The sequence below is a fragment of the Pyrus communis genome, chromosome 5 (assembly GCF_041283825.1).
Source record: "Pyrus communis isolate YQ-2024b chromosome 5, ASM4128382v1, whole genome shotgun sequence".
In the NCBI taxonomy this organism is placed as follows: Eukaryota; Viridiplantae; Streptophyta; class Magnoliopsida; order Rosales; family Rosaceae; genus Pyrus; species Pyrus communis.
The window spans coordinates 20896219-21037582 of record NC_142569.1 but is presented as its reverse complement, the minus strand read 5'-3'; the positions used below and the strand labels follow the sequence as shown (position 1 = coordinate 21037582).

Below are 141364 nucleotides of genomic sequence, written 5' to 3'. Positions count from 1 at the left end.
TAAGACAATGCGGTTAGCCTTTTTTTTTCGCTCTTTTAGCCCAAAAGGTCAAGGTGGACTTGAGCTAATCTTTGTACATGCGCAAGTGGAAAGCGCTCTTTTTCTTTGGTTTTCAGGTCCAAGGATTTTTTTTTTTTTTTTTTACCGAGACCCAAACTTGGCATCTTCTTCTTTCTCTCCTTTGTTGTTTCTTTTTATTGTGAACTCTTTAGTCATGACTGAGGATAATATTTGCCTACTCGCTAGAATAATATTTTAATTATTTAATTATATATATATATGTATGTATGTGTGTGTATACATAAAGAAAGTGAATTGTTCAATCCGCTTTTCACTTTTTTCAATTTATTTTTATTACATCGATATTTTTACATTAAGAGAATGAGGATTTCAGCTAAGCTATACAATAAGTAGTTTAATTTAATATAAAATTTACTATTCATATAATTCAAATTTAAGACCTTTCACTTTTTCTAATTTATTTTTGTTAGAAGAATTGAAAATAAACAAAATGAAGGACGGAAGTAGTGCATAAGTTAGTGATAAATCACTTGGCTAACTAAAATGTGCCGAAAAAACGCGTATCACAGTACTGACGTCCAATCTCATGTCTTGTAGTCAAATATCCCATTGAAAGCCGAAAGATGATAAGACGGCACTGGCATGGAATCAATGTTCGGGCAGCGGATTCACTTATCTTTTCTTCTTTTCTCTTTTATCGTCAAATCGGTCTTCCATGCATGCATGATTTGGCATTCAGAGAACCACTTTGAAGCGTCAAAGTAATGGTTGAAAGAGCGTGGCAGATTTTGATAAGATTCTGAGAAAGGAAATCAAATTCCCCAACTCGCAAGATGTTTTGGAATCATCCCACAAAACAAGAACAAAACCCATTCAAATTTCTCCCGGATATCCAGAATGATGCTGCCGTATCCACCTAAATACAGCTAAACGGTACGCAAAGTTGACACGTCACTTTGACCTGACATGCTACTTTTGGAACATACGGCGGCAGATCATCAATTCTGAAATCCATGATTCGGTGCCGACGACGATTTTAATGCTTTGGTCGTGTCTACGTTTCCAGGGAGTTCATCTGCCATCATTATACTGTACGTGTTTTCCCTTCTGTATTTAGTCCGCAGTCTACATACAAAGGTGTATATGTGTTTCAACCTAAAATTATTGGGTTAGGCCGAGTATAGAATTATTCTCGGCCCAGAAGCTATGTTCGAGGATTTTTACAAACCAGCCGGTTTATGGACCGCCTAACTAAAAGTCGGCTAAGCTCTGTTTGGAAAAGAATATTCCAGATGAATAGGAAGTAAGTGGGCCCTATTGCGAAGCAAATGAATGAAGTAGTTAAGTCCTGATGTAATAAGAATTCTCAGCCATATAAGGATACCGGAAAGTGGAAGTGAATGTGGCCTAGTAAGAGGTTGGATTCAAAATCCTAATAAAGGTAGGATTGGCCGAGATAAGATGGATTGGGGTAAGAAATCCTAGTTCGAGTATGGTTAGGATTGGGTTTTGCTGCTATAAATAGAGAAAGGAGGGTGCAATTTAAGGAACTCCAATTCAACACACAACTGTTCTGCGCAAAACCTCTCAAACATCTTGTGATTTTTTTTATTTTCTTTTTCCCACCGATACATCTTCAGTTTGGATAAACAGCACTGTGAAGGCAACCGGCGAACACCTTCAGTTTGGATAAACAGCATTGTTGCTGTAGAATCAGCTGACTGAGGAGCACCTTCAGTTTGGATAAACAACATTGCGTCGAGGCCGATTGGTTACCTATCCAAGTCTTAGTCAAGAAGGGTTTCCGAATCCTTATTGGCATAGGTCATCTTATTAGCCTTCTTGGCGAAGTAAGGTGTTACGAGTTACGACATTTGGCACATTGAATGCCGAGTGATTTTATGATTGGATACTCACAAGTGAGTTTCAGAGTTCGACATTCTGACGGCCGAACCACATTCACCATCAAGACATACATCACATTTGAATACTTGTGTCTGTACAGTCTGGTGTCGATTTGACGTGCTTATACTTTCACGAATATAATCACTGTGACCGAATCCGACGCCGACGATTTGTGAACTTCGCAGAACTAGTAGCCTTGTCTTCAGGCTCAAGAATCCAAAGGCCGAGATTTGTTCCTTTCTCAACTGCAGTCGCAAGATAAAGAAGTCAGCAACGCGCTCAACGCAACATCAACAAATTTTACACCTCGGTCGAGCTCGGCCGACGAGTTGGCACCCCCCACATTCAACCGAATGACGTAGTTAGCTTATTAGTTACTCGGCATGCACGCCACGTAGTCTTTGTAATTTTTAGGGTCAACATTTTGGCACATCCTGTGGGACCTTGTGCTAGACCTTCGGAGTTCATGACCATTGAGACACGGTCCGTAAAGAAGAAAACAATCATGGGAAAGTCAACAACTGACTTACCAGTGCAAGGCCCTAGACAAGATTTGTCTCAGGCACAAAATCCCTTCATTGTTGAGCCACCCGAGGCTACAAGTGCGACACGCCAAGAGAAGGAAATTTGTCTCGGCGGACAGCCTCGCAACCCAGAAATTCTCAACCAAACAGCAGGCATTTTCATCAAAGGAATAGTGGAAGATTACGACGAAGATGGTGGGGAAGGTTCTGATCCGCTAACTAGGTCGTTTCTTCGAAGACGACTTAATGAACAATCTCGGCAGGTCGAGCAATCGATTAGCCAGAAAATGAATGATTTACTTGACGCAATACGAAGCAATAGTGATACACATACTAGGATGCTTGAACTATTGGTCAGTAAAGCCTTCGAAGATGGCCACGTCGGCCAACCTCGACAGCCTCCCTTTAAGAATGTTCCTTTACAAGCCGAGAAAGGATCCGCTCGGTTACAACTAATTGACTTCGAAAAAAAAAGGCAGATCAAGCAGCAGATCTGATGAACCTAACCAGGGAGTAGAAGCAGCATCTGTTAATATGACCGAGGTCCAAAGAATGATCGACTCGGCCTTAAAAAAGGGGCCGAAGTTCCTAAAGTTCATCCATCCGTACCCGGCTTATGTGGAAAAGTTCGAATACCCTAAAGGCTTCAAGATCCCCGACTTCAGTCTTTTTGCCGGAGAATCATCCTTATCTGCGTTAGAACATGTAGCTCGGTTCACGGCGCAATGTGGGGACGTCAATAGTGACTTCCATAAACTATGGCTATTCAACTTTTCACTGACAGGTTCAGCTTTTTCTTGGTACATTAATCTCCCACCAAACTCCGTCCAGAGTTGGGAAGAATTAATTGAGAATTTCCATGAACAATTCTATCGACCAGGGATGGAAATGTCCGTTTCATCGCTGGCTAGGATGGCTCAAGCTTCAGACGAATCGCCAATGGAATACTTAACAAGGTTCAAGTCGACCAGGAATTGGTGCCGAGTACCTCTCCCTGAAGTTGAATTCGTCAGAATTGCCCTAAACGGCCTAGACGTGGAATACAAAAAGAAATTCCTGGGGGCAAATATTAGAGATATGTATGAACTTGCTCAGCACGTTAAGCAGTATGATTATTTGTTCTGAGAGGAAAAAAATATCAAATTCCCTATCCCGGGGAACAATATACAAGAATCCCACGGTCAGCTACGCATTAGCCGAAAGCGAGGACCCCCAATACGCCAGTGTGAACGCGGCTGAAATAGTGATAGATAAACCATACGTTTGCAAGGCATTAGCTTAAATCGGTCCCAAAGATACCAAGACCCGCTCAACCTCCGAATAGATGATTAAAACATCAAAAGTTTACATTTTCGATATTACCAAAGTCGATGCAATTTTCGACCAGTTGTTGGTAGCAAAGATCATCAAACTTCGGCCAGGATACAACATCCCTAAGGCCGAAGAATTGAAGGGAAAAACATATTGAAGTACCATAATTCAAACAAGCATGCTACCAATAATTACGTCTTGTACCGTGATGCGATTCAAAGTTGGATTGAGAAGGGTAAGTTAAAATTCCCTGAGAAACAAATTGCAGTTGACGTCAATCCCTTCAACATCTGTAAGAAGGGTGGTTAGCCGAGACTTAAGATTGATTTATTTTCAAATGCACCACCCACGAAGTTTTCAGGGCCGGCTATCGTTGAACCTATGTCAGGTTATAGTTCCGAAAAAACTGATGAAATAATGGTTTTGTGCAACCACTGTAAAACACAAATTGAACCTAAAAAGAAAACATCTCCGGCACCAACTTCATGCCCGCCATCCACGGCCGCAGCCAAACCGTCGAAGGAACTCAGTGCCGGCTCACGACGACAAGTGTTTGAGAGACTCGGCCCACAGGTACAAGCAAAAGACCCAACCCCAGTAAGACGACGTCTTGACTTTGACGCGCCATTCTATAATGAGGATTATTACTCGCTCAACTCAGGCAGCTTGAGTTCATCAGTAAGTCGAAAAACCTTTAAGCCACCAAAGCCATGTAACCAACGTTGGTACAGTTACAATTCTCTAACTAGCCTGTATACAGCATTATCTAAATCTCAAAAACGTCATCGCCAGTGGATAAATTCCATGGCTCGACGACAAGAAGCACAGGCTAGTTCGACTACCCGGTGGCAGCCAAAAGAGGCAGTAGGAAGCGGCGACGATAGGCCTACCCCGACCATTATGGCCGAATTATTTCAAAAGAAAAAAGGCAGTTGATCGCGACTTTGAAACCACCATTAAAGAGTCCGAGAAAGCGCATCAAACTCCTTGGGTCTGGAGAGATGAAAGCTCGTTTAGAGCATTTTAGACAAGAACCTGAAAGTAAACTACCCCCGTTACCATCGCAGGAATCGTTAGTAAAAGTACAGCGCAATCTGCATCCTCCATTCCTCTTTGAATCCTTGGAGTACATGCTGGAATTTCATAAGAAATATTCCGCCAATGACTTGTACGGACTGTCCAAGGCATGTTAGAAAGCCCTCGACCTAGCACTAACTTGCCCTGATGTTGAGCAAATTATCCAGAAAACTTCTGATCCGGCAATGAAAGCTAGGTTCCAGCATATACGTGAAGCTCGAGTCCTCGACTTTGAGGTCGACCCATACACAGATATAGACACCGTCGAGTTACCCTTTTCACTCGAAGACCTTCAGCATCTGCAATATCATTTCGAAGTTTTCTCGGCCGTGGCCACACGGCTAATGAGGAAATTCGTGTGACGCATTTAGATGCATACCTGGACACAAGGAACGCCCAAATCGCCAACGAAGAACGTGCCCGTAAAGCATTACAAGAATGAAATCAATCTTCGGCAATAAACACGCTCGTGGAAGATGACCAAAATAGAATAGATTCAGTCCACGCGCCCCAAGAACAGGTACATACTGAGGCGCTAAATAATCTAATTGAAGACACTCCAACGATTGATACTACATTTACTACTCCGGAAGTCAACGACCAAGACCCAATGGGTCCTTCGGTCCTCGAGCATATGAAGATCAGTATAGTCTATGTCCTACCGGCTGAATTTCAACCAAGAACCCATTAGTCAAATTTTTTGGATAGGGACGTGGTTACCGAATAAGCAACACAAGTGGATATCATCGCTACTGAAGAAGATGGGGAAATCAGTAAAGGTGACAAACTTAAGGCATCCCTGGCCGAATTGTTTCCCCGTTCTCCTTCTGTTAATCTCCAACATCTAAAGTCGTTATACGTCACAGCTCATATTGAAGAATTTCTCATTTCCAAGGTGTTTGACGACTATGGAGCCACCATCAACATCATGCCGATCTCCATCATGAAGGCATTACGTCGTTCCAATGACGAGCTCATACCGTCAGGGATTATGATGAGCAGCTTCATCGGCGACAAGTCTCAAACCAAAGGAATACTCTTGTTAGAAGTCAGCATCGCAGGTCGCAACCACATGACTGCATTCTTTATAATTGACTCAAAGACCAACTATAATGCATTGCTCAGCCGCGATTGGATCCATCAAACAAGTTGCATTCCTTCATCGTTGTACCAGGTTCTTATATTTTGGGATGACAAATCGGTCATAATCCATCCAGCTAATAACCAGCCGTTTGAAACCAACATGATTCAGGCTTGTTATTATGACGATCACGTCGGCTACATCACCCTACAGGGTTTTAATGAGGACGGACGGCCGACTCAAATTTCAGTTCAGAAAGCCATCGAGGTAGGCGCCGAGACTGTACAGTAGGATTCGACAAGACTCAGCTTGGCTGATCTAATCACCAACGTTGATGACTGACACCGCCAAACCAGAAAGACGTGTGGCCGCGGTTTCATCCACCATGGAATGTCTGCTGGCTCACTGGTATGCCATTGCCGAGCAACCACACTCAGGCATAAACTTAACAGAATTTTTAGCCTAAACGAATAACGGCCCCGTTTTTTCATTCGACAAAGTTTAGGCCGCACCAGCCGAACTCGAAGACAATCGGCCCCAAGTCAATGGCCCATTGGAAGAAAATAAATGTTGGCACAGCTGATGAGCCTCGATCGTTGTTTATCAGTGCGTTGTTGCCACCCCCTATGAAGGTCGAGCTTTGTAAACTGCTCCATGAATTTAAAAATTGTTTCGCGTGGGATTATCATGAGATGCCAGGCCTTGACCGAAACCTCGTCGAACATGAGTTATGCATCAAAGAAGGGTGTAAGCCTTTTTGACAACCCCCACGCTGTTTCTCAACAGGGGTCTAGCTCGACATAAAGGATGAATTAGTTCAGCTTTTGAAAGCCGGGTTTATTCGAACCGCTCGGTACGTTGAATGGTTAGCCAATATCATCTCGGTGTTAAAGAAAAATGGAGCCCTACTTATCTGCATCGATTTTCGTAATTTAAATATGGCGAATCCAAAGGATGAATACACAATGACAATCTTGGATTTACTAATTGATGCCACAGCCAATCATGACATGTTGTCCTTCATGGATGGTCATGCCGGTTACAACCAGATCTTTATCGTTGAAGTTGACGTTCACATGACCGCCTTTCGTTGCCCGGGGGCACTCGACACCTACGAATGAGTCGTCATGCCCTTCAGGCCTCAAGAACGTCGTTGTCACATACCAGCGAGCTATGAATACGATATTCCATGATTTGATCGGTACGGTCGTAGAAGTTTATATCGACGATGTGGTTGTGAAATCAAAAAGCTGCCGAACGCACCTGGATAATCTTCGGCAAGCATTTCTTCGTATGCGTCAACATAATCTCAAAATGAACCCGGCCAAATGCGCATTCGGTTTATCGGCCGGTAATTTTTTGGGCTTTCTGGTGCACCATTGTGGCATCGAGGTCGACGAAAATAAAGCTCGCGCAATCATTAGCGCTCCACCCCCGATAACCAAGAAGCAACTCCAATCGTTACTCGGGAAGATAAATTTTCTCTGCCATTTCATAGCTAATTCGGCAGGCAAAATGAAAGCATTCTTTACACTCCTAAAACTTAAGGATTCCGACAAGTTTGAGTGGGGCGAAGAACATTAAACGGCTTCCATGCAAATCAAGGTTTCCCTTACCACGCCACCAATACTAGTACCGCCTCGTCGCGGTAAACCTCTCAAACTGTACATTTCGACAGCCGACGAGTCCATCAGTTGCCTTCTTGATAGGAGCATATTTAGGCGACTTACTTAGCTTGTTTTCGTGCATTTATATTGTTAATAAATAGTTGTTTTAGTAGTTTAAGCCATTTTCGTGTGTTTTTAGGTTCATATGGCTAAGGAAGCAAAAAGATGCATTTTGGAGCATTTTGGAGCAAATTAGAGATTGGAATGGATATCATATGCTTGGAGCCAAGAGGATGGACGAAATTGAAGGATTCCTAATCCATTGCAGCCACATGCACATTCAATCATTCACACCAAAACCTTGCACATGCTTTCCCATTTCATTATTCATTCACTTTGCAGCCACCATTCACTCTTTAATCCACATGCATTCATCATCATTCACCACTCCTTGCAGCCACATGCATTCCCCTTTTATATTTCCAACCCACATGCACTTCCCCCTTTAATCATTCAAACATGCACTCCCTTTAATCACATGCATAAATCAGCCACATGCATCTCCCATCACCATATCAGATTTCCATCACATTCACATGCATTCCATCCTTTAAAACATTGCACATGCACTCCCTTTAATTAATTAAGCCACATGCACTCCTATCCATTTCATCATTGCAGCCAACACATGCTTTCACATGCATTTTCAGATTGTCCCCTTGCACATGCAGCCACATATTCATTGCACATGCAATTCCAACCCACATGCATCCTTTAATCATTCAAACATGCAGCCACATTCCCTCCTAGCTGTCATGTTCCCCCCATTTCACCTATAAATAAGCATCCATTGCATTCATTCTCATTGACTCCTCCATTTCAGAAATTCATCCATTGTACATACCACAACACAAACCCTTCCATTTTCAGAATGTAGACCATCACAAACTGCCCTTGGTGCCGTGGCCTTGAGGCACCACTCCCTTACAATCCAAACACCATCCTTCCATCTTCACCACTCCCCAAACCATTCACACCATCAAACTATCCTTAGACCTTGTGCTACAACGAAGATGAAGAGAAGAGTGCCTAAACGTTCATACAATTCAAGTTTGAGTTGTTGGAATGTTTAGGTGTTTCTTTGATTTCAATGTTTAATTTCAATACTCTTTGTTTTGTACGAATGAGGAATGGAAGAGAAGAGGACCTAAACGTTCATACAATTCAAGTTTGAGTTGTTGGAATGTTTAGGTGTTTCTTTGATTCTCTTTGTTTTGTACCATGAGGAACTAAACCCCCCTTGGTTAGGGGGTAATTCGAAATATATGTTTATGCTTGCATTTTGATTTGATTACTTCTAATTGCGTTTCATAAGTTGTGGATTCAATTCGTTTAACTGTTTGATTGATAACTTATTTATGTATGTTTATTGAGAGTGCACGCTTAATTTTCATGCATGAATATGACGCTAGAATATAAATGAGTTTCACCTAATAGTTACGAACTTATATTCACAAGTAGTGGAGGTTGCTTATAAACAATCGCGTTAAACGAATTCTTGGCATAAGTTTCATGCAATCATAGTAACGAATGCCTCGTCAACACTTATAATTTTCATAGAGCGTAATGATTCTTGCTTGTATCTCTATTATGCAATCATGTAGGGGACTTGTGGGGAATGTTTTGAATTGTTGTATGCGCTAACCCATCCAATTCAATAACGTTAGGAAGATTTGAAGGTTAATTAGTGCATCACGGTTAACTTGGGGTGTTGAGAATTCATGGTTTATTGAAATGCAATTGGAAATCGTTTTATTATGCAAGTATAACATGTGTGGAGAAGAACCTTCTAGCTAGCATTCATCCGTTCATTTTCATCACATTCATCTTTACTATCTGTTTTTACTTACAATCTGTTCTTTTAGTTTAAATTCGTCAAAACCAATCCCCCATTTATTTTAAAGTGTTAGATTAGTTAGAATTACATTAACCATGTGTTTATAAGTGTTTTGTTTCATTTTGTTTCCCAAATTCGTCCAAATTCACCAAAGTGCTCAAAACTGCCCAGAAAGTGATTTTAAGGCAGTTTTGAGTGTTTTGGGTGATGTTTGAGTCTTTTCGTTTTTTTTAGTGTTTTAAAGTTTAGTTTTGCATTCTTTGAGTCTAGTATAGTGTTTCATATTGTTATTTTACGTTTTTGAGTCAAATCCAAGTGGTTAACAATCCCTCCTAATCCCCGGTCTAGAACGATCCCTACTTATACATATACTACAATTTGACGAAAAGAGGGTTTAATTTGTGTGCGTATAATTCACGCATCAAATTTTGGCGCCGTTGCCGGGGATTAGAAAATTTGCTAATCCCTTGGATTGTTTTATTTTTGTTTGTTTTTATTCCAGATTCTTAACCAGTGTTTTGTTTCTTGTTTTAGGTACTAGTTCATGACTCGGAGTTCTCATCCGATTCGTGAACATGTCCTGGAGTGATTGGGTTCTTCGTCCGGCTGCAAGACGTAAAAGAAAGCGCTACTTGGGAGGCAACCCAATGCACTGAAAAAAAAAAAAAAAAAAAATTTCATATATTAAATAAAATACTAAACATGGAGAAAGATGGAGCTTCACAAAGGTTGTTTACGTGAAGCCCCACTACGAGGTGTCGGAGCGGAAGGCATAGTAGCGGAAGGCATAGAAGCAGAAGGCTTTGAAGCAGAAGGCATCGGAGCGGAAGGCATCGAAGCGGAAGGTATCGGAGTGGAAGGCATCGGAGCGGGAGGCATCGGAGCTAGAGCATTCCAGGCCTCAATACTTGGCCAAGCGCTGGATGAGCCAGGAAAAAGGTGCCTCTGGAGGAAAGACGAAAACCTTTGACGGTCACTGTGAATCCGACCTTCAGACTCTTGCAGCTCATCAAGCTTCCTCTTCATGCCCGTCGAATAGTTGTTGGCAAGCACGTGCAAACTTCTATTCTCGTACTTAAGCTGCTGGATCTCTTGCTTAAGACTTTCCACCTCTGCCATCAATGATTCCACCTGACGGGAGCGGGCAAGCAGGCGTTGGCCCATGTTGGACACAGAACTCGCACACTGAACACTAAGTGCGAGGGACTCTTGAACGGCCAACTCATCGGACCGTCCTGACAGCAGCCTACTGTCTTTTGGAGTGAGGAGGTTCCTAGCTATTATTGTAGCTGTTGTGGCGTCCTGCATCACGGAGTCTTCACCTGTAAGAAGACCGTTAGAAGATAAGAAAGAAGGGCGCCATACGTTACCTTGACGCGGCGCGCCCGTATCACTGCTAAGGCTCAATTCCAAGCTAAGGTTCGATGAGTTTGCCATTTTTCAAAAGTGTTCAAAGAGAAGGGGCGGATTTTTTGTGGAGTAAATTTTCAAAGGGCCGGAGACGAATTTTCAAGAATGGGAGATCTTCAGAGTGTGTATGTTGGCGGTGATCGATAGCTCTATAAAAGGCCAAGGCGACGCGTCCACCGATTCAAAGAGCCGGAATTTCCGGCGTAAGTTAGGCGACGCTTTCTCGGCTTTTCAGAAAACGCGTTCAACTTTGTCAAAAGATTTCTGACAAAGCTGAAAACACGTGGAGGCCATCATCGCAACTACACGTCTTTAGCCGACAAGCGCAAAGTTCGGCGACGCTTTCTCTGCTTTTCAGAAAACGCGTGCAGCTTTGTCAAAAGGAGCCGCATCCGCACTACTACGTGTCGTTCAGAAAGCAAAGGGGCGTCGTTCAGAAATCGAAGGGGCGCCTGCTCAGAAATCGAAGAGGCGTCATTCTGATATCGAAGAAACATTTGTCGACAAGGGTAAAAGAACAGTACCACCACTTGATATTATCTCTATATATGTCGACCTTCGTCTTTTATGGCAAGGCAAACCTGAAGAAAATGCCCAACTCTCCCTCACCTCTGAGGGCGCACTCCCAGCAAAGCCTTTTGAAATACTCAATTCTTTCTTCTTCCCCAAAGATGATACCAGATGCCTGGAGTACATATGACCCAGGAGGAAACAGCGGATTGAAGTGTGCTGATTCATTCACCGCTTCTTCAAAAGCAAAGGTATCTCATATCATCAAGGTCAAAAGCAAAAGTATCTCATATCATGCTCTTTCCCTGTCTTTTTCTTTGTCCTTGTTCTTACTCGCATGGCAAAGTAAAAGAAGCAATCAGCCGGCACTTGGAGTCAGTCTTCCAATCTGGAGCCAACTGCCTGGAATCTATTCCTGATTGCTTACCTAGCGTTGCTCTCGAGTAGTCATCTTCAACGGTTGATACACTTCCGGAGAAGGGACCACTTCTGCAAAGGGGAGCGAGTAAGGCAAGTGAAAATGATACATTGAAGCATGTGGAGACAAACATAGGCTGAGTTATCCTCCAACCCTTTTCAATACGAATTGGAAAGATTGAACAAAGAAACAGACCAAAGGGGTAAGCTCAGACCTTCGGGGAAGACCAAAAGAATCCTCCAGCCCAGTAGCACAAAGGAAAATCAACAAGTGGAGGAGACCAAAAGAATCATCCAGCCCAGTTCAAGAGTAAGCCTGTGGAATCACAAAGATCAAAGCCTCAATGCAATCACCAAGGAGAAGAGGGAATTTACACTCCATAACCAGATTTGCGTCCCTAAACTCTTCTCTTTGTTAATTACATTCTGCCATGTTTAGTATGTTTAAGTGCTTTTTGTGTGTTTACTTATGTTTTGTGTGAATCTATGCTTAAAACATTGAGGACAATGTTTGATTTAAGTGTGGGGGGGTAACTAAGTATATTTAATGCAAATTCGTGGGATTTTATCACCCATAACTTCAAATGTTGTTCCTTGCTGTTTTAAGGTGTTTTTAAGATGTTTTAGAGTGTTTTAGTATGTTTTGTTTTTATAACTCCGAAAAACAAATAAAAATTTGAAAAACATGTTTTGAAAAGCCTAAAAAGTGTGTTTTGAGTCGTTTTTGTGTGTTTGTGTCTTAGGGTACCTTCCAACACAATGATAAGGATTTGGTTTGTAATTGCATGACGGTTAAAAAGAGTTATTAACATAGAGAAAAGTTTGATTTACTCTTGGTATATGCTTGGTTATGGTTATAATGTATGACTTCACATGCAATCATAAAAGAAAAATTCGTTTTTGTAACATGCTTGAAGGAAGGAACTCAAACAAATGCTACATCCCTGTGAGATTCGAGCCATTACTTTGTTTGGAGAGTTATTTTCTGTGATTCTTTGTTTTCTAAAGTTGTTGCATGATCTCATTATTCCTTGCTTGGTTGCTACTTAGAATGCAATTGTATCATGATAGAACTAAATGCTAGAACTTATATCCGTTTCATTCAAAGCATGATATTGATTGCATAACATACAATAAGATGAAGTTGTTAGTCAAGCCAAAGCCAAAAAGCCTATCCCTTTTCACATGTATTGTAGGATTACCCCTTTTGAGCCTTTTCAAGCTTATTTTCTTTGTTAACCCCTTGTTCTTAAAGGATAGTGAAACATGACTTAGAATGAACTCCTTTTGATCAATATACTGCAGAAAATAAGTGTGGGGGAAGATAATAGGGCACGGCCAAAGAATGAAATAAAGAAAAAAAAAATTGTTGAAAAGAAAAAAAAAAAAAAAAAAAAAAAAAAAAAAAAAAGAGTTGAAAATAAGTGAGAATGATCTCACAAGCATTGATTATTGAAGGAAGGGTCCAAAAGAGTGAATTTGACCCTAGTTGTTGCATGAATCTTCCCTTGTGTTTAAAAGTTGATTTCTGCCATTAAAAGTGAGTTTAAGTGTCAATTTCATTACTTCGCTTCCTATTACTTTAAGAACCTTTGTTTTACTTTACCTTTCTTTGTTAAACCATTACCCTTAGCCCCGTTACAACCCTCAACTTCTATCTTGATGTTATGTATTCAATATGTGGAGTTTGGAATTGATATGAGCTTATGGAATCACTGGTTCTCATTCTAAGTAGTAGCATTCTATTCATGAGATCATATTCATGTCATTATCGTAAATCCAGAAAATGCTTTCTTTGTTATAACATATGTGAGATACTAGTCTTTCATGTTTACATCAATCTCTCACATATAACTAGTGTAGGGTGTGTAGTCAGAAAATCTGTGTGAAAATAGAGTGCATTCTAGTAAGGAATTGAGGAAATTCTCTAAGGCATGTTACTACATTCGAAATGTGTTTTAAATGCTTAAATGCGAACTAGTATGTGGTGATTATGAGTAAGAATGTACTTAAGTGTAAAGATGGCTAAAATCTGTGGGAATAATGATTTTTAACATGTCATGTGCATTGGAAATCCCTGAGACGATTGTTGGAAGGTTTAGGTTGTGCTTTACTTGTTTAGTGTCGTTTTGTTTGTTTTGTTCTTTTGTTTTGCTCGAGGACGAGCAAAAGATAAGTGTGGGGGAATTTGATAGGAGCATATTTAGGCGACTTACTTAGCTTGTTTTTGTGCATTTATATTGTTAATAAATAGTTGTTTTAGTAGTTTAAGCCATTTTCGTGTGTTTTTAGGTTCATATGGCTAAGGAAGCAAAAAGATGCATTTTGGAGCATTTTGGAGCAAATTAGAGATTGGAATGGATATCATATGCTTGGAGCCAAGAGGATGGACGAAATTGAAGGATTCCTAATCTATCAAAAAGCTGCCGAACGCACCTGGATAATCTTCGGCAAGCATTTCTTCGTATGCGTCAACATAATCTCAAAATGAACCCGGCCAAATGCGCATTCGGTTTATCGGCCGGTAATTTTTTGGGCTTTCTGGTGCACCATTGTGGCATCGAGGTCGACGAAAATAAAGCTCGCGCAATCATTAGCGCTCCACCCCCGATAACCAAGAAGCAACTCCAATCGTTACTCGGGAAGATAAATTTTCTCTGCCATTTCATAGCTAATTCGGCAGGCAAAATGAAAGCATTCTTTACACTCCTAAAACTTAAGGATTCCGACAAGTTTGAGTGGGGCGAAGAACATTAAACGGCTTCCATGCAAATCAAGGTTTCCCTTACCACGCCACCAATACTAGTACCGCCTCGTCGCGGTAAACCTCTCAAACTGTACATTTCGACAGCCGACGAGTCCATCAGTTGCCTTCTTGATAGGAGCATATTTAGGCGACTTACTTAGCTTGTTTTCGTGCATTTATATTGTTAATAAATAGTTGTTTTAGTAGTTTAAGCCATTTTCGTGTGTTTTTAGGTTCATATGGCTAAGGAAGCAAAAAGATGCATTTTGGAGCATTTTGGAGCAAATTAGAGATTGGAATGGATATCATATGCTTGGAGCCAAGAGGATGGACGAAATTGAAGGATTCCTAATCCATTGCAGCCACATGCACATTCAATCATTCACACCAAAACCTTGCACATGCTTTCCCATTTCATTATTCATTCACTTTGCAGCCACCATTCACTCTTTAATCCACATGCATTCATCATCATTCACCACTCCTTGCAGCCACATGCATTCCCCTTTTATATTTCCAACCCACATGCACTTCCCCCTTTAATCATTCAAACATGCACTCCCTTTAATCACATGCATAAATCAGCCACATGCATCTCCCATCACCATATCAGATTTCCATCACATTCACATGCATTCCATCCTTTAAAACATTGCACATGCACTCCCTTTAATTAATTAAGCCACATGCACTCCTATCCATTTCATCATTGCAGCCAACACATGCTTTCACATGCATTTTCAGATTGTCCCCTTGCACATGCAGCCACATATTCATTGCACATGCAATTCCAACCCACATGCATCCTTTAATCATTCAAACATGCAGCCACATTCCCTCCTAGCTGTCATGTTCCCCCCATTTCACCTATAAATAAGCATCCATTGCATTCATTCTCATTGACTCCTCCATTTCAGAAATTCATCCATTGTACATACCACAACACAAACCCTTCCATTTTCAGAATGTAGACCATCACAAACTGCCCTTGGTGCCGTGGCCTTGAGGCACCACTCCCTTACAATCCAAACACCATCCTTCCATCTTCACCACTCCCCAAACCATTCACACCATCAAACTATCCTTAGACCTTGTGCTACAACGAAGATGAAGAGAAGAGTGCCTAAACGTTCATACAATTCAAGTTTGAGTTGTTGGAATGTTTAGGTGTTTCTTTGATTTCAATGTTTAATTTCAATACTCTTTGTTTTGTACGAATGAGGAATGGAAGAGAAGAGGACCTAAACGTTCATACAATTCAAGTTTGAGTTGTTGGAATGTTTAGGTGTTTCTTTGATTCTCTTTGTTTTGTACCATGAGGAACTAAACCCCCCTTGGTTAGGGGGTAATTCGAAATATATGTTTATGCTTGCATTTTGATTTGATTACTTCTAATTGCGTTTCATAAGTTGTGGATTCAATTCGTTTAACTGTTTGATTGATAACTTATTTATGTATGTTTATTGAGAGTGCACGCTTAATTTTCATGCATGAATATGACGCTAGAATATAAATGAGTTTCACCTAATAGTTACGAACTTATATTCACAAGTAGTGGAGGTTGCTTATAAACAATCGCGTTAAACGAATTCTTGGCATAAGTTTCATGCAATCATAGTAACGAATGCCTCGTCAACACTTATAATTTTCATAGAGCGTAATGATTCTTGCTTGTATCTCTATTATGCAATCATGTAGGGGACTTGTGGGGAATGTTTTGAATTGTTGTATGCGCTAACCCATCCAATTCAATAACGTTAGGAAGATTTGAAGGTTAATTAGTGCATCACGGTTAACTTGGGGTGTTGAGAATTCATGGTTTATTGAAATGCAATTGGAAATCGTTTTATTATGCAAGTATAACATGTGTGGAGAAGAACCTTCTAGCTAGCATTCATCCGTTCATTTTCATCACATTCATCTTTACTATCTGTTTTTACTTACAATCTGTTCTTTTAGTTTAAATTCGTCAAAACCAATCCCCCATTTATTTTAAAGTGTTAGATTAGTTAGAATTACATTAACCATGTGTTTATAAGTGTTTTGTTTCATTTTGTTTCCCAAATTCGTCCAAATTCACCAAAGTGCTCAAAACTGCCCATAAAGTGATTTTAAGGCAGTTTTGAGTGTTTTGGGTGATGTTTGAGTCTTTTCGTTTTTTTTAGTGTTTTAAAGTTTAGTTTTGCATTCTTTGAGTCTAGTATAGTGTTTCATATTGTTATTTTACGTTTTTGAGTCAAATCCAAGTGGTTAACAATCCCTCCTAATCCCCGGTCTAGAACGATCCCTACTTATACATATACTACAATTTGACGAAAAGAGGGTTTAATTTGTGTGCGTATAATTCACGCATCACTTCTCGCACAAGATAAGGATGCTAGGCGTGAACAAACTATCTTTCATCTCAGCCGAAATCTGAATTCATCGAAGATCAATTATTCACCCTCGACCCAGAAGCCATGTTCGAGGATTTCTACAAACAGCTGGTTCATGGGCCGCCTAACTAAAAGTTGGCCAAGCCCTGTTTAGAAAAGAATATTCCAGATGAATAGGAAGTAGGTGGGCCCTATTGCGAAGTAGATGAATGAAGTGGTTAAGTCCTGATGTAGTAAGGATTCTCGGCCAAATAAGGATACCGGAAAGTGAAAGTGAATGTGGCCTAGTAAAAGGTTGGATTCAAAATCCTAATAGACGTAGGATTGGCCGAGATCAGATGGATCGGGGTAAGGAGTCCTAGTTCGAGTATGGTTAGGATTGGGTTTTGTTGCTATAAATAGAGAAATGAGAGTGCAATTCAAGGAGCTCCAATTCAACACACAACTACTCTGCGCAAAACCTCTCAAACATCTTGAGATTTTTTTATTTTCTTTTTCCCGCCGACACATCTTCAGTTTGGATAAACAGCATTGTGAAGGCAACTAGCAAACACCTTCAGTTTAGATAAACAACAATGTTGTCGTAGAATCAGCCGACCGAGGAGCACATTTAGTTTAGATAAACAACACTGGGTCGAGGCCAACTGGTTACCTATCCAAGTCTCGATCGAGAAGGGTTTCCGAATCCTTATTCGCAGAGGTCATCTTATTAGCCTTCTCGGCGAAGTAAGGTGTTACGAGTTACGACATTCGGCACATTGAACGCCGAGTGATTTTATGATTGGATACTCACAAGTGAGTTTCACAGTTCGGCGTTCTGACAGCTGAACCACATTCACCATCAAGACATACATCACCTTTAAATACTTGTGTCCGTACAGTCTGGTGTCGATTCGACGTGCTTATACTCTCACGAATATAATCACTGTGACCGAATCTGGCGCCGACAATTTGTGAACTTCGCAGAACTAGCAGCCTTGTCTTCAGGCTCGAGAATCCAAAAGCCAAGATTTGTTCCTCCCTTGGCCGTAATTGCAAGATAAAGAAGTCAGCAACGCGCTCAACGCAACATCAACAAATTTTACTCCTCGGTCGAGCTCGACCAACAAGTTGGCACGCCCCGCATTTAACCGAAGGACGTAGTTAACTTATTAGTTACTCGGCATGCGCGCCATGTAGGCTTTGTAATTTTTAGGGTCAACAATATGTTAAAAGTTAGTCTACCCTTCCATGGTAGTGAGTCACAAAATTTCCTCGTTTGTTTTTCATGCCTAATTGTATTCTTAAAGTTTTCCTTTATTTTCTCTAATCTTCTTCTTTATACTATTTTCTTGAGCTATGGCCGGCCACATGTATAGGTTTTTCATGCCATGTGTCGTTATTAAGTTGGTCAAGTTGTGTTATCTATTGGATGGAGAAAAGAAGATATTATTAATTAAATAGTATCTTGGGGATTATCATGCAGTATCTTTGATTGGATATGGTTGTGATTTCTTACTTGATTGTGTTGATCTTCAATAAGGAAAGCTTAAAGATGAGGATTAGTTGTTAATCCTATCTTTAATTCTCTTGTCTTATCTCCTTGCCATTGGCCAGCAGAGCACTCAGGTCTTTAAGAGGGTTGAATTGATCGTGTAATAAATGTGGGCCTTGCCAGTTCAATAAGGGCATTCTCCTCAGTTGCCGATAAAATTTCACGTGTCAGCTCCAGAATTTTTTGGATTCATTTTGTATCCACAAAGGGTACGCAGATGCAAAAGGTTCTATCTTCGACCGGCGATCTACATTTGGATACTTTACTTTTATGGGACCAAATCTGGTTACTTGGAGAAGCTAGAAACATAAAGTTGTTACTAGGTCAAGTAGAGAAGCTGAGTTTTGTGGTATGTCTCATGGTGTATGTGAGTTATTGTGGTTGAAGAAATTGTTGAGGGATCTTGGGTTTGAAACCAAGGGTGCTATGAAACTCCATTGTGATAACATAACTACTATTGAGATTGCTCATAATCTAGTACAACATGATCATACAAAAAAATCGGCGATGGATCGGTATTTCATCAAGGAAAAATTGGATGTTGGAGCTATTGCTTTTCCATTTGTGGGATTTGAAAATCAACTCGATGATGTGCTCACTAAGGCTGTGACTTGGTTAACAAGTTAGGCATGCTTGACATCTTGGCTCCAACTTGATAGGGAGTGTTTCAAGTTACACACACACATATTAGGTAAAGGTAAATAATGGTCTTGTCCACATCAACAAAGTGCATATGTAATACCATTTGTAACTCCTATATATACTCTACTTTAGAAATTTACAAATATACATGAAATTCTTCAAATATTAATTTATATTTTTGGTATTTGCCATGTTCTATTCATCTGTTACTGCTTTCTTGATTTCTATCGCAATACCTTTTGATTCACGGTTCAAATCCTATATGCTTAATCTATGTGTTGTTCTGGCTCACAATTCTACTTTGCAATCACTTCTATGCTTGGTAAGGGGAAAAGGAGAGAGCTTAAATTCAAGCACTTGATCAATTTCCACATAAAAAGATTATCAAAATCAGAAATCATTTAGTCCACTAATTATAATAAATTAACTCTGTGGGGATAAACAACAAATTAAGTGCTCAGGATTCAAAATAAAATTCAGTTTTGCTAATTATTTGCAATAGATCTGGAATTCGTTTCATGTTTTTCGTATTAGTGCCGTTTTCGTGACATGCCCAATATCTTAACGGGACGTGTCCTATAACACCTATTAAAATGAATAGTTAATATGGCATGACCCGAACTTGACCGTTAATATTAAAGGCTAATATGACCCGACTTGTTACATGTTAAAAAATATATTTTAAATCAATAAGCTACATTCTTCTCACCGAATTTCGTTTTTTTTTAAGATTTTATTTTTTTTAAAACATGATCTTTTGGCGGATGCAGAAAGATGACCGTTTCGAATCATTGATATCACATTCAAATTTTTACGGTTAGTGAAAATATTGCTTGGAGTTTATAAAGTCTCTAGAAATTATATAACATCAACTCATATTTTAGATAACCATAAACTTCGGAACATGATCAGTTATTTTCATTTTTCTACATCTGCTAAAAGATCATGTTTTTCTAAAAAGAAATTCTACAAAACAAAATCTCGGTGAGAAGAATAGAGCGTAAACAACAATCGATGGTTAAATATAAATCTAGGTTTTATGGATTATGGTGTCTAATTTTGGGGTTGACCCCTCCACCAAAGTTGTAAACCTTGTCATTACGAGTGATTTTGTGTGTGTGTGTGTGTGTGTGTGTGTGTGTGTGTGTATTTTTTACACACTTCTATATTAATTATTATTAATTTTGCACTCAAACAAAAAACACCATTCATGAAGGTTTGGAGGATTTTAAAAATTTAACGACGATGTAACTATCGTCTAAGCGTAGAGGATGCAATCACAATCGTTTGTATATTCTTTTTACATTTTTCACACTTGTACATTAATTATTATGATTTTTTTTTTGACCTCCTAAAAACGCTATTCACGAGGGTTTGTAGGGTTCTAAAGATCCAAATGACGATATACCCACAATCAAAATGTGGAGGATGCGACCAAGAGCGTTTGCATATTTTCTTCACATTTTTTCACCTTATAAATTAATTATTACGAAATTTCACTAATGTTCTTTGTGCTGCAATCCAATTTATTATAAGAATGTGATTGTGTAAATCCTATCATATATAGGATATCCTCATTAGATTCTATCATATCTTTTAGACTATATATTATCCTATTAGAGTTGTAATCTTATTGAGGTAAGAAATTTACCTTCCTTACTACTATAAATAAAGGCACAATAGGGTGAAATACCACACACCTCACAATTACACATCTCTCTTTTCTCTATATGTGTTGTCGGCCACCCCCTGCCCTTTACAATTGTTAAGTAAATTAAGCATGTAACACGTTATCAGCAAGCATATATATATATATATATATATATATACATCGTATATGGTCATATATTTGTCAATATATAGACATTCATGCATTACGCTATTTTTAGTATGTGGAATTTGTGAATCAAAGAATCAAAAAAAAGTAGAAGCAATTTAGGATTTTTCAAACCTAGAACCGAAAAAAATTATCTAGGATTTTTCACGACTAAGCCATGGCTCCACACCCCACCGCCGCTGGCACTATGACACGCCGACTGCCCTGCCGCCAAGCCGCACCATGCGGCGCTTGGACTGACAATAGCAACCCTCTAAGCTTGCTGCACATGCACCGACAACCAAGCCTTCGGCCTGGGTAGGGTTTTCCATGGGCCTAAAGCCCCAACCCACTCCAGTAGGCCTGCAGCCTTTGTTAGGCCTGTCCCATGCACATTGGCCCACTTCTAGTAAGCCTGATGTTTTCTGGGCTCTGTCCTCGTACCCCTACCCGAAACCAACAAGCTTGTTGCTTGCTGGACTTGTTCCTGCGTCTCGGACCACCTGCAGCAGCCCCTACGCTGCGGGGTTTGCAATGTCGTGGCCCAAAACTCGAAGCCAGTGCATGCTGGGCTTCGTCGCGCACCAACCTAAGCCAGCGTAAGCTGGGCTTGCTGGCCCCGCTCCTTTTGGCCCACCTCTAGCAGCCTTGCGCTGCTAGGTTTTATCCCAGACCCACGACCCGACAGCTTTCCCGTGGCCCAATGGCCTGTAGCTGAGTTGCAGGGCCTTGCCCCGTGCAGTTAATTTTTAACCCGATGCCATCTTTTGGCATCCCCGTTTCATAACATACCCATATATTTTTTTGGGACATTTCGGTTAACACTAATTAAGTTATAATTTTCTTATTGCTTGGCTCGCAACTAATCGAAGCTAATATGACCTGAATGTCATTATTTTACTTCCACGGTCGACCCTGAATAGTCCCGATCTATTAAATTAATTAACAATGACCAGCAGTTCATTAATATAATAAGAGATAAAAAATTATCGGACTGAAGCCAACTTTTGGCCATTAACAATTCAATAATTTATTTTTCTTCTTTGAACGTGACTCTCTTTTAGAGTCCTGAAGCGGTCACACTTGAGTTCCTGAAGCAGCACAAATCCACTGCACTTAAGATTATACCTTGTATTCTGTGTTCTTGTAGGTACCTCGTTTTTTTTCAACTAGATGTACATAACTAAAACCAAACTTATAGTTTCAAATTTAGTGTCTTTGAAACCCGAAGTTTTCATTCACAACATACACCATGAAACCTGAAGCTTTCATGTTTAAATTAAACCTATACATGTCTATAAAACTTGAATGTTCTAAACTGTATGTCTATGGCTTCCCATATGACTAACCACATTTTTTTACCCTCTACTTTAAGGAAATGTCGAACTTGAACAAGCTTGATTTCACCACTTTGGAAGTATCTAGAAGAAACTACCTGAAGTGGGTTCAAGACGTGAAACTCCATCTCACCGCTAAAAGTCTATGACCCACCATCGAAGAGGCTACAGACTATGATCTTCATCCGAAGACACATTCATAATGCACTGCAGACCAAGTACCTCCCTAAAGAGGATCCACGCGCCTTCTCACTCGCCATGGCTGATTGCATCGATCACTAAAAAGACATTTACTTGCCTGAAGTAAGGCACGACTGGCAGCATCTACGCTTCCAGGACATTAAGCCCGTGAATGTGTACAACTCTGACGTTTGTAAAATCTGATCACTATACAACTCTGAAGTTTATAGAATCCAATCACTGCTCAAGTTTTGTAACGAGGACTTGACTGAACATGATCTCTTGGAGAAGACCTATTCAACCTTCAATGCCACCAATATTGTCCTGCAGCAACAATATAGGGCACAGAAGTTCACCAAAATTTTGGATTTGATGTTTGTTTTACTTCACGCTAAAAAACAGAACTAGATTTTGATGAAGAATCTTCAAGCTCGACCCACTGGCTCAAACGTTACACCTAAAGCACATGCGACTAATTCTAGCAGTCACAAACAACAGCTAAACCGTCATGGCTATAGAAATGGGAAGAAATCCCAACCATGGGCCCAAGGTCAACAAAGTAGAGGCCTTGCCAAGGGAGGAAATTCGACCCAGAAAGGCATTCATTTGCCCTTACGGCCACTAACTTCAACAAAAAGGGAAAATTACTGTTCAATTGATTCCACTGAATTAGACATGTGCTACCGCTGTGGATCAAAGGACCATTAGTCACGCGTATGCCGAGCTACTCATGAGGCTATAGCCAAGTATCATCGTCGTGAGTCTAACTTTGCACATGTGGAACATCCTGAAGATATTACCATAACTATGGATGTTTCAGCATTCAGGAGACATCTACTCCTATGGAAGAATAAAGTTTATTTTTCTAAGATATGTTTAGGTGGTTTTTACCCCTAGTGGCTGAACCCCTCTTATTTTTTTAGCTTGTGGTTTAATTTTTCAATCAATTTTTCTAAAGTTTTTTTAATAATTTGTTTGGTTTGGTTTGTTTTGAATTATGGATATTATTTCTCGATTGAATAATTGAATGAATGAAATTTTATTTATGCATGTGACCAATTCAATTAATTTATTTCTAGGTATAACTAATGAGGAAGTTAGTTGTCTGGCTGATAATACTACCACGCACACCATCTTGCATGAGCAACACTATTTTACTAACTTCGTACCCAAAAATGCACCTTTAACAACCCTCTCAAGCTCATTCAACCTGATTGAGGGATACGAAATGGCCCGTATAATGTTGTCCAATGGTACCGAATTAACCATTAAAGAGGCCCTTTATTTTCCTTGTTCCAGAAGAACGTCGTTGAGTTTTAGAGATATTCGAGATAATAAATATCATATTGAAACCACTAAAGAGAACGATTCTGAATTTCTTTGTATCACTTCTTACGAATATGGTCAAAAACATATTCATGAGAAGCTGGAACATCTCCTGAATGGGTTATACATCACAACCATTCGAGCCATAGAGATCCACCATGTGGGGCTGGCCTTTAGCCTAGGTTCCAAAGCACTTTGTTGTTTCGACATGCTCGTATGGGAGATCCTGGAAGAGATATGATGTGCCGTATCCTCAAATCTTCACACGGGCATCATATAACCTCTTATATTGGACTCCCGACTTGCAAAACATGCCATTTGGGGAAGTTGAGCACTCAACCCTCATCTACAAAGATTAATCAAAACTCTCCCAAGTTTCTTTAGAGGATTCATGGGGATATTTGTGGACCTATCCAACCAACATGCGGACCATTTAGATACTTCATGGTGTTGGTTGATAGATCGACATGTTGGTCACATGTTTGCTTACTGTCCATACGCAATGCTGTTTTTGTGAAACTGCTAGCTAAAGTCTTTAAACTTAGGGCTCACTACCCTGGAGAGTTTACACCACAATCTTTTGACGATTATTGCATGTCAGTTGTAATTAAAGTCGAACATCATGTACCCCGTGTTCGTACCCAAAACGGCCTGGCATACGCTTTCATAAAGTGCCTTTAATCGATAGCTCGAACTTTGGTTATGCGAACCAAATTGCTAGTATTTACATGAGGCCATGCAATATTGCATGCAGCTATGTTGGCTCGCCTAAGGCCCACCGCTACCTAATCTCATTCATTATTACAGTTGGTTACTAAATACAAGCCTAATGTCTCACATTTATGTGCGTTTGGGTACGCTATCTTTGTGCCAATAATGCCATCACTACATACAAAATGGGTCCTCAAAGAAGAATGGGAATCTATATCGATTATGTTTCACCATCAATTATTCGCTACTTAAAGCCCTTGACAGGAGATCTCTTCAACGCATGCTTTGCGGATTGTCACTTTGATGAGAAAATTTTCCTGTCGTTAGGGGGAGATAAGAACACCACAAATTGTCGTGGTTTGCTCCCATTATGTCTCATTTAGATCTCCACATTGCCCAGTTTGAAGCTAGAGTGCGTCGTCTTCTAGATCTTTAAAGCGTTGCTCAAAGCATGCCGAATGCTTTTACTGATCTAGTTAAGATGACGAGATCACATATACCAGCTACAAACACACCTACAATGATCGACATACTAAAGTACTCCGTAACATTGTCCTAGAATGACAGGTCGTCCCCAAATAAGGGTCAGATGTACCTCTTACGCAACCCTGTACGCTGGCAGCTAGCCAATCATATGCTCCTACCCTGAAGTGTGGAAAACCTTTTGGTTCAAAGGATTCACAACCTTGGAATAAGAAAATGGCACAAACTAGTGATCTTAGTATAAATCTGACCATCGCTTACTCATCCATTCCAACGCATGAGGTTATTTTGGATTACATTGATGTCTTAGACGAAACAAACCGGTCTTTCGAGAATCGTAAGATTTTGGTCCATTACGCAGTTTTGGATCAGGTTTGGTATCAAAATGAGATGATCGTTGACGACACCTTTGCATACATAGTAGCTACCGACATCATGCTTAACGATCACATTGAACTATGTTCCGGTGATGAATTTTCATGTAAAACTGACTGGTTAAATTGGAAACAAGCAATACAGGCCGAACTTTATTCGCTTGCAAAACGTGATGTGTTTAGGCTTGTAGCTCCTACTCCACCACATGTTAAGCCCATGGGCTACAAGTGGGTTTTCGTAAGAAAACGTAATGAAAAGAATGAAATAGTGCGATACAAAGCACGCCTCGTAGCAAGGCTTCTCTCAACGCCCTGGGATTGATTACTGGGAGAAGTATTTTCCCTTAATGGACGTCATAATGTTCTGCTACCTTATCAGTTTAGTAGTTTCCGAAAAATTGAATATGCAGCTTATGGACATGGAATCGCGTATCTCTATGGGGATCTTTAATACGGAAATCTATATGAAAGTTCCCGAATGACTTACATTGACTAGATGAAATAATTCTAAACCACGGAACACCCTCTCAATTCGATTGAAGGGATCACTCTACGGATTGAAACAATCTGGACGGATGTGTTATAACCATCTGAGTGAATATTTGACAAGTCAGGGTTATGTGAATAATGAACTATGCTCATGCGTGTTTATTAAGAAGTCAAATTTCAAATTTGCAATCGTTGCAAACTATGTCGATGACATGAATCTCATAGGGACTCCCGAAAAGCTTGAGGAAACTGCCGCTTACTTGAAATCAAAATTTGAGATGAAAGATTTTGGGAAAATTCAATATTGCCTCGGCCTAGAAATTGAGCACCGTTCGAATGAAATCCTAATAGATCAATTGAACTCTACCCAAAAGGTGTTGCGACGTTTTAATAAGGATAAAGCGAAGCCTTCGAGTACTTTTATGGTCGTTCAAACCTTAGATGCTAAACGAGATCCTTTTTGTCTTAAAGAGGATGAGGATAAGATTTTGGAGCCTGAAGTTCCATACCTAAGTGACATTAGTGCTTCATTGTACTTGGCTCAATGCACTAAATCTGACATCTCCTTCACTGTGAATCTGTTGGCAAGATACAGTAATGCACCTACACGTAGACACTGGAATGGTATTAAAGACATTTTCCACTGCCTCAAGGGTATGATGGATTTGGGCTTATTCTACACCCATGAATCCTCGAGGGGAGCTGCCACCCCTTTCGGTCCTCAGGTTCATTCTCGCCTTATTGGTTATGTTGATGCAGGTTATCTGTCTGACTCACATAGGGCACTTTCTCAAAGGGGTTATGTCTTTACCGTTGAAGACACCACAATTTCTTGGAGGTCTACCAAACAATCGTTGGTTGCGACTTCTTCAAACCATGCTGAGATTTTTACCTTGCATGAAGCCTAACGTGAATGTTTTGGTTGAGAACAATCATGGAACATATTCGAAGCACTAACGGTCTTTTTACCTTCGTTGACGTTCCTACGACAATCTTTGAAAACAATGTCGTATGTATCGATCAACTGAAGAAGGGGTACATCAAGGGAGATAAGACCAAGCACATTGTGCCGAAGTTCTTTTATTTTCACCAGTAATAACAGCATTAGAACATTTAAGTCAAGCATAGCCATTCCCAGGACAACCTGGCTGATCTCTTCCCAAAGTCGTTGTCCAAGTCTATTTTTCAGAAGTTGGTCCAAGGAATCGGTATGCGTAAACTTTCTGAGTTAAATAGCTTATAGTTCTCTTATTTGGAAGTTATGTCAAACTCAGGGGGAGTATCCAAAAGCATACTCACTTTATCTTAGTGTACTCTTTTCCCCTATGATTAGGAACATTTTTCCCACTGGATTTTTGCTACCTAACGAGGTTTTGGTGAGGCACTCATCCTGGGATGATCATACTTTTTTGAGGTTTACTACTTTCGGCCTGTATGACGTTTGTTTTTGACATTATGCATACTTCTCACTTTTCTTCTTAGTCTATAGTTTTTGTACCTACTGTAGATTTTCCCATAGTGAGGTTTTTTGAGTTTTACTGCCAATGTATACTTTATTTAATTTGATACTCACATTCGTCCGTTGTGCCGATGACTTCATTCGTTGAAGACCTAGTGTGATGTTTTGTTTGAGTATATACACGCTGAAGGGGGAGTGTTACAGTCTTATTTATTATAATGTCCACTAGAACTCTGAATCAAGCTGTGCTGTTCAACACCTGGAAGGTGACGAAGCCATAAAATGTAGTGATGTGAAAAATATGAATAAATTTAAACCTAAAAGTGCCTAAGTATAAGAGTGCGTTGTGAGCTAGAATGAACCAATTTCTCACTCAATTTTATTGTATTGTACTTATGCTCTAACATCACGTGTGAAATGGGTTCATTCCCGCTCACAGCGCACTATTATACTTAGGCACTTTTAGGTTTAAATTTATTCACATTTTCTGCATCACTACACTTTATGGCTTCGTCACCTTCCAGGTGTCGGCCAGCATAGCTCAATTCGAAGTCCTAGTGGACATTTCGGGTCGAGGTGTGTCACTATTAGAGTTGTAATCCTATTGGGGTAAGGAATTTACCTTCCACACTACTATAAATAAAGACACAATGAGGTGGAATATTACATACCTCACAATTACACATCTCTATCTTCTCTCTCTGTGTCGCCAGCCACCCCCATCTCTATCCTTTATAATTGTTCAGTAAATTAGGCCTACAATACTTTGGTATTTTTAAATTGATATGGTATTTTTAATGTGTTTTGGAACTTTTTTAATCTCACTTTGGTATTTTTAAATTCTATGGCTATTGTAGTAAGGTTTATAAGTAGTTTTAAATTATCAAACTAACTTTTTTCTTCTCTAGTTGACCTAAAATCCGTTATTTTCATGTCAAGTTAACAGGTCATGTAAAAAATTGTCAAGTCTAATTTGGAGGGATGATTTTCAAATGATGGATCTTAAAACTAGATGGTTTGTATCAATAGAGTGGCCGAAGATTCGTTTAACTCTTGCCCCCCAATTCATCATCGATGGATCGCATTTCAAGTTGAGCCCATTTTATAATCTCCTTTGGTCAGTAGCAAAGACGAATCTGTTTCTGAACTACTCCTTCTCAGTCTCTCTATACATGTATCATATCGCCACTTCTTTGTAAGATTTATTCTGCCTGGCATGTCGTCTTTAAGCTTCCTTTTTGTTAATGATTTCATGTCTGTTGGAGCAAAAAAAATCGCGAACCAAATGCAACGTAGCTCGTAGTAATCCCAGCTTTTTACATAACTTCATATTTACTTACGAAATCTAAGAATCTGGTAGGTTTAAAGCTATATATTTGCTTGCGATTAGTAATAAACATGAAAAATATATATTTTGTTTATTTTATTTTATTTTATTTTTATTCTTGTGGGATCATGATTTTTTAGGGCCAGATTAAGGCTAATCCAAATACAATTACCTCAAAAGTCCAGTCATGGACTCACCAGCTCTGATCAGAGCTATATCAAACGGATGTTGTGTTCCTTTCGAGTGCAATATATGGTTAGTATAATGGCACAAGTAAGGGTATCAAACCACAAGGACTAATTAGACCTCTATAAATTACTAGCCTTGAAAGAACCCTAACTAAACAATAACAAATTAAATGTAGGTTGTGTGATGTTAATGAGAATAACTAAGAATGCAAGAAAAATGTAACAACGAATGATATGTTGATTGAGAAACGATGAGGATGGGTCCAAGGATTTTGAGTTCACAATTCCAAAACCAATTCCATGTTTATAAAGTTAAAACGCAGTCAACTCTCCAATCTACGACTAGGGTTCGTTTTACATATATATGATCAGCCATATGATGTGTGGTTTTGATCAAATTCTCCTAATCTAAAACCTAATTGGGATGTTCAACTTCGCTTCCAAATTAAGAGTCTTTAGCATGCAAGAAAACGTTAAAGAACCAAAGAAACTACATGGCAGGATGTTTGCATAGCATTCTCTTCATTCATTCACATGTCTACCAAGATTAAGCATGATGTTTACTATAATCTTGATCAAATGATCTGTAAGAAATACTAATGGTGACCAATCATTAAAATTAACAAACAAATTTAACAAAAGATTTAGCGAATGAAACAAGAGACAGATTGATGAATTGAATATTTTTACATAAAAACATGGATCAATTGTGCAAGGCTACATCGAAATCCCTAGCTATGAATTTAGTTACACATCATGTTCACAGAGATGAAATTGGAAATACACAATATGAGAGAAAATAAATCAAAGAGAGAGGAAACCCTTGAAGCAATTCTGATGTTGAACTTCTCCAAGAACAGCCTATCAGGATAAGTCTTCCATGATGTTGGAGAATATAGAATGGGTGGAGTTTTGAGTGCAGATGAAAAGAGAGAAAAATAATGACTGAAGTTGTGAAATTCGCTCAGAATGAAAGGTGTATGTAAAAGTGGCTAAAAGGCTAGGTTTTATGATGTTAAAGAGCTGTTACAGATTGCCAATACATCCCAGTAATTGGGCATTTAATTCCCATGTTTTTTTTGTTATTATTGGTCTTATAAAGAGCCATATTCATCACGATATTCAATTTCCACTTTTAATTCTTTGTCTACATCAGCATCCTTATTCAATTCTCCACTTTTAGCACCATTTTGCCTTATTTGTCCTCAATTGAACTCCAAAATACAATTAGCCGGATACTAACACAAAAAAGGGTAAAATGCAACAGTTTAACTCAAAAATATCACAAAGGGACTAGGAATGGATGGTGTAAATGTATGAAATATATGAGTTGTCAATGAAGCAGCGGTGGAACCATCACCCTGTTCCGGGGCAATAGGCAAAGTCCGAGTGACTTCATTGGATAACCATACTTGTTTTGCAAGACACAGGATATGATCTGGATATGGATATAATCAAATCCTTATTAAGTCTTAAAGTTCCTACAATCTAGGAATTGGAGTGTACCACAAGTAGTCACAACTCCTAAGAGGGTGCAATATCTATTTTTAGATATCCTGTAGGGTTCTACCGACAAAGAACAAGGATTTTATCTTGAAAAGGTTTATCTCCCCACAATATAAATACCCCATCTGGGGTTTATCTCTGGTAATGCAATCCCTTTGGCTCAAAAAAATAATAATAATAAGAGAGGCAATTGGACCAAAAGCATCAACCCGTTGAGCTTCCCTTGCAACTGAAGCCCGTGCTTACACCCCTTAGAGTGACAGATACCAGCAGGAGACAGAGCCCCCCTCCGGCCCTGCCCCCCAACCTGGCACAACACAAAGTCAAACAACTTTTTTTCTATGCAAACCCAGTCGTTGGACTTTGCAATGGTCTTTGCATCTAGACTGTTAGATTTCCAATGATAAAAAGTTGTAGCTTTTTCTTCAACTGCCACATGGCAAGATCTTGGGCATCCAACAATAATAATTTTGACAACCAATGGTTAAGATTATTCTAACAGTAAAAAATCTAAAAAAATACCAACATTTTTTCTACAAATACCGAATCATAATTTTCATTCTCCACATCACAACTCAATATTTATTTTCACTACAATCTCCTATAATTTTTTTCTACCTCCCAAATCCTTTTGTTACCAAGAAAAATGAATGAGAAGTTAAATTGGCAATTGGGGAAGACATATGCTTTGCTTCAGGCTTGGATGCTTGTTACTCATGACCCGATCACAGGAAATGAGATGAGGGTGCAACATATGTGGAAAAAGATTCATGCACAATTTTTCGAGCAGATTCAAGGCACTCCCCGGAGTAAGCAATCTATGTCGAGTAGGTACGAACACCTGCACAAAGATTTAAAAGCTTGGCAAGAAGCCCTTGCAAAAGCGGAAGGAATTTATCGAAGTGGTAATAATTTAGCCAGCGTGGCAATATGATTTTACTATTTAATAAATTTAAAATGTAATTTATATGTTTTTTTAACTTGTTATGTAAATCTTTATGTTGTTTCACAATTTTTTCAGCAACTACAAGCTCAAATGAGGTTCAATCTTTATAACAAGAAATCATTCACAAGGCACGAATGTTGGAACATGTGAAGCATACTCCGAAGTACAAAGTTCTGCCTATTGGTCCACAAGTTCAGTTGAACGAGACTCCATTGCACAAATCAACTACTGAAGAGTCATCATTGGAGACCCCAATTAAATCGGTCACACGAATTGAAGAAACCTCAGGGCCTATTAGTAAGATGGCTGCTAAGAAAAAAGATTCAAGAGGGAGTTCTTCAAATAATGATTATTCAAAATAGGTGACAAACTGGCTCACCAACATGCACTGAATATGGAATGAGACAAGTTAAACGTATGAGCAAGACAAGGCTAGAGATGAAGCAAAGGTGAGAGAAATGGAGTTAAATAGGCAAGAAAATGAAGAGAAGGATTAGGAGACCATGTCCCGACGCCTCGACGATGAGTCTCCTAATTCAAAAAGTTTTTGGAGAAGTGAAAAAAATCACATCATAAGAAGAAGGTTTTCCACAAAAGATGAGGAAGTTCCATACCCTCCAAGGGATCGAAGACGGACCGATTTATTAGAATTTGACTTTATTTGACAAAAAAAATGACATGTGGAGAATGCCATAAAAACATAAAGAAAAAAAAATGTGTGAATAGTGATCGCCCTTGCTCATGTCCTCCCTTTTCACAAACGGGTGGACAAACAAAGACACTGTCTGTGCACTTTCTAAGTTGTAGAAACTTCCTTTTAATTCTAATAAAATTAGTGCTCTATTTCCATTTTATTTAATTCACTATGATGTTTGGATGTCCTCTACTCCGTCTCTTTCCAACTTCCATTATTATGTGTTATTTACAGATGATTATATTCGTTACTCATGGATTTTCCCTATGCATGCCAAATCCGAAGTTTTTACACACTTCTAATCACTTTACAATATGGTGAAAAATATATTTAATCCGTCCATTAAATTTATTCAAACTGATGGTGGTACAAAATACATTAATACTTCTTTTAAATTTTTTTGTCAAAATACATGAATCGTTCATCATATATCATGCCCTCACACCCAGAACAAAATGGACTTGTGAAGCGCCAACATCGTCACATCTTCACTGTCACATGTCTCTCCTTAACACCTTTCATGCCCCGTACTCTCTCTACATCGGAGCTACCCTCACAGCCACCTTTATTATTAATTTTCTTCCTTCTTTGAGTCTTGGTTGGTCTAGTCCCTATTTTCGTCTCTTTGGTCGTCACCCCAATTTGTCGCCTCTTCGTACGTTTGGTTGAGCATGTTACTCGCACTTAGGAGCTTATGTTACTAACAAATTGGAACCTCATTCTAAAAAATGTGTTTTTGTAGGTTAAAGCATGCAATAAAAGGATATCGGTGTCTTGATCCGGGCGAATAATTGGGTTTTCATCTCCCATCTTGTCACATTCGACGAGACCACTTTCCCATTTTCCTGTCCTGCTGCCCCTGCAACCTCGTCTAACATTGTGCCCCTCCTAGAGCCCAGCAACACTCAGCTTTCACCTCTACTCTGGCCTGCAGCGCCCAGCCCAGTTGCTCCAGTCACTCCTGCCTTGACAAGCCAGCCCCGGGCCATTTCTTGCTTTTATTGCTGCTAACTCTACGCCTCAGCCCAGTATGCCTCAGTCCATTATGTCTCAACCCAACACGCCAGTACTTGGGCTGCCCCTTCTCTCTAGTGCTCTAAACCCACTTCTGCAACCTCTCATTGACCAGGCCGCGCTTGATGGGTCTACTGATCTGCAGCCCAAAATTGATCAGCAAGTTGTGCACTTTCCAAGCTTTCCCATGCCTACATTAGTCCATCCCAAGGTCACTTGTCCTCGCACTGGCCACTTCAAACCCAAACAATTCAACAATGGCACCGTCTGCCATCTGCTTCCCCATACACTCACTGTCTCTACTTCTGATCTGCCCAAGCCTACTTATTTTATGCAGGCGTTTCGCCTCCCTGAATAGCGTGCTGCAATGGCAGATGAATTTAATGCATTGCTTAAAAATGGTACATGGTCTCTTGTTCTATCACATCCCTCTTAAAATTTAGTTAGTTGCAAATGGGTTTTTCGTATTAAGCGTCATGCAAGTGGTTATATTAAGAGCTACAAGGCTTGTATAGTTGTTATGGGCTTTCAATAACATTATGGGCTTGATTATGATGAGATGTTTAGTCTAGTTGTCAAGCCAGCTACTATTCATCTTGTACGCAATTTAGCAGTCACAAATGGTTGGTCCATTCGTCAACTGGATGTCAAAAATGCATTCTTACATGATCACTTACAAAATGATGTTTTTATGGTCCAACCCATGGGTTTGTGGATCCTAACTGCCCTCATCATGTCTGTAAGTTACACAAGGCACTCTATGGTCTCAAATAGGCTCCCGGTGCTTGGTTTCACCGCTTTAGTAATTTTATACTTCGCCATGGTTTTGTACAAAGCTTGGCCGATCCCTCTCTCTTTACATTTCACCATGGTACTACTCATCTTATCTTATTACTTTATGTGGATGATATTATTTTAATTGGGAATAACTTTGTGGCTTTGCAGCATTTGATGTAAGGATTTTGGTCTGCTTCATTATTTTTTGGCCGTTGAGGTCTGACCTACTTATGTTGGTATTGATCTTTCTCAAACTAAATATGCTCTCGACTTGCTTAAGTGGACAAGTATGATTAATTGTAAACCATGCAGTACTCTGATTGCCTCTCATGCACAGTTATCCAATGAGGATGGTACTCCGCTCTCTAATCATTCGAAATTTCATCATCTATCGGGATCTCTATAGTATCTTACCTTACTCGTCCAGATCTTGCTTATGCAGTCAATCATCTTTCTCAATTCATGTCTCATCCTACTCACGCACATCTGATTGCGGTAAAACTTATACGTTTTCTCCGGTATGGTAAGGTGACTATTGACCATGGATTACTTTTCAGCACTCTTCTATTCCTCCTACCCTTTATGGCTATTCCGATGTTGATTGGCTGGGGGTCCAGACGCTCATTGCTCCACTTTCGGATTTCTTATTTTTCATAGGCCTAATTTAATTTCTTGGAGTTCCACCAAGCAACCAGCAGTCTTCCATTCTAGCGTTAAATCTAATTATAGGGTTTTGGCTCATGCTTGTACTGAAATGATTTGGCTTTCCTATGTTCTTTGTGAGCTTCGTCATCCGGTATGTTCACCTATTTTCTTATTCTGTGATAATTTGAGCACTACCTACATGGTTGCAAATTCGGTTTTTCATGCTCGAACGAAGCACATTGAGTTAGATTATCACTTTGTTAGTTAACATGTAAAAATTGGTACCCACAAGGTGCAATTTATTCCTTCTATCAACCAACTTGTGGATGTTCTTACCAAGAGGCTTTCATCACCATGCTTCGCACTCTTGAGGTGCAAACTTGTCACCATGCTGTAGGAGAATCCGTTTATCATTATGTTGGGCTAGGTCTTGTAAACCCTACAGGCTTAGGATTACTTATATCTCTATGATCTTCCTCATGTCCAGGCGGAAGTAGCTCATCATCATCATCATAAGGTTGGAACTCTTGATCTGTCATGGAATGATTCCTAATCAAATTATGTAAGGTCATTGAAGAAACAACAATTTGTACCTGTTTTTCAAAAGGAAGTTACGCATGAGACGAATTATTGTCCATTTATTTTTTCCAAACACCAAAAGTTCTTTCTATTGTGCATCTTAGGGATGAATGCCTCTGATTAAATATCTCTTTTTTCCCTCTGGGCTAATTTCCACGTCGAAATTCAAGAAGATTGCCATGGATATGAGATGATAATTTCTCACTCACTTTTTTCTCCCACCACTCATCACTTGCAATGATAGTTTGCTTCACAAGATCCCATCATAAGCCAATTTCTTTTCCAACTAATGATGCCCACAATTGCCACTCTTTCTTAAGGGTTGTCCATTTGTTCTTGAGTTGTTTATGAACATATACCTTTGAGTAAGGTCATTAAATTTTTTTAATAACATTTTTCCATCTAATCCTATTAAGATGACCACCTATTTGATTTCCAGCTAATGTCTCAGCTACACAAACACTTATAAATATCTCAACCCTTGCATCATCCTACATTGCCTTGCTCATTTTTTTTTTTTTTTTGTTTTTTTTTTGGTTACCTTCTCCACGACCTTGTATACCTTCCTTTAACTGTATCCTTAGACATATATATAAAGAGAAATAGAACAAAAAACCCATAGCACGTAATAAGAGTATACACCACTACTTACGTCCTAGCTAACAACACGAAAGTAAATTAAAAGCAATAATGCAAGATTTGTAACTAGTATTTGTTATATATAATAATCCAGTACATCGTTGCTTCATCACTGCAATGCGCCACTGCTTATACCATTGCTAACACCACTGCATATTTATCTAGTATTTGTATAGATAATGCAGGATATGTAACCATTAACAATAAATTCATTAGTGTTGCTTTATATTGTCATTGGAAGTTAATTTACTATTAGTAGTTTATACAATCGTTAATGCGGCATCAAATCTCAACAGCAATACAAGCCTTCAAACATGAAGGTTTTTGAGTAACCTGATTAGAAATATTTGACTTGCTCAAGTGCATGTAGTATTTACAAATTAATTTTCGAAGCAAACTAAGTTGTAAATATATGTTCACAATGATACCTACCAAAACTAGATGACATGCCCCTACCTAGAGTTACTCTGAAGAATGCAGAAAATACCATTGGAATGTCAATGAACGATCACTAAACCTTAAAATTATTTTCGTGTAGTTCAAAATTCACAACAATTTTGATAAAAATAACATTTATCAACAATCAAATTGACACACTACATACAAATTTTAAGATAAGAAATAGCTAACATACCTCCACAAGAATTTCAGGTGATGAAGATGCAGAGAGATTTGGGGACGATGGAGAGGAAGAGATGGAGACCAAGATGACTTCTCCAGCCACCAAAATAATATGAAAATAAAAGACTTTAGGGTTTTTAACGTACAAACCTAGAAAAAATTGGTGATGGCAATTTTGATGTTTTTTTCCAAGTGTAATGGCATTTTAGACTTTGCAAATTAAAAAATAGGGATAATTCGGGAATTGAAAAAAATTCATTAAAGGGAGTAATGTGCTTCCCTTGTTTTCTCCACGTAGCACTTTTAGGAGGAAGCACCTCCTAGATGCTTCTTAGAAAAAGCTTATTAGTGCTTCTACTTCTAACTAAAAGTACTTTTAAAATATTTGCCAAACAACCATTTTTTAAAACTAAAGCGCTTTTACTCATTAGGAAGCGCTTTTGACTCTTTCAAAAGCACAACCAAACGAGCCCTAAAGCAATGTAAAAGTCAGCTTATTTTGTTCCAAAACGCCAAGCATTCTTCGTCCGTATCATTTTGGGCCACCAGAAGTCGGTGCCATGAAAATTCTTCATGCTGCAACGATTGCAATCTGCATCGAACCCTCCAACGTTCCGGTTTGTTTGAATTAATCTTCCCCTTCTTCCCTCTCCCTAGGGACAGCTCCAAAGTGGCTTATCAAGAGGTCAACAACCAGGGGCACCAAGTCCTTGCAAGGGACACTCTTCTTATAAACATCTCCCAAATGTGAGTCACTCCCTATTCTTCCTCCCAAGAAAACATCAGCCCCTTCACAAGGCTTCCCATTCTCATCCCTTGCCATGCACCCCATGAAACCAATATCCGCCACTTGCACCTGTGCACAGGTATTCGGACACCCTGTCCAATGCATCCTCACCGGTCGAGTCACTGCCACATGCCTTTCCACCTCCTCAGTCACCTTCATGGCCCTTGCTTTTGTCTCGATGATTGCTTGCCCACAGAACTGGTTACCAGTGCAGGCCACCAATCCTCTCATGAGAATTGAAGGTGTGGGGGAATACGTATTTTGCAAAAGAGGCTCTTTAAGTAATGCTTCAATTCTTGAATTCTCTACATTCGGGAGGATTATGTTTTGCTCCACAGTGAGCCGGAGTTCCCCTGTGCCATACTCATCGGCTAAACGAGCTAGCTCATCCATGTCATCTGCTTGGAGCCGGCCTACAGGAATGTGAAGTCCCACATAGCTTAAACCTTCTTGTTTCTGCGGATGGACACCCATATAATCTCTCCTTTCCCATTGCTTCTTAACCAGATCTTCAGAAGCCGCTCTCTCCAGGTCTTCGAAAGGCATTCTTTTCACAACCTCGGATCTAAATCCTTCTATGCCCTGCATTCGTACAATGTTCAAAAACTGTCAGGCAAGTGCTATAACAAAAATTTTTGAGTTCGGCAATATACATTTAGTGCACAACAGAAATTTTGTATAATGTAGATCTTTGAAATTTTGTGAGGGTTTTCTGTGTAAATATAGAAACATTGTACACCAAATTCAGTAAAGTGGGAGATTACACTTGTTACCGCATATTAAAACTAGTATTATTATAATCCGGACAACAAGTACTTACTAGTTCATCAATCAACCACATCATTCTTGTTTTTTGTCGGTTCCCTCTGAAGCCAAGGTCTCTATAGGCCTCTAGTATTGCTTTGCAAACTGGGATCACATCATCCGCGGAGACCCAGGCATCCAGAGGGACTGCCTCTGTGCATCGCTTGGGACTGAAGAATCCTCCAACGAGCAAATTGAATCCGAATCTGCCATCCTTTGTTGCAGGCATGTAAGCAAGATCGTTGATGTGGGGATGCTCGAAAAGGTCATGAGTGCCCACCACAGCCACATTCCACTTTCTTGGCCTGCTCAGATGAAAACCAAACTTAAGAAACCAAGTATTTCTACTCATATAAAAACTAAGCCCCTAATTGTATACAAAGAACGGAACAGTATTTTCAGCATGCGCGGGAGCCAAAACACTTACAAGTTTGTGACATTTGGATTTCCAAGTGAATTCCCAGTGATATATTGAGACAACAAGTTTGTGTAAGGTCTTGTATCGACAATCTCGAGTGGGTCAATGCCTGCAAGAGGATTTCCAACTGGATTTCTCACATTGTCCATGCCACTCTGCAGACTCGTCAATCCAACTTCGGCAAGACCTTTCAAAATTTCGGGCACATCAGGCAGTACTACTCCGCGGATTTGCCAATTTTGCCTTGTTGTGACATCCGCACAGCCATCCTTACCATATTTTCTTATCACACTGGCAAGATATCTCGTTTGTGCACTTGTTGTGACACCATTTGGTAGCTTCAATCTCATCATAAATCTACCATCTGGTCAAGAAAATTTGATTAAGAACATATGGAAACCATGAGATGCTTGATGGGTGTAATTAAAAGATGTCAAACAATCTGCCAATCTTCTTGTCGGACTTTCAACTTCGCACATTAATTAAATGAATTCATGTTCTAAGGTGCGATCCTTATTAATAATCTAACAACATAACATGGCAATATCGACAAAAAAGACCATTACCCCTACGAATATGCGAACTAATTTGCTGAACTGAGTCATTCAAATCATAAAACAATAAGTAGATGTAAAAAATGAATAAAAAGAACAAATATATATCAAACTAACTTACAATGGTGCTTTCTCCTGTGGAAAAGCCCAAGCCACTTGAGCCTGACATCGATATCATCCTTGGTATCCTTAGCCTTGTCAAGTTCCTCAAAAGAGATCTTGGCAAGTTCTTCAATCCCACCTTCCATGAAAAGCTTCATAGGCTCCCTCTCAATCTTCATCTTCTCCTGAACATTAATCCCTCCTCTAAACTTCTCCTTCAAAACCCAGTACCTATCTCTCTCCTCCACTCTAGGTTCCAGCCTCGCCGCCTCCACCTCCGCAGAAACCGGCGCCACGGGGGTGGTGGCAGCTGCCAGCCTTGTTGCCCTGCAGCAGGGAGCTGCTGAGGACAGGGGAGGGGATAGGAATGGAACAGAGAGGGATGGTGACATGGCTGATAGTACAAGTAGTATGCTGCCGCAGGTAATGATAGCAAAGAGCTGAAGGTTTTGGTGGTGGTGGTGGTGAAGTGGGAATTGACAGAGAGAAGAGGAGGGTGTTCATTTTTGTAGGTGAGGGGTGTAGGATCAGCGGTGGCTGGTGAGGACCTTAGGAGGAGGGAGAGGTTCATTTTTTTGTTGAGAGTGGACTCTTGGGTGGTGCCAAGGGTCATCTGTGTTTTGAGTTTGTGTTCACCAATTTGTTTCTGTTTTGTTTTTTCATACCAAATGCCAATTGGATAATGGGGGGCTGTCAAGCATGTGCCACGTTATGGAGATGTGTTTATCAAACTTATTTTTCCATGCTCTTCTTAAGTTTAAGTCGGTTAAAGCGGACGTTTCATATCATGTTGGAAAAGATAAGTCATTGTGGATGGCGAAGTATGAAATTTGCAAATTGTCTTAAACCTTTAAAAAAAAATGCACAATCTCTGCCAATGTGTACATAAGTGGGGAGAAATAGCTCGAATTTGACAGTTTCAGGAGTAAAGTGAGACAAATTCAATTTTAGGCAATAAAGGGAGACTAAAGACTAAAAAACTAAGGCTTCTAAAAACTAATTACGACATTACTGCAAATGTGAATTGTTCTAGTGGTTAGGGCCTTTATCTTTAACTCAATGTGTCTCAAATACTTAAACATGGTAATTTCCTGCATGACTCTATAACCTAACACGAAAGGACATGAAAATAACGGGTCTCACATCAACACACTAACTAATCGGATCATTCACCTGATAAGATACGGGTTCTTAACATATTTACTCGCAAGTAATCTCTTAAGAAAAAAATTAGTTTGATAATTTTCAACTACTGAATAAATCTTACTAATTATTAAATAGTTATAGTAACTTCATAAGTGAGATTAAAAAATTCCTAAGCACATTAAAAAAACCAAGGCCGTTAAAAATACCAAATCATATTAAAAAAAATGCATTATAATTAATTTACAAGCGTGAAAAATGTGAAAAAAAAATTATATATATATACATATGCAAACACTCGCATCTCTACGCTTTGACGATGGGTACATCATCTTTTGGATTTTTAAAACCCTACAAAATCTCGTGAACTGTATTTTTAAGGGAGGGCAAAATAAATAAAAATTCATAATAATTAATGTTCTCCACAAAATATGAAGTAATATTTATGTAACAATGTGATATGTAAATACTAATTAGTTTTTTCATTTGATTAGTTATTGAATTAAAATATATTTTCTTTAACGAGTAACAAGTCGAGTCATATTACCTGTTAATATTAATAGTTCGGATCGAGTCATATTACCCTTCTTTTAATGAGTATTATACAACACGCCACATCAAAATATTAGATATGTCACAAAAACGACATGAATGTCAAATCTATGAATATACTACTTAGAAAATTACGACATTACCAATATTATTATATTTTCTAATTAATTAGGTTTTTTCCCTTTAGATGAAAGAGAACTCGTAATTTAATAGTTGAATTTGTATTTGGCTTATATGGCTTCAAGCAGCAAGACTCCAAACACAGTTCATACTTGGAAGGCCAAAGCCTGAAAGGTCACCTTTCCATACCTCAGCCTCCTCTCTGAGGCATTTTATCAAAACACTTGCCCCCTTACCAATAAAAAACCTTAGAGCAACTATTAAACAATTGAGCAAGTTGATGGGTGAAGAAGACGGCAATTTTTAGTTTGATATATAATTAGAGAGATTATATTCACACACCTCAAATTACTTTTTTCACGTTCTTTTAATTTTTTTTAATATTTTTTACACACCACTAACACTTGATAGAAAAATATTAAAAAGTTAAAAATATGTGGGAGAAGTAATTTAAAGTGTGTGAATATAATCTCCCAAATAGTTAATTTACTATGTGGTTTTATCCAAATTCCCCTTCCTTCCACTCCATCCCACCCCAACCCAGTCCCTCCTTGGCAAAATATCATTGTATTGAGAAAGAATATGCTTGCCACTTAGCAATATGATCTACTTGTACTCCTCTTCACTTATAAGGAGATGTCTTAAATTCGAATATCGTGAATGGTGAGTTCGCAACTAATTTATTTCCCCATCCCCTAGTGTAAGTATATCGTTGTATAAAAAATATATATCACTTATAAATTTTCTTCAGTATTTTGATTAAGTTGTAGCGCTATCAAAGTCATACCTAAATGTGGCTCAATTTTTTAAGACTAGTTTGAAAATGCTTTTAAAATGATTGAAAACGTTTTTTATGACTAATATTAGAACTACTTCCAAACCAACCTTAATATGATCGATATATACTTATTGTTATGTACAATATCACCACTAGAAATCAAAAACGAAAAGGATAGTTCAGTCATGTTTGTGCCATAAATATAAATAAGGCTTGATATGGGACGACCCTCTCTGAAGCAGCCAAGGAACACTCCATACGATCGTTGAGATCTAATATTTTTACAGCTTTGCCACCCCTATGGTATTATTTGGTTGACGTGCAATTCTAACAACCATGATCACCACAACAATGGCCTCGGTGGGTTCCTCTGGCATTATCTTGCCCTATATGGCATGAGTTTTGTTAGGGTTTACTGCTTTCTTTACATTTCAGAGTTTATTTACTTTTCAAGCCATGTGGATTGGCTCATCAGCCTAAATCTTTTTTGTAGGTTATTGTAATCTCGATTTCGTCATGAAATGATTATAGTCAACTTCTTGTTTCTATTTCCATTTCTACTTTCATTTTCAATTATAACTTACACAAGCACTTATTTCGCACTGGATTTCAAGTCCTCATTTGGTCAAGGCATAAAAAGAACTTAATTGAATCAGCGTCCCATTCAGTGCACAATCTTTTGGGAAGTCAGATCTAAGCCCAAACACAACACAACTCTACTCTCACCACTGTCTGTTGATATCCTCTAATGGTATGCCTATTTCCTCTCTCTCAAGTCATCTCGTAGCACTAAAACCGAAAGCAACACTCGGGATAAATACGTGTTGCACTCAGTCAAGCTAGCTCTGTCCGAGTTTTGGCACCAACAACTCTAAAAAATTTTACTATATACGGTTTAAGTTGAAAGTTTTTAATTTTGAGTCTTAGGAACACCGTGTGAATATTTTCTACTAAAATGGTAAACAAATAAAACACAATTGCGATTAAGCATCGTCATACTTGGTGGCCAATTTCTTTTTGTGATATTAACAGTCTTTACGTCACCTAGATTAATAAGAACAAATTATAATTTTTAATCGAATTAAGATCATAGATGATATTAGAGTAACATTTGTGTGAAGGGGCATTTATGAATGAGAATGATATGATTTTATAAGTTTTATTCGAACATCAACTTGATATTAGAGTAACATTTGTGTGAGGGGCATTCATAAATGAGAATGATGTGAGTGTTTAGATATATATGTTCAGAACGAAGATAAGCAGTTGTGAGTTATTTCGGGGTATAAATGAGTGAGGTATTATTTTATTATAGCTACTAATGCTTCAAAAATTGTTTACTTATCAAGATATTGGAGGAAACTAATACTATATAATTAATTATTGTATAAAATTTATTTCCCAACAATCTAAAGACAGTCGGCGCTCAAACAAAGAAGAAAACAGGAAACAGATCCGGCCAAGATTTGCGAATCCCAGACAAAGACGAACGCAAAAACTACGAAATATTTGCCCCCCGATCGCAACTCTAGAAATAGAGACCAATTTTATGAGGATGGACAAAACACCCACAACTCTAGGTTTAAAAAGATGCAAAACCCTCCTCAAATCAGAGACCAGAAATAAGATCCCTTAAAACACGAAAAGCAGGAACTTTCCCCCAATATTTTTTGATGCAGAGACCACAATATTTAAGAAGAACAAACAATCGCAGAAGAACACAGCTAGAATAAGGCAGGAATCAGAGAAGGACCAGAAGAAACAAAGGGTTAAATGCAGAAGAAGACCCTCGACATCAACGATGACGGACGCGTGGAAAGAACGGGCAAAACCGTCTTTCCACTGTACGATGCGGGCGACAAAGCGGGTGAGCGAGGAGAAATCAAGGGGCAAAAATGTCTGCCCATTGGTCATCCACAGTACCACCTTACTGAGTTTTAGTATATATAGATTTGTGTGAGGGGCATTCATAAATGAGAATGATGTGAGTGTTTAGATATATATGTTCAGAACGAAGATAAGCAATTGTGAGTTATTTCAGGGTATAAATGAGTGAGGTATTATTTTATTATAGCTACTAATGCTTCAAAAATTGTTTACTTATCAAGATATTGGAGGAAACTAATACTATATAATTAATTATTTTAAAATACAAACAGAAACTCTACAGTGTTTGATTCATTTGTAGCACTACCTAACTCATGGTTAGATGTGGTTCAGTTTCTTAATATGATCACAATAAATATAGTTAAATTTGCTTCTTAGAAGAAGGAAAACTAAGAGTCGCTTTTGTTTGGGCTGAGAATTATTTGGACCTAGTTTAATTAGGCCCAGGCACTTTGGAAAACACTAAACCCTTGTTGGGTATTTACTTTTTACTAAAGTGCAGTTCTGCGACCTAAATACTCTAAAAATGTTATGATGTGGGAGCTAGTGTACAGCAAGTTTACGGTGGTCTGCTACATTTCTTGGTGTAGTCGATTTCATTAGTAGTCATGTAACGTTATTCCCTCCAAAGGTAGTTCATATATTGTAACCAGCCAAAGAGTGCCTGACAGGCAACAAAATTTGCCCGACAAGGTTGAAACTATGCTCGATCCTTCACATTTGCATTCAGTTGTATCACTTACTGCTTTCTCAATGCTTTACACTGTCATTTGAATTTATTTCTAACGTTTGCTAGGAGTTTTTCATTTCAAGTTATTACTTATTTCCCTGCAGTTTACTTTGCTTTTTCTTACCGTTCAATTAACCTTAATAAACTGTTGTTTTTAATAAACTTACACCTTCTCAAGAACTGGCATACAATGCAAATTAAAAGTCCTTGACCACAAAGCAGAGAAAAGAACTCGTTATGGATTTAACTCATCCATAAACAATTCTTTAAACAAAGAAGTTTAAGTAACTTGTGGCACAAGTATTCAATCTATTCATGACTAAATAACTTTGATATGTTGGTCTAAGCCAACAGTGGCACGCTCAACATCCCATATGTTGGTCTAAGCCAACAGTGGTAGGCTCATGTCGATGGTCATGCCGTCGCGGCGGACAAGCCGTGCCGGCTGCCTTGAATCGTAATTCCCACCGAGCGGCGGGTAGAATCCTTTGCAGAGGACTTAAATACGCGACAGGGTATTGTAAGTGGCAGAGTGGCCTTGCTGCCACGATCCACTGAGATTTAGCCCTGCGTCGCTTCAATTCGTCCCTCCCCTTTCCTCCCCCTCTTCTCAATTTACTCATGTTTCGAGAGGCTAGGCTATTAGTCGACAATTGGGCAAAAATTCCTAACACTTTGGCATGTCAGGACTTTTAACTCTACCACGTTTTTATTCAAAGTCATGTCGGGACTTTAACTTTACCGTGTATTTTGACGTATAGCCTTGCTTTATGTCGACAACAAGCGAGGCTAGTACAACCCATGTGATTTCTGTTGGTCTAAACCAACAGTGGCACGCCCAGCATCCGTTCGTTTTGATACAGAGCCTGAGAGCCTACCAAAGGCTCCGCAAAGGCATCTTTCAAAACCTATCCCGAAGCCAAACAGCTCTTGTTTACCACTGTTTAATAAAGAAATCTTACAGTTAAGAGTGCGACAAGGTTTGAGCTGGAGGAAGAGGTAAGCTGGTAGGGAGAGGTACAATTTAGCTAGCTGATCCTCTGTCAATTCTCTCTCAATAGCAGCTAAAGTTCAGATTCAATGAGACACAATATAACCCCAAATAGACCTTGATCCCAATAGTTATTCTAAGGCAAAAAATATACGTACAATAGTGTTTGACCTTTCGTCTTCAATTTGTCATAAATTCCAAACAATTGAACCGAAAATCCTCAAATATTGAGCCACAAAACTATATCACAACTTCACAGTTAATGCAAATTCACATCTATCCCTTCCTAGCTTTATCAATCATGACATCAAGGTATTTGTTGATCAATTTTCCAACCCAATTTCTTAACCAAATACTCATCAATTGAAAAAAACACACACATAATAACCTAAGAATTCAGAATTCAACTTCCAAAAAATAAATCATATACCAGTTTTTCACGTAAAAGAAAAAACGTCATAATTTCGCAATCCTTTAAATAAAGACTAAAAATAATCTATGACCATTTTCTAAATTCCAAGATGAAATTCTGATTTCAGTATTCGCATCCCAACACTGTGTTCCTTCTACGACTGTTGATGGACTGAAAGCAGAAAGGAACACTTTTGCTTCGATATACTCTGCTGGAGGGAATACAGAATCTCACAACTAAATTAGCTGCAACAATGGGCTTACCATATGTTTCCTTCTTCCCAAATGATATTGCAGATCACTCCCGCAACAATCAGTTTGTAGAAAAAGGGCATAACAATTACCCGAACGAGACCACCTCGGTATCCCTAGACATATATATCAGTGGTGAGCTGCTAAAATCAGCATATCCATGATTACAGTTGACGGAATGCATATTTCAGTCTAAACTAATATGACTTCAAACTTTGCACAGGGGTTGCTTTCAACATGTCTTCTAAAATCAGCATCCCCATTAAATCTGAAGGTATATAAAGCTTGCCTCTGTGTCATGCCAATAGGATATATTCTATATATTTTGAATTCGTCTCCTCCTCTTATGCTTTCAGGTCTTTCCGGTTTCCAAACGGGCACATATTTCTGAGACATAAATTTTGTGAGAACCAGAGACTCAAACGCTCCAAGAGTCAGATTGCCAGACCTGCTCCAGAAAAACAGAAATGAGATTTTTCCTCCAAATTTAGGAACAGAAAAAGAGATTTGGGGACATCTGAAGGCCGCATGAAGACAAAAATACTCAATTAATTTCTAAAAATGCAATGACACAAATTTTTCACTTTCTTTCCCTCAATTTCTGGAAATATGAAATAAACTTAGACAAATCTTTAAGCATGATGAAAAGTGGTGAGGTTCTAAACGATGTGTACAGACAAATCCCATTCCCGGCAGTCTTGGATGCTAGTGTGGTAATTGATGATAGGGAAATGAATTTACCTTAAGAAAATAGATTCCATCTTGAACCTCCCTCTCTCTCTTACATATAAGTGATAGACGACTCCTGAGCCTCTGTTGCACTTGCAAGGTCGTTTTTTGAACCCTTGGTTCATTTCTTCTTTCTCGCTAATCATTGTTGCCAGGTGAATGCAAAGACGGCATGATGAATGTACTGCTGCCATGTCCATGAGAGCCTTGAAAGAATCAGATGGACCCTCATACTTCCACCTAATCATTAAACATCTCATTCAATCTTAATACTGAAACAAAGAAAAAAATATTCGACGTATAATGGAAAAGAAGAGAAGGAGAAGAAACAAACAACTAATTATTCACCTCAATGACTGATTATATGCTTCAGGATTATCTGCAAGGTATTTCATTCTCTTGGCAACCGATTCAACATCCGTTAGCTCCTTAATATGTAAAATTGAACCAGGCGCAGGAGTATATTCTTCAATATTTGGAGCACCAACAACCACAGGTATAGATCCTGAAATAATAAATATCAACATCCATTCCCAGCATCTTTCTCGAACTTGAGTACATATATTGAACTTTTCTTTTGCAACAATTTTTTTCTCATATGCATGATAATAATCCTTATGTTAAATGTGAAAATCTAATCCATTAGATCTTGTAGATGTTAGAGGAAAAATGCTGTGAATTCAAATATGAAAGCGTGTAATAGTCTTCCATCCTTATTAACATCTTTTAAATTTGTTTCTGAAGTATTACCAACATTTTTCTTCCGCAGTATTTACACAACATTTATCTGTTTTTCCATTTTGGTAAGGCTTTCCTGGTTGCTCCCAAATTCTGATTTTTTCCTCCACACGTTTTCCATATTATACATCACAACTACATAATCAACAAACCAGGGAAGAAGGAAGGGGGAGAGAGAGAGAGAGAGAGAGAGTAGTTTCATACCAGCAACAAGAGATTGGAAGTATTTTTCGGTAACATAATCCTCCTCGTTGGAATTCTCAAAGGCCAAACTGAATTTATAGCGCTTCAGAGTTTCAACTTTATCAACTGCTAGATTCATTTAAAAAAAAAAAAAAAAAAAAAGCAAATTATTTAATAGTAACAGGTTATGTATATCTTATCAAACTATAGATATCAAGCCATAATATATCCGTTCATTCCCCAAGAGATACGTTGCACATGCTATATGCACACATACATGAAGATATATTCTTAACCCTTCAAGCAAGTATATTCCCTGTGCACCGTGTTGTTGCCATATACAGAACAAGAAAAAAAAAATACTAAATCCAATAGATTTCTCTCCTAGAGGCAACCACATTCATATATTGTAATGAACGAACTTTAAACTCTTTTTATACCCAAAAAATTTTAACTTTTTTGACGTGAATATCCAAATGACATGTTCGCAAAAGGTAGCGATGTTTATCTCCAATTCTCTTTTAGTGGATTTGATTCAAGATGCCAACTATTTAGCCAATATATGGAACATCTAGTCCAATGTGATTGCAAACCTAGAATTCAATTTCCTACAAGACAGCATGGAGCCAACGCAGAACATGTTCAACACAAACAAAATAAATGCCATGATAATTGAATCCCAGATTGTTGCAAACCTCATACGACACGCCAAGAAAGCACGACATACTTACGAAAGCAACAGAGTTACAACTCCAATTTGTAATGATTTGACACGAGAAACTAACATGGTCTAATTATTATTACTTTACAAATCATATCTGAAATGTCACACCTTTTCCATCACGGTTTCTGTGGCAACCGCCATAAGAGTCTATCTTGATGTTAGCACTTTCAAGTGCTTCAAGAGCTTGCAAGCGGAAGTTGAGGGCACCACAGTTGGAAATAAATGCAGCTGCTAGGGCTGTCTCAGTTTTTGGCTGGACAGGTGCCATGATGTCGTACTCAGCCCAAGAAAAATATCCAACAGGAACATCCGATGAGAGACTAGTTGTCATAACAATATTATATTTCCTACCAGTACAAAGGTAAAGGTTTAAAAATATTAGATATACAAACAAGTTCTAGTAGAAATGAAGTTCTCATTCTGAGGGTTTCCCCCAAAGGAAAAGAAGAACACTGTCCAGAATGCAATCGAGAAATGATTACACTAAGTAATTCCAATTGACTACATGAATAATTGGTATATCCCACCAGCACACTTAGGCTTATATCCCACAGCAGCATCAAATGGTAATGTTTCAGGTCAATAGACGTTTAGACATTTGACATATGAGATATTCTAAACCAAGGGTTAATGTTTAATGGGATAAAATAATTTGTTTTCATCTCTTCAAATTTGTGGTTACCTTTTTTCCCAGAAAATAAGCCTTCAAATATCTTAAAAGCATTTAAATAAAAATTGCTCAATACTTGTACGAGATTGCAATTACTATGATAAAGGGATAACATTTCTTCAAACAACATAAAATGAAAAAGAGAAAATCTTCAAAAACTGCAATAAGGCCATATTTGTTTGTGCTTACCCACCGTCGTGCATGAGCAAGATTATTCTCTGAATAGTATTGAGCTGATTCCATCGACCGAAGAATACTGGCTGTCCCAGATTGGTGAGCTAAACCAACAGCAGCATCAGGTTTTTTTGCAGGATTGTATCCAAACTGGCACCCAACAGAACAAGATTTCCATTCCTATGTAGTTGACAATACAAAAGTAATTAAGAACAAACATAAGACGTGACAAAAGTGTATTGTGTCAGCTATGTCCCAAAACTCTATGTTGAAGTCTCCCAGAACGAAGGCTCAATTCATTATACCTAAATTTCAAATATGAGCAAGAGAGAAAGAGAGTATCGTAAAAGCATCAACCGCTAGACTACCTTCTACCAAGACTAACATAATGCAGCAAAAATTGACCAATAAAAGAACATATGCAGCCAAAAGCGTCAACCGCTTATCCATCTTCAAATCTCAAGGATCAATTGCTCTAGTAGAGTACAAGAACTAGGCGTGACTAACACAATGCAGTCGAAAACCGAATATCAAACTTCACATCCAGCTTTCAAGGACAAGGATCAACAGCTTAAGCAGTGTAAACATCTTACAAAAATTCAAACTTGCACTATCTGTCTCACTCATGTCATGAAACTATTGAGATGTAAATCTCAATCCAATTTAAACAAAAATCCAATAAAACGAAAACCACATTGAATTAAAAAAGAAAAAACCACTTTATAATAAATTTCAAAGAAATAAGAAGACAATTAAAATTAAGTAAAAGCTGCAAATTACCTTCTCATCACCAGAAACCAAAATAGGTTCTTTGTCAAAATCCCTGGAATACTCGAGAGCATCCTCTCTCTCCAACCACTCCTCGCAACTCAGCAACACCAAGTCCCCACTCTCCGCCGCCGGCACCGCCACTTCATGAGTCGACGGCGTCCGGACGAACAAGTCCGCCCACGAATCGACTAAACCTGTGTTATTTCCGATGTCGAGCTTACCCAGAAACGCGATCTCTGCTATCACCACAAGGGCAACAAAAAATGGCATCAGATTGGACCATTTTCTCTTGGGCGCTGCCGCAGAAGCCACCCCAAGAGAGACCGGTAAGCCGCCTTCGGAGGTCGCCGCTGGTCTCGAGCCTCTCTGAGTGGATATCAAGCCCATCAAACGAACCAAATTGGTGGTTCTATTGGTTTTCCGGGAAATTTCCGACGCTCCCGCGAAGGTGACCGAAAAGTCGAGACTTGTAATGGGTTTTTCAGCGGAGGAACATGACGGGGTTAGGTGCGGGCTTCGATGGGAAAGAGGAAATGGGTTTAATCATGGTGATGTACTCGTGGAGTGGTTGATTTTTCTTGAGTTGCAAGTCAAACAACCACAAAGGTTCAAGAGTCCGATGACATATCCGTCAGGAGTGTTCAATTTGTTTTTGTTTTTGTTTTTGTTGTGGATTTTTTTTTTTTTTTTTTTTTTTTTTTTTGGAAAAATTGTTTTTGTTGTTTGGAGGAGCAAACGTAAAGAATCGTTTTGTTGTGCGTTCGACGAAGATGGAATCATGGACACCGTAACGCTACGGATGGCCAAACCCGCCCGAACTGTTCAAACCACCCAAACCACACCGTAATTAATATGATTTGGTTTGATTCAATTTGGTTCGTCTATTTAGAATCGACTTGATCAAACTAAATTGTTTGTATTTTGGTGTGAATCCATAACGCACTTGGTTGAATTGAAGATAACCATTAGAAGTAACTTATTACTTTATTAAAATTGGAAGATAACCATCATAATAATTCATCACTTTATTAATATTTGTTGCACCCTATTTATGTGAGGGGTGCTTAGATTGTGTGATACTCTTTATACTAAACTCAAGGAGAGGATTAACTACAATTCTATAAGAAAAGAATCACTAGAATAATGGATAATCTATAATCCAAATCTAACTAAGATTACACAATTACATGTTAAATAACCAATGAATGGCAAGTAACAATATTTCTATTATAAGCACCTTGAAATCATCAAGAAAAATGTAAATGTTTCTTGAAAAAACACATGAAGTACTTTTCAAAAGAAGCATAAAACAAGTGATTTCAAAAAAGCACTTCAAGTTTTTTTTTGAAAAATTAAACGCTTTTAACTTTTTCAATTACACATGGTCAGAAGTGACACACCCCGATCGAGATCAGGGCATGCTGGCCGTCACATGAGAGTGACGTAACCATGTGCACAGTGCGGAAGCTAATAAAATAATAATGTAAATAGTACGAATAAATAAAAACTAGTCTTACACCAAGTAATAACAAGTGCAAGCGTAAGTGTGACGCTAAGTTCAGAGCATAAAGCCTAAAGCAGTCCAAAAGAAAACGACGCGACAACAGTACACCCGAAGGTGGCCCTACGTTGGTGATCGTCTGTCAGATATGTCGGGAAAGCCCTCTGGGAAACCACCAAACGTGCTAGCCAACTAGAACCTGGAGGGGCACAAAACAAAAGCACGAGTGGGCAAAAACAAAGCTTTTCGAAAACCATTTAGTAAATAAATTCTAACCCCTCGCCGTAAAACCTGTATACTTCCCAGAAAATAGAGTATATATATATATACCAATCATGCTCAAGAATATGCTATGCCAAAACCTCAAAATGAAATGCAAGTGCTCAGGTATAATCATATCACTGTCATATAATCTGGCAGCCGGAGTCACCTAACGTGACCTGTACGGCTGAATCTAGAGCTCAAATCTCAATCTCACTAACTAGACCTGCACACGAGTCGGAACCACCTAAAGTGGCCTGTACGACATGCCTGGTGTAATATATATATACGCTCAAGTGCTATGATCACGTGAAGGCTGGGCGAGTAATCGCGGATCACCTACGAGTCGGAACCACCTAGAGTGGTCTGTACGACAGGACTGTGCACCTAACTTGGATCCAAGCTGAGCGTGTGGTGCGGGAGGTGAACATCACGTGAAGGACTGTGCCCTACTCTGGGCGGGAGCACTGACACCGGGGGTGTAGGTTATGAGCTCTCTATGCATCTCAATCACCACTGAATGTAAACATAAATCACACTTACCTGGCACTTACCTGTGCGTCCGCAGCACCAGTACATACATATATATGAATGCAGCTAACGATGCATAAACAACGGTAATATAATGCATGGCATATAACGAATAAACGTTTTAATCATTTTCTGGGAAAATATAAGTATATAGGTATATACGGAAAACCAAAAGCCCACTCACTGGTATGTGGAAGGGTCGTAACCCCCCTGCCTCCAGTGACCACGCTCGTCCTCGGGATAGGTATCACCTATATGCGAAACAACTACAAAAACGTTAATTTTAAAGCACATAACCAACCTTTAGAAATAACTTCTCATACAATGCTCAAATGGGGTGTATGAATACACCAACGTGATCTACTCAACCTCAGGAACATCCCCATATTTTTAAAATAATTTTTCACCGTCTCACGCGCAGACACGTGCCTGGCACACTGACGCCGTCAGGAATATTCCGTTATTCCTAACGATAACCGTCAACGGCGTCAGGAATATTCCGTCAGATTTGACGGAATATTCCGTCGTCTTCTCCGGCGCAGTCGTCAGCGCCGAAAAATCGGGAAATTTTCAAACCTTTGTAACTTCTTCATTTTTCAACCAAATTTCACAAAATTGGTACCAAAATGAAGCTTACAACGAGAGGAACACAATCATACTACTTTCAAGTGCTAAAATCCACGAAATCTCGCTTGAAAAATCACCCCAACTCCGCCCAACCTCGAAACTCATGATCCCGACGTCCAAAACCTTCAAACGAACCACCCCGACCCTCCTAGGGATCTCACCAAGCTTCCTACAAGCTTGAAATTCCCAAAAATGTGAGAAATTACGTGTGCATGAACAGTACCAAAATCAGGCATCGTGAGTTCGACGTGAAAACGAAGGTATTCTCATCTGAAATAGGTATGGTTGGACTCCTACGAGCCTCACGAGCATGAATATGTGCTTGGTTTCTTCAATCTGTGGAGGTTTGATGGGTTTGTGTGTGTGTCCGTACGTTTGGATAGGAAATGGGAAGGAAAGGGAACTCGGGACAGGTGCAGGGATAGGGGAAAACAGTGAGGGTGAGTGTGGGGAGGAGTGTGTGGTGCAAAACCAGCCACACCAAGCCAAAAAGAATAACTACACAACGAAAAATTACGCTAGGGGCAAAATCGTCTTTTCACGCGTACGTTTTTTTAAATTTCCGGGACGGGCTGTCACAAGAAGCGCTTTCGTGATCTAGAACCCACTTTATAATTAGATGAGTTTTGTATTCTAAAAGCACTTTTATTTATTTTAAATACACTTCCAAATACTTGTTATTGACCTTGTCATAACCTCCCACGATAGAGGTAAGGGCATGTTTAGTGAACTGGTTCGGATTGGATTGGATTGAACTTTGGGTATTTAATTGCATTTGTTTGAATTGACTTGAAAATTCGTCTAAGATTGTATTTGAAATCCAATAAAAAAATAGATTGAAAACCCCCTATTTTTGGATATAAATTTGAAATTTATATCCGATTCATGATCCATTTAACTCCACCAAACAATGGACAATATTAATATCTAATTTAATTTGACTTATCATATCCAATCTGGTGGACCAAACGCAGCCTAAAGGTACTTAGTCCATGCGTTCAAAAAAAAAAAAAAAAAAAAAGGTACTTAGTCCACGATTAGGCTACATTAGGTTGCTATATGATAAATGAGTAGTTGAAATTTGGTAATCTGGTAATTTAAAAGTATGGCCTATAAACCCAGTACTAAGGTCTGATGATATTCCTCTTCACTTATAAGTGAGAAGTTTTATGTTTGAATCTCGTAAATAGCGATTTCGATACTAAATTAGGTTGTCTATTTTGTAGCTTAGCTACCCCCTCTTTTTAGTGTAAAATATAGGGAATTGTTATTAGCACTCCAAAAATCTCATTCTACACTCCAAACTTTCTATATTAGGAAAGAAAATATACTTGTAAGGAGTATAGAATGAGATTTTTGGAATGTCAATAACACTTCCCAAAATATATCATTGTACTAAAAAAAAAAAAAGACAATTATTATTAGCACTAAAAAAATCTCATTTTTCACTCCAAACATTCTATAAATAGAAAGAAAAATACATTGGTGAAGAGTGTAGAATGAGACTTTTGGAATGTTAATAACAATTCTAAAAAAATAAATGAGTATGACCTCGTTTGGTGGGACATACATAATGGAATATTATATAGGATAAGATCTACATAAAACGATAGATACATCCAATCCTGTCCGACCCACCAAACGGGGCCCATGCATGTCAATCTGGTAATTACGAGTGCCCCTACAGAATATTAATCAACCTTCTATCAGAAGAAAAGGAAAAAGAGAAACTACCAAATGCTATAACAAAATTCACCTGTTCTGAAATTTGTCCACAAAGTAAATTAGAAATATCATAATGGAATTCCATACACTGGAGAAACCTATCTCGACCGCTACCAATGTGAATTATCAACTAAACCTACTGCCGAAGTCTAACGGAGATGGCCTCTTCCATGTAAACTTTCGCCCGAAGAACGGTACCATTACCCCAAACATCATTCCCAACAAGAACCCTCCATGTAAGCGATTGCATTAGGCATCTTCCAACAGCTGAAAATGTAAAGTATATCCTTCCAATGAATCTGTAATGTTTACCTGTCAAAACTTCAATACGACGTTGCAGCTCAGCTTCCTCTTAGGAATAGCGAAGATCAGAATTCGGACATATGAAGCTCACCTGGTGCTCTAACAGCAATTTGTTGTATGCTCTACTGCTTCAAAGGGAACATTATGGACCACTGAAACCTCTTTAGTATCAAAATTTCCCGAAGGCACAAGCTGAAAAAGCACATTAGGGAGTTAAAAAAAATGGCTACCTCAACAATTAAGACGGGACAATAATCATGGGATCTTATGCGTTATAACCAAGGCAAGAGGAATATGCAGAACTTGTTCCAAATGTTATTTTTTGGTGTTCTTGTGTTTAATGTAGACTTACTTGATCATTGCTGAAAGCATCAGCCGCAGCTCTTTTATGCCTTTTTGGTACAGATTCATTTCTTAGCTTCTCTCCATCGTCTTCATCCACAAAGTTCTGACCAGATACTTCTGTGAATAGACAAAGATCAAAAACCAAAAAGGAAAATGAAAAAGTGAAACACACGAATCGATAAAAGCATATGATGGAATTCTCAATACCCAGTGCATGCAAATTAAGGAATACTGCAATAACATGGTGTTGCCTAGCAACACTGCAATGCAAGGATGACATATGTTCATAGCTGTCAATAATGTGACACTACAGGTACTTAGGCAAAAGTGAAAGCATTTATTTTACTCAAAATACCAAATTTTCAAACGAAAAAAAACCTTGTTATGTGTATTGGTGTATATGTATACGCAGGCATAAGTTGACCAGAATGTATTTACCAAAATGGCTAATCCAGGGAAAGTGGAAAGATCAATTAAAATTTTGAGTTCCCAATTAGGTACATGAGGTAGGCATCGTACCCTATTTCCCAATTAGGTACATATGTAGCAATTACCAAGGTCTACTGTTCTTTCCACAATTTCGTAATCCACGTATATCTCCTGCACTTATGCATGCAAATCGCGCGTATGTGCCTGGGGGCGAGGGAGCGAGGTAGTATGCATGTGCATGAAAGTAACGTACGAAATAGGGAAGGAAATTTGGGAGAAATTATCTGAAAGAATTTATCATAAGGAGATTGAAGGAGAAATTCTGCACAAATAGGCAAGTTAGTCATAGTTACCTCTTGATGAGGCATTGATGTTTTTCGAAGTCAGCCTCTCTCTTAAGTGGATCCCCGTACTCCAAGACAAGACATGCTCTCGAAGATTAGGATATGACCCGTTGCAGCCTTTTCCTGCAGGCAGAAAATGACTTATGCCTGGACTCTTCAAAGTAACATGAGAATCAGCTGTGCTTTCCATCAAAGTTTCATTCCTTTGAAGGTTGATTTTCTGCAAACCGCCATCTTGAAGAACCATGAACTGCAAAATAATTCATGATGGTAAGAAATAGTGAAAGCAAACAAATGTGTACAATTACCAAACCAAACCATAACCCACATGCTCACAGACACAACCAAGACGTATAGCAGATTTGATCCCTTACCTGCTCAGAAGAATTCTGAGTCTTGAATGGCAACTCATGTGATGAATGAGTTCCTCTAACGTTCTTTTGTTTATTCCACTCCCTCAAACGCATGGAACGGTATAACTTGTTAACAAATGATGTTTCTAAAGAGTTAATATACAGTTTGTGCTTCTCATTTGTCCACTCCATCGATGCATCCTGCAATAGTATCATTATGAAGTTTAAACATATATGACCAAACAAAAACAATGGAGCTCATCATTAAATTGTGCAGAAAGTTACAACAGTAGAAGTAAAACAAAACGTATCAACTTCAAAGAGCATAATAAGAAAAGGAGATTACCCTTTAACTTACAATCAAATTCATAATAGACTCAACCTTTAGTTTCTTGTTCTCTAAAGCATTCTTGAAATTTGTTACTTGAGAACATGAACGCCCTAAGGATCTAGCTGAATGGATAACAAATCAAGTTCTCTATCCCTTTCTTTTCACAATCATCATCCGAATTATCAAAGTATATTTCTCGAAACTGCATAATCGGAGGAGTTATGATGTTCGCTTAGGCACAGCGCTACAGTAGTTACAACATCTTGTCCCAGATTCTTCATTTCAGCTTGCATAAATCCCAATTCTAAACTAGTTCGACTTTGTTAATCTAAAGCAATATCTTCTTTCAAATATTAAAAGAAATTGTTTCCAACACCTCTAACCACCATAAAGATAAACACATATTTCAAATTGTATAATTCCATTTTTATAAAAAGAAAGTTTTAAATCCTGCAGTTTCAGGGCACTAATGTACATGTCGTTAAGTGATTTAAAATCGAAAAACTTCATTAAAATACTAATCAAAATCAAAACACTACTACACGGAACAGATGAAAACGAATGTGCATATAACTTAAGTATCAAGGAAAAGAGAAAGCAAAAGAAAAATGCTTCCATGCCCCTGAATTCTCCTAAGTAGACAGTGGACTGTCACTATCAAAGTAAGCATCGATCATGAGCTCGATCCTCGACTCGTAGTCCTACATTATAATCAACTCTCCACTCAAACGTCCTTGCATAGAATTGAAACCATGACGAAAGAGTTAAATACAAATTATCGTCATCGCTATGAATCCACAGAGAGCTCAAAATAATTCTAAACACCGCCACTGGAAATGTTAAACACATCAAAAGAGCATCAAAACTGACAAAGAAATAAGATATATCACAAACAATTTCCAAAAGTAAAAACTGCACAAAAATGACACCAGTTATTTCTCAATTCAAATTCCAAAATGTTTGGAAATGAGATCTCCTTCTTCTGTATAATAGATTTCTTCTAAAACATTATCCATTGTAAATAAAAAAACATTAAATTTTTTAAAATAAATAAATAGATTTGATTCTGAAAAATGGCATGCAAAACACCATCAGTGGATCCAAAACCAAAAAATTAAAAGCATACAAAATCTCAACCAAATACAGAATAACAGTAATTCTTCTACAAATATTAATATAAATTTATTGAATAAAAAAAAAAAAGAACGGTTATATGTACGGAATAAGAGGTAAGAGTAAGAAAGCAGAGCTGAATAAAATGGAATTTTACCAAAGCTGCATGCGAACAACGAAGCCGGAGCTCCTTGGAAGCGTCGAGAGTAATGGCGGAGGAGGACGGCGAATTGGAGACGGTGAGAGTCAACTCGGGATCCGAATCCGGAGGCTGAGTATTCTCCCGGAGATTCTCTCCCATCGCCGGAGTTCAGCTGGCCGATCGGACAGAATACGAAACGGTGCGTTTCGAAAGCTCTCGCAGAAGAAAAAGAGGGAGCAAAACAAAATGTGCTTATAAAATTCAGCAGAAAAACCCTCGTCGTTCTGTTCCGGAGGGCCGCGAACAATGTGAGAGAGAGAGAGAGAGAGAGAAGCCTTTTGTTGTTGTTGGGTTAGGGCCAATGAAAGCTCCAGATGGCGGGCTCTTTCCACGCGTCGGTTGAATCAGCTAGATGCCACGTCATCCTCAAGAAATATCTCCCAGATATTTTTCTTTCCTCGTCAGGGACGAGTTCTTGTGCCGTACTCTCGAAGTTGGGAGCGATGGCATATTCGGTGCGGGGCGACTAGAACTCACGCGCTGGGTTTTAGTGGAGCTTGTGGGGTTATATGATCACGAATAAATTTGTTGGGTGACTGCAATTGCTTATGTAACATCATTTTATTACGTTCTTATTATAATGTGTGAATTAACGTAAGGAGTTGTAAGGAATATGATTTTTTTTCCTTTTACTCTCATTTCTTTCTCATTTTCCTCCCTCTTATTTCCGTTTCTTTCTTTTCTCTTTTCTCACACTTTGTTTTTTGTCTTATTGTCTCTGTAATAAAAATCAATATAAAATGTTCATGCGTCTTAACTGTCACCGTTTAAGTAGGAGGGGAGAGAATCCTCCTCCAAGTTGTAATTGGTACTCTCAAAATCTTTATCTGCACTTTTTAGTAAGTAACCCTTTACCACAATGATGGAAAGGAAGAGAGCTTTTACATGACGGTATGAGTTCAAACTCGGTCGATAGCTAATCTATCATCTAATTTCATAAAATCTATCATTCGACAAAAAAAATTAAGGAAAACTAATGAAAATGGCTTGAAAATTTTGAGTTTTTGTGACATCCCGTCCCGGAACTTTCGAAACGCACGTGTGAAATTACGATGTTGCCCCTAGTTCGTTTTTGGCACGTTGTGGGTCGTTTGTGTGGGGTGGCAGGTGTTGGACAACTCACACACACACTGCCACACTCTCCCTCTCCCTCTGCCTCTGTCCCGTGTCTCTCTCTCTCTCCCTTTCTTCTTCTTCTTCCTTCGACGTACGGACAAACATCAAAAACACTCAAACCATCACAGATCGAAGGAACCAACCACACCATTCGACTCGTGAGGTCGAGGCGAGCTCAGCCATACCATTTTCAGGTGAGGAATACTTCGTTTTCACGTCGTTTCAACAATGGCCGATTTGAGTACTGTTCATGCAAAAATTATACATTGAGTTTTTGGGATTTCTGAGCTCGTAGGTGTCTTAGTGAGGTCCTAAGGAGAGTCGGAGTAGCTCGTTGGACAAAATTGGACGTCGGGAAAGCTTGGTTCGAAGTTGGCCGAGTTTTGAGTTTTGAGACAGGTATGATCGCGTGGTTTTTAGCTTTTAAAAGTTGTGTAACGTGATTCTACTAGTTTAGGGCTTTCTTTTGGTCCAAGAATCATAGAAAATGGTTGAGAAACGAGGGAGATTAGTGAGTTTAAACTTTTCCCAGTTTTCCGGCGACCGGAGTCCGGCGAGAGTCGATCGGAGAAGAAAGAGGAATATTCCGTTAGGTTTAACGGAATATTCCCAACGGCAGTGACGGCATCCGGTTAGATTTAACGGAATATTCCGTCAAACTGACGGAATATTCCTAACGGCGTCTGTTGACACCGTCAGTGTGCCTGGCACGTGGCCGCGCGTGGGGGCGCGTAGGTCCGTGCCTGTGCTGGCGCGTGGGGGCGCGTGTGGGGTCCAAAAATTATTCTAAAAATATGGTTGTGATCCTGAGGTTGTGTAGAGCACGTTGGTATATTCATTTGTCCATTTTGAGCAATGTATGAGAAGTTATTACGAGAAGTTAGTTATGTGCTTTAAAAGTTAACGTTTTTATAGTTGTTTCGCATTTAGGTGACACGTACCCAGAGGACGAGCGTGCACACGCGAGACAGGGGGGCTACGACCCTTCTACATACCAGTGAGTGGGCTTTTGTTTTCCGTATATACCTATATACATATTAATTCCCAGAAATTAGTATAAATGCTTCGTTATATGCCATTTCTTTTATATAATTGGTGGTTATGCATGAGTAGTGGCATATACGTTTATTTATATATTCAATTATGCATATGTCATATATATTTATATGTTGGTGCTGTGGAGGCATAGGTAAGTGCCAGGTAAGCGTTATTTAACGATTGCATTAAATAGTGGTTAGAGATGCTTAGAGAGCTCATAACCTGCACCCCCGGTGTTAGTGCTCCCGCCGAGAGTAGGGCACAGTCCTTCACGTGATGTTCACCTCCCGCACCACACGCTCAGCTTGGATCCAAGTTAGGTGCATAGGCCTGTCGTACAGACCACATTAGGTGGTTCCGACTCATAGGTGACCCGCGATTATTCGCACAGTCTTCACGTGATCGTAGCACTGGAGCGTATATATGTATTACACCCAGGCCTGTCGTACAGACCACTTTAGGTGGTTCCGACTTGTGGGCAGGTTTAGATATTGAGATTGAGATTTGAGCTCTAAATGCAGCCGTACAGGTCACGTTAGGTAACTCCGGCTGCCAGATGTTATGATGTTGATATGATTTATACCTGGGCACTTACATATCATTATGAGGTTTTGACATGGCATATTCTTGAGCATGATTAGCATACCCTTGAGCATGTTTGGCATATCTATACATACGTATATATGTTTATTTTCTGGGAAGTATACAGGTTTTACGGCGAGGGGTTATAATGTATTTTGCTAAATGGTTTTCAAAAGAGCTTTGTTTTTGCCCACTCACGCTTTTGTTTTGCGCCCCTCCAGGTTCTAGTTGCTTAGCCGTTGCGGTGGTTTCCCTTGAGAGCTTTTCGGCGTTCTGACAGACACTCCACATTGTAGGGTCGCCTTCGGGCGCACTACTGTTATCGTTTTTGTTTGGACTGCTCTAGACCTACTCTGATTTTGTATATCACTTACTAGCACATATTTGTACCTTGTATGCTAGTTTTGAATTATTCGTACTTTTATATTACTACTTTACTAGCTTCCGCACGTGCACATGGCTACGTCACATTTGTGTGACGGCCAGCACGCTCCGACCTCGGTCGGGGTGTGTCATTTTAACACATATATTATTGTTTAAAAAAAATAATCAATATGTTATTAATTTTTCTTGACTTTTAAAAAATATGGAACACGTGATATTTTTTTTATTAGGACATTAAGTATGTTATCAAAATTATATTTAATGAGAGTTTCGAAATTTTATGGACGTTAATAACAATATATGGGTGCAAGTGGTCATCTACCACAATGGGGGAGAGAAGTGGTGCCTTTGCATTACGGTGTGGGTTCGAAGCCTGTTGGTTCTCTAATCTAACAAATCGATCATTTAACAAAAAAAAAAAAAATATATATATATAGGGGTAAAATTGAAATCACATTAAGAAATTTAGAATAGATAAATTAAAAATATATAGGAGTGCAGATTGAGATATTAAAAGTACAAATACTAGCTCCCTTAAAATATTTTGATGATATTGGTCACAACTAAATATTATTAAAATTCAAGTGTTTTTTGGAAAATTATTTAGAAGTGCTTTATGAAAGGAACGCTTACATCAGAAGGCAAATATTAATTTTAAAATTCACAAACAGTTTGAGCCACTTATTTCAAACATTGTCGTAAGAGATTTTAGTTATTTAAATGTGACATCCCACATCGTCTAGGGGAGTAATCCTTATGTGTATATTCTCATCTCTACTTAGCACGAGGCCTTTTGGGAGCTCACTGGCTTTGGGTTCCGTAGGAACTCCGAAGTTAAGCGAGAAGGGGGCTAGAGCAATCCCATGATGGGTGACCCACTGGGAAGTTGCTCGTGAGTTCCCAAAAACAAAACCGTAAGGGAATGGTAAGCCCAAAACGGATAATATCATGCTACGGTGGTGGAGTGGGCCCGGAAAGTGATCCGTCCCGGGCCGGGATATGACAATTGGTATCAGAGCCTAACCCTGGTCGTGGTGTGCCGACAAGGACGTCGGGCCCCTAAGGGGGGTGGATTGTGACATCCCACATCGCCTAGGGGAGTGATCCTTAAATGTATATTCATATCCCTACCTAGTACGAGGCCTTTTGGGAGCTCACTGGCTTCGGGTTCCGTAGAAACTCCGAAGTTAAGCGAGAAGAGGGCTAGAGCAATCCCATGATGGGTGACCTACTGGGAAGTTGCTCGTGAGTTCCCAAAAACAAAACTGTGAGGGAATGGTAAGCCCAAAGCGGACAATATCGTGCTACGGTAGTGGAGTGGGCCCGGGAAGTGATCTGCCCCGGGCCGGGATGTGACAATTTGGTATCATAGCCTAACCCTGGCCACGTGTGTGCCGACAAGGACGTCGGGCCCCTAAGGGGGGTGGATTGTGACATCCCACATCGTCCAGGGGAGTGATCCTTATGTGTATATTCCCATCTCTACTTAGCACGAGGCCTTTTGGGAGCTCACTGGCTTCGGGTTCCGTAAGAACTCCGAAGTTAAGCGAGAAGGGGGCTAGAGCAATCCCATGATGGGTGACCCACTGGGAAGTTGCTCGTGAGTTCCCACAAACAAAATCGTAAGGGAATGGTAAGCCCAAAGTGGACAATATCGTGTTACAGTGGTGGAGCGGGCCCGGAAAGTGATCTGTCCCAGGCCGGGATATGACATTAAAAACGCTTTTTTGATCATTTTAAAAATATTTTTAAACATGTCTCTAACATGTATTATCCGCTTAAATAAAATATATTCTAGGTTGTAAATAAACACTCTTTAACACACATGTTATATTCAACTGAGAATGCGACCTAATGGTATTGCAATTGTTCTATTCTAGCAAAGGAATAATCTCACAATATCCAACAATAGTAAGACACAATTTTGTTTTTATCAAACAATAAATAATTAATACCAAAGTGATTTAAACTATGAGAAAGGAAAGAATTTGAACTTAAACGGAGTAAGTTTAATTAGAAATGCTATATCCACTAGGTCAATCTAATTACTTGCAAATAAGACACATAATTTAATATGAGATATTTCATTGCTCCTTAAGCTTTCGTATGGTGACACGTGTAGGTTGTAGTTTGATATTTTACCGAGGGTAATGCTAGGAATACCAAAATTTGTAAACCAAATGATGTTTCCTAATAGAAAATAAGCACATTAATCAACGCTTAAGTAATATCCAATCATCAACAACCACATCATTTTGTTTGCAAATTTAGTTTAAAAACTTTGGTCTCCCTAGCATTCATGTCACTTGTAGCTTTTCGTAATTCTAACCTTTTTAAGCCTAAAATTTTATGAGTCCAAAAGGTTGGAAAAGACTGACCTATACATGTTTGCATTGTCACAGTTGTGTCATGTAAGAATAGTCTAATGTTGTATGTTCGAACATCTTCAGAGGATATTGTCTTAATGTTACCGATGACATCTCAAAAGTACGTGTATTTGTACTATTTTTCTCTACTTATAAATAAAAGGTCTCAAGTTGTACTCACATGCATCACGAATTTAATACTTAATTATTATCATAATCTATTGTGTGATTTAGCCTACTAATATTGACATTTTACTTGTATATGATGACATGGTAAGGACCATGACCAACAACGGTGAAGGATCAAGTGAGGTGGGTTTAGAGAGATTAAACTTAACCCGATAGAGTTAATATGGGTTTAGACACGAATTCAACACGATATTTCTACACTAAAGGAAGAGAGAAATTGTTAAGATATGTTTGGGTGACAGATTTATAAGTCCCAAGAAATTAAGGTCAAGTTAGATAGAGAGGATTAGAAATGCAATTGCAAATGCATGTGAGAGAGATTTGTAAATGCCTACTTCCACGTAGTGTTTTGCAATTCCCTCTTACATGCCGTTGTAGTGCACATAGATAGCTTATCTAATCCATTTTATTTAACATTTTGAAGTCTATGTCATAAATCACTCACTCGAAAATAGCCTAACTGTTGTTAGGTGTTACGGGCCCATAATGAGAGAGATATTTATATGATTGGTACTGATAATGAGAAAGATTTTGTATTAAGTTACACCTTTACTACTTTAGTGACCGTGTGATAATCAATTCATTTTCAATTTTAGTTTTCACCTATTGAAAACTAAGAAGTGAAAGCTTGTTACCTAACTGTTTTCAATTTTGAAAACCAAAAACTGAAAAGAATTGCCAAGAACACTATTCGTTTTCTGAAAATGAAACTAAACATTAAAAATAAAAATCAAATAATCGTTTGATAACCATTTTTTTTTTTTCACTTTTTATTAAAAAGTGAAAAATTGTTGAAATAAATAATTTAATTTATAATTTACACTTTACACTTTAGGAAATTCAAAAAATTATTTTTGAGATTAGATGGAAGGAGATGATGATTCCCGAACGGAGCAAGCGACCAACTTGGCCCACTGCCGCAATCTCGTCTTCACCTCCTCCGCATCGCCACTGTCTGAAACAATATATCAAAAAACACCAATCAAAACCCGGCCGACAAAAAAAGTCCAAGATCAAATCAATCCAACGGTTCACATCAACCAAACCTGTTAACAAGCTCTTACTGCACTGCTTATTTACATCGTGGTAAAACTCCAAAGCAGGTAAAGTATCGGATAGTTTCGGGTCGACGTCGGGTAAATCGAACCCGAATCCGAGCTCAATACAGGCCTTCAGCTCCTCCAAATCATCGCCGGAAACGCTTTTGCTACGAACAAGACGGCGCGTGCCAGAAATGCTCTTACGACGCTGCCACGTCTCTTCCCGGATCGTGTCGGGCGACCACGAAATCTGCTTGTAGAGAGGGCCAGGTGGTGGTACGTGGGGGTTTTTCATGGTGTCGCCAAAGGAAATGTTGGCGTCGTCGTCGTTTTGGACCTTTGGTGGCGGCCGGAAAGGATGAGGGTTTGGCGGCAGCGGGAAGGCATTTTTATAGATAGGCGCGTGTTGATTGGTTGCCACTTCAGAATAGGGTCGCAGTGGGCCCCCCGCTTGCGGGTCCGTACAAAGATGACAGTGAGATAGTAGTGGGCCACAGTTGGTGGAGTCTTTTATTTTAATTTTTATTTATAAGTTAATTATAATTAAAGTGATGCTATTCATACAATTTTTTTTACGTTCCGTACATTTTTTTGAATTTTTTACTGTTGAATTAAATGAATTATAATTTTTGTTTTTATCAAATAATAGATTTTATTAGATTAGTCACGGATAAAGTTCGAATCCATGTCGTCATGTAATTTTTTCACCGCTATAATTATAATAAAACGTCACTTGCAATTATAATTATAATTTATTAATGGTCAATTTTTCTTTATTATTTATTTCTCTAGTCCATGATGTCAAAGTGAAGCAAGGTGTCTGGACACAAGCTGGCAAAGTGGAATGAGTCATAGCCGACGTGGAATCAACAGAAAAAAACAGGTAGATATTCTTACAGCATTCTAAACGCTGCCTTCACATCCAAGAATCAGATACGGATTTGGATCCCATTATAAAACTAGGATTGCAGAGAAGGTAAAACACGCACGAAATCTATAAGACTAGACAAGGTTTTTCACTGAAGAGTTTATGTTTATCGTACATTGTGCGGTCAGAAATTATTTTAAATTTTTTTATTTAAGATTAAATACAAATATTATCTAACGAAAACTGACTATACGATGTACAATGAACGATCATGATGTGAGGATCCCTAAGATCCCTACAAAAGGAATCCGGAGAGGATTTTCATCCTGCAAGTTGGAGCTTGTTGTACAAGAGATTCTCTCTTATGTAACCAGCTTACTACTTGACAGTTGTTTACTGAACATGCAATGGATTTTTTGAACATACAACAAAAAATATTGAACGGTAATGCCATTAGGACTAAAAATTGATTATACGAGAGAATCTCTTTTCTTGTATACTTTGACTAGACTTGGCATTTTGGACCTGACCTGTTAATATTAGTATTTGGATGGATGCTTAATAGGTCGGGTCACTAACTGGTGAACCCGTTAACAACCCATTAAATAACGGGTTATTTTGGGTCAACCCGTTAACCTGTTAGTTGAGAATATTTGAGTAATTTCAGTAAAACCTTAACAACAAAAAAATAAACTCTTAGCACCAAACATGTTGAGCAAACACCTCTATCTGCATTATACTGTGCGCATCTGGCTAAGTTGGTAAGCTCAGTCATTCTCTGCGTTTGTTCGTGTTTATTGCCAATGTGGCTCGCCATTGTTGACTCTCTCTTGTAAATTCTTATGAAGGCTGGTGTTCCTAACGGATTGTTCAATGTCATAACCGGATTTGGAAAGACTACTGGTGCTGCCATCAGCCATCATATGGACATTGACAAAGTAAATTCTCTTTCTTTCGTTCAAATTTGAATCCTTTATGCGAAAAATTGTTACGAAATTCAATGACAATACTTGAACGCCATGTTGTGATTTGTAATGTTGACGCTTGTTCTTGAAATAATGCAGGCTGCAGCAAAGAGCAATCTGAAACAAGTTTCACTTGAACGAGGAGGCAAATCACCCCTTGTGATTTTTGATGACGCTGATATAAATATAGCTGCTGATCTTGCTCTTGGGAATCCTTTTCAACCAGGTGAAGTTCATAATTTCCACGGTTGATATGGGCAAGTGTATTGGAACGCAAAAAAAAAAAAAAAAAAATGTTAATGGATGAAACAGGTGACCTATTAGATTAACAGGTTGGGTTCGGATAACCCGTTATCTTAATGGGTTGGATTCGGATGACCCGTTATCTTAATGGGTTGGATTCGGATGACTCGTTAACTTAACGGGTCGGATTGAACCCGATCCAAACCCAATAAACCCTACCCGTTTACAGGTCTAACTTTGACCAAGGCCTTTTCTAGTAATCTGGCACCAAGTTGGCAATTATGATTACAAGAATCAAAAGAATATGGATCTCCCATCGTAACATTAACTCATATTTGCTGTCACCAATAATCCCCACAAGAGCAAGTTCCATCTTTAAAATGATGAAAACGGTTAGAATCCCTCACAATGATCTCCCTCTCCGTGATTACCGATATGAATTTCGTTGCGTTGTGGCAATCGCCGCAAACCCGCAAGTTTTTGAAGATCCGAATGGGTGTTTTCGGGGCTGTACTGATGATTCCGAATGCAATTGCCAATCTCTCACTGTGGCTGTTGAGGATGTGCTCTTTCTCGTCATCCTCGACATCCTGCAACACGAAGCTGAAGTCAGGAATGTAACCGAGGCTCTTCATTCTGGCGGTTAGATCCCTCAGCTTCTCGTATATTTCTTCGCACCTTGGATGCGATTGATTTGCAGTGTAGAAGACATCAACGTTATTGTTCACTTCTATTGAGCTCCATCCTGGAGTCTTCATCAATCCCCGATTTCTGGCCAGAGATCTCACTTTCTCTACACCTTCCCATTTCCCGAAATTTGCGTATATGTTTGACAACAAAACATAGTAACCCACGTTCTCTGAATCAACTTCAAACAAGCGTTCTGAAGCAATCTTGCCCATTTCAACATTTCCATGTATTCTACAAGCGCCGAGTAGAGCACCCCACACAGAAGCATCAGGCCGTACAGACATATTCTCTATAAAACTATATGCCTTGTTTAAATGCCCGGCTCTACCAAGCAAATCAACCATGCAGCCATAGTGCTTCAAACTAGGCTTGATTCCGTATTGTTCCTGCATCATATGAAAGAATGATTGACCTTCATCGACCAAACCTGAATGGCTACACGCTGCCATTAAAGATACAAAGGTGACATGATCTGGCTCGACCCCCTCATCTAGCATAGCATTGAATAGCTGCAGAGCTTTCTCACCATGCCCGTGAACTCCATGACACGAAATTAAAGCATTCCAAGGGACCGAACTCTTCCTAGGAACTTGGGAGAACAGAAACAATGCATCATCTAGTCTTCCACATTTTCCATACATGTCAATCAGGCAGGTTCCCACAAATACATCTGAGTAGAGACGGTTCTTAATCACCCGTCCATGTACTTTCATCCCTTGTTGCAAGGCTCCTACGTGGGTGTATGCTGGTAGAATGCTAACCCAAGTTCCATGGTTTGCAATTATTTCTTCACATTGTTGCATCATGCGGTACACTTCAATTGCTTCACTTGCGTGACCATTTTGAGCATAGCCTGTGATCAAAGTATTCCATGAAACAGCATCCTTGGTAGGAAGTCCTTCAAAAACAGTACGTGCGGAATCTATAGCACCCAATTTAGCATACATATCCACAACTGCATTTCCAATGACAACATCTTCCACAAACCAATCTCTCCTCAAGATGAATCCATGAACAGACTTACTCTTTTCGGAGTCACTTAATTGAGCTAAAATTGAAGCCAAACTCACTAGTGTTAAAAAATCGGGCTGAATTCCAAGTAGTTGCATGGCGTTAAATAATTCAAGTGCAGTGATTGGATCATTATTCTGCTCATATGCAGCAATTATTGAGTTCCATGAAACTAAATCTCTAACCTCCATTTGATCAAAAATCCTTCGTGCATGTCCCAAGCTACCAAATTTGGAGTACATGTTAATCAAGGCATTGCATACAAACAGATCAAGGTCTAGTCCATGCTTTATGACATATAAATGAATCAGCATCCCACTTGAGATGTCATTTGATTGAGCACAAGCAGTCAGCAGACTTGCGACAGTTACACGATCCATCTTTATCCCCTCCATTCTCATTTCAACCAGGACATCCAACGCGTCTGCTGCATTTGCATTCTGACAAAACCCAGAAATCATTGCATTCCAAGACCCTGTATCTCGAAATGGCATATCATCAAACAATTTACGAGCAACGTAAATAAAACCAAAACGGGAATACATATGGATCAAAGAAGCGGCCACGAAGACATCCCATTCCAACCCCAGCTTTAGAACTCGACAGTGTATCTTCTTCCCATCAACCAGATTCTCACAAGCTTTCAAGACAGGAGGAAAGGTGTAGAAATCAGGATGAAGATCAGAAGTCAACGAAAACTGAGAGAAACAATCTAAAGCTTCACAGAACCGCCCACTGCGAACATAAGCAGATACCATGGAATTCCAGGTATAGACATCTTTCCTTGGTATCGAATCAAATGTGCGGCGACAGAATGACACGTTGCCAAGGTAGGCATAACGATTGACAAGCTTGGCAGCAAGAAAGATATTCTGAGATTTTCCCAACACCACAAGATAAGCATGGAGTTGCTTAGCATGGTGAACATTTGTGCAGGAGTGGAATAGAAAATCGATATTATCGTTTCTGTTATCATTCGCAAAGCCATCTGATGGCAGCTGCAAAGTATTTGTAGCTGACGAGAACGATTGACAACAAAGTCGAAGTGAGGACAAAAATTTGGAAACATGCCTACCTCTGCAGGTGGGCACCAACCTGGAAACAGATATAGAAAACATCAGCCGGGCAGAGAATACACTTCGATTACACAAAACAAGCCATGTCAATTCCATATCCCCTTCGGGACTACACATATTTTTTTCGGTTACTAGAAGAAAACACTGTTTCAGCAAACATTGTGAAATGAAATTCAATCCACTTCATATAAAATTCCTACTACAACACACATAAAACTCGAAAACCTGCCATTGTATCAGGAAAGCGTATCAAATGATAATTTTAACTGTTCCTATCCAATTTCTCTCATTCATTTACTACTCTAAAGTTTAAATTACCAATAAAAATAAGGAAAAATACTTAAATAGTCATTTGCTCACACCAAAAGAGAAAAACTTGATTCCGAAGACTATTTCCCAGAAAGCAAACAAAAAACAAATTGTAGGGTAAAAACTAACAGAGAAAAAGGAGGTTTTTACCTCAACATACATGAAGGATTCAGAGAAATCCAAACGGTCAATGAGCTTCCTTAGCAGCACGGATGAATCCAATCATTGGGGGTTTAGGGTTAGGGTTTAGGCTGGAAAGCAAAGCAACCTCCTTTTATGCTTTGGGGTTTTCGATTCGATATGCTATACACCAGAAATCCCTTTCGGGGTTTAGGGGTTTAGGGTTTTATCAGATTAGAGATAAAACTCAGAGGGAGCGATGATTAGATTCAAAAGGTAACTGAGAGAAGATTTGGAATATGGGCCGGGTTATAGTGGGGAACTGATCCAACGCGGCCCATTATAGTTCTTGTCTAACAAAGCTCAAGTTTTATCAGTGGCCCGAAATACCACCATATATTTCAAATAACAAACTACGGACTCGTTTTTTTTTTTTTTTGGAAACCACTACGGACTCGTTTGGTAAGTACTTTTAAATGACGTAAAGCATTTTTAGGGAAAATATTTTTTGGTTTTAAAAGCACTTGAAGTGCTTCCTGCTAAAAGTACCAGTTATGTGCTTCTTGCTAGAAGCACTTGAAGTGCTTTTCCAAAATTAACATGCCTTTTTACTAAGGTATGGTTCTAAAAACGTTTTATCTAAAACCACTAACTTAGTCGTTCAAAAACACTTGCCCGACGAGCTTTATGGTCCTATTTCAAATAAAAGCACTTATACTGAAATTGTTTTTAGGGAAGCAATTTCAAACAGACTTCAGTCATTGTAATTAAGTGGCTATATCAAAATTCTTTTTGCCAGTTATTGTGTCCGTGTTTATTTACTCTAGTTTAGGCTTGCTTTCAACCTCATTTAGATCTCAAAACTAATACATTGCCATATGCAGTGGCACAATCTTGTTTAGTAGCATATTGTCAAACTTAGAAATTTCGCAACCAGCTTATAACTTAGATAGTTAAATTTAGTACTCTTTTCACACAAGATCTTGTCTTTGGTTTCTCGCTCTCCTAACACTTTATTTGAATCGCAAATGTATCACATATGCCATATATGATAAATTATATTTTTTAAAGGAAAAAAAAAATACTCTTGAGGAAATCTTACAGAATTTGACACAACCAGTGTTGCTCGCCTAAAGTTCTCATTTAAAAGCTCTATGAAGTTCTCTTTCATTTGAACTCTTAAATTAATCTGACGATGACTTAATCAATAATCTTAAACCATCTTTGTTACACCTTACCAAAATAATAAATCCAATTTGAAACAAATCGAAACAAAAGGGGAGAAAGAAAAAGAGTTCACGCATGAAACCTTTCCGTTTTCTTTCCTTACCCGTCTCTCCCCCTTCCATCCCCTCTATCTCCCCCTCCCTCTCCCTCTCTGTCTGAGCCTTTTTTTCTTTTCATTTTTGAGTATGAATAAGGAGAGAGGAACAAGAATAAGATTTTGGAAAAATGCACATTGCAATTAAACAAAAACACTTGGGAAGGGAAAGAAGTTTATCACTTCAAATTATTGGTACACCTACCAAAACATAGAACAAGATTCAAAGATTCAAAAGAAACCTTGCACATGTCACTAGAGCAGTTCCAACAATCTTCAATGGTAACCTAGTTCCAACAAATTTAAGGATTTTGATAAATGCGTGCAAGGTCGTTCATTCGGGCCCATCGGCGATGGCAGTGCGAAATCTTGAAAGATTGAACTCTGAAGAAAGACCTCTCGGACTGATTACTCAAACTCAAATTATAATTTGGAGACGTGTGAGCAAAAAGCTCATAAAGAGAGGGAGGAGGAGAGAAAGGGATGGCACAGAGGCGTGAACCTTTTTTTTTTTTTTTTTTTAAAGGGGTGTGTGAGTATCACAATCCTTTAATTTTGGATTTGTGATTGGGATTCTCTCCAGAGCCCTACCTTTCGGATCTTCCGGATTCTTCTAGTTAATGCCAAGTATATTTTAGTAATTTTCCACTTGGATATTTTTCTATGGCCCCTGTTCTCTCACTTATTGGGGGAGAGGGGGGGGGGAGGAGAAAGAGACTCTGGAAAGCTCTCAAAAAATCCTCTCCCTCTCGTTTTCTCCTCAGGCAAACACACACAAGGATCACTTCTCGATTTTTGTTTGAATGGATATGATTGAATGATCTAGAGGATATGGATGAAAGAGATCCGAAGATGATCCTATTCCTTGGATCTGGACCACTTGACAAGGGGTATAGCCCACAATACTCACATGCACAAAAGGGACTTGCATTGTACGGGTACATCGACACATAGTGTCCCATGCCAATAATACAAAGATATATGTTAACATTTTTTTAGATATCCTTTTGTTATTGAGACAGAACACCTCTGTGACGTTAAACTCCCCATGTGCATATTGGCCTTCACTCTTATTTTTCTAAGATATTTAATAATATCTTTGATTTTATTTGTATGTATACTTTATACCACCAACAACATTATCAAATTCAAATTACACCCACTTTGGAACATTGTGTTATTTTTATTATAGTAGTAACTTAATAATAAAGTTATGTTATTAATTAGGTGATATAAACTAATGGTAGAAGTAGAACATGAGTGATGCATGACAGTCAAAAAGCGTCCATGACTATCTGTAACCTCTTAACCCACGGTTATAGCTTAATGCAGATGCTCACTTTCATAGACAACGTACTCCTTTGTTTTGATACCATTTTTGTTTCGACGAGTCCCTGAATTTAGAATATTTAATCCTTATAAGAGTGAAATGACCAAAATACCTCTAGAAGGATAAGGTTTGACTTTTGTTGACCTTGTGCTCATGACACGTATGAGACAATATTTTAGTTTATTCTTATAGCACTCGACGTTATGAATGTAAGAGCGCAAGTGGAACGAAATTTGAAGTTAAAACGAACATTTTACGAAGCGTTAATGCCAAGTATATTTCAGTAATTTTCCACTTGGATATTTTTCTATGGCCCTTGTTCTCTCACTTTTTGGGGGAGGGGGGGGAGGAGAAAGAGACTCTAGAAAGCTCTCAAAAAATCCTCTCCCTTTCGTTTTCTCCTCAGGCAAACACACACAAGGATCACTTCTCAATTTTCTCAACATATCGAGTTCTTAAGACCACCATCATCATCCTCTCAGACTTGTTCCTAACCTCAGCTTTTGGAAATCAAACCTGAGACGATGGTTCTAAAAGCTCCGCCGCATGCTCACTTTTTTCGACGAAATTTTTCCATTTTTGGGGGAAGGTAAGGTTTCTAACTACCATAATTAGATTCCTCTCGTTGAGTAGATGATTTTTCATATATAGTGGTGTGAAATGGTTGAGAAGTGGCGAGGCTAAGGAAGCTTCTAGGTTTTTCGACGAAAAAACCCAGATTCCGACAAGAAGTCTGGCATTGCAACGGTGAGGAACCAGGTCAACTCAACTCGAAAACCCCGTTCGGATCTGGCAGCCTGGATCCGACATGATCTGAACCCAAATCTGACCTAATTCGAACCCGTATCCGAGTCAAATATTCCATTCACTAGCAGTTAGTTTTAATAGAATATTTCGTCTGGCGGCGAAATAGTCCACTAAAATTGATCATTGAGTTTTTCGGTTTCAACCCTTGAGGCTAGGACTCCTCCTGGGGTATTTCGACGTGTTATTCCAAGTCCGCACCATATTTCTTCAAATTAATCGTCTTAACAGAGTTTTGCTAGTTGGTTATTGTACATGTCTATGTGCAGTTGCTATCGGTGAATTAGTAATAATTTCAAACAATTATGAAGTATACATTGAATTTCTCTTACAAAAGGTGAACTACGATTACCTTGATCCCTTCACAATGTACGTAGGCAATCTAACTTGAAAGTTAGATGCAGGCATAAGATTAAATAAAATTAAATATTTTATTCATCTCTCGGAATTCAGAATGAGACATTATTGTGTTTCGGCCTAGTTACGAACTTTACTAGATTGACAAGGATAAGACTCCTTAAGGAGGAGCAAGCTGAATGGGTGACCAGACCTTGATTTTCGATATGTGGGCAACACTAAATATTAAGCAGGCTTAATTAAATATGATTTTAGTCACGTTTATGGCGAAAATAGATTTTATGAATTAGAATCAAACATTGTAGTATATGTTTGTATGATTTGGCTTACACTAGCCATGACTAATGGATGATCATGACATCCAACTTAAATGTGTATGGTATACATACTCAGGTTGTTCTACAAGTGCATGATACATACTCAACTTTTCATTATGTAGATTACTCCATAATGACATGATTATACAGTCATGCCCTCATATTGTCATTACTTCAGGACTACTCAATAATGACATGATTATATTAACCAGCTTACTAACTACGACTAGCATATGATATTGTATGTTATGTCACCGGGGTCAGTAGCAGTTATAGTGAGCATATTCGACGTAGATACATCTTCCCAAAGCTCTAACACATTCTTATCAGATAAGTTATCTACTCAACTTTATTATTACAAATTGTATTTTGGTAAATATGCTCTAAACATATTATCAGGCGTGTAATTGAGGGTCAGAAACCTATTAGGTGTGGCCTTTCAAGCGAGGTGTTGGAATATTGGTGATACTTGTAGGTGTTTATATTTGGGCCTATCCTTGTTTTAGGGGAAGTTCTAGCAAATTTTCGGTAAATTGTAATAGTTCAACACTTTAGTTATAACTTTATGCATATCATGGTTTCGTTACCCATCCGAGTGATGGCCTGAAGGCCTCAATTTCGGTGCCCATTGGACATCAGGGTTTGGGGTGTGTTAATTTTGTTGTAGTATGATTAGCACACTATATGTCTTACTTGATATGAATTGTCAAATGCCAAGAGAAAACAAAACAAATGGTTGAATAACTACAAGAAAATGCATGACAACCTTAGATATATAGTTGAAAATCAAAATATGCATAACAAACTGTCAAATTGATGAACAAACTGACTACAAATGAATATATATAATTATGTTGAACAAAAGGAAGGAGAAAACAAGAAATTAGTCAAGAAGGTTGCATAACTCGAAGACTACATTGTGACTGACTTGTATCAATTGAATAACAAAACACCATATTTATATAGCTAGCCCTAATTCCTATCAAGTATCTCAGAGCTCAGATGATCATTTCATCTCTCTCCAACCTATATGAGGGCTCAGACATGAGTATCTCTGAGGCGTATTTCTCACACATTGTGACATCCCACATCGCCCAGGGGAGTGATCCTTATATGTATATTCTCATCCCTAACTAGCACGAGGCCTTTTGGGAGCTCACTGGCTTCGGGTTCCATGGGAACTCCGAAGTTAAGTGAGTAGCGTGCGAGAGCATTCCCAGGATGGGTGACCCATCGGGAAGTTCTTGTGTGAGTTCCCAGAAATAAAACCGTGAGGGCGTGGTCGGGGCCCAAAGCGGACAATATCGTGCTACGGTGGTGGAGCGGGCCCGGGAAGTGGTCCCCTTCGGGCCGGGATGTGACAATTTGGTATCAGAGCCTAACCCTGGTCGTGGTGTGCCGACGAGGACGTCGGGCCCCTAAGGGGGGTGGATTGTGACATTCCACATCGCCCAGGGAGTAATCCTTATATGTATATTCTCATCCCTACCTAGCACGAGGCTTTTTGGGAACTCACTGGCTTCGGGTTCCATGGGAACTCCGAAGTTAAGTGAGTAGCGCGCGAGAGCATTCCCAGGATGGGTGACCCATCGGGAAGTTCTTGTGTGAGTTCCCAGAAATAAAACCGTGAGGGCGTGGTCGGGGCCCAAAGTGGACAATATCGTGCTACGGTGGTGGAGCGGGCTCGGGAAGTGGTCCCCCTGGGGCCGGGATGTGACACACATAGTACTAAAGCCTTGAAATATCTTGTAATCGTAAATGCATACATACACGACATTTGACACTTTGAGGTCACTACCACAATCGTGCGAAGCGCCTCAAAATACAGCTGAAAACCACCAACCAAGAATTACAGTCACTGTCAATGCCAAATGATCGGTTCACCCTTAATCTGGCTCGTGACATAGTCAAGGTTGCTCCTTTTCCACTGCCTATAAATAGAATAGAGACCTTCGAGCTCAGGACTTTCGTCAAATTCAATTTATATGATTATACAAACCTTTAGTGATTCTGCAGTCAACCCAATTGCTTTTCAGCACAAAGCCAATTGCTCTTTAACTACAAACTCAAAGTCTTCCTTCAAAGCAAACACTGCCTCATTCCTTTAGATTTAAAATTGTTATAGCTATGCCACCCCATGGTATGATTTGGTTGACATACAAATACAACCACTTTAATTCTCTCTCTGAGGAGTATGTTTTGTATTAAGTCCAGTCCGAAGACAGTGATCTCGGTGGACTCTAGCATTATTTTGCCATTCATGGCATGAATCTTGCTAAGAGCTTTTACTGCTTTCTTTATATTTCAAGTTCATTTACATTTTAAGCCATGTAGTCCGGCCCATTTGCAATTCTGACTCCGTTTTGAAATGCTTACATTATGTTTCTCGCTTTAAGTTATCATTTATCTTGCATTTACATTTAGGCAAAAACACACAAATTTGCACTGAATTATAAGTCTTCGTTCACTCGAGGCACCGAAAATAACCTAGCCAAATCGGCATCCTACACGGTGCATAATTGTTTGGTTAAGAAGTCATTCCTGCACAACCTCACATTCACTCATATACAATCACTCTTTTTTGGCAGCCTCCAATAGTGACATGCATATTCTCTCTTTCACACGAATCATCTCGTGGCATTGAGATCGAAAGCAATAGTTAGAGCAAATATGTTTTTGAAACCGAATGCCAAACTCCGTCCAAGTTTTGACACCAACAATAAGCAAATAAGTGAAACCTAATCCATCATAATGGCAAGGAATCCAAAACTTAAGCCCACAAGAAAACTCATAAAGTATCAAACTACGGTTACATAATAATAAAATAAATTAACTTTTTCCAACATGTATATGATGAACTTCTACCAAACTACCAATGCATCAAACAAATGAAACAAAATTGATCGTGCCTCCATTTCAGCGTTGTATGATAAGGCATTGAAATTCGTAAGCTTCGGCTCAAGAGTTTAGAGCTAAAATTGCTAAGACCAAGACTTATCCTTACTAAAACAAGAAAGACTCATTTAAATTTTTTACATGCACTCAACTAATATTCAGATATTCTAATTTGTGATGACAATAAACATTGTATCAACGTAAAATCTGAGACTATCCACAAAAGAATGTTGTTGAAGGTTGCTAATGACTTAGACTAAAAAGAGAGGCAAGACCTATAATTTTCTTCTGTTTGCTAGATCATTTCCTATGGGTCCAACACCCGAAAGTTAGGGCATGACCAAAAACATCCAATTAGGTTTCTTCAACACACAAAAAGGCATTGGACCTTCCATATATTTGACTAAATCAAACTTTGATCTATATTTAGTGACCTCACTATACGCTATCCAATTCAAAATCATCACCATGTGTTGCAACTTAAAGACAAACTAAAGAGAGGAGTCAAAGCTTTCTTCCTAAGCAAGTCATAATATCATTAAACCTAAACACACAAAACATCCATGACCTTCTTTTATTTGCTTATCTTGTAGATAAGCACGACCTCCTTCTCCCGAAAGTGCTTTTGGATTTGACTTATAACGGTAGATTTTTTTTCAAATTAAAAAGAAAAAAAAAGGAAAAAAAAAGGAAAACGAAAGTCCACATGATCACATCCCCAACAAAATAAATAAATAAAATCCCCGTACTGTGCCCACCATTATCAACCAATAAAACAACCAAAAGATCTCGCACTCCAATCAACCTGTCGGAAAGGCCCCATCAACGGCGGAGATCACTCCACGTTTCGATACGACAGTGGCCAGACATCAAATCACGATCTCAGCTCGTGATTGGTCCACGTTTCGAGATCTGATCGCTCAACCACCCACTTCAGTATTAAAAAATCTAAAAAATTCCAAATTCGTAGCCTCCGAGCCGACCTTAAATATGGACTCGTGTCGAGGCGGCAGAAGACACCTGTCGCCTCCACGCATCGCAGACAAAGCCGAAAGCTCAGAGAAACAGTCTCTCTCTCTCTCTCTCCCTCCAGCGAGGAGTCACTCCCTCAATTTTCCAAAAAAAAAGGAAAAATAATTAAAAAGAAAATTAAGGTAATTAAGTCCTTCTCTTTCAGCGTTTTTCTTTCTGTCTTTTAGTTTATTTTTCGTTTCAGCTGATTTTTTTTTTCTGTTTATTCGGTTTGTCTTTATCTGATTTAATAGAGTTTACTCATTATTCAATTAATTTAGCCTCCGAATTTTTCTGGGTTTTATCCTTTCTTTTAGCTTTAATTGTTTTTGTTAGGCAGGGAAGCAAATTTATGCAGTTTGTTAGTTGGGTTGTTGTTTTAGCATTTTTGGTGGTGAAATTTTGAAGCAAAAATATGATTAGGGTTTTGATTTGTCTCTTAGTTTCTAATGGAAAGATTGAAACTTTTTCCAATTTGTTGGGGGGTAAGTAAGATTTAGAGAAATGGGTTATTTTTGGGTGACAGTCATGGGTTAATGGAGCTGGAGAATTTGGAAATCGTTGTCACTTTGTTTTTGGTGTAAATTTGTGGATCTGAAGCTAAAGAATATGCAATGGAAAAGTAATGGTAATTTGCAAATTTGATCTGAATCTTGTGGAAATGTGTGGAGGATAAGTTGTTTGCTTCTGATGATTTTTCACACTCTATCCTGCTTCTTCATAATTGCAAATTCTTGAAAATGGAATCTTGTGTCATGATCTCAGTGTTGTCAAGCGGCTGTTGGTGGATTGAATAAAGCCACTGTTGTGATTGTTTTCATTGATTTGTCTGTTTCTTAAACTTAGGGGTGTGTTGGAACTTACTCTCCCATGTTTCGTTTGTCTAGTCAGTAGTGGTTGTTGTGCGCGTACGATCCACTGAGGTTTAACCCTGCATCACTTCGATTCGTTTTTAACAAAATGGTTATTGAAATGTGTATTGCTAGTAAATTTTCTGTTTCGTTTACCTATCATTTTCCTGATTTTTTTATGAACGTGGCTTACTGAGTGAATTGGATGTACATATAGAGTTGTTTGCACAGCTAGCTTTCAAGTTTAGAAGATGGGGTCTAATTTCAACTTCAAGAGTTTTGGTGAAGCACCACCAGTAGAAGGAAATGGTGGGAGGGCAGCAGGAAGTTTTGGATTGGCGCGGCAGTCTTCGGTGTACTCATTGACGTTTGATGAGTTCCAGAACACGATAGGTGGACTTGGGAAGGATTATGGATCAATGAACATGGATGAACTGTTGAAAAATATATGGACCGCTGAGGAGACTCAAGGCATGACGGCTACTTCTGGGGTCGGAGGGGAAGTAAATGCCCCGGGGGGTAATTTGCGGAGACAAGGTTCGTTAACGTTGCCGCGAACGCTTAGTCAGAAAACGGTTGATGAGGTTTGGAAAAATTTGATTAGAGAGACTACTGATTATAAGTATAATAATGTTGCTGCCGGTTCGAATTTGCCACAGAGACAACAAACTTTGGGAGAGATGACCTTGGAGGACTTTCTGGTGAAAGCAGGGGTCGTGAGAGAAGATATACAGCCACCAGTTGTAAGGCCTAATAATGGTGGATTCTATGGTGAAATATACCGTCCTAATAACAACGTTGGTTTAGCTTCCGGCTTTCAACAACCGAATATAAGCAACGGTATTTTGGGGAATCGAGTTGCGGACAACAAAAATTCAGTTCCAAATCAGTCTCCTACTTTAGCACTTAATGTTGGTGGAGTGAGAACTTCTCAGCAACAAACGCTGCAGTTGCCCCCACAACAGCAGCCACTCTTCCCCAAGCCCACAACCATGGCTTTTGCCCCTTCTATGCATTTGGTAAACAATGCTCAGCTAAGTAGCCCAAGAACTAGGGGACCAATGGCTGGGGTTGTGGAACCTTCTATGAACACCGCTTTCTCTCAAGCTGGAGGGTTTCCGGGTGCAGGAATTGGCGTGGTTGGTTTGGGCACTGGGGGCGGTGCAGTTGCAACAAGATCTCCTGCAAATCAGATATCACCGGATGTAATTGCTAAGAGCAGTGGGGATACATCTTCATTGTCGCCGGTACCTTACATGTTTAACCGGGGAAGGAAGTGCAGTGGAGCTGTGGAGAAAGTAGTTGAGAGAAGGCAAAGGAGAATGATAAAAAACAGAGAATCTGCTGCAAGGTCTCGCGCTCGTAAACAGGTGACCCCATTGGCTCTGCTACCATCATACATTTAAATACTATCTCGATGTGTTGCCCATTGTATTTTGAAATTTGACTTTAATTTGTTGTGTTCGAGTGGTCTTGTGGTTGAGCTGTAGTTTTAGACCTATATTTTGATGTCTAGAGTGGTGGCACTTTGTGCATCAACATGCATTTCAGCTGAATCATACAAATGTATAGTTTTTTGGTGAGAACATTAAAGATGCATACTTTCGGATATTTGCATTCACATGTAGAATTCTTACCGATCCCTTTTCGTGACCAAGTAAGGACATGATCTCCCGCCTAAATCTTCTGACTTAAACAAAATCCAGTTCAAACTGAAATCCCTACAAACCCTAATCTTTTACAAGTCTTCTGGTTTTACTATAAAAGTCTCTGTGAGGAACAAACAAGTAGAAATAACCGACTGTAGCCTCCAATTAAAGGTTTATTAGCTTTTTGTCTATGCAAATGGGTGCTATTTATGTACCTAAAAATCTATAGAGCATCTACTAATATTCGATGAAACCCAGTGAGGAGGTTTTGTGGTGTCGATATGATTGTATCATTGTATGAATGCATAAAGCAGCCTTCTGCACTGCCAATGTACAAAGTTCAAACGTGAATCTTTTCCTTCAAAAGTCACTGAGGGCTAAACGTCTTCAGGGATTTTGAACTTGAGATGTTTTCTGAATCCTAGAACAGCTCCGTCAAGTAATGGCGATCTGCTTTGTTCATCCTTTTGTTTAAGAAAGACGATTCATAATTGTTTAAACCTTTTGTTTTCGGTTTCCTGCAGGCCTATACCTTAGAACTAGAGGTAGAAGTTGCAAAACTTAAAGAAATGAACGAAGAATTACAGAAAAAACAGGTACATGATATATGTACATTAAAGCATAATTGTCTATCAACCTGGTTGTCCTAGTTTCGCTAACCCTCCTCGACTTCACTTTGGTTCTCCGCAGGAGGAAATTATGGAAGTGCAGAAAGATCAGGTACATCATTGTTCGTATCTCTCCAGTCTCTATGTAATTCATTGCTCTCAGATAAGATAACCAATGAAGCAAAACAAGTATATTTCTTCGAGTGTTCACTTGCATCTTGATGCATTTTAACTGCAAAGTAAACTGACCAATCCCGTTTTCTGAATGTGTTGACAGATGTTGGAGACAATGAAGCGGCAAGGGGGAGGCAAAAGGCAATGCTTACGACGAACATTGACAGGCCCTTGGTAACTCGGATGAAATTGGACTGCGAATATAAGATGAGTGCTCGAGTTTACGAACGTTATAGGTAGTACGGTACAGAGATTGGAGCTTGTATCTGGTATCTGGATCCAATCTTATACTAGAAACAGTAGGTAACTGGTCTGTATAGGAGAGGAGTGTTGAGTTGTAAATTATAAAACTAATTAAAGTTAATTAGTCTCATCTTGTAGATTAAACTTCTTGTGTTTTTGGTGGACTCTTTGCTTCTCATTTGATGGCAGGGGGAGTCTAGTTTAATTAAACAAGTCATATTTGGACTAACTTAGTATTTTTTATCTAATTAATTAACACGTTCCTGCCGCTCATATAAACTGATTTCACTTGCAAAAGGACCAGTTCATAGTTTAGTTGGTTAAATGCATTTACTTTTCACTTGAACTCTTGCGTTCTAATCCCCCTCCACCACTATCTATTGCTTGTATCAACATTAAAAAAAGAAAAAATAAATACAATGAATTCACTGTTATTCTTGTGGTTCATGGTGCATTCAAGTATTTTAATCCTCGTTTGATGGCAGTGGGAATCTAGTTTAATTGAACAAGTCAAGTTTAAACTATCTTAGTAGTTTTCATCTTATTAGTTAACACGTTTCTGCCGCTCATATAAATTGATTTCACTTGCAAGGGACCAATTTATAGTTTAGTTGGCTAAAAGCACTTACTTTTCACCTAAACTCTTGCGTTCGAATCCACCACTATCTATCGCTTGCATCAACATTAAAAAAAAAAAAAAAAAAAAAAAGGGAAAAAAAACTTAACTGAATTCACCATTATTCTTCTGGTTCATGGTGCATTATGATATTTTAATTCTTATTTACAACGATACAAAGTTGATATAATAAGGTTCAAATTCTAATTACCATTTTCATACCAATATTTGGATATATAATTCAGGAAATAGTAGTTTTTTTATTTTTATTTTTTATTTTTTTTTATAAAAGATACGATATTATTGAGAATAAGGAACCATAACAAGAGGATAGCAGAATAAAAGAGAGTGAACCCTGAAAATGCCTTGCTGGGGCTGCCAACTCAGAATCAAGGAAAGAAGGGGCCACCAAATACATCAAATACTCAAAGGAAAACTACGTAATACTATCCTCTAACAAGGCATCTGCAACTCAATTTGGAGGTTCCTCAAACCAAATCACCTCTTGTTGCAATCCAATTCCAGCTTATGCAAGATGGACCACTTGATTGGCTTCTGTTTGGACCAACAGGATCCGTAAATCATGTCCGTTCATCATATATCGTGCGGTCAGTTTTTGTCAGATACTGTTTGTATTTGAAATTATATTTTCTACTAGGAAGTGTTATTGACACTCCAAAAATCTCATTCTACACTCCTCACAAGTGTATTTTTCTTTCTAAATATAGAAAGTTTGGAGTGTAGAATGAGAATTTTGGAGTGCCAATAACAATTCCCTTTCTATTTTTCATCATTAATTACTAGCCAAAACATTTCCTTAGTATTAATTACATTTGTAGCTCAACGGAATAACAATCCGTTGTAGTCTAGTTGGTCAGGATACTCGGCTCTCACTCGAGAGACCCGGGTTCAAGTCCCGGCAACGGAATAACCTTTTTGTGGTTTGGTTTCTCTACTCTTTTTCTATTTACACCTGCTCTTTCAGAGTCTTCACAATTCTTCATCAACTTTCCATTCCAAAAGACATAAAAGTTGAAAACATTTACAGCTGGCCGCACCAACAAAAATATTCTACTTAATATTCAGGCCTTTCCATCTCCAACACATTATTTTTTACATCAATTGCTAAAGCTAGAAGCCTGGACCGGTGAATCAGCAGTGTCATGTAATGCAATGATGGCGTATCTGTTTTGTGAACGGGCACTTGGGAAACGGATGGACAAACTCAACACTCAAAAATCCATCCAAAACTGCTTGGTAACTAGATTCTCCTTCCGTTGCCCATTATGAGTTGGGCAGACTATACTCTTCATGGCTAAGGGCTGAAGAAAGAAACGCCTTCCATCCGCAAGGACTTCAATCTATGAGTCTAGATCATCCTAACTCCTCGGGTAATCATAAACGAGGCCTTCTGCAACACTTCTTGCCCTTGCATGACCATGTAGTTTGCTCACAATAGCTAACGCAAAGTCTGTGACGGTAGAAAGTCCTCTGCTTGTAATCAGTTTACCATCGATAACTACTTTGGTGCCATTTATCACTTCGTTTGTGAGTTTGCTTACAATGGAAGGATGAGCGGTGGCTTTCTTACCCTATATTTTGCAAAGAAAGCATAAGGAATCATATAAGCAAAAAATAAACATTAAAAATATAGAAGAAAGAAAAGAAAATTTTATGGTACCTTCAATAAGCCTTGTTTATGTAGGATTGCTGGCGACGAACAGACCGCTCCATATACTCTTCCAGCTAGTTCTTGTTCTTTGAGGAGGTTCTTTAGAATCCTAGATTTGCTTAGCCGCTCAGCCCCAGCATTTCCTCCCTATCAGAAGGAACCAGAACCATTGAATGGTCTACTTTGTAACAGGGAAAAATCTTTTTTTTTTTTTTTTGTCACACAGTTACCAACAAAACAAAAGCGTATATAAATGCAACAGTACTTAAGAAGTGCCTATCTATCTAATACTGAATAAGTATATACCTCTACAACCCATTTAAGGAATTAATAATTCTACATTTTGCTTTTTCATTTTGATTATGCACCGCACAACGCTAAAGATAAATACCATCACCAAAGTCAGAATTCAATATTTACGCTTCACAACTTAATCTTAGATCTTGATAGTTTGTTTAAGAACATAAGAAAGATAAATGTATCACTAACTATTCGGTTTGTCTCACCGGAAGAATGATTAAGTCGTATGTTGACTCTGCAGCAACACCAATCAACTTGTCAGCAATGATTTTGGTGCCTTGAGATCCCAAAATCCGCACAGATTTTTCAACTGAAGCAACTATAACATCCACATGTGCTCGTCTCAGAATATCTACAATAGTTACTACTTCAATATCTTCAGATCCATTTGCAACTGGAATCAGAACCTGCATGACAATAGAATGATAAAAAGCTTCTTACGCCAAAAAGAGGGAAACACAGAGAAATAGAATGACAGGCAGAAGATACTATGTAATAAAAAAAATCTAGGCAGTTCATGACCAAAATAAATAAATGTAGGCAGTCATGTAAAAGTGTAATCAGAAATGTGAACAGGGTTAAGAGTCAAATGAAAAGAGCGTAGAGGTGAATTGTTATCCAAAACATATTTTCTCGTTAATCAAAACGACCATTTCAAAATTTATTAGATGACAGAGAAATTTGAAGTTCATATACGTTATTTGTAGAGGAGGATGTTCTGCATCCAATCGAATTGCATATCTATAGATTGAGGTTACAAAAGATTAGTCATGAAGCAGAAATAAAAGAAACTTACTCGAGGGATATGATCAAAAGACCATTCAACGTCATTAAACTCCTCCTTTTTAGATTTCTCATCATCAGGACAGATCAACTAATCAAGAGATGCAGAGTATTAGCTCAAAGCTATCACGAAAAAGGTATTACGACACTGAATATGAGAAGGAAATACCATAGAAATATAAAGAATCTGAAAAGGAACATCTTTATTAGATGAAGAAAACCAGAGGTTAGGCAGGCTTTTCCTAGAGACAGTCTGACAAAGGATGGAGTTTTTTGGATAAAAGAATTGCAAAGTTTATACAATGACTTCACAGACATGAATGCTCACTCAAACGCTTGTATAATGAACAAAAAAATGAGACAGGATTTTACTGAGCATCTATCAAGAATCAAGCTAAAGCATGAGTTCAGACACACTAACATTACACTATTACAGTAGTAGGGCTCACCACTCACCAGTGATTCTCCAATTTCCTTGGCAACGGATTCCCCAAATAGCTGTTCGACTAGGCACAGGGCAAACCCATAAGAAGTTCCAGGGCCACGGCTTGTTGTGAGTCCTCCTGACACCTGAATGTTTGATTTGACTGCCCAGAACGTCGGAAGCTTGTGCATGAATGCAGGGTGGCAAGTAGTCTTGCATAACACACTAACAACCATTAGCCAGAAAAAGCACACTGAAATTGACAAAATTTTGAAAATTTAACCAACAACCCACCTGCCTTCTCTTTAAAAGACCCCATGGCAGAAGTGTTACTGCCGGAGCAGCACATATGGCTCCATATAACCTACTTTCCTCAGCCTGCCTTCTTGTAATTTCCTGGAGTGCTGCACAGTCTCTTAGCCTCACCGATCCCGGCATTCCTCCCTTGAGGTCATACGCATAAAAATCATCAGTGGATGCTATAAGTTGTCAAACTTAAACACAAGACCATCACCAAACTTTCTAATATATTGATCTAGTCAAATGAAAGGCGAAAGTTCAGGCGTGCAAATGAATCGCAAGAATTCCAAAAATAACACCTCCAGAATGCAGAATACCTTGTGCCTACAATTTGTATTGATTCAAACTATAGATGCACACTATTACACTTCTTTTAAACTTTCTCCAGCTCGAAAATTAAAAGAAGACAACTTCCTGTGGCTCTCATTCTAGTTTAAAAAACTTTGGTTGCTTTAGTAATAAGTTTCATCATGCACAGTATCCCCATAACCAGTAACTACGAATGGTTAACAATCTCAACGACCAATTTACGTGTATGTACCGCATTTTATCACCAGTTCATTACTTAATAAACTATAAATTCATGAAACGTAACATAAATTGGTCAAGAACAACTAACCGGCAAAGCCACAAGATCAAAAATTTGATCGGAACACGAGGAAATGGAGGTGTCAGCAATCAGTTTAGTACCGCAAGAAGCTTCAATCTGGAGCTGCGGCTCCACGGAGGCCACAGTAACATCGGCACCAGCTCGGCGCAGAACATCAACCATAATGACCGCTTCCATTTCTTCCGTCCCATACCCAATTGGAACCAGAACCTGCGCATAATGCACACACAAAAAAAAAAAAAAAAAAAAAAAAAAAAAAACTAAAAGTTCAGCTCTCTCTCACTTAAAGTTCCGTTTGGTTGCCGAGAACAACATTGACGGAAAAGCTGATGTGGGTATTGCGAAAACACCTTCTTGGGAGGCACCGAAATTGGGTTTGTTGTTGCTGTTGCGGAGAGGGTTTTAGTGGGTTTTGCAGAGTGTATTGAAGTAGGTGTTCTTCTCTGTGCAGAGGCCATGGAGGTAACTGAGAACGAAGGAAGAGTGGCTGCAGAGGCAGCCATTGAAGCGAGCTTCGGATAGCAGAATTTCACAGCGGTCGGTGAGAGAACCGGAGACAGAGACTCCATTGAGGCAAATCGGAGTTTCGGTTGAAGGCGCAAAATGGACCTCATCTGAATTCTGTCGGATTCTCTTTCTTGGTCCCGAAACTTGGTGTCAGCACACCATACGACGCCGTTTAGCAAAAACTGTTTATTTCCATAATCAAATTTTTAGAGCATCTTCATTAGTGAAGGGCAATGACAATTGAAGGGCAAGGGCAATAAAATTGCCAATTAGCTTGAGTGAGCTAGAGGAGAGTGGAATTTCATGTGTAGGGGTGAAATCCGAAGATCTACGAAGGAATGCCAAAACTGGAGTGTGAAAGCATGGGGAACAAACTGGATTAGATACACTGTTGACTCTAAATACTAATTGCCTTCGTGCAACTCCATCAATTTGAAATGAGGAAGGGCAAGGACAAGAGCAATTATTATTCATAAATATATATTTTTTTGCTTTATGCTTGCAAGTGTGTACGTAATAAGTTTGTTTTTTAAAAATAAAAATCTTTATTTAAGTTCGTTAAGTGTGTATAATTTTACGAGTGTTTAGAATTTGTTTGGATTTTTTTACTTTCAAATTAATCTAGGCCGTTGGTTTCTCACAAGTCAAATGCGCTGGATTGTAACATATATCAACAATTTATAATTTTCAATTTTTTTAAGGTTGGAAATCCAACCGTCCAGATAAAAGGATGATTGGGAATCGAACGGCTGAGGAGCATTCCAAGCCATTTTGAATTGCATTGCACATAGGGGTCTCTTGTTGCAGCTGCCAAGTGGCTGGTCCAAGGAGAGAAGAGGAAGCAGAAGGCTTTTTCGGCTTTTGGGAGTGCACTTGGGTGGGCCACAAATTGTGGCGGTTTTTGAAGCACAAGGGCACAGCAGTTGCAAGGGCAGCAGCCCACCCCCAATCGCCCTCCCGTTCTTTCGCTGTTGGAGCAAAATTTTTTTGGGTGAGAGGGCAATTCCACACTGCTGGAGATGCTTTTAGTGTATTGTTGACACTAGCATCATTTAGTAGTATTTTCCTAGGCTGGTAAGTTGGATGTGTTAAGTTTGATCATCGTGAATGATTGTTCAATACGAAATTATGATTAATTTATTGTGTGGGCTAGTCAAATTTTCAACCTTGCTTAATGATATGCTCCAATCTCGATGTCACGTAGGCATATTAATCCCCTATTTTACAGAATTATATAGCTACTACATATATATTCACATATTTTTTTGAAGTTTAAGCATGCTATAAAATTGAAAAACTAGTACTTGCATATACTGATTTTTTACTTGTGGCTAACATACAATACCACCATACACTAGCATCAACTAGCATGATCTGAATAATATAGTTATGTCATTGCTGAGTAACTTTGAGATATTTACAAGCCGAGAGTATAAATATAGTACCTAAATATATGTGTAAGATGAGTAACATTCATACACTAGCCCTAGCTAGTGTAAGATGAAAGAACATGTACATAGTATGAACAAGCTGAAACACTGAAATATAACTCATACGCATGCATGATGTGTCCTACAGTTGTAGACTAGTACGGGCTAGTGTAAGATGAAAGAACATGTACATAGTATGAACAAGCTGAAACACTGAAATATAACTCATACACATGCATGATGTGTCCTACAGTTGTAGACTAGTACAATATTCTAATTTTGTGCAGGTGTATGCATCCCACAAGATAAGTAATAGGGAAAATCCATATTCATAAAATCGTCATCATCATTAATCACTTAATTCACAAAATGAAACTGAAATTCACATTTCTAAAATAAAATTCCACTCATTGGTTAACAATCTAGTTGAGTCTGTCCTCTAGAACGTTTGAAACTGTTAGGATCTAAGCGCATAAAAGGATTCAATAGCAAAACTCTATTAAAACAATTGAGTTTGGAGAAATAGAGTGTGGATTTGGGATCAACGCATTGAAATACCCTGATGGAGGGTGTCACATCCCGCCCTGGGGTCCACCACATCCTGGGCCTGCCCCACCACCGTAGCATGATATTATCGACTTTAGCCCCCGACCACGCCCTCACGGTTTTGTTTCTAGGAACTCACACGAGAACTTTCCAGTGGGTCACCCATCACGGAAGTGCTCTCGCGCGCTACTCGCTTAACTTCGGAGTTCCCATGGAACCCGAAGCTAGTGAGTTCCCAAAAGGCCTCGTGCTAGGTAGGGATGAGAATATACATATAAGGATTGCTCCCCTGGGCGATGTAGGATGTCATAGAGGGTCCCGCAGCGAATCTAGAAAACAGTCAACAGTCAATGTTGATGGGTCAATGCTGGTCCGAGTTGATCGAGCTGGTCAATTTACATTAATGAGGACAAAATGATTGAAAAAATTAGGGACCGATCGTAACAATTACCAGATTGAACACAAGTTCTTTATTTTCATCTTCCTCTGTCTATTTAATGAGCAAAACTATTTCCTTTAATTTGTGGGTCTAAATTAATTTTTTTCAATGCTAATTAGTAATTTCATTTACTTGGTAAAATGTACTCCATGAAAACTTTCATAACTTGGTAACAATGTGCTCCATAAGAGCAACTTCACCGTTGCAAAGGCCCTCCTGGGCTATTTACTATTTAATTCACCCAGTGAACAATAATTCCCTGTAATGAACAGTAATTGCCTTTTGCATCTCCACCTCTACACTGAATAGCCCTGACAATAGATAATAAAATATTAGTATTTTATTTATTTATAATTAATATTATATTATTTACTTTGTATAAATTAATATTATATTATTAATCTATCTTTTCCTGCAAATCCTCCGGCATCCCCTTTGAGCCCTCCGACTTAGTTGTCACCTTCACCTTATCCCAAAACCTCTTAGCCCACCCTCACTCCTCCAGTGGCAACCCCACCCATTGTCTCTCCGGTGTCCCCTCCCACACCAGCTTCTCCTGCGAAGAGCAGGTCCTGGATGGTGTATCCCCGGTTTAATCTCCAGGCACCCCTACACCAACCATTGCCTCTCCGAGGCAAGACTCTAGAGAGTGCTCCCAAGAAAAATCTAGTCGGGGCTTCGCTAGTTGTAGAGGGTCCTAAGATTGCAGGGATCCCATCGTCACCGGTGGGCATTCCTTCGAGTTTGGCAAAATAGGCAAGATCCCTGGGAATGTTGAGGCCCAGAAATGTAGAGGAGATGATGGCTGACGTCGCCCATACGTTAGCCTTGCGTCAAGTGGCCTTAGGGCTGGCAACTCCTGCCAGGCCTCTCCCTTGGCCCCGCTTGGGCTCCATCGCCAACACACGCTGGACGTCCCCACTCGGGCTCTCTGGCCCTGTTTGAGAGCCAATCCATCAGGCAATAGCCCACGGTGGAACTGCTCTAAAATGCTTAAAAGAAGCTAGGGGAGTGCTATCAACTTTTGTATTTGGATCTTTTCACTTCTTCAAATGATATTTGTCATTAAAAAAAAAAAAACCTTTAATGCTTTTAGTTAGGAATTATTGATGAAAAAAAAATTATATATAATTTTAAAGTCATTCAAAGTCATGCTTTTGTGTGTAAAAAAATGGGTTTTATGTGAAGAAGTGAAAAATAAAAATTGAAAATAGTTACCAAATGATTATTAGTTCAAAAAAATTAAAAACAAAATAGTTATCAAATGACGCTTAAATTGTAGTTTTTAGCCTAAGGTGCTGGCAAACAAAATTTAAATCGTTGGTTTTAATTTTCAAAAAAAGGTGAAAAGTGAAAAATAAAAGCAAAATTGTTATAATCTCTTTTTTTTTTTTTTTTTTTAATTTGAAATTGAGTTTTTTTTTTTTTTTTTTTTCAGTAAAGATGATAGAATACAAGAAAATTGGGGGAGCAAGGGAAGCCTCGTTCAAAACCTCTAGTGTAGAGGGAAAAAAAGTACTTCACCAAGTTGCTCCCCACTTACATTCAATTATCATTCTCCAAATCTACTCCCAACAAAGGAACTAGCCAAAGTGGCTCCCCCTCTATCCAAGTATGAAAACCTCCATTGTGAAGACCCAATTTTGCTAATTCATGAGTCACCATGTTTCCTTTGCATCATTGTCATTCGTATAAAAACAAAGAAGATAACCTCTTCTTCAAGATATCAATCTCCTCAAATATACTGTCATCCCAATCAAAATGAACGTCATTTGCAACAATTAAAATCCATTGCACTTTTGGAATCCAATTCTAATATAATAGAAGTGAATCTGGCATCGTATGCAGACAATAAACCCTCCTTTGCCACGAGCAATTTGATTATTAAAGCATCGAAATAACCACATAGTTGTATCGCACAACTTGCCATGAAAGTCCCATCACCATTTCTAATAACAACTCCTACACCTCTATTCAATCCCTTCAACGATATTCATCAACATTGACTTTGAATCGGCCCCCTGGTGGGTGCTGCCATCGCCCCACACTTGGTCGATCTTGTTGGCATCGTGAATTCGGTTGTTATAATCTCTTCAAGTCATATGCAAAACCTTGATCCAATAAATGGTCACACTCTCCAAAACTTGTCACATCCTTATCTGACAGACTATAGAATTATATAAAAATTTCACACGGATAGGCATTCCACATCAGCAGAGAGATAGGCCGCTCACTCCCTCTGTAAATACGCGCGTCTCTATGAGTGCGAGAGACATTCGAGTCAGAAACAGAGAAGCTCGAAATGCTTGGCATATTGATGAGAAAATCAGTAGCTTCGGCTTCACGGAAATCACTCGCCGCATTGCAAATCGCACAAACAAGTAGGAATTACAGCCTCGGAGTCCTTCCCGATGGCGTCGATCGGAACTCCGAGGCCTTCTCTCGCAACTCCAAGACCATGGACGTCCTGATCTCCGACCTCCAATCCCACATCCAAAGGGTCGGTCTGTCTGTCTCTGTCTCTGTCTCTCTATCTCTCCATTAGATTAATTCAGTGATTGATGAGCAGGTTCTTGGCGGAGGAGGAACTGTAGCTGTGAAGAGAAACAAGAGCAGAAACAAGCTCCTCCCAAGAGAACGCATTGATCGACTGCTCGACCCCGGCGCTTCTTTTCTCGAGCTTTCTCAGGTTTCCCATTTCATCAAACTCCTCAAGTTGTAGCTTTCATGAATTGGGTTTTGATTGAAACACACTAAAAGTTGCAAATTTGGAATAAGATTATGAAAAAACCCCATTAAATCATATATATTATGATTGTTATCTTCACCCTGATGCAAAAGTTTTCATTTTTTTGACAAATTGATTGGACCCAGTTGATATCTTGCCTAAATTGTTGTATGTTTTGTTAATTTTAAGCTTGCAGGACATGAATTATATGAAGAATCCTTACCATCTGCTGGGATCATTACTGGAATAGGTCCGGTCCATGGACGGCTTTGTATGTTTGTAGCTAATGATCCTACTGTGAAGGGTGGGACTTACTACCCCATCACAGTTAAGAAACACCTCAGGGCGCAAGAGATTGCCTCCCACTGCAAATTGCCGTGTATATACCTTGTCGATAGTGGGGGTGCTTTCCTCCCCAAGCAGGCAGAGGTCTTTCCTGACAGGGAGAATTTTGGTAGGATTTTCTACAATCAAAGTATAATGTCTGCTGAAGGCATTCCTCAAATTGCGTTGGTATTAGGCTCCTGCACTGCTGGCGGTGCATATATTCCTGCGATGGCGGATGAAAGTGTGATGGTCAAAGGAAATGGTACCATATTTCTGGCAGGACCCCCACTTGTGAAGGTTATTTTTAGTTTTCTCTTGTATATGCTTTGTATAGTTTCTGCATGAGTCCCGTGATTTATCTGGTATGTTGCTTTTTAAACTTTGTTAAAAAAAATATGTGAATATTATGTATACAATCTAGATGTATAACAAGGAAATGTTTCAATAGGCTGCTACTGGAGAAGAAGTATCTGCAGAGGATTTGGGGGGTGCTAGTGTGCATTGCAAGACATCAGGAGTTTCAGACTACTTTGCTCAAGGTATTACTTTCTGCCATTTCATACTTTAAACCTCACATGCATTTCTTTGAATTAACTAGCTGCTAACTTTAGGCTCTCTTTATATGTAATTTGATATAGGGAAGTGTTATTGGCACTCCAAAAATCTTATTCTACACTCCTCACAAGTGTATTCTTCTTTCCTAATATAGAAAGTTTGGAGTGTAGAATGAGATTTTTGGAGTGCTAATAACAATTCCCTTTGATATATTAGTTAACAAATGCACTAGAAAGGATAAGAGTAGGAATGAGGATATCCGAGGTAAAGTAGGAGTAGCTGAAATTGAAGGAAAGATGAGAGAAAATCGGTTACGGTGGTTTGGACATGTGAAACGAAGACCTATTGACTCTCTGGTTAGAAGATGTGATTATGGGACAGAGGTTCAGGGCCGAAGGGGTAGAGGAAGATCTAGAAGGACTTTGGAAGAGACTCTAAGAGAAGACTTAGAGTACTTGGATCTAACGGAAGACGCGACACATAACCGAGCGCAATGGCGTTCTAGGATTCATATAACCAACCCCACTTAGTGGGAAAAGGCTTTGTTGTTGTTGTTGTTGTTGTTGATCATGTGAAAGTTTTGAAATACTAACAGGACTATAAGAAAGTATTTTCATTGAAAGTTAAGGATTGGTTGAGCTTCATTTAGATTACTAGTTTATGTAATGTCAGGCATCGTCTTGATATTGATGGAGAGTTCTTGTGATATAATTCCCAATTCCAAAGGTCCATTCTTTAGGGATAGACATGTTGTAGAGTAGTCTTAATCGCAAATGAAATAGTTGAGGAGTATCGAGTGAGAAATAGGAAAGGAGAAATTTGAATGTTTTCTTAAAATAACACATTTGTTTATCTTTACCTATTAGAATTATTTGTTCTATGCATGTATGTGGAGGGAGCAGGGAGGTTAGCTATTTGTGGTCACGTTTGTAATCTCACGTGTTCTTGTAGATGAACTCCATGGACTTACTCTTGGAAGAAATATTATTAAGAACTTGCACATGGCTGGGAGAAGCTTGAAAAGCGGGTTGCAAAACATAAACTCTGAATATAAGGAACCATTATATGATGTGAAGGAGCTTCGATTCATCGCGCCCACAGAGCATAAGCAACAGTTCGATATCCGATCGGTTATTGCTCGCATTGTTGATGGAAGTGAATTTGATGAATTCAAGAAATTGTATGGCACTGTAAGGGCATTTGCACCAATTTCATTTCTGATTGTCTTAATTTATTCCTTTAATATATGAATTTTGTAATTTCAATAGCACCTCTGCAGACTCTTGTAACAGGTTTTGGTAGAATCTTTGGGCAGCCTGTGGGAATTATCGGAAACAATGGAATACTATTTAATGAGTCTGCTCTAAAAGGGGCACATTTCATTGAATTATGTACTCAACGAAACATTCCTTTGGTCTTCCTTCAGAATATCACTGGATTTATGGTATGTAAAGTTGTAAACTCGATGTCCTTTTCTTTTACTTTCTTAGTGAAGACGCTATCAACACCATTGTGTCAGTGTGCTTTTCTGGAGGGTCACTCTTTGAACTTGCGTAATAAGTTTCTTATTTTCTTTGGTTATCGGGTCCATTCTAGAATGAGGGAGCCATGCTTACCAAAAGTTTGCTCATTGAGAATAGGAAGGTTATATATTCATGACATCCTTTAAAAGGTTACCCAAGCCTTTTCATATTTGTGAAGGTATTTAAAACATCTTTGAACTTGAACAGTTGGAACATAAAGGTCGATACGACAGGAGAAATGTACTTAAAGGATATAAAATGGATTCACTCATTCTGGTCTAAGTTAGTCCTTGGCATTTTCACCTCAGATGCGTTCGAGTAGTGGCAGTCTCTTCTACCCCACATTTTTGATGCATTGGCAGTATTTTGGTTCAGTAATATACAGTAAAAAAACTTACTTATGCCCTGTTCAAATATCTCAATTTTGAGATTATTTGGCCTCGTTAACTGCCGAATTTATGGAGAAAACGCTCTTCTCATTATTACATAGTTGTGATAGATTATGTTCCATGGTAGGTTGGTTCGAGATCTGAGGCAAATGGTATAGCAAAATCTGGAGCAAAAATGGTGATGGCAGTTTCTTGTGCCAAGGTTTGTTCTTCCTTATTTCTGTTTATATAAATGTTCTTGTGTGATTATGAATCTATTCCCCCTCGTGCCCTTATGTGAATATGCATGTCTTGAGGGTATTACTTTCTTCCTTTAAACTTTACTAGTTCTGCCTGATTTTGCAATTGTAGCATCAGCCCTTTTTCTCATCAATCTTAATTTTTCTCCATGTGTTCAGATACACGTATAGGAATGGCTTTCATTTTACCTTGAGATGAGTATAATAAATCATGATTATGACTTAATCAATCGTGAATCTCAAATAACAATGAATGTTTACAGGTTCCAAAGGTAACTATCATCATTGGTGGAAGCTTTGGTGCCGGCAATTATGCAATGTGCGGTCGTGCTTATAGTCCTGATTTCATGTACCTTTGGCCGAATGCCAAAATATCCGTGATGGGTGGTGCTCAGGTGACCCTTTTCAAACAACATACCTATGATTTGTTTTCCTGCGTATTTCTTTGACATTATCTTCTCGACTTTGGATGTCATGAGAGATCTAATTTCCGTTTTCAATTCAAGACAGTATAGATGATTCCTTGGACCATGTCACTGACAGCTGGCTTTAGGTGTAGAATGACATCTTTTTTCGTTATTGAAATACTCAGGCTGCTGGTGTCCTTGCTCAAATCGAAAGGGGCAACAAGAAGAAGAAAGGAATTGAGGTAGAAATCGCCTGTCTTAGATAAAAGCGCATTTTAAGAAAACTACTAGGCTTTTGTTTATCTGAGTCCTGTGCATGTAATGCAGTGGGACAAGGAAGAAGAGGAGAAATTCAAGGCAAAGGTAGTGGAGGCATATGAGAGAGAAGGGAACTCTTACTACTCCACAGCAAGGCTCTGGGATGATGGAATTATCGATCCAGCCGACACAAGAAAAGTCATCGGTCTCTCCATCTCCGCTTCGATGAACCGTGACCCCGAAGAAACCAAGTACGGTGTATTCAGAATGTAACGTAGATGTAGTTATGAATTGATACAATGGAGCTATGTGAATGAAAACCCTTAGCAGCCAAAATGCTTGGTGCTTGTTTATTCAAATGTTCTCTTAAGTATTGTTGGCCACGATTATCTCACTACATCAATTCAACCACCTTTTTTCTTCTTTTTTTTTAATGGTGAGAATCAATTCAACAAACTTGATGCATGTTCCTATTTTCTATCAAGAGCTTTGATATGGGTTGGAGTAGGTTAGGGCAATGCATTTACTCCGGTACACATAAGTTTGAGTCCTACCTTACTCCCTTACAATAAGTATGAATTCCAACTCAAGTAAATTAGAGCAAGTGATATTACAGGTTTGCCATAAAAACGAATCCAGAGCTTTGTCTTGATGAAAAATGAGAAAGTTTGTTAACAATTTGAGATAGGACATCAGGGTAATGTGATGTCAACTTATATATTATAGAAATAAAAATATAAGAGATTAAAGTAAGTAGTAGTAACAACAGCGCCCGTGGCCTAATGGATAAGGCATTTGACTTCTAATCAAAGGATTGTGGGTTCGAATCCCACCGGGCGTGCCAGCTTTTTTTCACCATTTGTTATTTTGTTTTTTTTGTCTTTTCCCATCAATCCAAAATCCAAATCCCAAATCCCAAATCATCAATTATATCCCATTTAAAACAGCAGGCCCCACACTTGTCTTGTTCTCCACCAATCGCTGTCACTTGATCATTCATCATCAAAAACATACCTGCCCAAAATCCCCATTCCACTCCCTCACGTCCTCATCGCACCAGAAACCAACCAACCACCATCTCTCTCTCTCTCTCTCTCTCTCCCCCTCTGCTGCTGCTGCTGAGCTGCCATGGCCGCCTCCACGTTCCACTGTTCGACTTCATTACGCTCCCCCGCCATCCAAAACTCAGTGCTCTCGCCTCTCCTCTCCCACTCTCCGCCAAATCTCTCATTCCCTTTCCGATTGCAGCAGCCCCAACGGGGACTCATCGTCGGCCTTCCAAATGTTCCTCCTCGCAGCCTCAAGATCCTCTCCGTTCGCGAATCCAAAGGTGTTTTCTGATCTCCCTCCTCTGTTAGATCTAATCCATTTTTCTTTTGCTCGTCACTTCTTGTTTGGTCCGCCATTGATTGATTGATTGAATTGTGTATCTGAAAGTTAATTTTATGGATGCAAAATGTTTTGGTTTTGTGGGAATAATTTGTGTGCTTTATGCCTCCGATTGGTAGTTTCCTCGAGGCATCTTAGCATTTGGGTATCCAACAATTTGGCCCCAAAACTTTCCTTCGATGCTTAAAATTTGGTTTTGAATGGTAAGATTTGGGTTTATCTATCTGCCTGTTTTGGCGATTGCATACATGTTTAAACATAAATTGATGGATTACTTGTTTCTGGGAACTGATGTGAGAGTAGATCCCACTGGATTTTTTTTTAACAAGACGATATTTTAAAGTACTCAAATCTACGGGGAAGGGATTCTAACACGGATGGAGGGCCCCTTTCCGGCTGGCCTAACCCGCATCTTTTAAATACATTTTGTCCATCCGAATTGAGAGAGATTGGTGTGTATGTATGTTGGGGATGTTCGGTTTTGTCTCTTAACCGTATTATGTTTGTATATATGCAGCTCCGGCGGTTACTGGAGACTCATGGGACAAATCAGTCATCAACAGTGAGACCCCTGTCCTCGTTGAATTTTATGCGAGCTGGTGTGGGCCGTGTAGGATGGTGCACCGGGTGATTGATGAAATTGCGGCTGAATATGCTGGGAAGCTCAAGTGCTATGTGCTCAACACAGATGTTGATTTGCAGGTTGTTGAGGACTATGAAATTAAGGCTGTGCCTGTAGTTTTGCTGTTCAAGAATGGGAAGAAATGTGACTCTGTGGTCGGTACCATGCCGAAGGAGTTCTATGTTGCTGCCATTGAGAGGGTTCTGAAGTCCTAACCTTTTTTTCGATTCGTGCCAAAGAAGTTAACAACAATCAACAACATAGTTGAATTTTTCCGACATGTTATTCGTAAGGATTCCTATCACTTTAGTGCGTATTCAAATGAGACTATACAGGTTGTACATATATATCTTAGACATATGCCTAGTTCATTACCAGCATAGCTCTTAGTTACTGTCATCTCATCATTTCGTGCACCTCTTCTATCTTTTGAGTTTTTACCCCGTCTGTTTTTGGTTGAGGTATTTGTTGAAACTAGTTCTGTAACAAAACGTGTCGTTGATTGTTCATCCATTGGCTTATTGGCTTGAAAAATGTTTGATGATTGCAATGTAGAGTTAGTTAATGATTCATTGGAAACCAATAAGAAAAGGTTGATTGTTGATCTTCATATTGGTGTTTTATCCTTCTCCGTGGTATAGTTGTGTATTTGTTTTGTGCATGTTTGGAGCAAATGCACTTGCAGATTTCATCACATGAAACCATCAGAAAAGCTTATCTCGAGCGGATGAACACTGTTCTGCTAATTACTGTTACATATTGGCCTGGTGCGTTCCTGGTTTTTGTGGGTGAACCTGAGTCATCTGATCTATTCGCCTTAGCGGTATAACACAGTTATCTTTATGGATGAACTCTTTACAACTGTTCAAACCAGGTAATAGCTTAAATATTTATTCTTTTTGCGGAGTTATGTTGGAGGAAATCGAACCTTGAAAAATTACTCGTAGCCATAAAAGTTCAGTTCTTTCTCGTCACTTGTAATACTAGGGTAAGAGAACATTTCCCATGATTACTCAAGTAAATTTGCATGCAGCAAGTGCCTTTGTCATCAGAGGCGTGTGTGCCGGGTGCTACGAAGATTGGTATTTCAGACATTCTTGTTGACGGGCGGGCCTTAATCGATGCCACTGAGAGTATCCCAAAGATTGCTTGTCGGTTTCAAAACGTGGAGTTTAAACATGTTTTTTGTGAAGCGAATTTCGTTTATGATGCTCTTGCTAAGATTGGTAAGAGATCCTCAAATTCTCATGTTTGGATGGTCTCTCGTCGTTTTGATACTCAAATCAACTTGGTTATGGGATAGTAAAGGTGGTAGTTGTGTTTGTAATTTCTCTAAGCATGCTTCAAAGTATGTATAGGATAATTAAAAATGAACTGCTAAAAAACTTCCTAGGGTAAGATTGTCCCATGATATGACTTCGTATTTGCGAATTCTAGCATGTGAAAAATCAAACATGAAACAAAACCCTAATTGAACTTAATCTTACAAAAAACCTAATACATCATTAATGAAGGAACTTGGAATTAAACACCCTACCTTAGTAGTCTCCAAAACGAAGCAGATGCTTGGGTGCCTAAATATGTTTGCCGAAACTTCGGTCGTTGGAAAAAATGGAAATTTCTAGCCAAAAACGGAAAATTTGGTACAAATGTGTTATCTAAGGATGGAAGACTTTTTTGTGTTTGGTTATGGGAGAATCACACAAAGCTCACAAATATGAGCTCAACCTAAAAACCCCGACCTCACTCTTCTGAGCTCTCTCTACATCTCTGTGTTCGAAATTAAAGCCCATACTTATGAGGCTCAACCCAAAACTCCCAACCTCACTCTTCAGAACTCTCTATCGACTTTCCTCTCTTCGAAATCAGATCTCAATCCAAAAATCCACAATTCAAAGTTATCTCTCTACATCCCTCTCTTCGAATTCAGAAAAATAATGTCATCATTTGTGAGCTTTTACAATTTATGTGTGGGTATTTTTGTCATTACAATTTTTGTGCATGAGGAGCTAGAGTATGCATAGCTGGTTTGTCCTATTTTGGTCTCAAGAACAAGAAAATGCCATTTTTGTCAATTTCTCAAAATTTTAAGAGAACTGCTAAACTCACCTCATTATCTTATTTTCTCACCCACATTATAATCCCACGCATCTTAAAAGTTAAAAAATTAAAATGTTATTTCCCCACCCATTATTATTCCAAAAATAACCTTTGATTATTATATATATATGTGTAAAATTATTAAATTATCTACCCGCAAAGAAATAAATCTGTGCGAATAAGAACCACAGACGTATGCAAATTCTAGTGAAAAAGTTTGATGGTCTCTCTTGCAGGTTTGAGTCTTTTTCTTCCCTATTTACCCTTATTATATTCCAACAACTTAAAAAAAAAAAAAAAAAAAAAAATCTAATTTAAAATACCATCTTTACTTCCCCAACCTTTCGTCTCCTACCAATTCTTACCTCACAAGTCTCAGCTTCATCGCATTCCCATGTCCACCAACTCCTACACCTGCACCGACGCCCTCCCTGTCCTCCTCCAGGAAAGCTACATTATGCGCAAAACCGCCTACCAGTGATCCTCCTACACATTGTCACATTCTTAGCAGGACCGTCTATGAAATTTTGGGGAATCTGTGCAAAATTAATAAAAATGCCCCTATTTAAGATAGTTTTAACAAAGAGTAGAACATTGTATTGACGCTAGAAGGTAATCACTTAAATCAAAACAAAAGTTAACACTCACTGATTGTAAGTTTAAAAATATCATTAACAATAAATAAAAAGAGTTACAAACATAACGCTGCTAAATAATAAAAAACAGTTCAATCTTAAATACCCAAACAAGAAAAAAAAAACCTCAAAAACTTTAACTTTAAAGATTCACTTGAATATATAACATTGCTGTATAATAAAATTAAAAAAATTACATATAAATATTATATTTAGAAAAGAAAAATATTAGGTGACAAAAATTTTGAAGTCCCCAGTGCGACTGCACCTTTGGCTCCCTCTCCCTCTCAAGACCCCTCTCTTAGGTGGCGCTGTCGTTGCTGATTGTTCTCTCGATCGCGTTCAAGGCGACGGTTTTGGGCTGGGAGCTCGTTCGTCAGGTTTCTCTGGGGGTGATCCCACTGGCGACCTCGGCCCACTTCCTCAACTTGAGCATATTCTTCATTCCGCCGGCTTAGTAAATATGGGTACGAGGGGGTTTTGCCTGCGACTGGTGAGAGATGAATTGATAGGAGACGAATGCTAAAAAAGGAGCGAGAGACTCAAACTTTCTGGGCATTAAAATTTTAGTAAATCACTTTGGATGATCTGCTGGCTTCGGGTCCAGGTACAAGTGAAGACATTGCCCTTGATGATCACGATCGAAGATATCTGAGGTTCCAAGCAGACGAGGCGTCTTTCCAAGATTACTGGTTGATCCCAAAGGCAAGGAAACCAATTCGTCTTGGTTGCGCATTAGGTGGATCCTGCAACTCTTGAATCCTTAGCATATGCCTTCTTACACATGAATCCCATATTGCTGTTATAAATTGGTATGCAGACAGATTCTCTATGGGAAAAACAAATCATAGACGGGAAGGTAAACTATGCAAGCATGTTTCTTCCCATGAGGTTGAAAGATAAACCACAAAATCTCAGTCGCTGTAAGTTCAAAAACAGCATTATCTGTGGTCGTTCTGCTGCCTCCTTCAAAGTTTTTGAGATTTGTAGTCAGCGCCGTCCGTCGAGGGTCACTGCATACAAAGACATATGAAGTGAGAAGCTGAGAGCGGAATATGTATACTCAATACATGTACACATATTGAATGTAAGTAGTAGGTGAAACCATCTTCGTTCTCTCGGGTAAAGCATGATTTGTTTAAACAAAATCACAGTCCTAGATGAACATAGGCTTTCTAGTAATTCAAAGCAAAAGGCAAACAGCTTGCCACATTATATATGCACAAAAGAAATGAAAAGTACATAGAATTTTCAAGATTTGTCATGAGCAAAAAGCTTTTTGCATTCAATAGTATCACATCTGGTTCGGGCAGCTTCACAATAATGCCTCTAATTTTCTTTGTTCCCTAAGATGGAGAAAATTGAAATATTGTTAACAAACCATGTCGTTTAGCTAACAAATAAAACAAAAGGTCTGTTTTAAATTTTTGGTTTTCCTTTTCAATGTCATGCCAAATCAAATGCAAGAACATATATTATACTTTGTTTTCAGTTAGAACATAGTAGGCATCTTTATGATCCCACAGTCTGCTTTGCTCGCCTGGTTCATTGGGTGATTCGTCACAAACTATACGCTTACCCATTTTTTCTAATAAGTTATGCATCAAAATCCTATTACCTTCAATAGTTATGATGACATTCTTAACAAGTACTTCACTACAATCTTGAGGTACATTGAGCTTCGAACTTCTTATTATTTGTAAAACATAGTCTTATCTCTACCCTTAAAAGAAACATGCAATGTCTAGGAAAACTTGTTGCAAGACATAATCCAGGGCATCATAACTTTTCAGAAGTATTCTTTGAATACCTTTATAAGGTTCTTTTTTGGAAGAATCGTAACTATCCAATATTGCTTGCCAACGATCTATACTTTTATTACGCATGTAAGAACCTATAAGAGTAAGAGCTAATAGAAGGCCTTGAGCATAGGCTATTGCACGTCGTGCGAGTCTCAAATAATCATCTGAAGGTTCTTTTCTTCCGAAGGCATTCAAACTTAAAAGCTCAAGAGCTTGGCCGTCTTCTAACTGCTGGACCTTATATATCAACTCAACACCATAAGATTCCAGCAATCCTCACCGAGCAAATCAACTTCAACCAAGTTGTTTAAATGCTCCAATTCATCCATGTCATCAAGAATTAAGAGAATCTTCCTTTGCCTCAACAGTTTCTTTATAAGACTGATTCCTTCATAAACATCTACAGCTTTCAACTTTGTACCACGAAGAATTTTAGAAAGAAGAGTGTTTTGAAGTTGGATCATGCTTGCACGTGATGTTGATGCTTCTCTAACATTTGCCAGGAAACAGTTACCTTCAAACTTATGAGCAATTGCATTATAAACAGCTTTTAGAATTGTTGTCTTGCCTATTCCTGATGTTCCCCATATCCCAACCACTCAACGATCATTTCTTCCAACACCTAAAAGCTCTCTCACCTCTTGTACACAAGATTGTAGTCCAACTGGGTGTCTGGCCACATTCAAATATGTGCCATCAAGTACTCGGACTAAGATATCCTCAACAATGTTGCCTATAAATGTAGCTTCAGAGCTAGCAGTTAAAACAAACCACACAATTAATCAGTGAACTTTTTTTTTTTTTTTTTTGCTATATTTCAATGAAATGTGGGAATAAAAAATGAAAAAACAAATAGACAAGAATATTGCACGATATTAAAAAAAAAAAAGTGAACTTGAAAATGTTTCTACGTTTCTATGTTTCTACGTTTCTATGTTTCTATCCAAAAGAAAGAGGGCTTAAAAAACTCAAGCATGTGTCCCTTGCTCGGGGTCTAAGAGTAAAAATGAAACACAAAACTAAATTGACATTATTGTAGGTTTTTTACCTTTGAGGTTTCATTTTAGAGGGGTTAGGTCGTACGTCCCTCTCTTTTCTTGTAATATTTTTCTATTTTAAGAGAGATGAGATTTATATCCCCTTTTTTCTTGTAACATTTTTCCGTTTGATGAGGGATAAGATTAAAATTCCCTCGTACTACCAAGATTTTCTATAAAAAAAAATTACATTCTTAATGGGTTAGATTGTTAGTTGTTAGGGGGAGAGAGGTCGGTGGGGTTCTCCCCTCTACCTAAGGCCATCTCCAACCAAAGCTTGGCCAGATGGCTCATTTTAGCCCTTTGGTCCTCCAAGATATTAATATTTTAATGAACAGTACATGGCCATATTTCTTACCATCTCCAATCGAGGGCCAAAGGGCTATAAGGCTTGTTTTAGCCCTGTCACAAAAAATCGTCTCCAACCGAGGACCAAAGAACCATAGGGCCAAACATAATTTATTATTTAAAAACTACAACTTAAATTCAAATCCAACGGCTTAGTGACGTAAGTATGACGTCAGCTAGCTGTTGGATTTGAATTTTTTTGGGCTATAAATAGGGTGAATATTGGGCTATAATTCACACACCTTTGAATTTAATCTATTTCAATTTAATCTCTTTCAATTCAATTTCTTTCAATTTAAGTTTGCAATGAATTCAAACTTTGGATCCTCTTCGGATTCCAACTGGGGGTCCTCATCCAATTCCAAATAGGAAGAAAAATGGGCGCATATGAGATGAGAAGATGAGGAGTCTGATGAAGAAGATGAAGCATGACGCAACACACAATATGTGGCAGCCATGGTGTGTCAGCCAATTGAGGAACAACCTTAATGGGGTGGCTTTGTTGCTGATCGCTCTTACAAACCATGAAACAGAGCAACATGAAAATTCTTGATCAGTGAATTGAAGGGAAAATAGACACATAGTTAATGGCAGAGCTAGGAATTTTTCACGGGGTGGGGCTAACTTAAAGATTTAAATCTTGTAAACAAAGAAAACCGATATTGTATTTTTCACAATATCAGCTAGCTTAAGAAAATTTTCAAAAGGGGAGCCAAGAATTTTTCGTTATTAAACAAATATGTGTTAAAATTCAAACAAATTCAAACTTGAAACATATATGTACAAGAAGCGATGAGAAAGGATGTAAGAAATATAGATGGTTTGTAAACTATATTATATATTTTTATAATTAAATTGAGAGAACTAGGATTAGTGACTAAATATATGGTGGACTACATTCGGAAATCAATGAAAATTACATGTAAAATTTTATTTTTTCACTGAAAGCTACTTAGGCTATAACCCATGGTAGCCTTTAATGTGGCTCCGCCAGTGCACACAGTTCAAAGAAAACCTAATCTACAAAACACAAAATCCCTAAACCTGTAAAACCCTAATTTATTCTTCAATACTAAATCCCTAAAATTGAATACCCTTTTTTTGAAGATTTGGAACAGAGATGCACGGGTCATGAGTCAGGAGATTTAGGATCATCAGGAGGCTGGGAGGGTAGGGAGCTATCCAATCAAGTTGAGAAGAGCTGATACCTAATGGTGGTGGTTGAGTCGATTTGAGAGGAGCTGAGGGAGGGAGTTGACGACTAGCAATTCCCACTCATAGACAAACGGAATGGGAGTTTGATTGAGAAACTTAGTCAAGAGGAGGAAATGAGGAGAATCTGTCTGTGTCTAAGAGCACTTCCACCCTCTCAAATCCCCTAAGGGATATTGGATTAAATCTCCTCCTCCCCCCCCCCCCCCCCCAAAACTCCTCTACCCCATTCCAGTCCACTGGGCTATGGGGGAGCCTAGTTGCTAACCTAGGCCATGTGACGCCAAACTGACGTCAGCTACAATTAAAAGCTTAATTAAAAATACAAAAATTATAAAAAAATTAATAATATTTTAATATGAATTGTCTGGGCTATTCAATTTAGGGGTGGAGATGCACTTGGGCAGCTACTATTCACTAAAGGCAATTACCATTCACTTGGGGGATTGAATTGCCTATTTCTCGGGGCCCTTTTTAGAGGTGGAAATGCTCTAACTGTGGAGAGACTAGAGAGAGATTGAGAAACTGAGGAGACTGTGAGAGAAACAGCAAGCATGTGTCAATTGTGAATTATTTGTGTTGGAATTGAAGGGTGGTGAACGATGGAGATATTATCTAGAAAAATGGACAGTTTATATGGACAGGTATAGGGCCCGTGGTTCCTAAGTTTTGGACATGCCTCGCCCCCTATTTACATCCACGCCCCACCCAGTTTCTTTTCTAGTAAATTCATACCCGCCCCGAACCCTACCTCGAATAGCAACTACTCGACCCCGCGGGTCTTTGACCCGTATGCTCACCCCTGTCACACAGTTCCTCTCTGTGTGTGTATAATCTTTGCATTCTTTAGACTTTCAGGGGTAACCCCAAAAAATCACAATTCTCTCTCAAGCTTCGACCTCAATAGGGCTGGAAAAAAATTCCCAAAAATCCTAACCAAACCAAAAAAATCCCAATCCCAAACCAAAATTCCTAAAATTTTCGGAATAAAATACCGAACCGATCCCAAAATTTCGGTACGAGATTCGGTATTGTCTACTCAATCTTTCGGTAACCCATACCGAACTGAAAATAAATAATATATATTATTATATATTGGGATAGGATCAATGGACAAATATTTTTACACTCTTTTTAAGCCTTTTGATTACATGACATCTAATGGTTCTTATTTATTCATTAAATGACATGGATGCTTATGTGGATTTTAAATAATATTAAAGATAAAATAAAATTTAAAAAAAACATAAAATCTGGAAAATTAAAACTAAAATTAAAAAAAAGGAAGAAACTCTAGTTGTACGCATTCCTCTGTCTCCCCCTTTGCTGATGTGGTTTTGCAACTTCATGTTTCAGATCGATACGAAATTCTGATGCCTTCTACAAGGAATCAAGTTATTATTCTCTTGAATCTTCATTAGGTAAGCAAAATGAAACCCTAAGTTCTATATTATTGTTTATATATGCGGGGTGATTAAATTAGGTTTTGCAAAAAAAAAAAAAAAAAAAAAAAAAAACAATTAGTTTTGTTAGTTCTTGTGTTTCAGTTGAACTCGAACTTATGTTCTAGGGTTTTAAGTAAGAAAGCAACAATTCTAGAGACGTCTGATTGATCACTATTGTCAGTGCACATCTTCTATATTGAATTTGGGGAGCGTATAATGTTTTGCTAACTGAACTGTGTCTCTGCTTGCAGTTTGAGCAATAGGGGTAGTTGGAATTTCTGCAGCGGGGGTAGTTGCGATTTCTGTAGCTCTCGTTTCAATTTTCCAACCATCTTGTCAACCCCAACCTACAGCAGAACCTGCAACATGAAGTTGCAAAACCACATCAGCAAAGGAGGGGACAGAGGACTGTGTACAACTAGGGTTTCTTCCTTTTTTAATTTTAGTTTTAATTTTCTAGATTTTATGTTTTTTTCAATTTTATTTTATCTATAATATTAAGGAAAACTAATGAAAGTGGCTTGAAAACTTTGAGTTTTAACTATAAGGACAAAATAAAAGGTAAAGTGAATAGTACCAAGATTGACTTTTTAGTGTAAAAATGTGATTTTTCGTTAAAGTGAACAGTACCGAGAGCTTTTCATTAAAGTTCCCCACATAAGCATCCATGTCATTTTATGAATAAATAAGAATAATTGGATATCCTGTAATCAAAAGGCTAAAAAAGAGTGTAAAAGTATTTGTCCCTTGATCTGATGACCTATCCCTTATATATATATGAGAATTGTTATTAGCACTCTAAAAATCTCATTTGACACTCCAAACTTTCTATAATTAGAAAGAAAAATACACTTGTGAGGAGTGTAGAATGTGATTTTTGGAGTGCTAATAACAATTCCCTATATATTATATTTATTTTATTTATATATGTATTATTATACATTTGAATTGTTGCTAACTACTAGTAGCAATATAATTGGTGTGGTCTAAGGTAGTAACCATAACCTTTTATCGCCACATTTGCCAGCACGAACCTCCCACAAATGTGTCTATTTCTTCAACACGAAACTAACATATTAGGTTTGTATCTTATTATTTTGTTTTTGGGTTTGTTACTTATTTTATTTTGGTTACATGTTAATTTTACTTGGTATGAATGATTGCTATTTCAATTTGTATGAAATTTGGGAATACCAAACCATCCCAAAATACCGAAAATATTTCGGGATTCCCAAAAATTGGGAATACCAAAATTTTGGCTTGGGATTGGTTTGCAAATTCCCATCTCGAAAATTTTCGGTTTGGGATTCGAGATCCCATTTTCGGTTTGGGATCCTATAAATTCTCAATTTCTCACATAAATCCCCAATTACCCATTAACCAGCTTCTTTCCTTCTTCCCACATTGGCTTAACATAGATGTTGATTTGCAGGTTGTTGAGGACTATGAAATTAAGGTTGTGCCTGTAGTTTTGCTGTTCAAGAATGGGAAGAAATGTGAATCTGGTTGGTACCATGCCGAGGGAGTTCTATGTTGCTGCCATTGAGAGGGTTCTGAAGTCCTAACCTTTTTTTATCAATTCGTGCCAACGAAGTTAACAACAATAAACAGAGTAGTTGATTTTTTCCAACATGTTATTCGTAAGGATTCCTATCACTTTAGTGCGTATTCAAATGACACTATACAGGTTGTACACATATATCTTAGACATATGCCTAATTCATTACCAGCATAGGTGTTAGTTACCGTCGTCTCATCATTTCGTGCACCTCTCTTCTATCTTTTGAGTTTTTACCCCGTCTTTTTTTGGTTGAGGCATTCGTTGAAATAGTTCTGTAACAAAACGTGTCGTTGATTGTTCATCCATTGGCTTATTGGCTTGAAAAATGTTTGATGGTTACAATGCAGAGTTAGTTAATGAACATTGGAAACCAATAAGAAAAGGTTGGTTGTTGATCTTCAAATTGGTGTTTTCTCCTTCTCTGTGGCATTGTTGTGTATTTGTTTTGTGCATGTTTGGAGCAAATGCACTTTTAAATTTCATCACATGAAACCATCAGAAAAGCTTACCTCGATCAGATGAACACTATTTTGCTAAGAGATCTTTTGATATAAGCGCCTCAGTTTTGAATTTACTGTTACATATTGGCCTGATGCTTGAGTTCAACTTTTTAAACTCAAAAACACTTTTTGAGTTTTAGGCTTTGAATTTTTATTTGGTAAGACTCTTTTTAAAAACTAGATTCAAAACTAATTTAAAAACATAGACTATTTCTTAAAAACACCAAAAATGAATTTTTAGAGTTTTTTTATCCTTTTACTGCTCTCTCTCCTACACATCTTTGCCCACTCTCTCTCTCTCGCTCTCTCTCTCTCTCCCCTAACCTCTTCTTCTTCTCTCCTAACCCTCTCTTGCTTCTCTCCCCACGTCCTCACCTTATCCCATCTCTCTCACCTCACCTTTTGTCTTATCTCTCTCATCACCTTATTCTTCCCTAGGTCCTCACCTTCTCAATGTATTTTTTTGCTCTCTCCCTTGTCACCCTCTCTTTCTTCTCTCTCCTCACCTCCTCACCTTCGCCCTCTCCCCTATCTTTTTCTCTCCTCGCCATTTAATTCCTCTATTATGTATTTTCCAATCATCTCTTCTTCAATTTATGCTTAAGGTAGTTTGAACTCAAACTAAGAAAACTTATTTTTAAAAATTTAACCAAACAAATTTTTGAATTTTTGAGACTTAAAAAAAATATTGTTTTTAAGTGCTGTTCTTTGGAAATTGTTTTAGGAACAATTAAAATTTTTTAGTAGAATACCAAACAGGCCATTAAGATAACGAACCCTAAAAAATTACTCATAGCCATAAAAGTTCGGTTCTTTCTCGTCACTTGTCAGAGTTGGGTAAGAACATTTCCCATGATTACTTAAGTAAATTTGCATGCAACAAGTGCCTTTGGTATTTGAGACATTCTTGTTGTTGAAGGGCGGGCCTTAATCGATTCCACTGTCAAGAGTTATCCCGAAGATTGCTTGTTGGTTTCATAACATGGAGTTTAAACATATTTTTCGTGAAGCAAATTTCGTTGGTGATGTTCTTGCTAAGATTGGTCAGAGATCCTTAAATTCTCAAGTTTGGATGTTTTCTCTTTTTTTTTATAATACTCGATCAACTTGGTTTGGGATAGTGGCAGTGGTAATTGTGTTTGTAATTTATCTTTCTTATTAAAAAAAAAAAAAGCATGCTTCAAATTATGTATAGGATAATTAAAAATGAACTGCTAAAAAACTTCCTAGTATAAGAATGTCCCATGATATGACATCGTATTTGCCAAGGAATGAAATTATATATACCGCCAATGAAACGCGCGCATAAAAAGCGAACACTCTTTCTCTTCCTGTGAGAGACCTTCTCTCGGCTTGAGAGCACTGTTTTAAAAGTTCTCATCTTGACAATAGGAGGTTGGACATCGCCCCATTTAGTCTATAGGCATTTGAAAATTAAGAAAGTGCGCCTAGACCCACTTAGGCGTCCGCCTATACCCGCTTAGGTTGCAACTCTCACTTAGACAAAAAATCGATAACATTCATTTTGCGCTTTATTTTGTCAATAAAATGTAAGAGACTTGTTGAATACTTGAATGAACACTTATTATATGCTTGTTCCCCATATTTTCAATATGGTTTAATACTGTATAATCTATATGTCATTTTATTTAACAATTTATGTATTCCAATAAAACTATGTACATGTTTTTTTAAGTATAACTTTATTTATAAAATATATCATAAATTTACTTATACCCACCTAGTCTGCCTAGGCACCAGCCTTTCGCTCGACTAACTTTTAGCGTCTTTTAGAATCTTGATTGAGGGTATTTCCCCCATTGTGTGAGGGTTTTCTATCCTGATCGAATTCTGTGACATTGACTCTAACTTTGGCTGGAGTTAGTGGCCGATCCCCCCTTTCTTTCTTTATCTCATCCTTTCCCTTTTTCTACTGCTTTTTCTCCTGCTCACCATTTCGATTTGTCCTTCTCTTCTTACCTCATTGGAGTCTGTCCTCCTCGTTCATCTAAGTTGCAATCCTCAATCATACTTTCCATGGAGATGGTGTGTAGAGTTTCGATGCTTCAACCAGCTCGGGTGTTCCCAACACCACCACCTTCTCTCTATTGTCTTTTGTTTCCGGTAATGTTGCTCATGGTTTTCTATGGGCTTCTTTTTCTTGATAGCCGACTGATTTCATTCATTTGCTAGTTATCTTTACTTTGTGGCTGTGCTCGCAAAGTTGTTCGGGTTGGATGATGACTTTGGCGAGGCGATGTTCGGTTGTGGGTGTGGGTTTGTGTATGTTAAGATGCACTGTTTCGACAGAGGTGGTAGCAGCAAATTTTTCGATTTTTCTCTTTTTTTCTCTTTTGTTTTTGGGCCTCAATTGTTTGGTTGGGCTCTTATTGGTTTGTTTGGTTGACCTGTTTTTTGCTTGTTTATGTTTTTCTATTTTTGGGCTTTTAATTTGTAAACCGTATCTTTGTAGCTAGCAATAAATTTTCATTGAATTTGAAAAAATAAATAAAAATTCATTGAAAAAAAAAGCGCACGCATTTTTCAGATGTTAAAAAGAATCTTGCAAGTGCTAATTAGGAAAGTGCTGGATGTCGGTTTCAAAATACGCGTGAAATTTTATCAGAAAAATGAAAAAGCTCTGACCCTCCTCAACACTCTCTCCCTCTCTCTCTCTCTCTGTATAATCTTGTATTCTCTCTCTAGACTTTCAGCAGTAAAGCCCGCAAAAAATCACAATTCTCTCCCTCTCTCTCTCTCTGTGGGCATCGACTTCAAAGCCCAAATCTACAGTTTTTATTTGCTGGAAATTCAGAGAGTAGGTACGATTTTTCAGTCCTCCTAATCGAATTCATATAAGTTCTCATCGGTTTCCTTATAAATTCTCAGTTTCTCACATAAATCCCCAATTACCCATTAACCAGCATCCTTCCTTCTTCCCACTTTTGCTCTCTATCTATCCAATTTTCTGCTTTTTCGGCTCCAATTTGTGTGGGTTCTGATTCAATTTCAGATTTCTTTTTGGTATTTAGGATCTAAGTTTATTTGGGCCTTGACGAGCAGCGGCAGGCAAAGTATGAGGTACCCTTTTCTTCCTTCTGTATTTCTTATGTTTAATTTCTAATTTTTATTCCATGCATGGTGTTAAATTTCTGTGATGATTTGATCGGATTGGGAGATTTTACGTTGATTTCTGGCACTAAAAGTTTACGAATCTCAACTGTTACAATCGCACTTGGCTGAAAATGAGATTTTAGACGTCAATCGAGTACCATGATTACTTTTGGTCTTTGTTAAAAGAAGCGCAAACGAAAGTTTAGAGAGTTAGAGATAGAAAACAAGGAAGGGTAACCAAAGCCGAGCGATTCAAAGTGTTATTACCCGTTGAGCTTGGAGGTCGACAAGATTTAGTGAGGGGTGGGGGTGCGGGGTGAGGAGGCTTCCCTCCCGCTCCACCCTCTTTGTTCGTTTCCATAAGATCGACAGACATGGCTCACTTGTACTTGATGGCTAGGTTTCATTTAACCATCTTCTATTAATATTTATTTCTTACCTACTTAAACGAAGATTTTAGTTTTAAGTCCAGTATTACCTAACTGTTAATTATTATATTTGACTAACAAGGAAGATTCATTGAACAAGAAACAACAGCAATATAAGAATAATGAGAAATGAACAATTTGATGTACATTCAGTCAAATTCTATTAAGTAGTTCAGTGGGGATAATGTACCCTTCATTCGCTTTAATTGGTACGCTTTTGGTTTTAATTTGCATTTTTACAAGAGAAAGACTAATGCTGCTTGTTTTGGGTTCCACTTCGGTACACCAGTGTGGTTTATTTTGGAAGAGGCCTTCACCCCGTGATTATTCACCTTTGAAATTATGCTTATTAAGACACTGGAGGCCGTAGTTGTCTGTATCTAATTCTGTATAACTCCACTCGCAACTTTTCAGTAACTAGTAGAAAAATTATGCTCAAGTATTAAAATTCTACACACTTTGGGATGCAGGTTTTGCTTTTGTTTAATCTTGCTGTTATAATTCTTTTGAGGACCATTCTTATTCTGTTTTCTTCTCTTTGCGTAAGCAGGATTCTGTGAGTTTTGAACTGTGATGGCTTTCCCATATACATCAACATCAATAGTGCCTTCAGAACTGTCAGAGCAAAGAGGAGCAAATATATCAGATTCAAACACAAACATGTTTCAAGCTCCAACAAACCTGCCCAGCCGAGGCTCCTTTGATGGTCCTGTGGCTATCTTTTGGGATATTGAGAACTGCCCTGTCCCTAGTGATGTCCGTCCAGAAGATGTAGCTGGTAATATCAGAATGGCTTTACAGGTGCATCCCATAATTAAAGGAGGAGTTATGACGTTTTCTGCTTATGGGGACTTTAATGGCTTCCCTAGACGACTCCGTGAGGGATGCCAGAGAACTGGTGTTAGACTAATTGATGTTCCAAATGGAAGAAAGGATGCTGCTGACAAAGCTATCCTGGTTGATATGTTCCTGTTTGCCCTTGACAATCCTCCACCTTCTTCCATCATGCTCATCTCCGGGGATGTTGATTTTGCTCCAGCACTTCATATACTTGGGCAACGTGGATATATTGTTATCCTGGTAATTCCATCTGGAGTTGGTGTTTCATCTGCTCTCAGCAATGCTGGTAAGTTCGTGTGGGACTGGCCTAGTGTGGCTCGTGGAGACGGCTTTGTACCTTCTACTAAAGTTTTAATGCATCCTCGTGGGGGTCACACTGATATTTCTGGATATCTTATGGGTTGCCATATCAATGATAATGTGGATATCCAAAATGAAGAAGAAGCTATCTTGTATCAGGGAATATCACAAAGCTATTACAACTCGAGAGATTTTTCAATAGTCTCACAATCACTGTCTGAATTCAACAGTAGTTCCATAATGGTGCCTTGCTGTCCTACTGCTTCAAGGTCACACAGTCTCCCATCTGGTCTTAATGAAGTTTCTGCTGGGCCTACAACATCTGGTGATCAAAATGAATCTACTTGGTGGGTCCAGCCAGGGGACCTAAATGGTCTGAAGGGACAGCTTGTAAGACTTCTTGAGCTATCGGGAGGTTGCATGCCTCTTATGAAAGTTCCAACCGAGTATCAGAAAGTTTTTGGAAGGCCTCTTTATGTATCAGAGTATGGTGCATTCAAGCTCGTAAATCTGTTCAAGAAGCTGGGTGACACAATGGCTGTAGAGGGAAAAGGGAACAAGAGATTTGTCTACCTCCGGAACTGTAAAACGGGCACAAGTGCACCACCTTTGGTTTTGTTAAAGAGGGATAACAAGAAAGGGAAGGGGACTCGAGAAGAGTGCATGGATATTACTACAGGCAATGGCTCATCAGATGAGTTCTCAGAGGAGGAAAGAGTTGTTGTAGAAGAATACGATGAGACGAGCCAAGGAAAGACCAATGTGAGAACAGTAGGTGAATGTGGAATTGATGATCCTAGTCTGGAGAATTTCAAATATGAGCTGCAAGAGATTCTTGTCAGCTACTCTTGTCGGATTTTCTTGGGTTGCTTTGAGGAGGTCTACCAGCAGAGGTATAAAAAGACGCTGGACTATCAGAAGTTTGGAGTTAATCAGCTAGAGCAACTGTTCGAGAAGGTGACAGATGTGGTGGTGTTGCTTGAAGAGCCAGTTGGCAAGAGGAAGTTCCTGGCTGCAAGTGGTGGCTATAAAAATTAAGGTGGTTCGGTTGCTGTTTCTAGTAATTTTCTGATGCTTTTTAGGTACGCACACCGCAGCCCAGCGTCTCTCACTCTCCTTTTTGAATATTTACGTTTTTTTAGTTACAAATTTCATAAAGGGGAAAAACAAAATCACCGATGAGGCTGGGAAGCACCTTTTATTTTTTGTTGTGTTAAACGTGTCCTGTATGGATGGGAAGCTAATATCGAAATTTCCATGCACAATTCACGCCCGGTCATTTGCAACTGACGATAAACTGCTAATGGGAGATGGTAATGTAAATTTAGTTGTATTTTGCTTTTGTGCTTGATTATACGGAAACTGAAATTACCTTGACCTACATAATGTGGAAGTATTCTCAGCTCATGAATAAATGTTTTATGTTAAAGAATGCTGCTTATTTTTTTCGTTCCTTGGTTGATAAGTAATCATATTATGAGAATGGTACTGATTCCTTGTAAGTTAACATGTTGGTTCGAACTACTTATGGGTCCAACTCGGTTTATTCTTGTTTCTCAGTTCACCAGCTTTGATGCACACCCCTAGTTTCGTCGTCTACTAAACCCTTGCATTCCTCTTTCCATATGGCATGGCCAAGACTATAATTAAGGTTGGTTTACTTGACTAAAGATAGTAGGCTTATTAGAAGAACGGGTGAACTTAGTGATTTCCACCGTAGAGTTATTCCAGTACCTTCAATCATTATGCGACTTTCAAAGCTTGTGCATCTTCTAAAGCTTAGTTTTGCCGGGAAGTCAAGTTAGAGAATCTACCGGATCCACTGCACTTCCCGCCAAACCTCGTCAGGCTAAGTGTCCATTATTTCAATCTCAATCGACAAACTCAGTATGTTGCCAAACTTGAAGCTTTTGTTGGGATCCGAATCGTACGCAGACAAGAAACCTGTTTGCCTCTCCTCATTAGGGTTTCCTGAACTGGAAGTCCTATAATTCAAATGGATAAAGTTGGAGGAATTGATTGTTGTATGGACTATGGAGGGGAATCTCAGAGAATGACTTTCCTGGGTTGCTTGTGTTGCCGGAGTTATCAATTTTGCGGAGGATATTTCCGTGTTGTTCCTGGTTTGCTATTCTTCTACTTTTGGGCTACATTTTTATTTGCTTGGATTGAAGATTTGAAATGTGATTGTGCTTTGTTGCTTGTATTGTTGTTGTTTGTTTAAACTTGGCCCTCTTTAAACTGATAAAAAGTTGTTCTAGCGCTTTTTCCCTAATGGGAATGAGACTCCTCTTTATACTAGATTGATGAAGTTTTATTGTTCACACATGAAAGTTTAAAATTAATATTCAACTTGTCATTCCAGAGATTCAAGCTTAAAACTTCTCATTTACAAGTAAAAATTGACGGAGTTGAGCAACTGCGACACGATGTGCTGCGTAATTGTTCAATCTTCGCATCGCGGGAAAGTTTGAACGCGAATGAACATACTATATCTGATTACTCTATCTGCTTTGCCATCACCAATTAACTTGAATCAATGTGGAACCATATATACACACACGCGCCCTTTAGGGTAAGAGATTCCTATTTTTTTTTAAAAAAATGAAGATTAGTTGCGAGACTTACTCCACATCAAACTTCAACGATCCAAACCGTTTATTTTGTATGTCTCGTACATAAATCATCTTTACAAAAATTTAATTCAATCCAAAATCGTTTGCATGTTTAATTATCACAATAAAATGTCAATGTTTCTTAGAGAACAAAGTGTTTGTCAATTTCTTTGAACTCAATTAGATGCCTCAAATATTTTCGATTTTTCTAATATTTTGCAAGGATGATCTATGAGATACAACTTAAAAAATAAACTGTTTGGAACGTTAAAATTCGATGTGGTGTGAGCCTAACGACTAATCCCCATTTTTATAAATAAAAAATGGAATCCCTACCCTTAAAGGTTTCTATATACACAAGAAAACAAAAAACGTTTCTTGTACGTAGGAAAATGATCCATACCAAATTAATGTTGTTCCAAAATTGTCCAAGTCTTTAACAACAGTACAAGCAAAAGGATATATATTCATATGCTTCCCCAAAACTTCTAACAAGCAAAAGACATAAGCTTGCAACAATACTGCCCTCACAATTTGCTTTGGCCTTTTGGTCCATACTGGTAAACACCTTGAAGCTGTTTGATGAGTTTTTCGAAACGTTGAGCTGAAGAAATACTGAACGTACCTCAATCCGTGGAACAGTCTCGAATCAATGAAGTTTTCAAACGGAGAGAATATTCGGAGGGGATTGTGGCGAGCCATTTTCAAGCAAGAAGCTTCTACTACAATAAGACCTGGATGTACTCGAAGAAGAAGCGAGATACCTCCCATCCCCGCTATGAAAAATCATGTCAGTCCTATGCATCTTCCCTTTACTAGTCCTTCCTCTTCCTTCCGTCTCTTCGTACTCTTCATCTTCCACGGCTGCTAGGAACCCACTATGCATTGGGTCCGAACTCTCGTACAAAAGCCTAAGCACCTGTTTGATTGAAGGCCTATCGCGGCCTTCTTTCTGGGTGCACCATCTCACGATAGACACAATCGTTTGGAGCTGATCCAAATCAAATGAATCTCGTATACTGGGATCCACCAGATCAGGTAAGCTTAATTCAGATTCCATGTACTTTTGTGACCATTCTACCAAATTCCTGTTGTCTTGTATTGCTCGCCTTGCAGTTACTAGCTCCAACAGTAACACACCGTAGCTGTATACATCACTTTTCTCCGTCAGCTCTTGGGTAACCACGTACTCCGGATCCATATAACCTGAAGCCATCCATTCAACATAGGTGTTTAGCAAAAAGAAACTATACCTTCATATGTCAGTCTATCAATATGATTCTCTAACCTGGAGTTCCCCGGATATCCGTATTTACTGGTTCAAAGCAAATAGAACCATCTTGTGAAGCCTGTGCAAGGCCAAAATCTGCAACCTGGAAAGAAAAGTAGAGAGATTTCTTTCAAGAGTTTAAAAGAGTTCTTGGCATGCATTCCCTACCACGGAAGGAATATCATAAAACTTATAAAAGCAATCTTCCTCCTTGAATGCATTCGATTTAAAGAGGAATAAAAAGTTTAGTCACATATGAGAGGGGTTAACGTCTTTCTTCGTTAAGTTGTTTTGAGAACGAAGAGATTCCGATCGAGTATTAAAAGCTACATCTGCATCCAGCCATATATTCTACCTTGGCAACAAAATTATCATCCAGTAAGATATTGCTGGACTTAACATCTCTATGGCAAAGAGGAGGATCACAATAGAAATGGAGATACTCCTGCATGGAAGAACAAATTAGAAGCAAATCAATTTCATGAACAACACAAGCCAGTAAAAAGATGACTATAAGCCTGCTGTTTACCAGAGCGTTAGCCACGTCAATGGCAATTTGGATTCTAGTCCGCCAACTTAGAGGAGTCCTATTCGGAGCTGCATAAAGATTAGAATTAACATAATCAGAATACGTGGCCTTAAAAGAATATGGCTTTCGAAACAAAATAAGAGAATGACTTTATGCTGTCCTCCACAGCTTTTGAAATCCTGAATATACCAAAGGTAAAAATCACCATAGTAAAGTGGGATTCCACCAAAATTCAGAAACTTTTGTTAGATAAAGTCATAACTCTGCACGAGCGCAAGTGTGTGTGACAGTGCAACAGAGAGGGAGAGAGACAAAAGGATGAAAGAATTGATTTCAAACGTGATGAAAAACACCATAAAGTCATCCCTTTCCATAATCCAGTTTTAGAACACTACTCTGAGCAGAAGGGAATTCAAGAGATGGAGTAACATACAGTGAAGATGGTCCTTCAAGCTACCATTTTCCATGTATTCATACATGAGAAACCTGCCATGGAACATGTAAAGCATTTGGGCAGGTATATAAGGGCCACAAACATACAGAAACATACATAAATTAACTACCTCTCATGCTTCTCGCTGCAAAAGCCCCTCAGAGCAACAAGATGACGATGATGCAATCTGGCTAGAAGCACTATCTCTCTGCAGAACTCATGTTCTCCCTGCTCTGACACTTTGTTCATTCGCTTAACTGCTATCACTAAACCATCACTAAAGTGAGCTTTGTACACAGTTCCAAATCCCCCTTGTCCAATAATTGTGTTGAAGTTTTCAGTCGCCTTCTTTATCTCCTTGTAGCTGAATTTCCGAAACATAGATGGAGGACCTGCACTTAAATACCATCTCAGATGGGACCCCCAACAAAATGTTTCATTCATGAATACAAGTCATCAAGAGAACAAATTACGAGAAAAATAAGAGAGATAATTATACCTTCCTGAAATTTCCTCATAGGACGAGGCGAGTGAAAGGATTTTGACGATTTTTTATCTATACTCTCAGAATCCAGTAACTCTCTGTTTTTCTTACGAATGAGAACTATCAAGACTAAAAGCATCATTACAGCGACAGCTGTTACTGCAATGCCAATACCTGGAACCAATGTAAGGTGGTAGGAATGATGTGTTTCATTTTGGGGTGGACCCAACAAGTGTTGGCTTGGGCTAGCAGCCACAAAAGGACTTGGAGAAGCCTTCGGGGTGGAGGATGGTGATGGCTCTGAAACTAGAAACACAATTTCAACATAGAGAAAAAAAATTTACCTCTTTGGATCAAGAAAATATATGGACCACAAACCTCATTTATAAAGATTACACAAACATGAATAGTTGAACCCAGATCTTCTGCTTTTAAAATTACTTATTCGTAGGAAAAATAGTATATTGTACATTATACAGGTCTATGTGATTGATAAAAACAAATAACGATCACTTCTCACAATATGTTTCAGGAAAAATGACATAATGTTAACTATCCTCATACCAAGCTTGCCCTCAAGGCATTTCAAAATACATTAAAGCTGTTCCCAACAACCAACCTTTCCACCGAAAAAAAGGTAAATAAAACATCAATGACAGTGGCAATAGTTGAAGTACTCATATGATTTGATGAGGCCTTCTATTACCTCACCAAACCTGGATCCAAAAACTAGTTCACTATTCTAGTTTACCAAATATACAATATACCCTTGTTTGTTCGTACTAATAGTATAAAATTATTTAGTTAACACATGAAGCATGACATTGATCGCAACAAAAATAAAAAATAAAAAATTAGAACATGGTATTTGAAAAAATAGAATAGTTTTTAAGAAAATACTAAAGACTAAACAAAACGGTATCACAGAGTTTTATAATACAGTTGAAATCTAGCACATGGTATTTGTCACATTCTGTTTCAGTATAAACCAAAATATCCTCCACAGCCAGAACTGTCCGTACCTGGTAGGATGTTGTTGAGCCCCTTGATTTGAAAGAAACAGCTTGCCATGTCAATAGCTGACGCATCATCAACTTGGCTTGCCAATGCAGCAAAAGTTGCATCACGGCAGGTACTCAAAGTTATATTATCTTCTGTTCCTAATAGACGATGAAGATATACGATGCCAGAATTTAAACACTTCTTGCATTTAGTTTCCTCTGAAAGTGGTACTTTGCAATTTGCCATGACATCAATGAACTTTGGAGACTGCAGCATTTGTGTGACAGTTGTTCGACCCTTACACTCATAATTTACTGGAATTTTTGTCCCAAACCCACAGAAAGCTGTTGCATTTCTGGGAACTCCATACAGTACTAAGGTTTGTGATATGGAATGGAGGCATATGTCAGATAAATTTGAAGGAACGCCCAAGTTGCTTGTCACATTTGCATAGTGAGCAATAGAAACTGCAATGAAAGCATTTATATAGCGGCAACACTTTCCTCTGTCTTCTTTATTAGAGCACAAAGAGGCTGCCTGAGTAACGTTTGATCCACTCAAATTTAAGGGGCATTCTGCAAAAGTATATACTATGGTCTTATTTCATTTAAAATTCATCACAACAAGGGACATCAGACTGTTTGACCAGAACCGATACGTACTGATAATCTCTACACTGGATTGAAACTGTCTGTAATGGGCAAACATATAATAGCCTTGGAAAGGATATGCACAATTATAACAGAAACTCCAAGAATTAACAAACAATGCATCTGTTGGTGATGTCCAATGTATTAACAGAGTATTTTAGACCCTCCGTGCAGACCAGGACTTCTCAGTGTTGGATCTCAAAACGTACGTTGTTTTATGTATCTTAACCCCGTTATTATTCTTAAGAAAACAAGTAGCTCCCAATTAAGATAAGAACTAAGCACATTAGTCACTGTCCGAAATGATTATCACTCAGCAGTACTCTATCCCTGAATGAAGATGCATTTTCTTGGAGAAACCTAAAAAGTTCATTGAACTGCTAGTGTGATAAAGAACATAGACCAAGACAGATTTAAATCTATTATAGTTGACTTGTACAAGTATCGCATTTACCCGATTCTCTATTGTGCACACCATATTGGCAAAGGATGCAGCACCAATGCAAGCACATGTGACTCTTCACAACGTCAACAATTGTTTTCTATATAGCTTTTATGAAGGACAAGAGTGTAAGATAAATGTAAGGCCTGCTCCAATCTATTCAAATTATACCAACAAATTTATTACATTACACCCAAAAAAGGCTATAATTTGCAACGAGAAGATAAAAAATTTACACTGAAAATGTTGGATTTCACCAGAACACACAGATTGTTAAAACTACAAAAACCCAGTAGCCAAATTGAGCTCAAAATTGTAAAAACACATGCCAATAACATGTATTGATAACATATAGTAACCCCATTAAAAATCACAGCAAACAATTTGTTTTCCTTCTAATAAAAGGTAAAAACTGAACTCGCGGGCGTCTTAAAATTAAAAATTCAACAAAAAGAAGTTAAAAACTTGAATTTTCAAAAGGACCCATCTCCAGAATTAATACATAATAACCTACAATAGGGTCGCTGAAAGTGAAAGTGCCCAAAACATGAATTACAATTACAACAAAAAAAATGAAGAAAATAATATTTAAATAAACAAACAAAAATGCAAGCGCTTCAGTCACACAATACAGAACAAAACTAAGCAAAACCAGAGCTTCATAAAAAATAAAAAAAAATTAAAAAAAAAAACCCAGAAATTGTACTGACCTGCCATTATTTGAGGGAGGAGCTGCATTCCCAGAAATGCAAGAAAACCCAGAAGAAATCCAGGTCCGTACGCAGCCATGGTCGAAGCCAAGAGGGAAACTTCCTCTCACTCACCCACCAGAGAGAGAGGGAACTCAAAAGTGGGGTAGAAGAAGAAATAAGTGGGGTTTGTGTAGAGAACCAGCGCCTATGTGCGCTGCTAAGTTCTTTAACACATTTGTCCGTGAGAATGTGTGTTCGACATGTGAGAGAGAGGGTTTTGACTGTGGAGTTGACTAGAGCGGACCCACCGCTCTCCCAAGAAATCAAGATTACTTCAGGTAAATTTTTAGAGATTTCAGTGTGAATTGCGATTCTCTCTACTCCTCTTCCCATTCCATTCCATCATTTTCTCTCATATTTTCTATTTTATTTTTTTATAAAAATTAATATAATATGTTAACGTGGCTTAACCGTGACCATTCAAATAGGAAAGGGAAGATAAGGGAAAAAAAAAGGAAAAAGAATCCTAATCCTTTCAGTGTGGCTTCAGTGATACATTACTACTTATGTTTTAGCGTTAAATTTGAGTTCATAGCTGTTTAATCTTGTATTTACAATCTCAAGTGTTCTCGTTTCACAAGTACTATTCAAGAAAATTGAAAGGTTTCATGTATATTTTAATTTGGAAAGGGATCCCCTCCGGATCCATTCCTCCCAATCCACCAAGTTCAGGGATATGGGCTAATAATTTGATCAAATGGTGAAAGTTATTATAACTTTTAAAGTGAGCTTCAGTTTGTAACTATTGGATCAAATTTTAACAGTCCAGATCCCCGAACTTGGTGAATTAGAAGGAAAGGATCCGGAGATGATCCCTTTCCTTTTAATGTATTGCGCATTATTAAAATGGAGTTGTGGGTGGGGCCCTAATTTTTCCATTGTAATATGAGGGGTCGAAAAATTTTATAATGTGACAAGAATACAGCTTAATGCACCAATTGCATAATATAATTGGTTAAAATTTTGTTTTAAAGTTTTTCATCAATTATATTATTATACTTGATGTACTGGATTGTGTTTTTGGCACAATAAAAAATCGTTCGTGGAGTCTTGAGTTCATTGTCTTCTAGGAACTCCAGAATCCCAATTGCGTTTTTGTTTTTGTGTTTTTATTTTTGTATTTCTTAATTGTTACGGCATGTCCCAAATTTTTGACGTAAATTTTTTTTGAGTTTGCAAAATAAAGAAAATGCACATTGCTCTTAAAATAAATTGGACAAATTTATCAAATACTTTTTATTTCTCAACTTTAAATGGAAGTAATTGTTTATGAAGAAAAAAGTAAACTCAAAGGGGTAAATATCTTCTTTCTTCTAATCTTTTTCATTACTCGCACAGAAATGAAAAAAATTATAAAATAAAACTGATGGAAAGTGGTTCATATTGCTGCTTTTTCTTTTTCTTTTTCTTTTTCTTTTGGTGCAAATTCAAGCAAGTACGCAATGCTGCATTATAAAAAATAAAAACAAAACAAAACATTGTGGCTGGTAGAATTAAATAATTCGGACTCGCAAAAACATGCGAGATTTTTTTATCTTTTATTTTTTTAAGAAAGAAAATGATTGGTACATTAAATTAAGTGAGAGATTTAGATTGAGATGCAGAAGATTAAACACATTGTTTTAGCTAACTTGACTAAACACATGTTTGTCTAACATATAAAAAGTTGTATAAAAGATATTGTATCACAAAAGTCAAAACCATCCACCACCTCCTAGTGAAAGATCAATAACTTCGACAACTAGTGACTTTTTTTCGGTTGCGCATATTGTTTTAGGAATCTTTTATTATGCTTAAAAGGTTTTCTATCTTTGGAGTTTTGCTAATTAGATTCTAGAGAAAACATAGATCAAAATTCTCGGTTGTGCATATTGTATCGCAAAACTATTTGGGGATACTAAGCCTCGAATTAGTTTCGATCTATGGTAATTTCTTTGTAGTGGCCAGTTAAAGTTATCAGATATAGGAGAGACTACCTACTTCAAGTTCAAGGCAAGCTAGCTTAGTACACATTCCCTTCCTTTAATGTGCAATTCTCGTCCTTTAAATAGAGCGATTTCTTGTTATTCTGCATGTCATCTGTCAATTGGTAACGGTTGCATCTGTCCAGTAACTGTCCCATAGGCGGCCCAATCGCTCATCCATCCACGAATATCGCCCTACGAATACTATCCTCTAGCTTCTGTTATGAGTGAATTTCTATGGCCTATTTTATCTAAAAAGAAGCCCTATGAAAGCGTATGTAATAGGGAGCGGTCCATTAACATTACTTAATTGGCCTTAGCGTTTCGCACTAAGTAAGCAAGCTACCTTATTTATGTGCTCTAGTCGAACAAGCTAGCACAAAGTTAGTCGATGTTTATATCTCAACTTATGAATTATCCATATTATACAACAGATTCTTGGATTCTTCCTTGCAAAATCCGTCAACGAGGAAGGTGGAGAGATTTTTTTTTTTATATTTAATGTTAAATAAAAATTAATAAAAAAATTAATTTTTTATTCCAATTGGTGAAGGAGTGAGCCTCGCTTTTGCCACATCATCATTTAATAGCCAAATTGACAGAAAATTTAATGGAGGTCTGACATTGCAACGAATTCATAAGTTGAGGTATGACATTGCAATGTTTAAAACATGAGATATGAGATTGTGGTTCGACCCATAGTTGAGGTAATTTTGTGTAATTTACCCAAAGTTTAAGTATAAAAGAACAAGCCCTTTAAGGGAAGGGATCCCCATTTTAAGAAAAAAAAAAAAAAAGGGTAAAGTACAAAAAACTACCTAAACTATTGGTGTCACGACACTTTCATACCTCATCTTTTTAAAATGACAATGTCATACCTCATCTTATGAATTTGTGCCAATATCATACCTCCATCAGTTTTTCTATTAATTTTTCTATTAAGTGTTGACGTGACTAGATACTGGGGCCACTCACTAAACCAATTGGATTAAAGTATAATTAAATATATTTTTTAATAATTAAAAATTAAAAAATTAAAAAAAAAAAAATTTAATATAAAATTGTGGATCCACCTTCTCTCTCCTCTCTCTCGCCTCTCTTCTCTCTCTAGACACCCACCTGCATCCCCAAAACCTTCCCATGCATTCCCCCCAACCTTCATCCCCTTCACCCTTTCTTCCCCCCACTCCCATCTTCTCTGCGCAACCTCTCCCTCCAAAAACTCTCCCATCTAGAGCCCCTCGACCTCTCCGTATCCCACCTCTGCTTAGCCACTATTTCGCCCTGCCACCCTTCCCTCTCAATCACCTGCCTCGTCGTCAACCACAACCTCTTCTACACCGCATCGGGCCACGAGAAATGTCTCTGGATCTCCGTTGCGTCAAGCCTGAAGATTTGTCAAGACTCGGACTTTCACTGCGTCGAGTCGGTCAAGGCGCACAAGGATGCCATGAATGCGTTGACAGTGTCGAATAACGGGACGTTGTACACCGGGTTGATGGATTGTCAGATCTAGGTGTGGTCCAAACCGTTTGGGGAAGACGGAGAAGACGGGAGCGGGGTGGGATCTGGGTTGGGTGGTTCTAGTTTTGAGTTTGGAGTGGGGTGGGATCTGGGTTAGGTGGTTCTGGTTTTGAGTTTGGGGAAGACGTGGAGCGAGGGGAAGAAAGGGTGAAGGGGATGAAGGTTGGGGGGATGACGGGTGGGAAGGGTTTGAGGGATGCAGGTGGGTGTCCAGAGAGAAAGAGAGAGAAGAGAGAGGCGAGAGAGAGAGGGTGGTGGAGGAAAGTTGGGGGGGACGGGTGGGAAGAGGTCGCGGGGAGGGGGGGTGAGGGTCGGGTGGGAAGGGGTTTTGGGGATGGAGAGAAGAAAGAGATGGGGGAGATAGAGGAGAGAGGGATTTAATAAATTTTTTAATTTTTAATTATTAAAATATATATTTATTTATATTTTAATCCAGTTAGATTAGTGAGTGGTTCCCGTATCTAGTCACGTCAGCACTTAACAGAAAAATTAATAGAAAAACTGACGGAGGTATGACATTGACACAAATTCGTAAGATTAGGTATGACATTGCCATTTTAAAAGATAAGGTATGAAAGTGTCGTGACACCAATAGTTGAGGTAGTTTTTTGTAGTTTACCCAAAAGAAAAATAGGGAATAGTTGTGGGACAAACTCTACAACAAACTTCAACAATCGAAATCGTCTATTTTGTAAGTCTGGATTCATAGATCACACTATGCAAAAATTCAATTCAATTTGAAACCATTTGTCTATTTAATTGTCACGGTAAAATTTCAATGTTTTCTTAGAACAAAGTTTTTGTCAATTTCTTTGAACTCAATTAGCTGCCTTAAATATTTTCGATTTGGCTAATATTTTGCAAGGATAATTTATGAGGTGCAACTTAAAAAATAGACGATTGCTCCACAACTAATGCCCATTTTTATATAAAAATGGGAATCCATTCCCTTATAGGCCTCCATAAAAGAAATTGTATCGCAAACCCATCCACCACTTGAGTTTCAAGTCTTTACTACAAGATTCCTCATAGTGAAAGATGAATAACTTTGACAACCAATGACTTTTTTTCGATTGCGCATATTGCTTTTGGAATCTTTTAGTGCTTAAAAGGTTTTCTACCTTTGGAATTTTTGCTAATTAGATTCTTGAGAAAACATAGATCAAAATTCAATGAACTCTTTATATTAACGTGACTACTAGTACAGAATTAGTCGATGTTTATTCCTCAAATTATTGCTTCTTTATGTTTTTTGAAAGTATAATATCACCAAAAGGATACTAAAAAGTTTTGAATCCTCCATCCCTTCACATTTCATGGAAATTATCTCAGTGTCGACGTGTTTGTTCAATCCTCTCATCCTAGTGACCTGACGGCGTGCGAGGGAGATTTCTAATCCCTTCCATTAGGCGAAGGTTCACATGAAACCCACAAAAACATTGTTGGAGCATGGTGATGAATTATGATGATGCTGTCTGTGTTGTCATGCCACAAAAACATGTCAAATGATCATGTAAATAAATTGTATAATGTTTAGCAAAAACAAAAGGAAATGTTATAAATAGGTAAAAGTTAGAGAAATAACCTTTGCTAAAGACCGAAGGGAAGCGGGTGCAAAATATCATACTATAACTTTAGTAGCCATAACACAAAGGATGACAGATAAAGAGAAGGAGGGAGATATACTGATATTATTTATTTGATTCTTTCTTTCGCAACGTGTGTTTTGTTAACACACGGATCACTCTATTTATAGAGCTACTCCCATGAGGATATCCAAAAATGATATGATGGCTACTTTTGACAATATTACATAACAACAAATATATCACTATCATTTTCACCTTTTTCCAAATGCATGTGGGATGTGGGCATACACCATACAGTTTTTACAACATTCCCACTTGGATGTCCACATATCACATAAGTTGCCTCGTTAAAACCTTGCTTGGAAAACCTAGTGGGAAAAAATCATAGCGAAGCAAAAAGAGTACAACTTTACCTGGATTGTTGATATAGTGTTATGTAAGCTTCTGAAGCTCATGTGCATTGAAAAACTTTGGAGATATGTGTTTAGTCTTATCGCCCTTGATGAATCCTTCCTTCATTTGGGCAACACATGCTGCATTATCTTCATGGATGACAATTGAAGTGTTTATCTTTGAAGTTAGACCACATAAATTCCGGATATGATGGATCATTGATCTTAACCAAGTACATTCACGACTTGCTTCATGTAAAGCAAGTATTTCTGAGTGATTGGAAGATGCCATGAGATTGTTGTATCTCTATTAGTGAACACATATCTAGTTTGTGAGCGGGCTTTATGCAGATCAGAGAGGAAACTAGCATCTGCATATCTAGCAAGGATTTGGTCATTTGTGGATTTCTTTGAGTAGAAAAGACCTATATCTGTTATCCCACGAAGGTATCACAAAACATCTTTGATTCCTTTCCAATGACGAATTGTTGGAGCAGAGCTATACATTGCTAAAAGGTTAATTGAAAAAACTATATCTGGTCGAGTACACTGTGCTAAATACAATAAAGCACCCATTGCACTTAGATATGGTACTTTTGGACCAATGACCATTTCATCATTTTCTTTTGGATGAAATGGATCTTTCTTAATGTCCAAAGAATGAACGACCATTGGTGTGCTAAGTGGATAAGCCTTGTCCATTCCAAATCACTTCATGATTTTTTCAATATAAGTTGATTGGTGGACCAAAATTCCACTAGCACAATGCTCGATCTGCAGGTTGAGACAATATTTTGTTTTCCCAAGGTCTTTCATTTCAAATTCGCTTTTTAGATATTCAACAGTTTTATTGAACTCCTCCGGAGTTCCAACTAGGTTCTTATCATCGACATATACCGCCACTATAGGAAATCCAAAATTGGATTTCTTAATGAACACATAAGGGCAAATGACATTGTTGATATGTCATTCTTTGATCAAATACTCACTGAGACGATTATACCACATTTGTCCAGATTGTTTCAGTCTATACAATGATCGCCTTAATTTGATTGAGAGCATACCTCGTGGTTTGTTAGTCGTTTTAGGCAACTTAAGTCCTTCTAGGACTTTCATATATATATATATATATATATATATATATATATATATGTCAGTATCTAATTCTCCATATAGATATGTGGTGATGACATCCATAAGTCGCATGTCAAGTTTTTCTGAAACCACTAAACTTATTAAGTAACGGAATGTGATTGCGTCCACTACAGGAGAGTATGTCTCCTCATAATCAATTCTAGGTCTTTGTGAAAAATCTTGTGCAACGAGTCATGCTTTATATCTTGTAATATTGTTTTTCTCATTGCGCTTTCTTGTGAATACCCATTTGTAACCCACGGGATTTACATTAGGCGGGGTTTGGACTATCGGTCCAAAAACACTATGCCTTTCCAAGGAATTTAATTTTGCCTAGATTGCATCTTTCCATTTAGGCCAATCTTGTCTCTGTTTACATTCATCAACAGAGCAGGGCTCAATATCATTACTTAATATGATTTCACTGGCTACTAAGAATGCGAACATGTCGTCGATGATTATTTCATTTTGATCTCACAATTCGTTAGTACATGCATAATTTATGGAGATTTGTTTGCTTTCATGCACTTTTGTCTCTTCATGGACATGTGTCTCATCAAGGACATTTTCTTTTTCAGAATCATGAATTAGGGATTTATCATTCATTTTCCTTTCTTGAAAGATTTCATTTGGATTCAACTGTGCCCTCGTCTTTCTCTTTCGATAGGTTGAATCTCTTGAACTTGGGGGTCTACCACGCTTCAGGCGTGCACCAGATGATTCATTCGCTACCACTTTATTTTTTCCAACAGGGACATTCATTCTTACAGGTGCATTTGCAGCTGGTATATGTGACTTTATCACTTTTGAAGCATCATTAAATGTATTTGACATTTGATTAGCAATATGTTGAAGGTGAACAATCATTTTCACATTGAGTGCTTCATGGATCAAAATGAGATAAGGTGGGAACAACCCATGTCAGCTTTTGCACTTTTTTTGCAGCGGTCTTTTCTCTCCTAATTATAGGAAGACTGTCTCATCAAAATGACAATATGCAAAACAAGCTGTAAATATATCACTTGTCAAGGGTTCCAAATATCTAATGATAGATGGTGAATCAAAACCTACATAAATTCCCGTTTTGCGTTGAGGTCCCATTTTAGGGGCTGTTGTGGTGGTGCAATAGGCACATAAATAGCACAACCAAAAACTCGTAAATGTGAAATGTTTGGCTGATGCCAAAACACGAGTTGTACTGAGGAGTATTGGTGGTTGGCTATAAGTCTCAATCAAACCAATTATGCATCATGTAAGATGACATGTCACCATGCAGAAACTGACAATTTTGTTTTCATGAGCAGAGTGCGAGCTATTAACTGAAGCCACTTGATCAATACTTTTGCTAAACCATTTTGAGTATGGACATGAGGAACAAGGTGTTCAACATTAATGCCCAATGTCATGCAGTAATCATCAAAGGTTTGGGACGTAAATTCACCAGCGTTATCAATTCAGATTAACTTAATGGGGTAATCTGGGAACTGTGCTCGCAACTTAATTATTTGAGCAAGAAGTCTCGCAAAAGCTACATTTCGTGTAGACAAGAGACAAACATGTGACCATCAGGTAGATGCATTAACCAAAACCATAAAATATCGAAATGGTCCACAAGATGGTTAAATAGGCCCACAAATATCCACGAAGTATTGTATGCGTGGTTGCGCTGTCTACAAGACAAATATCTCCGCCATTTCTCATGTTTTGAGAATAACCACAGTTTTTATCTATGCTTTCTGTGTAAAGGGGATCACAGTTAAAAACAACTTATTCATAATAAAAGGGAAATTGAAATGCCACTTTTATTGAATTGAAATGTGAGTTTTAAACTACAAGTTCAGAATAAAAATAGATCAAACATAAATGATTCAATCGGATCGGTACACTTCATTCCCTTTTTCCATAATGAAGTCTGAAACATCTAGGTGGGTTGTATTTAACTGTCTTGATAAGTTGAGCACTGGATTAGGTATATGCATTGGTCTAGCCTGGTTGAGGAAATTGATCTCGACAGCTTTCTCCTTAAGGGAGGCTTGATATAGATCCACCAGTTATTTTGGGGTACGATAGGTATACGCCCAATGGAAATTGATCTCGACAGCCTTCGCCTAAATTATGCCTTAAAATTTGGTTGTGAAACTGGACACCATGGTTCTTGCCTTCCCCGTTCCACTTGCCTCTCTTGTGGCCATGCCCTAGTTTGTAATTATTGCCATGAGAGGATGTGATATTCCTTTAAAGGGAAGCAACATTCACTTATGGGAATGATGCCAATCCATTAGGTCGGGAATGATGATTCTTCAGTAGGAGTTCATTGTTTTGTTCAGCTATTAGGAGCACAAATATCAGCCGGTTGTATTCAATGAAGCCTCACTCTCTATACTGCTACTACAAGAGCACGTTGGAGGTATGAAATGTGCTGAAAGTCTTTTCCAGCATATCTTCCTCATTAATGGCTTCCCCATAAAGCTTTATCTGGGAGTTAATTCCGAACATCGTAAAATTTTACTCAGCCACTGACTTAAAATCCTGGATTCTTAGGTGAGTTCACTCATAACGAGCTCTTAGAAGAATCATCGTTTTCTGGTGATTGTATCTGTTTCTCAATGCCTTCCAGAGAGCTAATGAATCTTCAACTGTTAGGTACTCGTTCTTTAGTCCTTCATCAATGTGGCGACGAATAAAGATCATGGCCATTGCCCGATCTTGAGAGGATGCACTGTTTTCCTCCCTAATGGTTTCTCCAATATTTCCTGTCTCCAGATGGATCTTGGTATCCACTACCGAAGTAAGGTAGTTCTTCCTAGTAATGTCCAAGGCAACAAAATCAAGCTTTGTCAAGTTCGCCATTTTCTTTTCTGAAAGAAAAATGAGATATGTAAGAACTTGCAATAATATGTACTCCTAGAAGAATATAGTGCTAGAACTTCTGGTTCTTACAAATTTTTCATTTTGATTTTCAGGCCAAAATGATAAGCACTCGAAACTTTAGGCTCGAGATTTACATGATTAATGATAATGGTGATTGTACTGCACCATTCTCATTGAAGTAAGCATAGGATGGACGATTATTTTGCACCACTTAAACTGCAGGAAAACTTAAATATGTAGAGCAGGGTGGGCGATTATACCACACCACCTAAAATTGCAGTAAAATTAAATAGCAGGAAATTTAAATATGCAGGGTGGACGATTATACCGCACCACCTAGAATTGCAGTAAAATTAAATATGCCGTCCAAGATGGGCGATAATACTGCACCATCTTTGATCACAGTAAAATTAATATAAATAAATACTGAGTTAGTAATCAGGAACTACACCAAACAAGAAATCAAATATATAAGTAATTGTTAAATTGAGAATGAGAAGCAGGCATGGTGCAAACAACGAGGGTATATCCAGCTGGTGAGGCAAAGGAAGAAGAAGAACAGTAAAATCCTAGGAGGAAACATTTTCGGCGAATGAAGATGATAACTGTTTAGGGTTAGAGAGTCGTGCTGATAACATGTATAAATAGGCAAAAGTTTGCTAAAGACAGGAGCGAAACGGGTGCAAAATATCACACTATAATTTTAGTAGCTATAACACAAAGGATGGCAGATAAAGAGAGGGAGGGAAATATACTGATATTATTTATTTAATTCTTTCTTTAGCAGTATGTGTTTTGCTAACACATGGATCACTCTATTTATAGAGCTACTCCCATGAGAACATCCAAAGATGATATGATGACTAGTTTTGACAATATTACAGAACAACAAATATATCACTATCATTTTCACCATTTTCCAAATGCATGTGGGATGTGGGCATACACCATACAATTTTTACAACATTCCCCCTTGGATGTCCACATATCACATCAGTTGTCTTATTAAAACCTTGGTTGGAAAAACCCAATGGGAAAAAACCATAGCGAATGAAAAATAGTACAACTTTCCGGCTACTGAAAGGGTAAACTGCTATGACAAAGCCAACAGCTAGTCGCCTTTTTGAGAAAAAAGAAAAAAATCCAATGCATGAAATTTTACATATTTTGTTGAGAGTTGCCAAACTAGAATTACGAAAGTGAAAGAGTGACATCATTCAATGTTCAGAGTTCAAATCTCCCTTCTACAACATCGCTCGTTTAAAAGTTAAAAAAAAAAATCGCATCCCTAGGTCCTGTTTTACCCGCTCCTTCTCTAGCCCTTTTCCCTAATCTTAATTCTAAGTTTCTAACCCTAAACCCTAGAACTACGAAATGAGAAGAAAGCTGTGCTGCCTTCAGGCGCAAGAAGAACGTCCTATGATTAGTATTAACCAAAGTGTATGTAGTCACTTAGTACTACGGTCTAGTGATATTTTTTTTTCATATGTAAGTGAGAGGTTTTAGGTTCGATTCTCGCTAAAGGTGAATTTGAACCACATTTTATTGCTAATCTATTGTGAGATTAAGCCCATCCCCTCCCAAGTATATGTAAAAGCATACTTAAGGTGAGGACATAAGCTGTTGTAGTCAACTTTTAATTTTTATGGGTGGTCTAGTTGCAGAAAACACTAGCGTTATAGTAAAGTAAGAAATCATATTTGCAAGGGGTGAGTTGCTTTGGTGATTAAATTCTATACCTCTTCAACCCTAAACCTTGAAGTCAAATTGCTTCCCCTCTCCTTTTTAAGGGTGGGCACTGTCCAGTTCGGTCGGGTTCTATGCCCAAATTGAAACCGAAATAAAAACTTATCACCAGTTCAGTTCGATTTTACTTAAAAATGTCAATAAAATTGAGCGGTTTGGTTTACACCAATTCCAGTTCAGTTTGACCGGTTACAAACCGTATGTACACACTTGCATGTGGAGAAGCAACATTGCTTGTGAGATTAGAAGTCCTCTTTAGTTTCCCTAGTCTTGTAGATAAAGCAGTTTTCAGTGCGTGATGGGTCACGAGAGAAGGAAGCTGCTTCAAGCAAAAACAAAACAGAAGACGGAACGTATCATTTTCTTTTCCTTGCTGAGTACTTGGTTTTTCTCAAACTGTAGTCTCAGAAGAAACAGGAAAGACGTATTGCATTACATATTTTCTTGGCTCCCCCAGTTGGTCTGTATAACCCTATATATTAAGGTACCCATTGCTTTGGTTTAAGTCCTTAGGATGAGGATTAATAAGCATGGTCTACAATTTACTTGGTCTAAGAGAGTTATCCAAGTAACCCTTCTTAAAATGTTGGTCGCCCTCTGAAACTATCATTTAGCCTCAATATACTTTCTGAAATTAGTTTTGTCTAACTTTGTCTCTTGAAACTAACATTTTCACATCCCATTCCGGTAAAGAATTATTAAATCAAGGGTAATTTAAATTTATTACTTTTTACACATCTATTTACCTATAGCCACTCACTAAACCAATCTTAGTTCATTTTTGACAACTCTAATTCAAACCCCATGAGTTAGGGCATTTTTAAAAATAACTTATTCAATCAATAGAAAAATTCCGAGACAAGCAACAATGTCAGACTTTTAGTTGTAAACTATGCACATTTTCGTTAGATAAATTTTTTGGTTTGGGAAGGATTTTGGACATGATAGCTTAATGGTTTTTTTTTGAGATTATATTTTGTGCAACTGATCTGATTTCATTATTTGATGGGTGAAACCTGTGGTTAGGCCAATTTCAATTAGAAAGATATCTTGAAATAGGTTGATCATGTTTCCATTACGCTGTAGTTAATATTTTTCAAGTGCAAAGTTTCGAGCCAATATATGGATGCTTTGCATGTGAAATGACCCTAAAAACAAAAAAGTAAACCCTTATTTTGATAGGAAAACTAATGAAAAGAGCTTGAAAAATTTGAGTTTTAACGATAAGGACAAAATAAAGGGTAAAGTGAATAGTACTAGGCTTGATTTTTTAGTGTAAAAATGTGATTTTTCATTAAAGTGAACAGTACCGCAGACTTTTCATTAAAACTCCCTATTTTGATTGATATAATGATTTTGTTGCTCGAAAATTTTCTATTGATTAAATAATTTATTTTAAAAACACCCAAAACTCATGGATGTGAATTAGAGTTGTCAAAAATGGAATTGAGGTTGGTTTAATGTGTAGGCTAGAGGTAAATAGATGTGTAAAAATAATATACCTAAAATACCCTTGTATTTAACAGTTTTTTAACGGAATGGGGTGAAGTGAGACTAAAAGAGTTGAAAATATCAATTCTAGGATAGAGTGTGACAAAACCAATTTCAAACGATAAATTCAAACTAAATGACAGGTTCAGGAAACATTTCAATTAATATGCCTAAATTGTTTATTAAGTATGAAACTCAACCACCCCTTTAAATAGGCCTTTATCCGCACGTAAAAAAATTGTCAGTTTGAGTGAACAAGAATCCTACTTACTAATAAATTAGCAATCTCATGGCGGCTCTCAAGACCAAATATATAAACATGAAAACAACACACATTTCATGTTGATCTAAGAGAGAAAGAGGATAAGAAATTTGTAACATCAAGAAAATTCTAATTTGCATCCGAGTTATTAAGTTCGATTTTTCCGGTATTAAAAGTAAAAAAAAAAAAAGAAAAAGAGAGAGAGGTTCTTTTTGGGGAGGGGAAGAGTGGGGCGGTATTAAAAGTAAAAAAAAAAAGGAAAAAGAGGGAGAAGTTCTTTTGCCCCCGCCGCGGCGCCGGGGGGGGGGGGGGGGGGGGGGGGTGGGGTGGGGGGACCGCACTTGATCAAGTCATATAATTACTTGTTTTATTGTGAAACATCCCCCAACTTTGTCTCCCACAACACTTGTTGCATAATATAACTCAAACATTGAGTGATTTATAGAGGGTAAGAGGAGTCCTCAACAAATTGTATTTCTTTTCTTCATTTGTTCTTGTAACAGAGGACTCCTTTCTTTCTTTTTACTTCATAATTTCCCTGAATCTATAGCGTCTGTGGAATTAAAGCCCCCCACCTAACACTTCAATGGAGCACGTAATTAACAACTTCTTCTTCTCCATCACCTCCTTCTAGCTCCATCACCTTCTCGCACACTTGTTTATTTTATTTTATTTTTACTTGCAGAGACTTATTTTTGTTGCAACTCTGTTAGCTACTATTTCACTCCTCGATCTTTCTTCATCTCGCGAGGTATTAACCTCTTGATTTATTTCTCTCATCTCTCTGATTCAAAACTGAAAACCCATTTCATATCTTATTAATTCTGTACATTTTCCACAGCTTTAAAACCCATTTTTCCTGTGTTTGTTTTTCTTTCTGCAATTTCCAGGAGGGACAGAGATGTATCAAGAACAGCGACTGCGACTCGGGATTGCACTGCGAGACGTGCGTTGCAGACGGCAACGTGGTGCCCAAATGCACCAGAATCAAACCCATCAGCCCCATTTCTCAGGTTCCCATAAATCCAACTTCTTTGATTTTCCATTTTTCTTAAAGTTTTGGTCTTTATTTTTGTTTCTGTCTGTCTGTCTGATGGGGGTAGTTGTGCATTTATACATGAGCAGGTTCAAACGCTACCGTTTAACAAGTATTCATGGTTGACAACCCACAATTCGTTTGCGAGGTTAGGTGACAGGTCGGCGACTGGCTCATTGATTATCGCTCCTACTAACCAGCAGGACTCCATTACTGAGCAGCTTAACGTATGTCTTTCTTTCTCTCTTCCTCTTTCTTTTGTTTATGTTATTTTTCTTTTCTTGTTTAATTTCTGGGAAATAATAAGGAACTTGATGTTTGAGGAACAAAACTCTGTTTAGAATTCTAGGTAGTTGACAGAGCGCTGTTTCCTTGTTGTTTATGGCATTTGATGGTATTCTTCATCAATGGCCTTTCATTAGAAAAATGACCAAACACACATTCATTTTGTCTATCAATAGAATGAATTAAAAAAGATTGAAGAAAAATTAATAAGGGTATGTAGGAGGAAAAATGGGTGTGTGACTATCCTTAATAAATGAGGTAGATGGAAATGTGATTTTCTTTTTCTTTAAAAATGTCAAAAGGAATTGCTTAGTACTACGATTTATTAGGATTTTTGATATTTATTTTCACTTATAAAAGAAATATTTTAGATTCGAATTTCGTGAATGGAAAGTTCAATAATAATTTCTCTCCCCTGAACCTGTACTTGTAAATAAAGTTCTAAATGGTGCTTAGGTGCTAGTCGATAGTGGTAGGAGCCTAAGCGGAGGCGATTTTTCCTTATTTTTATAAATATGAGTAGACACTTATTTATGTGTTATATAATAAATTTAATTAAAATATATAATTATATTGGAAAATATAAATATTAAAATAGAATATATATATATAAAGTGAGCACCCTAAAATGATGAAACATTCAAAATACCATAAATTGTCCTTTAAGAATTTCATAAATTACAATTGAACCAAAAGAAGCTAAAGTATTTAACCATAATTTTATTTTGAATGAATTTAATATTTAAAATTATAGAAAAAGAAAACAAAAACAAAACCTCCCACGTTAGTGGGTGGTTTCACATTTTTAATTCATTTTTTTTAAATAATTTTTTAAAAATATGTAAATTAATTATTTAAATAAAAAAATATAAAAAGGTCAATACGCGTGTGACAAGAGGCTAATAGTATATAAATTATAAATACTAAAATATATTGCAAATATGAGAACAAGCATATAAATATGTGTTCATCTAAGTGTCCAACAAATCTCTTACAATTTGTTTAAAATATAAAATGCAAAATAAAAGTTATCTATTTTTTTGCTTAAGTGAGAGTTGCCACTCTAAGTCATTTTCTTAGAAAAAAAAAAAAAGCAAAAAAAGTCACAAAACTACCAAGGCCGCCTAGGCTACTTATGTCCACCTTGGAGAGTGTAGGTACCCTTTCTTATTTTTTAAACGCATAAGGATTAATTGCAACGGTAGCCACTCGCCTACTACTTAGGCAGATTTTTAGAACACTTGTTCAAAAGTTTAGTATTCTATATGAAATTAAACTCTTATGAGTATGAAATAACTCTACAAATGGAATTATAAATTCCCGCCAATGCTTGAATTCAATGTTTAGTTAGACACATGTATATTTTGGCTGATTTATTTTGTCACTTAGTATTGTTACGCAAAGATACATAGTTACAAACACTTGTGCTATGGACGTAATGTTCTTGTTCTCCTATAGGATAATGTGCGTGTGCATAATAAATTTGATTTGGATCACCACTTGAGTTAAAAATTGAGGTATGGCAATAGTTGATCTATTATTAATAGGAAATGACAGTTCAAGGTTCATATGGGGCCTAATAAGTAATGATAAAGACTCATGCATGTTGGTTGTCATGCTACTTAAGGTTTTAGTGTGAAAAGGAAAATGGACAATGTCCTACATTCAATTAAGGAGGACCAATCCTAAAGTGAAATAACCGTATGACTATGTCTTTGGTTTTTTTGTTTTTTGTTTTGTTTTGAAAATGGACTAAACAATGGCTTCGCCACGACAATCGACCCTTTGGTGGAACGAAAAGATTTACAGATGCATTTAAGCCTCCTCTTAGTCACCATCGTGTGATTCATTAGCGCCAGAAATCGAACCCAGGACGTGCCGTATAGAATACTGGCCTGGAATTTGTCCTCAACCACTGGATTACCCGGTGGTGGTTATGACTAGTCTTTGGTTGGCTGTGGTGACCTTTATGTTGCCATGAAAGTTAAGTAATCTAAGATTACAAAGGCACTTGGAAACCCAGATAAAGCTTAAAAAAACTCAAAAACAAAAGCACTTTCTAGTTAAGAAAGGAAAATATTTGTTAGAGTCTTGGCTTTGGCGGCAAGAATAGCCATCAGATTTGTGCTTTTGTAGAACCGTGGAAGGATGTTCAAGGGTTAGACTTTCTACCTACTGCATAATATGTTTGCATGTTAAAGTTGTTATGGATTAGGTATTGTTTTGACTTTAATAATTCCCTCTTGGTCGATTGTCTAATATTCAAGAAAGAAAATAATCATAGACTTTGATGATTAGAAGCTCCAGCAGAATACATATGTACCGTACGTATACTACGATGATGACGACAATCACTTGCAAGATGCACCTATCATACTTGTATTATAGTACATAAGCAAGACTGCCAAATAACGATAATAGACCAATAAAACAAAGGGAATTTTTAAAATAATTATGGCTATATTATAAATTTTCAATTCTTAAATTCGTGAATTAATTGCTATATCATCTTGCAGAATGGTGTTAGAGGGTTAATGCTGGATATGTATGACTTCCAAAATGGTATTTGGTTATGTCACTCGTTCGGCGGCAACTGCTACAATTACACATCTTTTGTAAGTATTATATGGCTTCCAAATGATATTTTATATATACGCAAAAGGATTAGTTTGTGTTGTGATGTAAATGCATGGGTTGCTTATATTATGCGACTACCTATTGAAGATTCAACTCTTGAAGGATTATTCTTGCAAAACTTAACCAAACTGAAAAATCTTTTAGTTATTTAACTGTGATCAAATATACAGACAAACACAATTTTACTGAAATTATCATGATGACAGTTAATTAGCTAAACGATTTTCGGTTTAATTGATTTCTACATCCTTTGAAGGGTAAGAAACAGATGCTTCTCAAGTTAAGTCTTCAACTTAAAACGTTTATCAATGACTTCGCTATTTGTGACCTTGCTTAGATTTATTGAAAAGATTTCGTTTAAGAATAGCAGTACTAAATCTGCAATCTGGTTTATCAGCAACCTGCCATTAATGTGCTCAAAGAAATTCAAGCCTTTCTTCAAGCAAACCCATCAGACATTGTGACCATCATCATTGAAGACTATGTTACATCACCAAAGGGCTTGACCAAAGTGTTTGATGCAGCTGGCTTGAGAAAATTCTGGTTCCCAGTGTCAAGAATGCCGAAAAAAGGCGGAGATTGGCCGACGGTTGCTGATATGATCCTGAAAAATCAGCGTTTGGTGGTTTTCACTTCAAAACGAGCAAAGGAGGCAAGTGAAGGGATAGCCTATGAGTGGAACTATGTGGTCGAAAACCAATGTGAGTTCTATCTTTGACTTCGAACACTCTATTTGTATTTTTTGTACTTATGTCCAAAATTACGTTGTTTTAGGGTTTTATTTAATCCTATAAACATAAATCTTTGACCCCAACATGCTTACTTCTAAACTCTAAAACGATTAACATGAACTTTGACACAGAAAACACATACAGAAGATCCTATTTCTTAATATAATTCTGTTTTGAGTGAAACTGTAGATGGAAAGGGTGGAATGGTTGCTGGATCATGTCCAAATCGCGCGGAATCATCTCCCATGAACACAACATCAAAATCGTTGGTCTTGGTCAACTATTTTCGAGATGCTCCCGATATAACCCAAGCTTGCAAGGATAATTCAGATGCATTGCTTCGCATGGTGAATACGTGTTATGATGCGTCTTCTAAAAGATGGCCTAACTTTATTGCGGTTGATTTTTACAAGGTATGAATTACTTTTAAAAATAAACTTACTAGCAAAAATTATGTTGATGCTCATTGTTTATATGTGTATAGAATTATAAATGTATTCATTTATTCATTTTTCTGTGACCTACCTTCTAGAGGAGTGATGGTGGGGGAGCTCCTAAAGCTACGGATGTCGCAAACGGTCATTTAGTTTGCGGGTGTGGAACCATTGCTAATTGCAAGGTGAGTAATATATGATATTCGGTATATAAATATCCGGTAATGTGATGCATATGTGGTTTTATAAGATAGTTTGATATGTTATGTTATCATGCTATTAATCTGGACAAGACATTCAAGCGACAATTAACCTAATTTCTGGTCATTTATGTGCATGGTAATCATAAATTCATAATTACGTGTTCTTGTGTACGCAGGCCAATGTGAGCTTTGGAGTATGTCCACAGCCTGAGGCTGAAGTTGTCCCAAGAACTGCACCATCAACAACAAACTTTGGTTATTCGAATACGGGACCAGTTCAGCTGCTGTGGTTGTTTGGGACTCTTCTTGTGACACTTCTAATGTTGTTTTCGCTGTAGACTTTATAACCTGAAAGTATTCTCTTCTAAATTCATAACTCAGTGAAAAGACAAAAGGAATTCTAGTTTCTAACCAAAATCAAGTTTGACTGTCAATGGTATTTGAATTAGAGTTTAATGGAAAGAAATATAAAGAAAAACACCTTACACAAATACAGTTATGGATTTTATATTTCTGAGAATGGTGGTGCTATCCAAACACACATATTTACCTTTGACACATATCGCTCAATTTTCGACCGTTAAATCAAATAAATTGAAGAGGTTCACAGGAAAAAAATTAATAGATGATACGTGAAAGATATAAGAAGGTGTAGGGATAGCACCACTCTTCATAAAGTTGTGATGGGTACTCTTTCTTAGTTACTAAATTGTTCTAGTTGGGACATTTGGTTGGTGATCACCACGTGATTGTAGAACTAACGAATCATATTTATTTTATACGTACTTTGGCTGCAGACTCAGAGGAATGTATGTCGACTTTGGCTGCGAGTTGGAATTAATGGTTTATCATTTCCAAATATAATGGTTGCCACTAGGTTAGAGGTCATGGGAACATTTAATATATTAAAGGAAAAGTTTTATAGTGCAAAATGCTTTCTGGCCTTTGAAAAACTAGTTTCTTATAGATGTGTGAGTTGCACATGTTTTATTTTAAAAGTTGGTAAACCGAAAAATCGTGTAAAGTTCATAAAAACTTGAACTTAGACTCGGAGACTATTATACAATGCATGATTTTGTTTTTTCTTTCTTGTGATTTTGTTTTTTCTTAAGAAATTGATATTTTAAACTACTCTAATTTATGAAAAGAGAATTTTAAGCTCATGTGTAAAAGAGCGCCACGCTGCCTAGCAATTAGATTAATTGGTTACCCCTATTCCCGACCTTTAAGAATATATTTAAATTACGAATGTGCCGCTAGACCTGGCAATTTTTTACACGATTCGTTAACATAACACGTAAATGACACAAAAATAATGGGTTTCGGGTCAACATGATAACTAATTGGGTCATTATCGGGTTACACGATAATAACGAGTCCTTAATAGGTTTACACGAGAGTGACATGCAGGTAACCTGTTTCGACACAATAAGAAAAAAGTTATTTTGATGATTTTAATTTTTTAGACTACTAAAAAAAACTTACTATAAAATACAATAGATATAGTGAATATGTATATATTGTTTGTTAATTATTATTCTATATAAATTTTAAAATTTAAGTTTTATTTATTTATTTATTTATTTATATATTATATTATAGACAAAGATTGAGATTAAAATCATAAAACACATTAAAAATAAAAATATCAAGTAATTTAAAAATACCAAACACATTAAAAAAATTATAATAATTAATTTACATGTGTGAAAAATATGAAAAAAATATGCAAATGCTCGTAGTCGCATCCTCTACGCTTTGAGGATAGGTATATGATCGTTTGAATTTTTAAAACCATACAAACTCTCATGAATAGTATTTTTAAAGGAGTTCAAAATAAACAAAATTCATAATCATTAATGTATAAGTCTGAAAGAAGTGAAAGCTAATAAGCATTCATAATTGCATCCTCAACGCTTAGACGATGGTTACATAGTCATATAGATTTTTAAAACCCTCCAAATCTCATGAACACTGTTTATTATTTGAGTGCAAAATTAATAAAATTAATAAAAATTATTGTAGAAGTGTGAAAAATGTAATCACTCATAATGAAAAGCTTTACAACTTTCATGAAAGGGTCAACTCCGAAATTTAGTATGAATATACTGATTTAGTATTATGTTTTACATTTTTTTGGGTCAAATTATGTTTTTCATTTTTATTGATTAAAATATATTTTTCTTAACGGGTA

The 141364-nt window shown here is 38.1% G+C and overlaps 12 protein-coding genes, 2 non-coding genes and 1 pseudogene across 35 annotated transcripts; 7 read left to right on the top strand and 8 right to left on the bottom strand.

Annotated features, from left to right (window-relative positions):
- Nucleotides 1-36404: 36404 nt before the first annotated feature.
- Nucleotides 36405-39597, bottom strand: NIR1 (nitrite reductase 1). Its single transcript, XM_068464141.2, has 4 exons — nucleotides 38853-39597; nucleotides 38187-38541; nucleotides 37776-38064; nucleotides 36405-37537 (listed from the first exon to the last, which is right to left on the bottom strand). The coding sequence occupies exons 1-4, from the start codon at nucleotides 39223-39225 to the stop codon at nucleotides 36797-36799; spliced, it is 1758 nt and encodes a 585-aa protein (XP_068320242.2). The 5' UTR covers nucleotides 39226-39597; the 3' UTR covers nucleotides 36405-36796.
- Nucleotides 39598-45418: 5821 nt separating this feature from the next.
- On the bottom strand, nucleotides 45419-50443 carry LOC137725729 (glycoprotein 3-alpha-L-fucosyltransferase FUT11). 2 transcript variants are annotated; one of them, XM_068464500.2, is made up of 7 exons: nucleotides 49696-50443; nucleotides 48935-49095; nucleotides 48180-48418; nucleotides 47369-47473; nucleotides 46775-46931; nucleotides 46439-46666; nucleotides 45419-46145 (listed from the first exon to the last, which is right to left on the bottom strand). In XM_068464500.2, the coding sequence occupies exons 1-7, from the start codon at nucleotides 50071-50073 to the stop codon at nucleotides 45890-45892; spliced, it is 1524 nt and encodes a 507-aa protein (XP_068320601.2). In that variant the 5' UTR covers nucleotides 50074-50443; the 3' UTR covers nucleotides 45419-45889. The 2 variants fall into 2 exon arrangements, with proteins under 2 accessions (XP_068320601.2, XP_068320600.2); XM_068464499.2 differs by having other exon boundaries at nucleotides 47369-47476; nucleotides 49696-50435.
- A 3885-nt stretch (nucleotides 50444-54328) lies between these two features.
- On the bottom strand, nucleotides 54329-58092 carry LOC137726763 (cold-regulated protein 27). 4 transcript variants are annotated; one of them, XM_068465724.2, is made up of 6 exons: nucleotides 57707-57990; nucleotides 56127-56306; nucleotides 55762-56002; nucleotides 54987-55096; nucleotides 54726-54826; nucleotides 54329-54652 (listed from the first exon to the last, which is right to left on the bottom strand). In XM_068465724.2, exons 1-5 carry the CDS (start codon nucleotides 57848-57850, stop codon nucleotides 54734-54736), a joined length of 768 nt encoding a protein of 255 aa, XP_068321825.2. In that variant the 5' UTR covers nucleotides 57851-57990; the 3' UTR covers nucleotides 54329-54652; nucleotides 54726-54733. The 4 variants fall into 4 exon arrangements, with proteins under 4 accessions (XP_068321825.2, XP_068321826.2, XP_068321824.2 ...); XM_068465725.2 differs by having other exon boundaries at nucleotides 54329-54643; XM_068465723.2 differs by having other exon boundaries at nucleotides 54329-54826; nucleotides 57707-58092.
- Nucleotides 58093-64184: 6092 nt separating this feature from the next.
- On the bottom strand, nucleotides 64185-64832 carry LOC137723607 (uncharacterized). Its single transcript, XM_068462808.2, has 2 exons — nucleotides 64473-64832; nucleotides 64185-64381 (listed from the first exon to the last, which is right to left on the bottom strand). The coding sequence occupies exons 1-2, from the start codon at nucleotides 64759-64761 to the stop codon at nucleotides 64287-64289; spliced, it is 384 nt and encodes a 127-aa protein (XP_068318909.2). The 5' UTR covers nucleotides 64762-64832; the 3' UTR covers nucleotides 64185-64286.
- A 1959-nt stretch (nucleotides 64833-66791) lies between these two features.
- On the bottom strand, nucleotides 66792-70097 carry EMB2758 (Tetratricopeptide repeat (TPR)-like superfamily protein). 2 transcript variants are annotated; one of them, XM_068465255.2, is made up of 2 exons: nucleotides 69779-70097; nucleotides 66792-69338 (listed from the first exon to the last, which is right to left on the bottom strand). In XM_068465255.2, exons 1-2 carry the CDS (start codon nucleotides 69784-69786, stop codon nucleotides 66884-66886), a joined length of 2463 nt encoding a protein of 820 aa, XP_068321356.2. In that variant the 5' UTR covers nucleotides 69787-70097; the 3' UTR covers nucleotides 66792-66883. The 2 variants fall into 2 exon arrangements, with proteins under 2 accessions (XP_068321356.2, XP_088550871.1); XM_088694745.1 differs by having other exon boundaries at nucleotides 69789-70030.
- A 7613-nt stretch (nucleotides 70098-77710) lies between these two features.
- Nucleotides 77711-81537, top strand: ABF3 (abscisic acid responsive elements-binding factor 3). Of its 7 annotated transcripts, none has more exons than XM_068463830.2 (5): nucleotides 77711-77926; nucleotides 78852-80004; nucleotides 80808-80879; nucleotides 80974-81003; nucleotides 81169-81537. In XM_068463830.2, the coding sequence occupies exons 2-5, from the start codon at nucleotides 78886-78888 to the stop codon at nucleotides 81241-81243; spliced, it is 1296 nt and encodes a 431-aa protein (XP_068319931.2). In that variant the 5' UTR covers nucleotides 77711-77926; nucleotides 78852-78885; the 3' UTR covers nucleotides 81244-81537. The 7 variants fall into 7 exon arrangements, with proteins under 7 accessions (XP_068319931.2, XP_088550867.1, XP_088550870.1 ...); XM_088694741.1 differs by having other exon boundaries at nucleotides 77753-77926; nucleotides 80974-81013; XM_088694744.1 differs by having other exon boundaries at nucleotides 77753-77926; nucleotides 80974-81036; nucleotides 81169-81452.
- Nucleotides 81538-82779: 1242 nt separating this feature from the next.
- Nucleotides 82780-82852, top strand: TRNAE-CUC (transfer RNA glutamic acid (anticodon CUC)). Its single transcript has one exon. It is a non-coding gene; the product is annotated as a tRNA-Glu (tRNA).
- Nucleotides 82853-82903: 51 nt separating this feature from the next.
- DJ1C (Class I glutamine amidotransferase-like superfamily protein) lies at nucleotides 82904-86969 on the bottom strand. Its single transcript, XM_068465498.2, has 8 exons — nucleotides 86364-86969; nucleotides 86023-86223; nucleotides 85398-85547; nucleotides 85136-85315; nucleotides 84693-84770; nucleotides 84103-84303; nucleotides 83606-83743; nucleotides 82904-83516 (listed from the first exon to the last, which is right to left on the bottom strand). Exons 1-8 carry the CDS (start codon nucleotides 86625-86627, stop codon nucleotides 83304-83306), a joined length of 1425 nt encoding a protein of 474 aa, XP_068321599.2. The 5' UTR covers nucleotides 86628-86969; the 3' UTR covers nucleotides 82904-83303.
- Nucleotides 86970-90851: 3882 nt separating this feature from the next.
- MCCB (3-methylcrotonyl-CoA carboxylase) lies at nucleotides 90852-95720 on the top strand. Of its 3 annotated transcripts, none has more exons than XM_068464728.2 (10): nucleotides 90852-91435; nucleotides 91505-91624; nucleotides 91853-92287; nucleotides 92439-92529; nucleotides 93497-93735; nucleotides 93825-93989; nucleotides 94585-94659; nucleotides 94960-95091; nucleotides 95289-95345; nucleotides 95431-95720. In XM_068464728.2, the coding sequence occupies exons 1-10, from the start codon at nucleotides 91238-91240 to the stop codon at nucleotides 95632-95634; spliced, it is 1716 nt and encodes a 571-aa protein (XP_068320829.2). In that variant the 5' UTR covers nucleotides 90852-91237; the 3' UTR covers nucleotides 95635-95720. The 3 variants fall into 3 exon arrangements, 2 of the variants coding, with proteins under 2 accessions (XP_068320829.2, XP_068320830.2); XR_015962937.1 differs by having other exon boundaries at nucleotides 91022-91435; nucleotides 95203-95345; XM_068464729.2 differs by having other exon boundaries at nucleotides 91022-91435; nucleotides 95212-95345.
- A 409-nt stretch (nucleotides 95721-96129) lies between these two features.
- Nucleotides 96130-96202, top strand: TRNAR-UCU (transfer RNA arginine (anticodon UCU)). The gene has a single exon. It is a non-coding gene; the product is annotated as a tRNA-Arg (tRNA).
- Nucleotides 96203-96385: 183 nt separating this feature from the next.
- ATHM3 (Thioredoxin superfamily protein) lies at nucleotides 96386-97982 on the top strand. The gene is made up of 2 exons (XM_068464840.2): nucleotides 96386-96691; nucleotides 97268-97982. The coding sequence occupies exons 1-2, from the start codon at nucleotides 96490-96492 to the stop codon at nucleotides 97585-97587; spliced, it is 522 nt and encodes a 173-aa protein (XP_068320941.2). The 5' UTR covers nucleotides 96386-96489; the 3' UTR covers nucleotides 97588-97982.
- Nucleotides 97983-101582: 3600 nt separating this feature from the next.
- On the bottom strand, nucleotides 101583-102606 carry LOC137724945 (disease resistance protein RPV1-like; annotated as a pseudogene).
- Nucleotides 102607-109894: 7288 nt separating this feature from the next.
- On the top strand, nucleotides 109895-114126 carry LOC137726550 (Putative endonuclease or glycosyl hydrolase). Of its 3 annotated transcripts, none has more exons than XM_068465482.2 (3): nucleotides 110591-110834; nucleotides 111045-111093; nucleotides 112105-114126. In XM_068465482.2, the coding sequence occupies exon 3, from the start codon at nucleotides 112128-112130 to the stop codon at nucleotides 113730-113732; it is 1605 nt and encodes a 534-aa protein (XP_068321583.2). In that variant the 5' UTR covers nucleotides 110591-110834; nucleotides 111045-111093; nucleotides 112105-112127; the 3' UTR covers nucleotides 113733-114126. The 3 variants fall into 3 exon arrangements, with proteins under 3 accessions (XP_088550866.1, XP_068321583.2, XP_068321582.2); XM_068465481.2 differs by having other exon boundaries at nucleotides 110597-110834; nucleotides 111026-111093; XM_088694740.1 differs by having other exon boundaries at nucleotides 109895-111093.
- Nucleotides 114127-115683: 1557 nt separating this feature from the next.
- LOC137725590 (putative receptor-like protein kinase At1g49730) lies at nucleotides 115684-121073 on the bottom strand. 7 transcript variants are annotated; one of them, XM_068464327.2, is made up of 9 exons: nucleotides 120830-121073; nucleotides 119048-119602; nucleotides 118041-118331; nucleotides 117672-117933; nucleotides 117542-117594; nucleotides 117109-117176; nucleotides 116935-117024; nucleotides 116598-116682; nucleotides 115684-116515 (listed from the first exon to the last, which is right to left on the bottom strand). In XM_068464327.2, the coding sequence occupies exons 1-9, from the start codon at nucleotides 120906-120908 to the stop codon at nucleotides 115971-115973; spliced, it is 2028 nt and encodes a 675-aa protein (XP_068320428.2). In that variant the 5' UTR covers nucleotides 120909-121073; the 3' UTR covers nucleotides 115684-115970. The 7 variants fall into 7 exon arrangements, with proteins under 7 accessions (XP_068320428.2, XP_088550864.1, XP_088550862.1 ...); XM_088694738.1 differs by having other exon boundaries at nucleotides 118200-118331; XM_088694736.1 differs by having other exon boundaries at nucleotides 118041-118325.
- A 13170-nt stretch (nucleotides 121074-134243) lies between these two features.
- LOC137726764 (PI-PLC X domain-containing protein At5g67130) lies at nucleotides 134244-139604 on the top strand. Its single transcript, XM_068465727.2, has 9 exons — nucleotides 134244-134439; nucleotides 134530-134595; nucleotides 134735-134857; nucleotides 134970-135107; nucleotides 137682-137780; nucleotides 138200-138503; nucleotides 138723-138946; nucleotides 139066-139152; nucleotides 139347-139604. The coding sequence occupies exons 1-9, from the start codon at nucleotides 134431-134433 to the stop codon at nucleotides 139506-139508; spliced, it is 1212 nt and encodes a 403-aa protein (XP_068321828.2). The 5' UTR covers nucleotides 134244-134430; the 3' UTR covers nucleotides 139509-139604.
- Nucleotides 139605-141364: the final 1760 nt, after the last annotated feature.

What these genes read in the sequence shown, in the direction of transcription:
- LOC137726550 (XM_088694740.1), top strand. Translation starts at nt 112,128, where the DNA reads ATGGCTTTCCCATATACATCAACATCAATAGTGCCTTCAGAACTGTCA.
- NIR1 (XM_068464141.2), bottom strand. Translation starts at nt 39,225, where the DNA reads ATGTCACCATCCCTCTCTGTTCCATTCCTATCCCCTCCCCTGTCCTCA. An exon ending in CCACAGGAGAAAGCACCATT is followed by an intron (nt 38,542 to 38,852) that starts GTAAGTTAGTTT and finishes TTTCTTGACCAG; the next exon opens with ATGGTAGATTTATGATGAGA. An exon ending in TGTGGTTGATTGATGAACTA is followed by an intron (nt 37,538 to 37,775) that starts GTAAGTACTTGT and finishes GTACGAATGCAG; the next exon opens with GGCATAGAAGGATTTAGATC.
- DJ1C (XM_068465498.2), bottom strand. Translation starts at nt 86,627, where the DNA reads ATGAGGTCCATTTTGCGCCTTCAACCGAAACTCCGATTTGCCTCAATG. An exon ending in AGGAAATTGGAGAATCACTG is followed by an intron (nt 84,771 to 85,135) that starts GTGAGTGGTGAG and finishes TCTCTTGATTAG; the next exon opens with TTGATCTGTCCTGATGATGA. An exon ending in ACGACTTAATCATTCTTCCG is followed by an intron (nt 83,744 to 84,102) that starts GTGAGACAAACC and finishes TCCTTCTGATAG; the next exon opens with GGAGGAAATGCTGGGGCTGA.
- LOC137726764 (XM_068465727.2), top strand. An exon ending in ATCTTTCTTCATCTCGCGAG is followed by an intron (nt 134,596 to 134,734) that starts GTATTAACCTCT and finishes TGCAATTTCCAG; the next exon opens with GAGGGACAGAGATGTATCAA. An exon ending in CCATCAGCCCCATTTCTCAG is followed by an intron (nt 134,858 to 134,969) that starts GTTCCCATAAAT and finishes ATACATGAGCAG; the next exon opens with GTTCAAACGCTACCGTTTAA.
- MCCB (XM_068464728.2), top strand. Translation starts at nt 91,238, where the DNA reads ATGCTTGGCATATTGATGAGAAAATCAGTAGCTTCGGCTTCACGGAAA. An exon ending in TCAAGAAATTGTATGGCACT is followed by an intron (nt 93,736 to 93,824) that starts GTAAGGGCATTT and finishes GCACCTCTGCAG; the next exon opens with ACTCTTGTAACAGGTTTTGG. An exon ending in CCGTGATGGGTGGTGCTCAG is followed by an intron (nt 95,092 to 95,288) that starts GTGACCCTTTTC and finishes TGAAATACTCAG; the next exon opens with GCTGCTGGTGTCCTTGCTCA.
- LOC137725590 (XM_068464325.2), bottom strand. Translation starts at nt 120,908, where the DNA reads ATGGCTGCGTACGGACCTGGATTTCTTCTGGGTTTTCTTGCATTTCTG. An exon ending in TATGAGGAAATTTCAGGAAG is followed by an intron (nt 117,934 to 118,040) that starts GTATAATTATCT and finishes ATTTAAGTGCAG; the next exon opens with GTCCTCCATCTATGTTTCGG. An exon ending in ATGATAATTTTGTTGCCAAG is followed by an intron (nt 116,683 to 116,934) that starts GTAGAATATATG and finishes TTTTCTTTCCAG; the next exon opens with GTTGCAGATTTTGGCCTTGC.
- LOC137725729 (XM_068464499.2), bottom strand. Translation starts at nt 50,073, where the DNA reads ATGGGCTTGATATCCACTCAGAGAGGCTCGAGACCAGCGGCGACCTCC. An exon ending in GCATATAATCAGTCATTGAG is followed by an intron (nt 46,667 to 46,774) that starts GTGAATAATTAG and finishes TTTAATGATTAG; the next exon opens with GTGGAAGTATGAGGGTCCAT. An exon ending in ATGGAATCTATTTTCTTAAG is followed by an intron (nt 46,146 to 46,438) that starts GTAAATTCATTT and finishes TTTCTGGAGCAG; the next exon opens with GTCTGGCAATCTGACTCTTG.
- LOC137726763 (XM_068465723.2), bottom strand. Translation starts at nt 57,850, where the DNA reads ATGGGAGAGAATCTCCGGGAGAATACTCAGCCTCCGGATTCGGATCCC. An exon ending in GTTGTTCGCATGCAGCTTTG is followed by an intron (nt 56,307 to 57,706) that starts GTAAAATTCCAT and finishes ATACTATTGCAG; the next exon opens with GATGCATCGATGGAGTGGAC. An exon ending in CATCAATGCCTCATCAAGAG is followed by an intron (nt 55,097 to 55,761) that starts GTAACTATGACT and finishes GTCTATTCACAG; the next exon opens with AAGTATCTGGTCAGAACTTT.
- ABF3 (XM_088694741.1), top strand. Translation starts at nt 78,886, where the DNA reads ATGGGGTCTAATTTCAACTTCAAGAGTTTTGGTGAAGCACCACCAGTA. An exon ending in GGTCTCGCGCTCGTAAACAG is followed by an intron (nt 80,005 to 80,807) that starts GTGACCCCATTG and finishes GGTTTCCTGCAG; the next exon opens with GCCTATACCTTAGAACTAGA. An exon ending in AAGAATTACAGAAAAAACAG is followed by an intron (nt 80,880 to 80,973) that starts GTACATGATATA and finishes GGTTCTCCGCAG; the next exon opens with GAGGAAATTATGGAAGTGCA.
- ATHM3 (XM_068464840.2), top strand. Translation starts at nt 96,490, where the DNA reads ATGGCCGCCTCCACGTTCCACTGTTCGACTTCATTACGCTCCCCCGCC. An exon ending in CTCCGTTCGCGAATCCAAAG is followed by an intron (nt 96,692 to 97,267) that starts GTGTTTTCTGAT and finishes GTATATATGCAG; the next exon opens with CTCCGGCGGTTACTGGAGAC.
- LOC137723607 (XM_068462808.2), bottom strand. Translation starts at nt 64,761, where the DNA reads ATGAAAAACCCCCACGTACCACCACCTGGCCCTCTCTACAAGCAGATT. An exon ending in CAGTAAGAGCTTGTTAACAG is followed by an intron (nt 64,382 to 64,472) that starts GTTTGGTTGATG and finishes ATATTGTTTCAG; the next exon opens with ACAGTGGCGATGCGGAGGAG.